Genomic DNA, 130,275 nt, shown 5'->3' with positions numbered 1-130,275 from the left:
CAAATGGGGGGGGGGGGGGTGGATTTGGGAGAGTTGATTTGGGGAGAGACGTCTGATGATTGAAGATGAAGGGAAATTAAAGTTGGAAGGTGTCGGGTGGAGGTATGATTGATGTGGGTTAGAAATTTTTTGACATCATATTGGTAATCGATAGTGGGGATTAATTTGGTGGGATCTATTTGGTTGATCGGGGTTTCCAGGGTTTCGTGTTTTCTTGATCGTAGTGTAGAGAAAAAATTTGCTCTGCCGAAAAACCGACTGCAATGGGTAGGTGGGTGAGGTGTTGCTCCGGCGGCCATCCAAGCTAAGCAGCGTTGANACCGACTGTAATGGTTAGGTGGGTGAGGTGTTGCTCCGGCGGACATCCAAGCTAAGCAGCGTTGAGCTGGGTTAGTACTTGGATGGGTGACCGCTTAGGAACACCTCGCTCGCACAAAAATTGCGGGCGGTAGGTACGGTGTAGCGGCATAGTGTCTCCATCTAGTCAGTGTGACAGATGGATATATTAGGGCACTGCACGATCGACCGGCTGTACGACTGGGGTTTTACATGGTTTCCCGTGCAGTCCTAGCTCGAATGGGGCACAGCTAAGAGTAAGACGGCCATGATACCGCAGATAACAATGAGAGGAAAAAGAAAGGAGGGGACGCAGGCTAGAGGAGGGGTTTCAAATCGAGAATCACTTCAATAAAACCAATGAAATAGAAAAAATTTAAAAAAATAACTATATGGTCTACGTCAGAATATTTGATCGAGTGGAACAGATTTACTTGAGGGAAATTTTATTTTCTTTTTATTATCTTTCACAAGAATTAAATTTTTGTCATGATCATCAGAAGTTACAACCCCTAGAAAAATTCGTACAATTAGCAGGAAAGAATGTAATTTAATGTAAATGTATTGTACGACAATCATTTGATCTGAGAGAACTCCACAGGTTTATACCATAAAACAGGGTCCATGTTTAAAAAACTTCGTCAACAAATTTCATCAAAATAACTTAGTAATTGAAAAAATCTAAAGAAAAAAATTGAACAATTTAAACTGCGAAAAACGTGAAAAAAATTGAAAAATCCAGGAAAATAATGCAAAAAACAAGAATAGAGTTATTAATAACTTTTCAATGAATACCCACGAACGAAAATAACTAACTGAAAATAAAATACACGATGCACAATATTAAATTTGTAAATATCGTTTCCAGAGTAAACAACATTGAGCCTCAATACTAACAAGTGATTTGACACAAATTCATAATCCTGAGGAAATAAATAACTCAACTATTCGTATCCACAACACTACAAAATCTAACAAACGATCAGTCATTTAAAGCACAACATTCGAAGCAATCCCTCTCAAATACTTCAGAGTAGTTCCCCCTCTCCAGAAAATATTATTTCAATGAAATAAATGATAAATAGCGATTGTTCTTTTCACAAGGAAGCAAAATAACACAGATAAGAAAACTCTAGAATCCCATACATAAACCCAGCTTTTACTGATATTCTTACAAAAGACAAAATATCCAGATTTCTTTGACAAAAGTTAAATTAATTAAAAGTTTACTTTTCCAAAATTGATGTAACCAGGTTTTTTTGCCGAAGTTTTTTAGACGTGCTCCCATGAAAAAATACATTAACTAGCAAACAATATTTTTTTCCCAAAAAAATTGTCCCCTTGAAATTATTTAATTTTGCCAATGATACAGTTTTCGGCAAGAAAATTGTAGCCGGAGCCTAATATAATTTTCTGTAGAATGAATATATTTACCCGAATGACCTATAAATGTCTCACGAGAACAACTATTGCAACGACAATTATCATGTTTTGGTGGAAAGGTTCTTTTTTAACCACACGTGAATTAATTCAACACGACAAAGATCTCAGGGGAATTCTCTTCAGGGGAATATCCTATTGTCTGAAATTTGGTGAGGAGCTTCGNCCCCCCCCCCCCCCCCCCCAATCCGTCCATTTCAAAGTAATGGGTTAGGTCGCATGCAGAAGGGCCTCATATGTAAAAGGTGCCGAGTTCAAATCCTGGCTGATTACTTGACAAAATACAAGTCAAAATCTTAATCAGATGAATGTAAGAACGTGACCCAAATGAATAAAGAAGAACAAGAATTCGCTTGATCCTGAGTGTAATATCCATCGAATTTCCTTCAACGAAAGATGATGAGTATCACTTTTTACAATCAGACCCGAAAATATTGCAATTGGCAGAAAACTAGTCACCTATCAGAAGTTTCATAAAATAAATTACTGCATCTGTAACTACAATTTATTGATTTCAATACAAAACATGACATTTTCAACTTCTAATCATTCGATCACTCGGCATTCAACGTTTCCGGTGTATACAAAAGTGACCATTCACTCCCCAGTTTATAATTCTTGAGCGTCGCCGTATGAGCACTATGCCATATCGCCCCGCCATCATCCGGCGACACACCATCAGGAACGTTCAATGCCCGATAGCGTTCCAGTTCCCTGAGTTCATGAGTATAAAAACGTTTATCTGTGTCGGTGACAGCCAGCTCGTCCTTCAGGATCTTCTCCAATCGGTCGATCATCACTCTATTGTCCGTCGATTCACCAAACCGGCTTGTATGCAGCTTCACATTGTCAACCCCAGCGCGATCGATATTCGCGGTTTTCCAGTCTAAATCTTGAATGGAACCACCAGCTTTGTCCGTGTGGTAGTCCCGACCGCTGTACTTTCCTTTGGCATTGGTCGGTCCGTAAGGGCTTCCCAACATGACGTAGAATCATATTCGAGTGGAAATTTTAGTCAGGACTTGATCAGACACTGATCAGGTTACCTTATCAGATTCTGATCAGGTATGTTACGCTATAATTTTGGATTTTCCACTAGGGTTGCTTTGGCTTCGGCTTCAGTTCTTGCTTTAGCTTCCGCTTCAGCTCTTGCTTTGGCTTCTGCTTCAGCTCTTGCTTTAGCTTCAGCTTGAGCTCTTGCTTTGGCTTCAGCTTCAGCTTTCGCCTTGATCTCCGCTTCTGATTTATATTTCTCTGAAACATTCCCATTCCGAATCTGATCCATATCTTTCTTCGTATTCTGTCATCATTCAGCAGTTGATTCGTACTCGCTTTATCAGACTCTCTCGTTCTCACATATTCCCCAGCCTGTTGTGCATCAGCCTGATCTTTAGGCCACCATATACGACCATTATTCAGCATTATATCCCCCTCTATGTACTCAATCGCTTTCTCCAATGTCTTTATCTTTGCCTGGATCTCATCGACAATCGCATTCTGCAGGTTTAGCTTTGCTTGCGCTTTGTCCATCGGCGGGGAATTCGTGCTGTTGATGAGGGCCACATCAGCTTGGATTCTCCTGTTCTGTGCATCCCTCAGCTGCTGATCGACGACTTGCTGTTGTTGATGAATCTCTTCTATGTGGATTCCTAATTCCTGTCTGTGGATCTCGGGGATGTTTCGGGCAAGTGCCAGCGGATCGATGGTTTCGGAAACAGAATTCGATTGGTGTACCTGATGCATTCCTAGTCCATCCTGAATCGTGTTCAGATTTTTGGTGATCGTTCCCCCGGTATATGCCTCGACCCCGAGGGTGTCTCCAGTGGCGTCGCTTGAAATGAAGCCTTTCTGCCAGTTTCCGTATTCATTTAGATAGTATCCTGCTGCCTTCAGTTCTGCTGTATTAAATTGAGACTTGGTTTAGCCTATGACCAGAAGAATCAACAATAAAACACTTCTTTCGGTATCACTTCCCATCGTCGTCTCTCACCGTTTTCAGTTTTTGATAGATTTTATGCAGTTTATTTTAATACGATCCAGCACTTTTGCGGAAACGTTTACGTGTGAAGAACAAGGTAAAGAATGACGGTTCATGCGTTATTTACTGCAGGATATATTAGTGGAACAGGCACAACGCGGTGGAACACTAAATCTTTGACAAGCTTCAGTATTCATATGAATCGCCCGATTAAAAAAAGAACAAAGATCACGTTTGAAAAAATTAGGAATCTTTTCGTGATGTTTCTTGTTTTTTGTTATAAATGTTTCATTTATGATATGCAATTTTTTGACGAGGGAAAAAATCAACAGAGGATATCTACGAAAAAGATAATAAGTAGATTGGGACGACAAGCAAATTTTTTTCTGCGAATTTCAGGGTCATCATTTTTAGGGCGATTATTTATTGTTTCGGAGTGATCGAAAAAGGAATCGAGGAATCCTTTCATGGTTGTTAATTATCCCAAGGGGAGTTTATGATTCATCGCTATTGGTGGGGAATTAATTGATAATTTTTGTCTGTCAATACTGAGGTTTATTGAAGAGTTTATGAAGGAGATAATTATGAATAAAATATTCTGTGGATCCATCAACCAGAGCGAGATCGAAATTCTCCGACATGAGGTTTTTTTTGATAAACATCTTCAAATTAATTTCGCTGTTTGTCTCAGTGACATTCAGACTCGGCAAAACTAGTTTTATCAGTGCGAAAGTTGACCTGTAATTTCTATCCATTTTTGGTTTTGTTCAGAGTTGTTTATGAATGAGCAGAACGAATACACGCACGAAAAAATTTAATAGAAAAATCTATCGGATTCGTTGAAAAATTCTATTGAATTTCTATTCAACTTTCTATTAGTTTTTGGCTGATTCTATTGACATGTTCAATAGAAAATATTCAGTAGAAAAAGTCAATAGAATTCAATTTTTCTATATAACTTATTCTTTTCATATATTTTCTATAGAATTTGCTCGACTCGAATTTTCCAAGTTTTTTAAATTCTATTTTTCTTTTTTTCTCATGAAGAAAATTAAACGAAAAAACTTAGAAAATTTGAGCCGAGGAAATTCTATAGAAAATATATGAAAAGAATAAGTTATATAGAAAAATTGAATTCTATTGACTTTTTCTACTGAATATTTTCTATTGAACATTTCAATAGAATCGGCAAAAAACTAATAGAACAGTTCAATAGAAATTCAATAGAATTTTCTAATGAATTCGATAGGTTTTTCTATTAATTTTTTTCATCCGTGTATTGTAGTACTATGTACTGTTACTGGTGTTCTGTTTTTAGGGAGATCGAGAAACCCTTTCATGATTGTTAATTACCTTGAGGGGAGTTCATGATTCACCACTATTTGTAGGGAATTAAGAAACAATTTTTATCTGTCAATAGTTTATCGCAAAGTCTTACCGTTCATGCAGATAACTTCAGAATTCCAGGTCTCAGTTGAAGGAGTGATCATTATGAATAAAACATTCTGTGGATCCATCGACGAGACCGAGATTTAAATTCCCCGACATGACGTTTTTCTGGTAAAATATCTTCAAATTAATTTCGCTGTTTTTCTCAGTGACATTCAGACTCGGCAAATCTGGTTTTGTCAGCCCTGACCTTAACTTGTAGTTTCTATCCATTTTTTTGTTGTTCAGAATTGTTTATGAATGGACAGAACGGACATTGTAATACTATGTGTTGTTACTGGTGTTCAGTTTTTAGGGCGATTATTTATTGTTTCGGAGTGATCAAGAAAGGAATCGAGGAATCCATTCATGATTGTTAATTACCTTGAGAAAAATTCATGACTCACCACTATTTGTAGGGAAATAAGAAACAATTTTTATGTATCAATAGAGGTCGTTTATCGCAGAGTCTTATCGTTCATTCAGGTAACTCCAGAATTCCAGGTCTCTGTTGAAGGAGTGTTCGGTATATTAGTCGGAATAATACTAGCGATTTGTCCGAACCAAAAATCAATTACTTTTCTCTTTCGAAGATCAATTCAGTTTCACAGTTAACAGTTTGCGGATAAAATTTAGAGAATTCTTATCCAGGGATAGTTCCCCGGAAATTTCGAGGAATTTAGTTATTGAAACTTTATAATTTGATGAAAAAATTAATAGAAATTGTGGATTTTAGTTTAATGATTCCATAAAAATTGATGGAAATCGGAAAAATTCTGAATTTTCTAGCGAATTCGCGAAGGTTTTCTATTGTTTTTTTTTCATGCGTGCACACATCTACATAACAAAAAAAAACACAAAAACATTGAAGTTGATGAAAATGATGAAAATGATTGGGAAATGCAATAATAATGCCCTGAAATTCATCTTTGAGTTTGAAAACACAAATCGATTTATATTTTCTTTCACAATAATTTATTTACATATTGTCTGATTTAATCGATGAGCTCTTGCATTTTATCTATTCTCGTTCAACTCTTACAAATTGTTATCTGCAAACTCAAGCTTTCTTATAATAAACTCAGGGAATGAGTCACTCAAATTAACATAATCCTCTTTGCCAGAGATACATTGAATGCATTGATAAAACACAGTTAAAAATAGATTAAAAAACTATACCATAATTACGTGATGATTATTTCGCTGCAGCTACTTATATTTCCGATCCTTTTGATGTACAATAAATTCAAAATATTGCAACTGCTTTGTGAACGGATACTTCAGGGCTTCTCCTCATTTTTCCCTGAGAAGGATGATAGCACAGCAAATAATTCACAACCGATTATCTCATTGTGTAATTTCCCTATAATTTTCAAAACAAGTGGACACATATGGACACATGATTGATTCTTAATTAATACATCAATTCCCAGTGAGAGAAATCTCCAAGATTTTCCACGCTGTGCCTCCCTGAGATCAACGAATAGCATATGAATATAGATATAAGCATTCTTCGCAGACAAAACATGTTCAAGGTTCATAATTTAATTCAGAAAATCACAAGTTATTGGAAATAATAAAAATTGAGGTGATGGTCTCAATTTTAGTTTTTTTTTAATTTTCAGAAGATTTTTCCATTATTCACAAAATCATTTAAGAAGAGTCAGGAGAATGTAAAATTCATCATCAGACAAATTCAAATAAAATCATGTTTTATTTACTTATTTTGAACCCAAAATATATTCTTTCGACAATTTCAAGTTATAAAAAAGAAAAATTCATTTTTGTAATACCTGCCTCCAATGTTCACTTTTCGAAACCGTTTAGTGTGTGTAAAGTGGTTGTTTTACGCACAATGTGCGTAAAGTTCAGAGGTCGTGCGTGAAGTGAATTCTCGTGCGTAAAACTTCGCTTTACGCACACGAAATGCACTTTACGTACGGTTCTAGGTGAATTCATCCCGAACAACTCATCCCAAACAATTTCATCCCAAAACAAATTTATCCCCTGAAAAATTCATCCCAAAATTCAAATTCTAATTAAATTTTCAACGTCAACAAAAAAAAATAGGGGGGAAGAGAATGAAATCTTTATTCGCAAAAAAGCAAACACACTAAACAAAAAATGCAAAGCAATTAAATATGTCACCATTTCTACACAATCTTCATCACAACACCGATCATCGGATCTACGGAAAACATTCCAAGAGAAACCATTGAATAAGTCTTCATTCATCACAACAAATATTCATCAAATAGGCGACAATAATAAACCACGTCGAATGCGTGACAATACCATACCATGTCATTTACGAAATTAATAAACGGTTAATACGAAACATTCGAAATAACCCACTGGAAATAAATTATTCATTTTAACTACCGTCCATTATAATCATAACAAAGGTCAAATTAAAAGTCAACATTTTGAGCAACATTCTCCAAATACTTCACAACACGTCCAGCATCATATTTGCCCACAACTCGTTTCAAACGTACTTCATAGTCCACATATTTTCTTTTCTTCTTAAGCGTTTCACATCCAGCCTCCTGTTGATGAATTTTTAATTCAGTAGAAATTCAATACACTGGTAATCCGATGAATCACAAATCCGATAAATCCAAATATTTCACATTCCAGGTTGTCTGTCATCTTGGGATGAATTTGTTTTTGTCTGAAGTTGTTTTGGGATGAAATTGTTTTGGGATGAGTTTGTGGGATGAATTATCCCAGGATGAATTCAACGGATACCCTCGGCAGGTATTACAAAAAATAGGATGTGTTACGCGTGCGCACGAAAAAGTGGTTCTTTACGCACTTGTAACACAATATACTATTTGACAATTAGATTTCGGCTCCAAGGCCCCATTAAATTTTGATTTGTTGACAATCAGGGGTTCTAGTGTGTAATCATGGTAAAATCACTATAAATATTGTCATCACCCATTAATAGGAAAGCATTCTTCAGAGACAAAAAATATTCATGGTTCTTAATTTAATACAGACCAATCACAACTTGTTGGAAATAATAAAAATTGAGGTGATGGCGTCAATTTTCATGGAAAATTTTCCAGCAACAATTTCTTCACGTAGTCATTCACAAAACAATTTGGGAAAAGTCATGGGAATGCAGAATTCATTAGTCGATGAATTGTCTGAAGGACACAACAGGATCATCGAATGTTCCAATAAAATATATTTTTTTATTTAGAAGACAAAATATATTTTTTAGAGAAATCCAAGTGATTGAATAGAAAAAAATATAACAGGTAAAATCGACTAAACCGTTTTACCGTTGCGGTAAAACGGTTTCAGTCGATTTTAGCTATTGGTCATTTTTCAATGAATATCTCGAAATTAATGAGAACAGCAAAATTTTTGTTACAAGTTTTTTTGTAGGATTCATTGAGAGCTATAAAAAATATCATTACGAAAATTTCGCTATCTCCCTTAGATTCGGAGATATTCCTCGAAAACCGACTTAAGAGTTGAGTCGACTCAAATCGTTTTACCGCTTCGCCAATTTGTTGACAATCAGGGATTCTGCAGTGTGATCATAGTAAAATCATTATCAATATTGTCATCACCTCATACTAAACATAACACATCCTGCATTGTTCGCATACGAAAGCTCAATTCCTAAACATCATGTGTACACATGACACAATTTTTTCTCAAAGAAAAAAACCGAATAGTCTATTCAATTTTTTAAACATTTAGCTTAATCATCTCCTCACAATAATCCGATTTATTTAATACAACAATATCGAACAACTTCTAAGACAATAGTTCCACCTCAGCTTGAATATTAAGTCTGGCTTGCTCCTCGAATTTCTCACGGAATTCTTTAGTCGCAAAAATATTCGGAATTTGTACGAAGTTCTGCAGTACCTGAATCGAATAAATGCTCATGAATGCTTTTGAAAAGCACGTGGTAACGGAAAGAAGTGGTTTATTTACCTTGAGCCTCAGTGCTGTGTACATGGGCTCACTGAGGAACGAGTATTCTCCACGTATTTTCTCCCTGTATTCGGCGTAGGCCTCTGATGCTGAGCCTAGAACGGCCATGTCTAAATCTAACAGGTAGTGAGCGTCTTCACTGCCAAAGGCACCATCGACCTTGTGCTCCTCTGTACTGTGAGTGGCCGCTGCTTTCAGTAATGCACATGTTTCAGTACGTAATTCATCGTCCTGAATAACAATATGGAAAATACACTGTTCAATAGAAATGCAAGAGTTCGCGAGGGTTTTCTATAATTTTTTTTTTCGTGCGTTGTTGACAAGTAATTTTCAGAAGAGTGATATTGAATATGATTTAGCGGAAAAATCATCAGAAAAATGGGGAGATCTTCCAGATCTCCTAAAAATTCCGTGAGATTCTAAATTTTTCACCAGTAGGAAGACGAGAATTCCTTCCTGTGGGAAAGACTGGCGGAATTTTCAATAGAAGTTCACTAGAAATGCAATTGAATTTTCTAGTAAGTTCGCGAGGTTTTACTATAATTTTTTTTTCGTGCGTTGACGAGTAATTTTCAGAAGAGTGACATTGAATTGGATTTAGCGGAAAAATCTTCAGAGAAATCAGATTTCCCAGATCTAGAAATTTCCTGGAATTTTAAATTTTTTTATCAATAGCAAGACAAGAATTCCTTCCTTGGGGAAAGACTGATAGAATGTTCAATAGAAGTTCACTAGAAATGCAATTGAATTTTCTAGCTTGTTCGCGAGGTTTTACTATAATTTTTTTTTCGTGCGTTGTTGACCAGTAATTTTCAGAAAAGTGATATTGAATTCGATTTAGCGGAAAAATCATGAGAAAAATCGTGAGATCTTCCAATCTCCTGAAAATTCCGCGAAATTCTAAATTTTTTATCAGCAGGGTGACAAAATTATTTTCCTTCGAGAATAACTGATAGAATGGTCAATAGAAATCCAATAGAATTTTCTAGCGAGTTCGCCAGGTTTTTCTATATATTTTTTTTCATGCGTAGACTCGTAATTTTTAGAAAAACGGCATCGAATTCGATTTATAAACAATAACTCTCCTACTTGAATTCAGTCCCAAATTACGTTCAATTTTTAATTAACTGGAAAGCACCAGAAAAATTCTAGTGTATTTCCGTGATAAAGTCGTCAAACAAAATAAATCGATATCATTTCAGATCAGTTTTTACAAATATCTGAAAATCTGAAAAAGATATCGGAATTTTGGAAACCACCTTTAGAATTTCTATCTGAACATTTTCTATTCTACATTTTTCAATCTATAAGATGCAAAAATACGAATATGAAGGCTTTTTTTTTGTTATTTAACTGAATATGAAGACTACAATTTTTAATATATCAAACAGCTGTCCTCTCACCTCTGGTATTTCTGCTGCATTAGCAAAGGAAACAAAATGATCTATATTCTGATTCTCTCCATCAAGAGCTTTCGGATCGTACTCAAAGCTGCAATAAAAATGCACAATCAACGACTTACAAAGATCATAGTCACCAGAAATAATTCAGTACTAAAGTCCCCAAACGACTCAAGCCAAATTCAAACGTTTTTCTAATCAGCTATCTGTAGAAAAAACGAGGGACAATTTTTAAAAAACCAATTGGATACAAGATGTCTTTCTACAAAAGAAATCTCCCGATGATTCCCGTCATCACCACTCATTCACAATAATTCAACTATTGATCATTGAAATAAGTCAGACTTGAACAACAGTTTTAGTGGTCAGGGACGTATCACTGTTTTTCGGGAATCTATCCCCAATTATTAGGGATTTGCGATTGTGAAATTCAACGAGTTCAAAATTCTGAAAGTCAGGAATTTTTTCACCAATTTTTAGTGACATCTCTCTGTATTATAAAAATCCAAATCGACTTCTGGAGATTAAATTTTGGTACTCGAAATTAAGACTCAAAAATTAAGGGTCATAAGGGTCAAAATAAGGGTCATTAGAGTCAAAATAACGGTTATGACGGCCAGAATAAGGGTTAGAATAAGGGTCACAACGGTCAGATTAAGGGTCATGAGGGTCACAATATGGGCCACGAGGATCAGATTAAGGGTCCAAATAAGGGTAACAAGGGTCAGATTACGGGTCCAAATAAGGGTCACAAGAGTAAGATTAAGGGTCATGAGGGTCACAATAATGGTCCAAATAAGGGTTACAGAGTCAGATTAAGGGTCCAAATAAGGGTGAAAAGGATCAGAAACTAAGGGTCAGAATAAGGACCATGGAGGTCATATGGGGGTTGGCGAGCGGAGCGAGCAGGGGGCGTAGCGACCTATTTATCACTAATTTTCAATGAAATCGTTACTGATTTTTAAGGAGGTGGTCACAATTTTCATAAAAATGTTACTAATATTCAGGCACACATCTCTAATATTTAATAATCTATCACCAGATTTCAGGATAGAAATCACCGTTGATCAGGGTTACTCTATAGAGTATAGTCAGTGTCCACATCACCAATAATTGGTGATAGATATCTAAAAATCAGTGATATGTCCCTAGAAATCAGTGACATGTTCACGAAAATCAGTGACGTTCTCCTGAAAATCCAAATGTTTTTTTCTCTCCGAACTTCACTAAATACTTGCACATACTTCTGAAAAAACAGTGCAAGAAGCAATGCCCTTGGATTCTTCAGCTGATCCTTGATATCGTAGTAATGACCCAATTTCTCTCTCAGTGAATCCAAATTATGATACGTCCTCTTCTCCTCTGAATAAACTTCCTGCAAGTTTGTGAACCATGTATCACATGCCTCAGAGTTAAATCCATCGGTCGCCTCCTTCCAGCTGTCTTCCAGGGACACCATTGTCTAGCCTGCGTTCAACGTTAATAACTCAGTGCATAATACAAACAACTCCCAGCAGTAAAAATTCTTCATCAAACATCAACAATCAATTGGCAGAACAATGAATTTATGAAACAGTCATCAATTAATTGTTGAAATTCAACAAAAAATTTTCTCTGCGCATTTACTTCCCCAATTTGTTCTCATTTATTCCACCGAATATATTATAAAATAATGGAATGACTGATACTCGCAGGAAATCATTCGTTAAGACAGATAAATAAATATATTTGAAACTAAAATCATTGATAAATTTCACAACCTAAGGAACTTTAATCAACAGCCCATGTTTGGCATTAATAACTCAGTGCATCGTACAAACAATCTCCAAACAGTGAAAATTCTTCATTAAATGTCAATAATTAACTGTCAGAACAATGAATTTATCAAACAGTCTTCAATAAATCATTAAAATTCAACAAGAAAACTTCTCTGCGCCTTTAATTGCCCAATTTTTTCCCATTTATTTAACCGAATCGATTATAAAATGATAGGATGATTGACACTCACAGGAAATTATTCGTTAAGACAAATAAATAAATATATTTAGAACTAAAATCTTCTATAAATTACGCAACATAAAGAACTTTCATCAAAAACCCATGCCTGACATTAATAACTCAATGCATCACACAAACAAACTTCAAACAAAGAAAATACTCCATTAAATGTCAATAATTAATTGTCAAAACTCGACAATCAATTGTCAGAAGAATAAACTCATCAAACAGTCTTCAATTAAAAGTTCTCTGCGCATTAAATTCCCCAATTTTTTCCCACTCATTTCACCGAATGAATTATCAAATAATGAAATTATTCGTTAAGACAGATAAATAATTATATTTGAAACTAAAATCTTTGACAAATTACGCAACATAAGGAACTTTAATCAACAACCGATGTCTGGCATTAAGAACTCAGTGCATCGTAGAAACTCCAAACAATGAAAATACTCCGTTAAATATCAATAACTAAATGTCAAAACTCCACAATCAATTGTCAGATAAATCAACTCTTTAAAAAGTCTTCAGTTAAACATTGAAATTGAACAAAAAATTATCTGCGCATTTAATTCCTCAATTTTTTCCCACTTATTTCACCGAATAAATTATAAAATGATGAGATGACTGACACTCACGGAAAATTATTCGTTAAAACAGATGAATAAATATATTTGAAACTAAGAACCTCGACAAATTACACAGCCTAACGAATTTTAATCAACAGCCCATGTTTGACATTAATAATTCAGTGTTTCGTGCAAACAAACTCCAACCAGTGAAAATTCTCCATTTAATGTCAATAATTGTCAAAGCTTCGCAATCAATTGTCAAAAGACTAAAAAATAAATAAACTCATCAAACAATCTTCAATTAATCTGTGAAATACAACAACAAAAAAATTTCTGCGCGTTAAATTCCCCAATTTTTTCCCACTTATTTCACCGAATGAATTATAAAATAATGGGATGACTGACACTCACGGGAAATTATTCGTTAAGACAGACGAATAAATATATTTGAAACTAAAATCCTTATCCCTGATAAATCACGCCACATAAGGAACGTCAGTCAACAGCCCATGTTGTTTCACTCACGAATCAAATTCACGAGTTGATCCACGGAATAAAGTAAAAAGGGTATAGAACCCCTGTTATTGATCGCCACAGGGCACCCGTATTCGTGTTCTATCAAGTGCGATATGACGTGACATAACAGTTTATCCAGTATTTTTTATTATCTCTTTTTCATCACTCACCTGGTATCGATAAATCTCCTTTCGTTTTGATAAATTATTTTTAAAAAATCGGAGAAATACGAGTTTGCAATTTCATAATTTTTCATTATAGTTTATTTATGGATTCTGGGAATTCGGAGGGTGGTTTGCCAGTCAGCATGCGCAGGCTTTTGGAAATGATTTTCTATTCATAGTTATGAGATTGGTTTGTCTGATACATCGAGAGAGTTGATAGTTTCACGCTTTATGATTTGCAACATTATTTCATCTTTTATATATTTTTTAATGTTGTTGGAGAGCGAAGCATGCGCTGACGCTGGACTCTATCGAATACGTCGCATGTGCTTCGGAGATATAAAAATTGAAATATTTTGTTTTAATTCATAAAAATTTTATTCGTTTCAATATTGATTCTTCAATGAAGGAGTTATGCAAATCTTTATGAATAGTTTGTATTGTCGTCAAAATTATTGTAACTGATATAAAAATTGAGAATTGAATTAATTAGATTGATAGTAGAATAATTAATAGAAGGGCAATTAATTTGTTTATATTCGTTGCAAAAATGTTGAAGCATACTTACTTTGCTGGGAGGGGACGAATTGAGTTTGTTATTTTCATAAATAGAACACAATTCTACCTCGTGCCCACAGAATAATATTTTTATTTAGTGGATACTTTTTAACTCTAAATACGTCTGCTTGGCACGTCTGCACTTACCATTTCGTCTTCGCTATTATTATGGTAAAATTATATCTTTAATACTTTGGAATAGGAAACAATTAAGTTTGGAATTTATAAATAAAAAGAGATCAAATAGTTATGAGAGAGAATTTAATCACAGAATAGTGGGAGTCCTGATACCATTCGATATCAATACTAGAAAGTGGATGAGTTAATTTAATTTACAATAATTTGGAGTTCTAGGCCAGAATAATTACATGTATGAAATTAGTATAAACTATTATAAAATCCAAAAGCCCGCCTTTTCCACGAGCAAGAGGTGCACTTGATTCACAGTTTTTGAATAGTTTCGAGATTTGATTATGCCCAGATTTAAAAGGGTGGTGCAGTCACCGTAATAGAATTGAAAACGATCACTCTAAAGAGTCACTTTGATGACTTGCCGCACGGAGAGAAATGTTCAGTAAAAATTACGGAACTCACAATTCACTCACCGATTACGAAATCGACTCAGAAAATTTAAGTGACGGTATCATAATTTTTCACAGGAGATTCAGATAAAAATTACGGAACGCTCCGGAAAAATTCCGTGACAGTTCGGTAAAATTTCCTACAACCACACTTCGCTCCGGAATTACGGAAAAGATACGTAATTTTTATTGAATATTTCTCTCCGTGCGTAATGTAAAATTTGCAGCCCATCAGCCGTTTCATAGAACAAAAATAATTGAATGTTTCTTGGTTCCGGGATTTTACACTACAAAGGTGGACGTAATTGCGTACAATTTATCCCGATACTCGGATCACTAGTAAACTCGAATCAGGTACTAGTTAATGATGAGGAGTTCGCCTCTTTGTATGATCGTGTTCGATGGCAAAACGAGACTGAAGTGGAATTTTAAATAATTTAAGAACACGCATTCGGTCAATGCCCGAGTGCGGAGCATACGGTGCTGATTTTGCATCCTTTCGACATTTCTGTAAGCTTTATTGGATTCTATGGATGAGTCAGTGTTTGAAGTTGTGAAATTAATGCGTTTTATTCGCACGATTCTCAAGAATAGTCCGTCCGAAAGCAAAATTTAATATTCCAAGTTTATTTTAATTTTTCCAAATTTTCAAACACAACAGCTTCAACATTTTTGTATGTTAAGAAAATTTCGGACTCTAAAATTATTTATGCAGCTACCTAATTCAATAACTTCGACAAAACAAACAACGCGGCGAATGCTTCACTAATGCTATATATTCATCAATTTCCAATTATTGAAGGATTTCTTGGAAATCCAAATGAATAGTTTTTATTACCTTAAAAATTTCTACAATTGTAACTGAAGTAAAAAACAAGAATTCCATTAATTCAATTAATAATTAAACAATTGATCAAACTTATTGAAAATAATTTTCTCATTTTCATTAATAAATTTGTTCTCGGAATGTTGAAAAAATTAAAGAGTGTATTATCCACTTAATTATGTAATTTGAAAACTTCAGCAAGCCAAAAAATGCAAAAATGCAACCATGTTCTTCTCGCTTATTCCCAATGATTACATAATTAATTTGCACATCGACTCATTAATTCCTCGATGTTTGTCTTTGAAACACCTTCACAACAAGTGCGACATTCCCGCCACTCCCCTCCGTATGCGCATGCCCAGACTTCCTCAAACCAGCTGATATCTATTTACTACTCAAACAAAAACGAAGAGCAGCCGCACGTGAGGTTTCTCAAGTACTTATCCTTTTTTTAAAATTATGATAATTCCTATTGCCAAAAGACCCAGCTGAAACCGCCGAAATGGAAGCCACTGGTAAGCCCAACAAATCCATAATTTGCATATGAACTTGTAATTATTGTTCTTGTAATTGATGTTTTCGTCCTTTTTGATTGAAAAATTCAATTCGTACGGTTTTCTGCTTTCAAATAAAGGCATTAAAGAGTATGGAACAAATGAGAAATAATAATAAAATAATAATTGAAAATAATATTGTAATGATAATTACCCAATTTTTTTATATATACATTCACGTTTTTCCCCTCAATAATACACCCTCATTTTTTGAAATATAACTAACTTTGCATTATATACTATATGAATCGAGTACAAATTTTTTCAAATTTTTAACAACTTCATTAAAAAAAATCAACATTTTTCAAAGTCCGTCTTAGGATCTATTTACGTAAAATAGAATCAATAAAAAAGCGACATGACAGTAGTGGTCACACGATTAGTGTGGGACTTCGGATAGTACTAGAGATGCGAAGGCGTCATGTGACCGGTCATAAAGTGGCCATGTGACCGTCATTGACGGTCACATGACGAGGCCCCAATGACCGCCGGTCCGATCACAAAAAATTTTTCCATGACGGTCACAATTGCCCGAAAAACTATGACGGTCATTTTGCATCTATATAGATGAAACACTTTTTTGTTCATGTATTTTTTTTTTCTAATTAACTAGAACTCTTGACTTTGTTTACTTACTTTAGTATCTAGAATTCTTGGCTTCGTTTATTTTGTTCCAAAGATAAAAAGTGTAATCATTCTCTCATGAGTATGCATAAATATATGTAAGCGCATGTTTCATAATTTTATAATTAAAAAAAACTGTTGTACAGTTGCACACATACATTTCGAGTCTTCCATAAAAACCTTATAATAAACAATAATTGGTAATCAATAATAAATTGAACGAATAAACGATGCCAATTACGTAGAAATTATATGACCGTCACAAAAAGCAATATATTTATGACGGTCATTTTGCACCTATATAGATGGTTTGCTAACGGAAATTACTATTTTACTCTTTTGACGGTCAAAAATTCTTTGTGACCGTCATTTGCCATTAGAAAGTTCGGGACGTCACATGACCGCCATTTTTTGGTCATACGACACAATCACAAAATGACAATAGTTGGATGGGTGACCGCTTAGCCCTTATCTACTTGGATAGTCCTGCTGCCGCCAGGGTCGAATGTCGAGGACTACTGTGCTCATCTAGTCAGTGTGACGGATGGACACAGTAGGACTCTGCAATCGGCGGGATGTACGACTAGAGATACAAATGCGTCATATGACCCATCATGTAACCGTCAATGAGGGTCACAAGACAAGGCACTTATGAGGGCAGTCACAGTTCTCCCCCCCCCTTGTGGCCATCACAATTTGCCAAAAAAATTACAGTCATTGTTCATCTACCTAGATTTTTTCTTTATCAATTTTCGGCAATCGTCCTACCTAAAATATTGATTAATAGTGATGTTAACTATTTGACGGCTTCAAAATTTACCGGTAATTATGATTTATGAATATGGCTATCCCTGTTTACAAATTTCGTCGCGGTCTCCCCTTAAGGATATGCAAGTACTTCATTGAAGATAGCAACTTTTTTTCATGCAAGATTTCAGTTTTGCCTAAAATCTTGCCATCCCCATTTTTCCTGATTTTCCATTGTTCAATTAATTTTTTAGGGAATTTCTTCAATGAATATTGTGAACAATATTTTATTCAATTTCGCACTTGACTCTCGTTGGTCTAACCTCTAATGATCACACGGTAAAAACACTGCACATGTGTTCCATATAACTTCGTAAATTTGATCCGAGTAGTCACATGATTCAAACCACCCAATATGACCGTCGTAGCAATTAAGAAGCTTTTAATTGGATTGTTTGCAATTATCTGTCCGGAAACTTATAATTTAAATTTACACCTCCAAACATCCCAGATTACCGAATATACCCCGCTCAAGTAAATTTCCTAAAGGATTTAAAATCTATTCTCTTCTATAACTTCAGGACCGCGAAACCGCTACAAGTACCTGCTGACCACCTACATCTTCTGCTCGACGCTCTTCACAATTTCCCTCTTCTTATTCGCCTTCTTCCCCCTGAACCACCACAGCAACTCGACAGCCTCCACCGACGACATCCCCACCTCAATAAACGGGGTTAAGCTAAACACAAACAGCCTATACAAACCCTCAGCTCAGAAAGTCATCTTCATGGTGATCGACGCTCTCCGCTGGGACTTCATAACGAACGCGGAGAAGACGAACTCGATGCCATCCACTACCGCGTCAATCTCAAACAACTCGGCTTGCCTCATTCAAGCTCGAGCGAACGCTCCCACCGTAACAATGCCCAGGATCAAATCCATGATGACGGGAGCAGTCTCCAGCTTCATCGACGTCGCCCTCAATTTCGGGGAGGCCTCCGTCAGCAGTGACTCCGTCCTCAATCAAGCGAAAAATCACGGCCACAGGATCATATTCTACGGCGACGACACCTGGATCAAACTATTCCCAAACATCTTTCATCGCCACGAAGGCACGACTTCCTTCTTCGTCTCGGACTTCAAGGAAGTCGATGACAACGTGACTCGTCACATAGATGAAGAGTTGGAGATCAATAACGACTGGTCGATAATGATTCTTCATTATCTAGGGCTGGACCACATTGGTCACGTCTTCGGACCCCAAAGTCCTCTCATCCAGCCCAAATTAAGAGAGATGGATGATGTCATCGAGAGGATTTTGAGGAAAATGAACAAGTGGAATGACGATGGCATCTCCTCGATTTTGATAGTCTGCGGGGATCACGGGATGAAGAACTCCGGAGGGCACGGTGGAGCCACCCCAGAAGAAACTCTAGTCCCTTTCGTTGTCTTTGGAGACACCTGTTCTGGGGAATTCAGCCAGATTGAGCAGGTCGACATCGCGACGACTCTGTCCATGATCCTGGGGATTCCCATACCTCAATCCAACTTGGGAAGTGTCTCCATGGAGATCATCAGGGATCTACCTGGTGCCCATCAGCTGTTTCTCCTTCATTACAACGCCAAGCACATGTTCAGTCACTTCCGGAAACTGTCGGAGTTCGAATCCTCCGAGGTTTATGATAACTATTACAAGGCGATCAAGTTGCATACCGAGTGGTTGATCGACAAGAACAAGCATAAGGCTGAGCAGCAGTTGAACTACATAATTCGTCTCTATGATACAGTGCTCAAGGGGATGAAGGAGATCCTGATCAAGAGTGCTGTCAAGTACGATCGAACCATAATGACGATCGCAATCGTGATGATTCTCCAGACTTTGTGGATAATTTCCAATAAAAATGGGGACAAATCCTTCTCTGGTAAATGGTTCTTCTACTGGTGGACGATTGGGGTCAGTCTCTGGCTGGCGCTCAACCATCTGCTGTACATCGAAAGTAACGAAGTTTACTTCGAACTCGAGGATTCCCGGATCATGGTAATAGTCTGCATCTTCTTTACCATCAACTGCTGCATTTGCCGACCGATTCACGAGTTCATTTCCTCGGAAATCTCCCTGGAGTTCTCGAGAATGATCTTCCCTGCTGCGATGGTTCTTCATCTCATCAGTTTATCCAGCAGCAGCTTCGTGGAGGAGGAGCACCAGACCTGGTACTTCTTCTGGGGAACTTTACTGACGCATCTGTTGTCCGCAGAAATCGGGAAAATTTATCATGATTATCGTAATGAGCTGAGGAGTAACGACGTCCTTAGGGTTGCGAAGATATTGTTCTTGATGACTCAGCACAGAATACTCAGGAAATTGAACAGCACTGGTCATAACTACGCACATCTGCCGGACATTGGCGGCTGGATGAGAGGTCAAGAATCAAATTTAGTCATGAGTCTTACTGTTCTAGTTTCTCTCGGTTTATTAGTCTTCATTGGGGTCATCTGCGAGGAGAAGAGGTCGAGGAGAGTCACGCTAGGGTTTCACGTTGTTTTAGCGGTCTGCGTGTATTCTAGACATGCAGCGGATAATTCTGTTGTGAGTTTCGTCACGATTTATCCACAGTCAAAGGGGGTTTATGAGGTCAGAATCTTTTGGGGAGTTCTGGCGTTATTCTTGGCTTATTGCACTCGAAGAGGGTTTTTGAGTTATAAGAATGAGAGGAGAAAGTTCCTGCAGAGGGTGGTTTTTAGTGTAGTTCAGATCTGGGTGATGGTGGTGACTCTCCTTCATCGGCCTCATAATATTGCGCTAGTTCCCATGGAATTGATTACGATTTTAGTGATTTATGATTTGATGCAGAGTAGTAGGGATGGAGGGAATTTGTTTTGTGTGAGCTATTGGGTGGGGAACGTGTTTTATTTCTATCAGGGAAATTCTAATAGTCTGGCGACTGTTGATGTCGCCGCTGGATACGTGGGACTCCAGGCCTATTGGCCTATTTTAGCGACGATTTATTTGTGTGTTAATACATACTCTGCACCGATTCTAGCGTACTTGATGCTTGTGTATAAGAATACTTGTGAAAATCAGGGGGGTTGTTGTAATACTGTTGATGTATTTTCGATTAATAGAGTATATTCGATGATGAGGATTTTTCCACTGGCTATTTACACCATTATTGTTACCATTCAGAGGTACCACTTGTTCATCTGGACGGTTTTTTCGCCGAAGTTATTGTATGAAGCTATGTACACTGCAGTATTGTTTTTTGTGATGTTTGTAATGCAAATGCCTTTTTTACTGACTAATGAATAAAGATTATTGGGATTTCAAAGAGGTTTATGAATCATAGTTATATTTATTTTGATTTCAGTTTCAACACAATGCATTTTTTCAAACAATTTTATAATAGTTTCGTGGGGTTTATGGCGTTGAGATGCAACAGTTTTCTTCAAGATTTAGAATTTTTCTATGGATCAACTTTTAGGGGCAATGGAATGAAATTCATAAATTGTTACTTATAAAATGAAGGCCTTTTCGTAATAAGAATAATATAAGTGAAAGTTGATGAGAATTCAAAATTTGTTGTTTCTTCATTTTCATAAAATATTCAGAATTGAGGTAATTTTAATATTGGCAGTATTGTATTAACCACTCTGTAGACTTGTAGATTTTCTACTATTAAATTCCTCCATTCAAACAGACTGAATATGAAAAAACCTATTATTATTCGATTTTTAGAGTAAAAATTACCAGTCACCATTTTTCATAAAACAATGAAACTGATTAAAACCGTTGCATCCCTTTATCTTCAATCTCTACCTCTCCCCCTCCAATTTTTACAAATCGTAATGCGATGTAGAGATCTTCAACCAGTAATAATTAATCTTGAGCATTTCATTCAAAGAAAAACATTAAGTATTCATTGCAAAATCAGAGAATTGCACAAATGTTGAAGATAATGTATTCCCTTGAAAAATCAATACTTGAGTCCTTAAAAAAAATTCAATTAATTAAAACATATATTCACAAGCGGAGCGTCTAAAAATGAAAAAAAAATGAGAGCTATGCAAATTTAACTAACGAACATGTAAAAATGAGTTCTCCGCGGTGATCCTGCGATGAAAATGCTATGATTTTTCTACTCATTTATCACACAGTCTAACATTAAAAATTTCTGAAAGACATTCATAAAATACAATTGCAATAAATTATTCAATCATGATGCAATGTATCTCCATTGAAATTTCTCGAAATTCGTTGGACACTGATTTTCACGTCAGAAAACGTTAATTCGATGTTACTTTAAGTACTAGTAGTGTCGAGGCTCATTGGCACTGGCAATTACTCCATTTAAAATGTTTAAACGTGTACAAAAATATTTATTTAAAATTTATTATTCATTGTCAAATGCTTGTTGCATTTGACTCCTCCAGTTTTAGAGCTTTAGAAGGTGTTTCTAGGGTTGATAATGAAATTAAATGCTCGATTGAGGATGTCATGGGCATTCGGTGGGTAGGTTCAGAGGAACATTTGTATTTTTCACTGGTAGAATGATGCACGAGTCATTCAAATATCGATGAAATTAATAAAAATTTAATTCATTTGGTGAAATTCCCATGGCATCCTTGAGTAATTAACAACAATACTTTGTGGTGAAAGAATTGTTTTTGTGCGTGTTTAGAATAACACGAGAAAATTTCATACAAAAACCTTGGGAATTGCCTAGAAAATTCTATTGGATTTCTATAACATTGTGGTCGATTCTCTTGACAAATTTCGCTGTTCATTTGCTTTTCTTTTTCAATAGAAATGTTTGATGGGAAATATTATATTTAAAAAATCAATAGAATTCGATTTTCCTGCAGAACTTATTCCATTGACATATTTTCTATAGAAATTCCTCGTCTCAAACTTTCCCAGTTTTGTCGTATGATTTTTCTGTTGAAAAAAAGTGTAAAAACTAGAAAATTCACCTCGAGAAATTGCTATAGAAAATTTTTCAATAGAAAAAGTGATATGGAAATATGAAATTCTCCAGATTTTTCTACAAAATAGTTTTTAATAAAAAATTTTTCTAAAAAGAAAATTGATAGAAAATTCTCTGGGATTTCTATGGTACTTTCAACCAGATTTTGACCCATTCTCTTGAAAAATTTCGCCCTTTATCTCCGCGTTTTTTTCCAATAGAAATAATTTTTTTTTTTCGATAGAAGAGAAAAATAGATTGGAAAATTTTTTAAAACTTCAAATAGAGGAGGAATTCCTACAAAAAATTTCTCAGCAAAAAAATCTGCATCGAAAAATGAATTGGTATTCTACCAATTGTTTCTGCAGAATAGTTTCTATCGAAATTTTTTCAATTAACTCGGCCAAAAACCAGTGGCATTTTCAGTAGAAATTCAGCAGAATGCTTTATCGAATTTACTACGTTTTTCTATGATTTTTTTTCGTTCGTGTAACGTTAGTTTTTGGACCCCTCTGTCAATTAATCAGAAATTAAATTATTAATTTGACGTTGAAATTATTTGGCTCCATTTGTGTGCGTTAGAATATCAATTTACAATTGAATAACAGTGAATTCGTTTAGAATGGCGAATTCATACCCAGTTTCGTTCCAAATTCTAATCGAGCTCTTTTTTGATACCTCACGTTGGCTCTGAAAATTAATTTAAACATTAGTTTTGACATCGAATTAATTTCAATTTCATTATTTTGGTTGAGAACTTACTTGATCTCTTGCCACTTGACTAGTTCATTGATGGAACAAACGAGGGGAAGGGAGATGAAGAAAAATAATGGCAAGTGAATGGGGAAATTTTCAACTTTCTGTTGTTCCTCCTTCAATATACTGTACAATAAATTACCAGAAAATATTGCCTGCAACGCAAGACTGGAAAATAATAAAAAAAGAGTGATTAGCAATTCAGAAAGCGATGAATCCTCATGCAACCTAAAACATTCACTATCCTCTTCAGTTTTTTTCAATTTATTCTCTTTAATTTAAATTTAGAGTTGCTGTGCCTATTTAAATTCTACAAATGGTAAATGTTTCAATTTAAATAATTTCAACTCACACAATAAATGCATTTAAACACCAAGGCCAATTATTGAAAGGCCATCTCCTCCAAATTGAATACTCTCTATGTACAAAGCTCACAGATATCATCACTGAAATTAAAAACAAGTGGAAATTGCTTTCGTTACAACATAGTCAATATATTTTTGCTAATAAAATAGCAATTTGCTTCCAAATGGTATTTCTATGGTGATGTACTTTAAACTGGATTCAATAATTCATTGAATTCAACATTGCCCCAACATCGGTAGCGAACGTTGCTCCAGCCGTGGCAGCCAACATTACCACAACGTTGACAGCCAACATTTCCACAACATTGACAGCCAACATTACTCCAACATTGGCATTCAACATTGACCCAACGTTGACAGCCAACATCGCCTCAACATTGACAGGCAACATTACTTTAACGTTGGCAGCCAACATCCCGACAATGTTGACAGCCAACATTACTTCAACGTTGGCATTCAACATTGCTCCAACGTTGGCAGCCAACATTACTTTAACGTTGGCAGCCAACATTATCTCAACGTTGACAGCCAACATTACTTCAACGTTGGCATTCAACATTGCACCCACGTTAGCAGCCAACATTAACATCTCAACGTTGACAGCGAACATTACCTCAACGTTGACAGCCAACATTACTTCAACGTTGGCATTCAACATTGCTCCAATGTTGGTCGCCAACATTACTTTAACGTTGACAGCCAACATTTCCACAACGTTGACAGCCAACATTACTTTAACATTGACATTCAACATTGTCCCAACGTTGGCAGCCAACATCACCTCAACATTGACAGCCAACATTACCTCAACGTTGGCAGTGCACATCGCCCCAGCGTTGGCAATCAACATAATCCCAATTCGAAAAATTACTCCACCCATTTCCATTAAACATTTTTAAAAAGTGTTAGCGTATTAGAATTTTTTTTTTTGCTTTTTGGTAACCGTATACTTGTTTGAAAGGAGAGCATTTTTAAAAACATGATCCCAACGTTGGCAGCACACATACCTACATCCGAACATGGTGTAAAAATAGCATGTTCGAACTCCTGGGGTCAAAATGACAAATCCTGACACTAAAAATAGGAAATTTCGGATTTGATAAAAACAATGTTTCAATTCGGAAGCAAAAGGCTAATAACGCATAAACTAATGATCAAATATCTTTCGTCGGATATATGGGATAAGCTCTGTCCCTTGCTGTATTTTAATTATGTATTTTAATTACTCACCAAAATGTAGAACAAGCAGTGTTAGAGCAACATGCTGCACCAACATAATAATATTTGGCTTATCATTCCATCCACCCCAGTAAACCTCACCAGAGGTGTCAGGATAAATGTAGAAGCACTGAGATTCTCCTCTCACGTAATACGTGCAGAGGATCATGTACATGAGTAATTGGCATACGATAACGGTTACAATTGTCGGCAGAAATTTACAGCCGTAACACCAGAGAACGAACAAGGCAACCTGAAAAAAAAATCCCAAATAACTAGATCGAACGAATAACTACACTGATGGAATGATTTAATTGCTGTTCACGAGACTTCTTCACTATTAACGCGATTCGTTAATAGTTAACGAATGGCATGAATAGTTAAGCCTCGTTAACAATAACTAAATCATTCTACCTTTTCTACAAGAATTTTCAACGGCTAGAAGATGCTTTGCATCACAATGAAAGAAATTAAACATTTAAAAAGGGAGACTTTTTGAAAATACCTCTCCAGTGACAGCACACTGATTCTTCCCAGTCGCTCGTTGCATTATCGTGGGATCGGTGGGTGTTGCTATCATCGAGACTGACAGCAAGGGAATAATTAAACAAATGAGCCAAAGTGTTTGGCCAACAGAGAGCAATGGTGGTAGCATAAAAAAACCGGATAATGCTTGAACTAACGATAGTGTGACAACACAACACAGCCAGAATTGAACACAGTTCCATAGGCACTTCATATAATCCCGGGCCTGTGATAGAATAAAAAATAATGATTAATCACAACGTTGACAATTTTTTGAGTGAAATTTCACGGAAACTTGGAAATTTTTATTCGGGGAGAGTGGGGCAGAATGAAACAGCTGCAAAACGACGATTTGACGCATTTCAAGCTAAAAAAGTTATTTTTTTATCAACTTTTGTTAATCAACTTTTATTATTATTATTACTGAACGGACGCTTCACGCCCATCGCCAGATCAATTTATATTATTTCATTTTATTTTTTTTCTCATTTCCGTCTTCACAATTCGATTAATTCAATTTTATCTATTCTTATTTTTATTATATACTAGGGGGCTTCGCCTCGCTTCGCTCACTCCCCCCAAATCTTTGGTGCGACTGCTTGGATAACGAGCTTGCTCCTTATAATCCTATTATTTATTTGATTTTCCTGAAGGAGCTAATGGTTTTTTTCTCTGTAAGGCCCATATGGGGGAGGGGCATATATGGGCACCGCCCTCCCCCCCCCCAGCGTCTCCTGAAATTTTCGACCTTGACTCGACCGAATGAGAGTTTCCCAAGGTCGACCTTGGCCCGACCTTGGACCGACATTGGCCCTCCTGACCCCTGAAAATTTTTCCACGTTAGAGGAAACCTACTTTTTTATTATATAGATCAATATATTTTACAATGTCAGTGCATGATTATTCTAGAATTTCTTTATATAACTATTGTCCTCTTCTTCATTTTTTATTCTACCTCCTTCAGTTGTACATATTTTTAGTTTTTCACTTGCTCTTACTATTGATACTGCAACATATAGTAATAATATTTTCAAGTTTAATGATCTCATTTTAACGAGAAGAAATAAAAAAATTAATTTTTCAATGTCTCCGGAAAGTTTTAAAATCGATATATCTTTTCGAATAATGAAAGAATACCCATACATTGGATTTCTATCCTTGTCTTTCGATAGAATAAATATAATCAATGACAAAAATTAAGAATTGAAGATTAAAAATTTTATGCGATTATTTACTAAAGATGAAAGAAACGTGAAGTTGTTTTATATCGAAATATCTCGAAACTGCTTGACCGCTAATCCTTAATTCTGATTGGTCAATATGTGACACGAAGTTATTCACAAAAAAAAACACGCGGCATTTTCAAATTCTTCAGTGGTAAATTTTTTTTTTCACGTCATATATATATATATAATATGTATATTTCACATGTATATATATCATTGGTGAAATTAATAAATACTGTCCTTTTATGGAGACCGATTATTTTTAAAAATTGAAGATAATTAATTGAAAATGAAAAATTCTTTATAGATTCTTTTACTCTACTTCGCTATTCACTTCAATCATTAGTCGAATTCTCTTTGATTCGTTATCAATATTTATAAGGTATTCATGAGAAAATGAAATTTAATGAATTCCATTCCTTCATTTCAACAAACAAAGAGATCAGCGCGCGCGAAAGCGCGCGCATAGATCTTGTTATTATTATGTAATAATTGGCAGTACTGATGAGAATAATAATTTCCTATTCGGGAGAAAAGAACATGCGGCGCGAAAAAATCACTGATATTCCAAATCCCTATATAGCATATCGACTACCTCCGCAGATGAATCCCACTCCCCTGTTAGATCTCGATATCAACGTCCACTAGTCAGCTTGTCCCCTGACTCTCCAGCAGCCAAACTAAGATTGCTGAGTCTATATTCTCTCCTCATTTGTAACTCCCGAAGGTTTTTCGTAAATTTCTTAATAGGGGGCTTCGCCCCCTGCTTGNATATATCTCGATGTAAAATATTTAACATATATCTGCAATATATCTCAGATATATTTTCGGCCAAAAATGTGGTATGCCAAATATATGCTAGATATAAGTGCTGCATATATCTCATTCCCATAAGGATAGGGCCCTGGTATAGGGAAACCCAACCCTCGGCCGACATTGGTCCGACCCTTGGCCGACATTGACCCGACCCTTGGCCGACAATGACCCGACCCTGGGCCGACATTGGCCCGACCCTGGCTGAGCGTCGCCTGAATTTTCAGCGACTCCTGAATCTCAACCGTCGCCTAAATTTTTTGGTCTTATTTTTTTATCATATAGAGAGATATTTTTTTATTATATAGAGAGATATCGAGACGCCAATATCAATAATTTTCACGAATTTTATCCATAGTTCTCTTTTCAAGTAATATAAAATATTTCATCTATAATTCAATTGATTAGATTAGGGCAATTACACTTTTCTTTTTTCTTTCGATTGAAATTCAGCAGCACATTTTCCTTTTTCCCCCTCTGTGTTCCCCCGGTCCTTCCTGTGAACGTTGGATTTTGTTGTTTCATTTTCTTTTCAATTAATCCACTGACAAAATCTCCCGTCAAAACTTCTCACCTGTAATGCCACAAGAGCTTCAAAATTATCGGGTATTTTCCGATGGGTTCGTTGCAAACAAACGAAGGAGTCAAGTTTTTCAGGTTAAAAAATCACAAGTGCGAAGCACGAGTGATTTTTCCTGAAAAACTTGACGACTTCGTTTGTATGCAGGGAACCTTGAGGAAAATGCCCGATTAATTTTGAAGCTCGTGTGGTATTCGGGGGATTATTTTTCCAATCCAAATGTCGGGCAATGTAATTGGACCATGAGACGAAACTCACAATTGAGAAACGAAAATTGTATAATTAACACAATAGCATTCAATGTGTGTGTCAGCACTCAATGTGTAGTTTCTCTCATCACAAAAACTGGTAAATTGATTCCAAATTGTCTTCTTCGTTTTTTCCTTTTTGACGGGAATATTGCGCTTTACTTTGTCATCAATGGTTTTCAGGGAATGAACTCCGAATCTACTCATTTCGAATAAAAATCCTTGGATTACCGCAATTGAATTCAATCTGTCAGTTTGAGGAGAGGTTAATTCGACTGCATGATGTTTTGTTTTTTATATAGCAACTACCAGAGAAAATTATCAAAAAATTATCAGTTGAAAACCCTGTAGCTTGTACCACGTGATGTCGAATGGGCCAATTATATTGCCCGATATTTGGGTTGGAAAAATAATCAATAATATTTCATTCTACTGAATGGAAAATTATTATTCTCATCAGTACTCCCAATAATAAAAAAAGTTAATAAACAAAAGTTGATAAAAAATTTATTATGCCACTCATGCCTGAAACCGGCTGGATTACACACTCGACGCTTCGCGTCTCGTGTCTAATTCAGCCGGTTTCAGGCTTCGTGACATAAAATTTTGTTCAGTACTTGTTGGGAAATTTCGTCCTTAACGTGTGTGGTTACATCACTCGCCTTCGGCTCATGCTGTAAACCCCACACACGTTAAAGACGATATTGCCCCACACGTGCTGAAATATACTATTTTGCTTGAGTTGCGTCAAATTGTAGGTTTTCGACAGCTGCATTTTGCCCTGCGATCCCCTACGTTATAGTTCTGCTAAAATTTCAAGGAATTTCGCGACTAAAAATTCAGAATTTTGTGAACTAATCCAGCAACACTGTAAATTTCAGTTCAAGTATTTAATGAAAATCAACAGAAATCAGGAAAATCCAGGGAAATATATTCGTTATTTCATACCGAATATTCATATTTTCATTATTCGATAATTTTTTTTCCATTTCTCATTTCCAGTTGACTGTTCATGAACTTTCAATTTTTTTCCAACAGTATATTAATTATTAATTATCAATGATTACATGCACTCGTCTTCGGAGGATGCCAAAGGGATATCATTGAATAAATTTCCAAAATGTTGGAGATGAAATTTGGTTTGAATCCACAAGCAAACCTATAAATTGGTTTATTTGATCTTGAGAGTTACGTACCTCCATAACGAGATGAAAAATAGCTATAGGATCTTCTCTTTTAACACTCAGAGAGCAGGCAATGCAATTCAGCGCCCGACTCAGCTCGATTGGTGAGGGGCCCTGCTCCTCCTTGGTGTTTGCCATCACAGGTATTTTTTGACAGACCTGGGGGTAAAGAGGTTCCACTCCAACTCTAAAACAAATGGCAAATTACTTTCTTCACAACGTAGTCAATATGTTTTTGCTAATAAATTAGCAATTTGCTTTCGAATGGAATTTCTATGACGATGTATTTTAAATTGAATTCAATGATTTATTGAATTCAACATTGCCTCCACGTTCCACTAAGAGAAAACGAACAATTTTTCAAACAAATCTTGTTTAGGTCAACAAAATCGTTAGTTGAAAATTAAAAAAAAAATTGGTTCGAATTTTAAAGGCTCAAAGATGAATAATTGCTCTGCTGTCAACAACAAGCAAATATTGGACCCAAGAGGCGGATCATTCATAGAAGACGATGTCTTTTCAGGATAAAAATATCTTGGAAGTTTATCAAGAAATATTTTGTCCCTAAGTTACAAGATTGTTGTTATATAATTATTATTATTTCATTTAAGAGTTAATTTTTTGTTTGTGATTACTGAATTTTACTGAAGTTGTTTTGGGGTGTTGTGACCAAATTCGCGGAATTTCGAGAAGAAAAAATAAAAAATTAAATAGATCTAGGACGAAACCCAACGTGTATGACGGCTCAAAATACTTGTTTTGATTACAAGAGTTGCTGAAAAACAGGGATGGCCAATACTATTAGATTTTGACAATATTAAGAAGGATTATCTCCTTATATTGTTTATAGCTTAACCATATTTAGCAAATTTAAAATATTATAAAATTTAATAACTAAATTTTCCGATTGATGGTGAATAAAATATTTGATAATATTGAAATGTAATTTTTGGTTAACAAGGTAATTCTAAATTTAGGTATTTGATTTGCCGATTATCCAAATAATCGTTAATCTTCCTACCTAAATTATTGGTTATTCGAATATTTCAAAATTTGAATGTACAAATTGATGGTTAATTTAATATTGAAAATTTTTCTGATTTATGTTAAAATTGACAACTTCACAATTTAACAGTAATTATGATTGATGAATATGCCTATCACTGCTGAAAAAAAGAGGAGAAAAATAAAAGGTGACATAAGTCTAAAAATTGAAGCTTTTCAACTTTTTTTTTTTTAATTTGGTGTTATGAGCACCTAGGGGTTGAAAAAAAAATTACTCAAAATATTCTTATAGATAGGAGAAAATTGGAAATTTTGACGTGTCATAAATTAAAATCAGATGAATAGAATTGGAATAGTATACTTCGTCATTAGGCCGAAAAAAATTTTGTGGCTACGCGTCTGTGAATCACTGCTGACAGCCGTTATGACAAAAATATTGTTCGACATATGGCCTACAAAAAATTTTCTACCTCATATAATTCCAATGAAAACTCATATTCGAAAGTTTTTTTCGGACAGTATTTTGTGTCATAACGACTGTACACTGTTAAGGATTGACGTAAGCAATTTTGTCGGGAGTTTTTCACGAGAGTAAATTTTTTTATGGTCAAATGCCATGAAACTTTGACAAAACCTTATTTGAACCTTTATAAGATGATCGATCTATCGCTTAGCTCTTTGTCATATTGTCGATATCAACTAAAACATAAAAAACCAAAAAAATCGATATTGACAATATGACGATGAGCTGAGCGATAGATCGATCATTTTATAAAAGTTCAAATAACGTTTTGCCAAAGTTTCATGGCATTTGACCATAAAAAAATTTACTCTTGTAAAAAAGATGCTTGCGTCAATCCTTAAAAATTTTCGTCTGAATTTTCCGTGCCATATTCTGGAAATTTTTATCGTGTTCAATTCCACTGAAATTTCAGGAAATCTTGTCATTGAAAATTCAGAATCCTGTGAAAAAATCAAACAGAACTGTAAATTTCCGTTCCATTTTTTCCTGGAAATGAATAGAAAATCAGAAAATTCTGGTAAATATATTCTTGAATTTTAAGAACTGTGACACTGATTGCGATTTAGGGGGAAAAAAATCATAAAATTTCAGATTTCACTGAAAATTCAATGTAATTCAACAGTGAATATTCATATCAGATTGGAAATCCACATAAATTAAGGAATTCTCGTCTTCATGTCGCTTAGAATTCTGAAAAGTTACTGAGTTTTCAGTGAAGCCTTAAATTTCATGATTTTTCTTCCCCTAAATCGCATTTAGTGTCACTGCCCTGAAAATTGGTAGTCAACTGTCCATGGAATTTCATTTTTTTTTCCAACAGTGTAAACAGTGATAACAGCGCTGCTTTATGGTCGGAATAACGAAAATAGCATAATTCGAACTCCCGAAGCCAAAATTAGTTATCCTGACACAAAACGAAATTGGAAATTTCGCAGTTGACGGATACAATGCTTCCATTCGCAAGCAAAATTCAAAACCTAAATTTAAATCATTACAAAACATTCATTCGAAAGCGACAGATAATTTTCCACCACCTCATGAAGTTAACTGTCATCCTTCATTTATCATCAACTCAACCCACGTGACCAACACCTCAATTTTCGTTTGATCGCGAATAATAAAAAAATCTGGAATGGAGATCGTGTGTCAACCGCCTAAGTCATTGGCTCTGCGCCAAAATTTCGGGAAATATCGTGACGATGATCTGGTGTATATTCAGCCCCCGAGGGCAGTGGCGAATCCTAAGAAGTTTTGTAAACCGGTATCAGCGAAGATCGATCTGCAAACCACGTACAGAACGTCGTATCCTAGCCGAGGAATTCTGCCAAGTCGGGTTCACAAACTCAGTGAAGTTAAGAGGTTCGGGAAATTTGAGTTCGACACAACGACCCAAATTGCCTTCAAGTGGCCCGAGAAATCCCGATCAGAGATGATTCACCCGAAAGGACGATTGGGGTTCGTGAGGGATCCGATGGAGTGTGTGACAACTCAGAAGGACTCCTATGCTCATCCGGGGAAGGTCGAGAGAGCTCAGAGTTTTAAAAAATTGAGAAAATGCCCGGTTTCTGTGCCAATGGAATCGTTAACAACGTTCAGTGAGGGGTACATTGCCCATAACATGGGAGAACCGAAAATGAAATCTTTTAAGAAGAGTCGAAGATGCGTGATCAATTTTAAACCTGATTACATGACGGATTATCGAGAGAATTTTGTGAATTTTGTGGGGGGGTTCAGGAGGGGTCCTCTTCGTCGAAATAAGGAGAATAAGTGCCCTGTTTTGGCCAAGTTCGAGTGTTGTACTACGTACAGTACAAGTTACAAACCACCTGGGCGGTTTGTCAAATTGATGAAATAAAAAATTTGTTCATTTTGTTGAAATTTGATTACAATTTGAGTTTTCACAAATTTTTTTCAGCGGAAAGTTGCAATTTTGATATTTGTATAGTCATTAAATTTGCCTAATAATATCCCCTTTAATCTATTTTAATAACAAATAACAATCTATTTTAATTTGCAAATTAAATTGCGTTAAAAAAATCGGGAAAACTCATGGAAAATCGTTCTTTAAGATAAATAAAAAATGAAAAAAAAAACGGAAATCGTTAGAATTTGCAGGAATCTTGTTCGTTTTTGCATGAAATTGATTTCTGTCAGAATTGTAATATGGTTCAAATATCAGTTTTTCTAATGTTTTCAGATTTTTTTTATGTTTCCTAATGGTTCGGAATTGAGAATCGAATTTAGACCTCCAAATTTCTAATAATAACATCATTGCAAATGAAAGTTCTGATGTTGAAAGGGATTTCAATGAAAAAAAGACCAAAGTACTTGGACATTCTTAAGGATACACCCTTTTCGCCAAAATTCACGTTTTTTAAATTTTTGTGACAAATTGTTGATCGGATTGACATGAAAAAATATGCCGTTTTTGCGTTTTATGATTACTTAATGATTCACGAAATTTCATGATCGTGCAATTATTTTCCTGTTTTTTCTAAAACTTTTTGGAAATGCACAAAACTTCAGAAAAAATGCAGGAAAATGATTGCACCACCATGAAACTTCGTGAGTCAGTCAATAGTGATAAAACGCAAAAACGATATATTATTTCGCGTCAATCCGATCAATAATTTGCCAGAAAAATGAAAAAAAAATGTGAATTTTGGCCGAAACGGTATAGTACATCCTTAACCCTAGTCTGATCACCAAACGCGACCCTGCGACTTTGGTCATCTCCGCGGGGATTCCCCGCCGCGTTATTTAGACTTTAGCGTTGCCGAATTCACTCTACACTTGCCTGGCGCGTTTAGCGAGTTTCCGGCAACGTCGCGTCATGGACAATTTCCTTTAACATGGAAAAAAATAATTCATCTGTCCGAAATGATTTGTTTTCTTTAGGAATTATGGGAAATATGTTGTCCTAAAAACTACCATCATTTTTTAGACACTTCAATTGACAGAATCAAATTTTTTTGAATTTTTCCGATTAGCCCTCAACTGTTTTAATTCGTGCATTGACTAATTAAAACATTGTCGAGCTGTGAATCTCATCTCCTGAATCGCTGGGAGTGAACAGATAGCGAATTGCGTTCCTCTCTCAGTTTAAAAGTTCACATTTGATGGGATTCAAATTGCAGCAAGAAAGAACAATCTACCTTGAACATCTGCGGAATCACGAATGACCGCAAAGCCAAATAAATTTATCAAATGTGAGCAGAAAAAATTGCATATTTTTTTCTAGTGAAAAAAACATTCTTGAAAGAAAGTTCATCTTGATTATTCATTTTTGTATTATATTCATTCAGGCCCATTTGTTACCAAGATGGTTCATAATTAGGATTGATAGGAATGTGCATTATGCATTAATGTAGAAATTTTCTTACCCTGCATCTGCTTGCATAAATATAGACATATTTTCGGCATTGGCTGATGATCCTAGTACACAAACAACTTCTCCATAATCCTGCATTATGTGAAGCATCTCCCTGGTGACTGCAGTATTGCAGTCGGTAAATAGAGATACTAGGAGAGGTACATTATCTATTAATTCTAGGTGAGGACGAATTTTGTCGATTCCCCGAGGTAATTTTGCCTGGAATTGATAGAAGATTAATTCATCGGACTCGAGATTATTTCAGAGACATCGAAAATAACGATTAAGGGGAGACCGCACTGAAATTTCAAAATTACAGGGGATTGAGTTTCCTACTTCAGTTTTAATGTAAAGAAATAAGAAAAAATTAGTTTTTGATATTTTTGGCTAATGGAATCTTCAAAAGTGCCCTCATAACGCACATCTCAATCGACTGACTTGATTTGTCCAAAGTACTATAATAATGGTCAGAAAATTACGCGAGAAAAACTTTTTTCCACCATATTGGGCCGGGGAGTTTCTGGCCAGCTTAGACGACAACTCGCTCGTCATTATTAGTGAATTTCTGGACAAATGTTCCATTCAAATATAAAGTCAATGTCACCTAAATCTTATGTACGAAAATGTATATTTTTTATTGTATGCAAATTAAACCTCTAAGGCGAGACTACTATGGTACTATGAGTTTTAAATGTCGCGGGCGATTGAAGTGAGATTTCTCATGCGGTGAAGATCGATTGTATATGTCTACAAACGAATAATTAGTGCGAAAAAATTGATTGTTTATTGTTCGTAGGCCCCAGACACGCTTAAAATGTTAAAAACAATCCAGGACCTCCAATTTTTGAGCTACAGAACTCTCTTTTTTTTCAAAATTTTTAAAAAAATGTATGCAATGATAATTACGAATTTTTTTTTCAATTCGACTCCTACACAGCTAAGTTTGTTTTGTTTAAAATAAAAATTTGCGCCATTCATGTAAAATAGGCAGAAAAATTATCCTTAAAATATTTAAAAAATATTTTCAATTCTTTCAGAAACATTTTTCGGGCTATTTTACAGGAATGTTGCAAATTTTTATCAAAAAAATTACGAAATTAGCTGTGTAGGAGTTGAATTTAAGAAAACTAATTCGTAATTGTTATTGCACATACTTTTCCAAAAATTTTGAAAAAAATGAAACCTCTGTAGCTTAAAAATTGGAGGCCCTGGACTATTTTTAACACTTTAAGCGTCTGCGGGGCAAACGAACAATAAGCAATGAATGTTTTTGCACTAATTATTCATTTTTAGACATTTAAAATCGATCTTCAATGTATGAGAAATCGCATTCCAATAGCCCGCGATTTTTAAAACTCATGGTAGTCTCCCTTTACGGTTTACAAATCCTTGATAAAAAAATTTGACTGACTTGAATTTTGGTTTACACATACAAAATATATGCATGCATATAACTAAATAAGGCTTTTTGAAAAACTTCATTTTTACGGTTTTTGGAATTTTTTTATCGAAATTGCTACAGGTGAAAAATATGAAAAATTGTTCGAATTGAAGTACACAGTGAATCATTGAAGTATGATTTTTTTCATCACGCTGTGACGAAAAGTGAACTTTTCGGCACGCTCCGCGTGCCTAAAAGTCCAATTTCCGCCTCATTGTGATGAAAAATATTGTTCGTAACTCGTGAAAAAATGTTTTTTGCACTCGTTACGAAATATACTATTTCAGATTTTTGCTTCCGATTGGAAGCATTGTATACGGCAAATCTGAAATTCCTATTTTTTGTGCCAAAATAACTAATTTAGGCCTCAGGAGTTCAAATGTGTTATTTTTAGACAATGCTCGGGTGTACAATCATTTACTAAAGTTCTGAAACGATCTGAACTTGGATCCTATGTATTTTGGTTCAGAACTTTAGTAAACGACTGTATGTATGTATGTTTTTCAGCTGTACCTGAAAAAATAATCGTTTAAGACCCGTTTGTATCATCTTTCGAACGTGATCTTGGTTGTTGTTTTTTTTATTTTGATAATCTGAAATGTTTTTCAATTGCCATTCAGTTTTACATAGCCCTGGAGTCTTCAAAAATTATGATTGTGCAATCAAGAAAACGTTGAAAAAAAGCTGAACATTTTCAAAGAGCGTTTTCGAGTAATATTGGGAAATAAACCCAATAGGGAGGAAAGTGCAAATTAATGATTTACTGTACAGTACATATCTAATGGCTGTTCATTCGTCATTTATCTCAGTAGCCAACGCCTGTCAGATCACTAGTTGCCGTCATAAATTATCCATTTACAATTTCCTCTCTGGTGGACTTATTTCCTAATCGTTATTAAAAATCCTCTTTGAAAATGTTCAGTTCTTTGTCTATTTTTTTTTTATTGTGCAATCATAATTTTTCGGAACACCTATGTTGTGTAAAATCCTATCATATGTAAAATTCTATGTTATGGAAATTGTGATACATTTTAGATTATGAAGATGGAAAAACAATAGTCATAACAATCCAATTATGATTTAAAATATTCTTCCCAATGCCATTTTGATCAAGATCGATCATGAGATTGATTGAATCATCTGTTAGTGAAAAAATTTATCTTGAAACCAATATTCCGGGAAAGGTAAAAAATTTTAACGTTGGGGCAATGTTGGCCGCCAACGTTAGGGATATGTTGAAATCAATGAATCGGTGAATTCAATGTAAAATACATCCTCATAGAAATTTCATTCAAAAGCAAATTGCTAATTTATTAGCAACAATATACTGGTTATGTTGTGATGAATGAATGATTCGAATAAATAATTCTGAATAAATGATTCGAAAAATCTGAAAAATTTCCTTCAATGATTCATGATGTAGTTGAATATTACTAATTTTTCAAATTTTCCACTCCAGCCAAATTTGAGAAAAAAATTCCAAAAATAGACATTTTCAAAAAAGTTTTTAAAAAAATCTTTGAATTCTCTCCACATGCTTACCCTATTTGATAGATCGAAATTAACTGGAGCACTTTGTTCTGTGCTGTCTGTCAAACAGCTTAGTGACCTCCATGCTTCCTGTCCAGAGCCAAGATCCACACTTTGGACTAGAACACTGTCCTCACTCCTTACCGTGTCATGTTCCCTAGTTCAAGCCGAAAAATTCTCAATATAATCCAGAGAAACCCGTGAAGAACTGAACATGAAGAGGAACAGATGCGACAGATGATGAAGTCAGAAGAGGCGAAGAAATAAGTGGAATAAATTAATGGAGGCAGCGAGAAAAAATGGATCGCCTTCAATCTTGGATGACTTGAGATCAGCTGATGTTATCCATCTTTAAGAGGCAATGGAACTGACCATCGGAGTAGAAATTAGACTATGTTTTTTCGTCGTCAGACGACTATTTAGCAAAACCGAAATTCTTACATCATCAATTAATTTGGTATCTATAGTGTAATAATTTGGGTTTTGCTGAATAGTCGTCTGACGACGAAAAAACTTGGCATCCAGTTTCTACTCCGATGGTAAATTCCATTGCCTCTTGAAATAAAAACAAGGTGACTCTATTTGTATTCTTCAATCTCTACTAGATTTGATGGCTTCCATTTTACCCCACCTTCCCGTGATGTAAAACGATAAAGAAGAGAATTCTTGGATGGGATAAACAATAGAGAAAAAATATAATTACTGGAGTAGTGGTGATCCAGCATTTCCATTATCTGCCGAATGATTTAAGCTGTCATGCAAAATAAAACAAAGTGTGAAACTATAGAGAAAAATCACATAAATCATAAGAATAGGGAACTTACATGAATTTTTTTTCAATTTTCTAATCTCAAGTTTGAGACCTGAATAATTCATTTTTCATTCACAAACGTTCGAAATATTGCTCATTAGTTAATAATTAATTGTCAAAAGTCGAAGATTTCAAACGCTTTGAAATCGCTAATGACGTCACACAGACAGTCAAACGCTAGACCAATCACAGAATGGCTCGAGCCGATCTAACCCAATCTTGAAGTGCGCCTCGGCCAATGGAGGTCGCTAAGTCCCCACTCTCTTCACACTCGACCAATGAAGCGATACATGACCGTCTTCGTGACGTCATGACCGACAAATTAGTTTCTAAAACAACTGATTTTCAATTAATTATCATAAGACATCTTGGGAATATTTCTTCATAATTTTCGCCGTTTGGCTATCCATATGTTATAAGGAATAAGTGAAATGTGTGAAGAAGGGAATTAGAAAGAATTGAGTTTCATGCAAACTCCCTATTATTCATTATTGGGAAAATAACTTCTCAACTTTTTGCAGATATGAACGAAGGAGAACAGTTTAGATCAAACATTCACAAACAGCAGAATTGTACCACAGAAATTGGCAATTCAATGTTTTCAATTATAAACACTTTCAATTTGCTTGTTCTTCATTGAGGCAACAGTAGCTTATTTTCAACTATGAAATAACAGTTGCAGTTGACAACAAATATCTCAGTATTCAAATGATTCCCATCAATATGTATCAGAAAATGTAAAAAATCCGAAGTAGTTCAATTAGACTCTCTCAAGAAGACAGAAAATTGAGAAAAAATAAATAATTACTGGAATAGGGGTGATCCAGCATTTCCATTATCTGCCAAATCATTTAAGCTCTCATGCAAAATAAAGCAAAGTGTGAAACTATAGGGAAAATCGCATAAATCATGAGCAATATTCATCATTTGAAAAATAACGTCTCAACTTTTTGTAGATATGAACGAAGGAGAACAGATTACATCAAACATTCACAAAAAGCAGAATTGTACCACAGAAATTGGCAATTCAATGTTTTCAATTATAAACACTTTCAATTTGCTTGTTCTTCATTGAGGCAACAGTAGCTTATTTTCAACTATGAAATAACAGTTGCACTTGACGACAAATACCTCAGTATTCAAATGATTCCCATCAATATGTATCAAAAAATGTAAAAAATCGGAAGTAGTTCAATTAGACTCTCAATACAGAAAATTGAGAAAAAATAAATAATTACTGGAATAGGGGTGATCCAGCATTTTCATTATCTGCCGAATCATTTAAGCTCTCAGGCAAAATAAAACGAAGTGTGAAACTATGGGGAAAAATCACATAAATCATAAGAATTATTCATTATTTGAAAAATAACGTCTCAACTTTCTGCAGATATGAACGGAGGAGAACAGTTTAGATCAAACATTCACAAACAGCAGAATTGTACCACAGAAATTGACAATTCAATGTTTTCAATTATAAACATGTTCAATTTGCTAGTTCTTCATTGAGACAACGGTAGCTTATTTTTAATTATGAAATTTTCATACTCAAGAATTGACTCCCACAATTTTTTATGGATTATAAATTACTCTCAAATGATTAAAAATTAAAAATTAACCTTCGTAGGCTCTAATTATTCATTTGAACCAAAAAATTTTCCTTAAAAATCGAGATCGACAACAAACAACTCAATTTTCATATGATTTCCGTCCACATTTATCAAAGAACGTAGAAAAATCCGTTGCCTCAATGATAAAATGTTCAATTTTTTGCTGAAAATATATAAAAAGAAAATTCTTAATTACCTATGACTCATCGCACTTTTCGCTTGTGAGGGTTCTGGATTATGCCACTCAGTCGCATCATCATCGAACTTCACAGTTGAAAAATCCGTGTTTATCGCACTGGGTGCTGACATGCTCATCGCCCTACTCGTATCCAGATTCGAGCTGAAAAACACCGCCGCTATTTCAATCTATTCATTAACAAATACATTGTCTATAAGCATGTGGGGACAGAGCGCAGTGATAACATTGCATCGAAATCAGAATAATCGGAGAGAAATGAATCGGTAACATCTTAAAATTTCAACATGAAATCTACAATCTGTTTTCTGTTAAACAACGTTAGTTTCTACTCAGTCATCTGTGTTAATTTACTCACATTAATTTGTTCTGTCGTTTATGATCTGTCTTGTTTATCTGTTGCTTGTAAACATAATGGAGATAACATGAAGATACCTGGAGGAACCTTCTATGCAGCCAAATCCATTTCTTCAATTCACCACGTATGAAAAAATTCAATAGAAAACCTAGCGAACTCGCTAGAAAATTCTATTGGAATTTTATAGGAATTCTATGGGGTTCCTATAGGATTTCTGTGGGAATTCTGTTGAAAAATTCTAGTGTTTTGCGATGATTCTATTGGATATTCGATAAGAAAAAGTCAATTGATTTCGAATTTCTGTTTGAATTTTCCTCTTGAGATCGTTTCTACAAGAATGCTTGGGCATTAATTTCTAATTTTTTCCGCTCGGTTTCTGAAATGCAATAAAAAAATCCAGTGGAAAATTTTTTGAAAATTTGGGCCCAATAGTTCTAACAGAAAAAATCAGACAAAAATTCAAACAGAAATTCAAAATACATTAAGGATGTTCTACACCCTTTCTGCCAAAATTCACGTTTTTTTAATTTTTCTGGCAAACTTATGATGGAATTGACGTGAAAAAATATAACGTTTTTGCGTTTTGTCATTATTTAATGACTGACGAAATTTTAAGGTGGTGCGAACATTTTCCTGCGTTTTCTCTAAACTTTTAAAAAGAATCACAAAACTGTAGAAAAAACGCATGAAAATTATCGCACCACTACGCAACTTCGTGAGCCATTAAAGAATGACAAACCACAAAATCGTTATATTTTTTCACGTCACTCCCATCGATAATTTGCCAGAAAAATGAAAACAACGTCAATTTTGGCTAAAAGGGTGTCGAACATCCTTAATTTCTTCCTATCAAATATGCAATAGAATCAGCGCGAAAAACAATAGAATTTTCCAATAGAATTCTAGTAGAATTTTCTAGCGAATTTCACTAGGTTTTCCAATTTTTTTATGTGTGACAATTTAGATCTTCGAGTGAACAATTCCGTGAACATAAATGAAAATTATTTAAGCAAGAAGTAATTTTAGGAGAAGTTGACGAGATTTTTTTTTAATACGAAAAATGTCTTTCGATGTTTTTTCGTGATATTAATAATTATCAATTAGAATTATTGGTATTAATTGGAACTGTTTTATCAATTCTCTATTGAAGTATTGAATGCAGAACATTATATTGAATGATTTTGTCATAAAAAAATTCATGAATTTGAATGGAAATTTTTGTCGCATGAAAATTCAAGTAAGTTGGAGAATTCCTGTCTTCCTGCTTCCAAAAAATTTAGAATTGGTGAACTTTCCATGAGATTTCAATTTTTTTCTCATGGAAAAAAATGTTTTCTAATAGAACTTTCGCTATTGACAAATTCACAATTTCATGAAAAAATCAATGAAAAAAATTTTACGTCAATTATTCCACGAAAATTCATCGAAATCCGGAAAAGCCAGGCCACCAAGGTGACAAGGGTCAAGCGAGTCAAAATCCCTTATTTGATTATAAGTTGATTCATTTTCTCCTACAATTTTAAGTTAAGGCCCGGGTGGATTATCTTTCGAACGTTATCTCGATTGTTTTTCCATCTTCATAATGTAAAATATATCATAATTTCCATTGGATATTACATCACGCAGGAGTCCCTAACAATTATGATTGTACAATCAAAAAAAGTAGAAAAAAACTGAACATTTTCAAAGAGCGTTTTTAATAAAGATTAAGAAATAAGTCCGACAGAGAGGAAATAGTGAATGGATAATTTATCATGGTAACTAATGACTACTGTGACAAATGACGACCTAACAGCCATTAGATACATCAAATTATTAATTTGCAATTTCCTCCCTATTGGGTTGATTTCCCAATATTATTCAAAAACGCTCTTTGAAAATGTTCTGCTTTTTTCAACATTTTTTTCATTGTACAATCATATTTTTTGTAGACGCCAAGGCTATGTAAAACTGAATAGCAATTGGAGATCATTTCACATTATCAAAATATTAGGCGTATAACTTAATCTTTCCCTTTACTGAAATTTCAAGTTCAGTAAAGTCATTGAAAATTCAAAATTTTATGACGAACAATCAATCGAAATTGTGAATTTCACTTCAATTATTCCATGAAAATGGATAGAAATCAGAAAAATTCAGGTAAATACGTTCTACAATTTTAAATTTCATTGAAACTTCAGCATAATTTGGTACTGAATACTGATTTCTTTAATTAATAACTCAAATAAATTAGAAAACGCTCATCTCCCTGCGGCTCAAAAATGTAGAATTTCGTCAATCTTTAGTGAAATGTGAAACTTCTTGATTTTTCCCCCAAATCAAATTCAATATCACTCTCCTAAAAATTCAAATTGCTCAAATCAATTGTCCATGAAATTTCCAGTTTTCTCTAACAGTGAACATTCCTCCAGTTATTACCAACAAAAAATAATAATGATATAATGGGAATGAGGCATTATTTTGTGAACATACCGCGGATTAACGCGATTAAGCAATTGGCTGGCCTCGTCCATGCAGGAATGATTATGCTGGTGTGATTGAGTCGACGGCGTAGGTGAGGACATGGCGGCTGCCTGGCTCACCCACCAATCCACAGGACTCTCTGACCTATTACCCATTTTGTTAGTTCCGCACGTGGTTCAAACATTATCGATACACGAACATCATCATCACTCCACAGGGTACACAATCACAAATGGGGGAGAAATGTGCTGATTAGTCTGATGCTTCATGATTTTTTGAGTAGACAGACGCTTGTGTTAGTGGTAGTTATTTGTTAATTGCTTATCGAATGAATTTTAATCGATTGAAGGAAGAAGATTGTTGTGTGAAGCTTTTGCCAACAAATATCTTAAGAAAACTAAGAGAAATTCCACAATCGAAACTTATTTCATAAATTCTTCATCGAAATAATTGACTTTATGGAAGAAAAATTGTCTTTGAAATATTTTGAGAACTATTGCCGCAAAAAATTATTGACAAATCACGTTCAAAAAATTATTCAGTAAGTAATAATAAGATGAGGAACCTTTAAACTAAAAAATGATATTTTTCGTGAGATTTAAATGAGATACAAAAATCAGATTCTTCGAAATTTTGTCTTTAAGTGACTCATTATGGAAGTAAATGAGCAACTAACAGGCCAATGATTCAGATTTAATTTTCTTCCATTAATCTTTTATTTAAGGCCTGGGTGTACTATCTTTCGAATGTTATCTGGATTTTTTTTTATCTGTCGTAATTCAAAATTGTCAATTGAGTGGTGCATCATGTAGAAATTCCCAAAAATTATAATAGAATGATGAAAAAAAAATAGAAAAAATTCTGAACTTTTTGAAAGAGCGTTTTTAATTGAGATTCAGAATGAGTTGAAAAAAGTGGAAATTACAAATATCTGATTCGCTGTGGCAAATTATCTATTAGCTGTCATTTTCCATGGTGGATAACAAAACACTAACTCCTCATGGGAAGTGACAGCCTGGTATCTCAATTTTCAAAACAGTGGTATGTAGTCATCTGCCATTTTTATGTGATAAAGGTGTGATTAAAAAATTCTCCAAAATATTACAACTTTTTTCAAATAGCTTTTTCCGTAATAAATGTCTCTGTGCAGTGTGGGAAAAGATTTACGAAATCAGTCTTCCCCCTGCTTGATATTGAGTGACAGGCCGTCATTTGTCACCGTAAATCAGATACATTTTTCAATTTCTTGTTAGTTAACTTATTCTGAATAGAAATTAAAAATGTTCTTTGAAAAAATTAAGAATTTCTTCTACTTTTTTTTGATTATTCATTCATAAGTTTTCAAAACTTCTGCATGATGCAGAACTTAATTGACAATTTCAGATGACGAAAGATGAAAAAAAACATCGAGATAACGTTCGAAAGATAGTACACCCGGGCCTTAAATTAGGTTTTATCAACCATTATTAACACATTCTTCAATTTGAGGAACGGAGAGGACAAACGACTGCAATGGGCAGCCAAATATCACCCCAACCGCCCTCCTTGTAAAGAATGCTAATGGTTAATGTTCTCTTCTGCAGCATGTAATTCAATTATTTTTAAAGATTGAAAAGACGTAAGTGCGTGAAGGGCTTCAATTTTTTATTAACAGGCCAATTATCCAGATTTAAATTTTCCATTAATTTTTTATAAAGATTGAATAATTTTATAGATGATTTTTTCAAGAGACAGATGCTTGTGTTAGCGGTAATTATGTATTAATTGTTTCCTGAATGAATTTTAATCGATTGAAGGAAGAAAATTGTTGTTTGAAGCTTTTACCAATAAATATCTCGAGAAAACCAAAAAAAATTCCACAATTAAAACTTTTTTCATGAGCTCTGAGGGACTAGCACGTTAAAAAACTTATTTCATGAATTCTTTATCGAAATAGTTGACTTAGCAGAATGAAATTCTCTTTGAATTATTTTTATATTTAGAGATATAAAGTCTAAAATCTCTAAAAATATCTTTAATAATCTCTAAAAATATTAAGAATATTTTTATTTTTAGACATATAAACAAAAAAATTGTTGTGAAAAATCACAAAAATAATAAGCCTTTTTCCTAAAAAAATTTAAAAAGACATTTTTCTTGGATTTCATTGAGATAAAAGGATAAAAATCTTTGAATAAAATTCTCTCATTAATGTTATTATCAAAACTGAATAATTTTATGGATCCCTTCTCCCTTCACCCGGTAAAAAATGAGCGAAAATCATCATCAAAAAAGAGAATATAGACAGATATATACAGTAAGGGCATGTGAGGATATCTCTCCATCCATTGCTGTCTCCTGTAATTTACATGCATACATTATTTCCATTTTAATACTGTTAAAAACGCTTAATAAGTCTAATATCCATCAGATGATTAATATCAATGAACATTGAACATTGAAATGCAACAAAAAGCACCAGATAACATCTGAGACTTGAACTCCCGAACGATTTACGTTGATAAATAATAGGTAATGCTAATAAGCACAAGCCATTTGAAGAGAATAATAATGAAATGATTATCTCAGATTACAATTAATGTGAAAGTTAATACCTAGCCCTCTCGCTGAGCAACGAAATGTGACAGTTCCATCCGCTCTCAAGACCCATCTTCTCAGAGAATACACGTGAACGCAATTCATTTTCCTTGCTGAAGTGAACGAATCTTATGCACGCTCTTTCTAATTGTTCAATCAGTTGTACCTATCAGTGATTAATGGAGTCCATTGGTGGAAATGATGATTTTTTGTTTTATTCTTTTTGGGTTTTTAATCACAATAATGGGGAGTTCAGGGTAATTAGCTAATACAGCTGCTCCAATTTTTCAGGGATGCTGATAGGCAAATCAATAAATATTACAGTTTTTTATATTAATCTTGAAGTATTTCGACGTATATTAGGTCGGAAACTGGTTGCTATAAATAAATTTAATCTCTTTGAGCTATCACACTTAGTAACGTGGATGCTCATGTAGATGTACAGAATCTCCCGTTCTACGCTTTCCCTTCTAAAAGTAGTTTTGCTTCCGAATGGAGCCTTGTTTTTAACCGATTTTTCGATTTTCTAATTTTGATTGCAAATGGTCTAGAATATTATGAAACGAGAAGAAATGATGTTTTTAGAGTCATGTCGGCATGTATGTGTCCGACAACTTGGGTATTTGGTGATTAATTTTTAGAAAATTCAACATAAATATGGTGCAATTTGTAGATAAAAATCTGAAATTTTGGAGCATCGTAGTTATTATTGAGCTCAACTTTGACGCGCTGTTTCATCCCGATCGGTCCAGTAGTTCCTGAAAGGTAACGACTTGTCTAAATTTCGTTTTTCCTCAATATCTCAAAAACTACTGCATCGATTTCAAATGTTTTTTTTTTCAAATACTCGTCTCGATAGCTTCTATGTAGGTCAATCACAATATATAGACTCTTTGATAGACAGTGTGGAGATATTGCCGTTTTTTCGTTTTTCATGAAAAATATTGTACGCACGATAACTTGAGAAAAAAAAGGAGAGAGCAAGTTTAAATTTGGTATGGTACCAGCTCTTATAATACTAAAGGTTGGTACTTTGGATGGGCACAATCGGCCGAGCGCTTCGTGAGGTATGCAACCTTTTGTATAAATATATTTCTTCAAATATCTTATGAACTAGTTAACGGATTTCAATTTTTTTTCAAAATACTCGTCTCGGCAGCCACTATCTGGATCAATCAAAATATATATATCCGTTCATACAAAGTTTCGGAGATATCTGTGTTTTCTCATTTTTAAAATGTTTTTATTCTTGTACGCACGATAACTTGAGAAAAAATGGGGATAGCAAGTTGAAATTTGGTATGATTACAGCTCTTACAATACTGAAGGTTGGTATTTTGGAAAGGCGCAACCGGTCGAGCAGTTTCGGAGATATAATTTAACCTTTTGTACACTGAGAGAAAAACGATAAAGTGCTCAAACAAGTCTTACTTCTGCCAAGAAAATAGTTTTTTAAAAATTATCAAAAAAGGATTTTTTGTGCCAAACATGCAGAGAGTGCGCCGGAATGAAAAATTTTTGTCGCAAAAATAGATTCAGTACAAAAAAAATTGCATTCTCAATACACGCAAGAAATGTCATTTCTAGTACTACTCCTTCGTTATTCGATACTCCCATACGTATTTTGCTCCCGAAAAATCTTTGTTTTATGCGAAACAAGGGATAGTAGTTTTTCGTTTCGACTGTCTAATAATCACAGACAAGAAATGAACCCTTAAATGAAACAATAATAATGATATGATAGAAATCTTGTAACTTAGGGATAAAATATTTGTTGATAGATTTTCCTCTATATAAGATATTTCCATCCTGAAAAGGCACCATCTGGTGTGAATTATCTACCTCTTGAGCCAAATATTTCGTTGCTGTCGAAAGCAGAGCAATTATTCACGTTTGACACTTTCAAATTCCGGTTTTATGCCTGTCATAAGGATAGGGAATTGTTACGGATCCATTCGGAAGCTTACTACCAATGAAATTGGTAGAAATAAACAGTATGTTTCGTCATTAGGCTGAAAGAAACTTTTCTGGCGAACATGAGTTTGCCGCCCGAGCCGAAGGCGAGGGTTGCAATCATATGAGGTAGAAAAGTTTTTTTAGTTCGTTCGTCGAATGATATTTTTTGTCATTCTGGCCGTAGGCAGCAATTTACGAACGCATAGCATTCGTAAAGCGCTACCTTACGGCTGGAATGATGAAAAAAAAGAAAGAGACTAATGACGCAAAAAGTAGCAGTCACATGCCTACTATCGGACAGGCTCGAACCCCTGCTGGTTTTAAATTTCAATTGTGAAGTGTTTATATAAATTCAACGTGTAGTGAAGCACTTATTCTTAAAGCTTCACCAGCACTTAGCATTACCCAGGGTTCGCGACGGGGACGCAGCTGGTATTAACCCCGCAAAGGTTCATAATTTGACCCATTCCACCCCCTTCAAGGAATTTACCTAATTGAGTTCGACTGAATTTTCTTGTTGATTTCGATTTCTTTTTTTGATAAATGACGAAATAATTCTGTTTCCACGAAAAATTCTTTGGAGCAGCTACATGTACCAATTACCGAGTTCAGATATCTTTTGGGGACTTACCATGTCTGCTTGGGCTTGGTACTGCATTGTCACCATTCCTATGAATATTTGATTGCACTGCAGCTCGAAACAACTCTCCACATCGCTCACCTCTTCATCCTTCGTTTCGTTGCATAGTAGGGAATCTGGAGAATGAGATTATTTATTTATTTAACACTTGATGTAGCTGCGAAGTTGGGGATGAGATGATGATCCACTTCAACTTTGAAGTCAATAGGATTTCATGAATATTGGTTAATGCAAATTGATGTTAATGTAAAGTTGATTTATCTCGTTTCAACAATTCACTATTTCGTTATGCATTTTGGTAAATATTAGAATTTAGAGAAAATAACGACAATTTTATGTGGTCTATGTATTTTCATTTCGTCGAAATTTTAATAATCTTAAATTCATTCATTTTGTTCTATTGACTTCTATATATCTTTACAGTGGAAGTTTAAACAGCAATCAACAATTTTCAACTGCAATCGAAAAAGAAAATTCAATAATGCATTTTAGATGAATATTTGAGTATAAAAAGAATAATGAAAAATTTACAAAAACAAAAACAAACTTAGTGTTTTTTTATACCTCAAAATGTTCAACAAAAACTGAAAGCAAAATGGGAAAACCCTTCACCAAAATTTAGTCATGTTGTTTAGATTTTAATAATTGATTAATAATTTTAAATTGATTCATCTTGTTCAATTGGGCTACTTCCCCGACTACAGAAAAATCAAACTTAAAAAAAGTTCAATTGGAAAACAATCAGATTTCATTGTGTTCTATTCAAAGACTTTTTCAAACACAAAAAAAAATGTTGAAAATACACTACAACCTCGTTTATTCGGCCTTCGATCAACCGAGCTTCCGCGTTATCCGAGGCAACGAACTTGTTCGGATAATCTGGAAAAACTCGGATAAAACGAATGGAGCCGCATCAACTTATTATAACACGTTTTGTGCGCTCTTCAGTTGCGAGCTAAAAATTAACTGTTGGCCTTCAACAATCAATGAGCGAACATTGCCATTTTGCAAAAAGAAAAAAAAGTGGTAGTCGTCATTTAATCTCATTCTACCATTTCAAATACATAAAAAATTATAAAAATTTTCGAATTTTTCATTTCTTCCGTGTTATTGAAGTTTTCGCTTATCCGAGGTACCTCTTCCCCACATTACTTCGGATAAACGAGGTTGTACTGTACGAATGAAAGGATAAAACCGTACCTGTCGAATGAAATTGTCCCAGGAGTCCCTTGACCCTCGGATCCAAAACATTCCTGAAATCCCAGGGCAACGGCGTAGGACTTCGATGAGGTGCATAAAGATGTTTACTGTCCGAGGGTAGTTCCAGATAAATATTCGACAGCTTTGAGTTCACCCCCCGAATCAAAGGTCTGTAGGCAAATGCAGTGCAGTAGGAAGTTAAGCTCGTTCTCTGATAAAAATCAAGGACTTTCTTGCGATCCGTTGGAGACAGGGGACAGAGATCGTGGCCATCCCAGAATTCTATGCAGGAGTCTAGGATTACGTCAGCTGTGCCCTGTGTCAATAATTGAAGCCCACCACCTCCTTTTTCTTTGACTACAACTGCTACCATGTGGGGAAAGGGGAATTTTAGTTTTGTTGCTATGCTCAGAGAACGGGCAAATTTTATGTCTCTTCGGACCATTTCTGGTTGCTGGAAAAATAGAGATGCGAGAATTTATGGATTATTTATTTAGTATCGAATTTTTAATCATATTGTAGTTCCCTTGAAATGTCAAAGAATTTCGTCATTGGAAATTCGAAATTTTTATGGAAAATTTGAGGGAAATTGTGAATTTAATTATTCCATGAATACTAATTGAAATCAGAAAAATTCAGGTGAATACATTCCTGAACATTCAAACAACTGAAAATTAACCGTAATTTAGTACTAGAAAAATAGGGAAGCGGGAATTTATGGATTATTTATTCTGTCTCCAATTTGTTATCATAATATAGTGCACCTAAAATTTGAAGGAATGTCATCATTGAAAATTCGAAATTTTTATGGAAAATTTAATAGAAACTGAATTTTAGTTGAATTATTCCATAGAAATTAATAGAAATCAGGAAAATTCAGGTGAATATATTCCTGAATTTTCAAGCAACTGAAAATTCAAGAAAATTGGGAATTCTTATCTTCCCACTGCTCAAAAATTTGGCATTTCATTGAATTCCCAGTGAAATTAACAATTTCATAATTTGTTTTTCCTTAAATTGCATTCAAAGTCACTCTCTTGAAAATTGCCAGGCAACGTCTTCCTAACAATGCAATTTTGAAGATGAATTTTATCTATTTAATGCAAAAAATTTAATGACCATGTTAATCACTGATGAGTTTTACGAAATTAAAAAGAAAATTTTCATCTTCCGAATGAATTTAAAAAATAAATTCCATCAATTTAATATAAAAAATTGAATAATTATTTGAAAAATCTCATGTAGAAGGAAAAAAATACAAAAAATTGGTTACATTAATGAAATAGTTGATTGCTCGTCAGTATTTAATTTAATTACTTATGAAATTTTATAATTACCACATGTCTAAATGTTGACAACTGCTGTTCCAATTGAAAAATTTCTTGTGCTTGATCCTGAAATCCAATTTGCTTGGCAAGTTCACAGAGACATCTATAAGAAAAAAAACAAAAAAATAGCAATCAGTCAGCATGAACGTCTATTCATAAACATTCAGAAAGGAAATATCGCAAAAATAAAATCGAGATAAGCGGATAACCAGAATAGAAATGGAAATCATTAGGAAGAATAAATGAAATGCAGAATCCAATCAGCAGTGGAGAGAACTAAATGCAAATGTAAGAAATGATAGTTATTATGAATTACTTTTAATCAGTTGTTAACTGACCCCATATGTGCGAGTTTCCCTGACTCCTCGATTAAATACACCTGTCTTGGAAATTGCATTGGATCTTTCTCTGGTAATTTACCTTTATCTTCATTGTTGTGGCTGAATGAATTATTTCACACAAACAAAAAGTCTTTGTTATGATAATGGCACTAGTGGAAGCAGAGCAAATCATAAATTAGTAAATCAATTGATATTTCGATCCAATATTAGGTGATCCCACTTCTGGTGTCACACTTTTTATTTTCTATATCTTAACAAGTGATAACCGACAGAATTATACTTTCATAATATTATTCAGTAATCTCCTTCATTACTGACGACGCGCTCCCAGATTGCTGGCAATTCTCGAACACCATGGAGAGTCCCATTTTCATTCAAAATGGAAATAATCCTATGCAACTCCATATCTAACTGCTCTTTGCTGTTGTAACGAGTGCCTAATAATGCCCTGTTCACGTGACCAAAACAATCGAAATCACACGGATTCATATCGGGAGAATATGGTGGGTGGAAAAGTTCTACCCAACCTTCATTGTCAATTAACTGCCGAACGATGCGTGCTTTATGTGGTCTGGCGTTATCGTGTAAAATAAAGGGACTTGTTATGTGATGTTCTTGTGCCCATTTGGGAATATTGTCCTTCAAAAACGCCGTATAACGTTCAGATGTCATAGTTGTATTTTCTGCATAAGTCGTCCAAAAAGCGATCCCTCTTATATCCATTGCTACTATCAGCAGTATCTTCCGTTCCTGAAGTTCTGCACGTTGTAATCTTGGCGCGGATGTACCTAGTTCCACCCAAGATTGTGATTGATGTTTTTGAAGAGGGGTATAAAATTCGACCCAACTCTCATCTACGCACAGGAGCCTAGAAAGTATATTTTTCTTACGACGATACCACGCCAAGTTGCTACGTGCAGCTTCATATCGAAATTCTTTTTGATCGTCAGTTAAATTGTGAGGTATCCATGTTGCCAATTTATTGACCAGACCTAAATCTTCGGTTAGTACTCTATGCACAGTCGAATGAGGAATACCAAGTTGGGTGGAAAGATCGTTGACAGTCACTCTAGGTGACTGACGGAGAGCTTCTGCGATTCTATCTCTCCCTTCTAATCTATTTGATGACATTGGTCGAGGGATCCGCACCTCATCTTCAGCGGACGTTCGACCTCGTTTATAGGCATTGAGCCAGCGTTGTATTGTTCGTTTATTTAATGCATTGCGGCCAACACATTTCACTAATACCCCATGCGCAACTCCTCCAGAGTAATCCAATAGGGCACAAAATTTCAGGAATATTCGTTGTTCCACTATACTTACAGATTTTTTCAATTCCTCCATCGTAAAATACTGCAACGTATATAGTGTCGCATAGACCCTAGTAGCGACGTAGGGTCCCTATAACCGTCATATTTTCCACCAGACTAAACCATTGAGATTCAAATTCTTTCTTCAATAATTTTTATAATTTTTAAATTCACGTTAGTCTAAATATTCTCACGGTTGAAAATAAGAGAAAAAACAGACTTTCNATAGTTGTATTTTCTGCATAAGTCGTCCAAAAAGCGATCCCTCTTATATCCATTGCTACTATCAGCAGTATCTTCCGTTCCTGAAGTTCTGCACGTTGTAATCTTGGCGCGGATGTACCTAGTTCCACCCAAGATTGTGATTGATGTTTTTGAAGAGGGGTATAAAATTCGACCCAACTCTCATCTACGCACAGGAGCCTAGAAAGTATATTTTTCTTACGACGATACCACGCCAAGTTGCTACGTGCAGCTTCATATCGAAATTCTTTTTGATCGTCAGTTAAATTGTGAGGTATCCATGTTGCCAATTTATTGACCAGACCTAAATCTTCGGTTAGTACTCTATGCACAGTCGAATGAGGAATACCAAGTTGGGTGGAAAGATCGTTGACAGTCACTCTAGGTGACTGACGGAGAGCTTCTGCGATTCTATCTCTCCCTTCTAATCTATTTGATGACATTGGTCGAGGGATCCGCACCTCATCTTCAGCGGACGTTCGACCTCGTTTATAGGCATTGAGCCAGCGTTGTATTGTTCGTTTATTTAATGCATTGCGGCCAACACATTTCACTAATACCCCATGCGCAACTCCTCCAGAGTAATCCAATAGGGCACAAAATTTCAGGAATATTCGTTGTTCCACTATACTTACAGATTTTTTCAATTCCTCCATCGTAAAATACTGCAACGTATATAGTGTCGCATAGACCCTAGTAGCGACGTAGGGTCCCTATAACCGTCATATTTTCCACCAGACTAAACCATTGAGATTCAAATTCTTTCTTCAATAATTTTTATAATTTTTAAATTCACGTTAGTCTAAATATTCTCACGGTTGAAAATAAGAGAAAAAACAGACTTTCAGAAAGTACATTGAAAACTCGCGTAAACAGGAAACAAGTTATAAAACCCAAAATTCCTCGATGTAGCTCAGACCACTCGAAAATAAAGCCTTTTTTTGTATTTGTTTTTTCTAATAGAGTTTCGAGTGCAATTTGAACTCAACATCAAACCGTGAGAGTCATAAAACCTTTTCCCGGAGACAGTTTATTTTTCCCCGAGAGAAACTCAAGTTTTCTCTCTCTCTCACTCCGTACCACATGTCAGGTCCATTGTTCGGGTCACGTACTCGAGAGTTCGGGGCTGGGCCAGCGCGATCGACTGTGGGGGTGTAAGACTAACCCTATCGACCAAGTTCAGGGTCATGATTGGTCCTCTACTCTTTGCTGTGGGAAGAGCTTTGTAACTAGCAAGACTTGGACTAATTTTTAGAGTAAGTGTAAGGGTCAGATCTACCACCTACGTGGACGAGAGAAGTTGGAGAGCGATAATCAGTTCAAGTTTATATTCAAGAGTTTACCAAGTTGTTCTTGTAAAATTTTTAACAAGTCTAAATTGATTAAACGGAATATTGTGTGCCAGTATAAATTCAGTGTTTTGTCTACTTTTCTTTCGAATATTCCCGCATTTGTGGAGGAGAGTGGTTTAGCACTCCATGGGCAACGGACCTGCCATCTGAACGAGCAAACCACCAGCTTGGGACGTAACAATAGTAATTAAAACGAAAAGTATACACTGGTATACTGAATGGGCAATACTATCATGTTACTATTTTTTTCGTCAGATGGCGCAATACTATGCCAGCTGGAAAGAAAAAGGTGACACCAGTAGAGGGATGACCAATTGTGAGAAATTCAATCTTCATCTGAGTTTCATGAAATTATCTCGATGATCATTGACTTTAGGAGAAAATTTCACTCGGCATGTCATTTTTTTTCAAACATTTTATCATCGAAATAATGACTAGTTGCAATTAGAAATATAAATGATGAGGATTGAAGTGCTTGTGACAAACGTTCTTATTAAATTCACTTGCAATATTTAGAAAAAAAAATAACGGTGGAAAGCTGTTGGCTAATGTGACAAGCGCCAACTAGCATCAATACACTTGTTCTGAATACGGAATCATACCACCTGGTAATTTACCATTACCTCCATTGTTGTGGCAAAATGAATTATTTCACACAAACAAAGTCTTTGTTAGGATAATGGCACTAGTAGATGCGGAGCAAATCATAAATTAGTAAATCAATTGATATTTCGATCTAATGAAATTGATAAAATTGTGACAAGTTCCATCTTCATCTGAGTTTCATGAAATTATCGCGATGGTCATTAACTTCAGGAGAAAATTTCTCTCGTGATTTCATTTTTTTCAAACATTTTATCATTGAAATAATGACTTTAGCTGCAATTAGAAATAGAAATGATGAGGACTGAGGTTCTTGCGACACATTTTTTTAAAAAATTCGCTTGCAATAATAAAAGAAAATGAAATAACGGTGGAAAGCTGTTAGCTAATGTGACAAGCACCAATTAGCATCAACACACTTGTTCTAAATACAAAATCATACTGCCTGGCAATTTACCATCATCTTCATTGTTGTGACTGAATGAATTACTTCACACAAACAAAATCTTTGTTATGATAATGACACTAGTGGAAGCAGAGCGAATCATAAATTAGTCAATCAATAGATATTTTGATCTAATACAATTGATAAAATTGTGAGAAATTCAATCTTCATCTGAGTTTCATGAAATTATCTCGATGATCATTGACTTTAGGAGATAATTTCACTCGTGATTTCATTTTTTTTCAAACATTTTATCATTGAAATCATGACTTTAGTTGTAATTAAAAGTAGAAACGATGAGGATTGAAGTGCTTGTGACAAACTTTCTTAGTAAATTCACTTGCAATAATAAAAATAAATAAAATAACGGTTGAAAGCTGTTAGCTAATGTGACAAGCACCAACTAGCATTTAAAAAAACTTGGTCTGAATACGAAATCTTACCGCCTGTTGGTCACAGGAACCAAATTCTCGTTGTAAAGAGCTTCACACGTTACGTGACAGCAGAACTGAGAGTAATGCTCCTGGGTCTCCATATTGCACGTGTTGAGGAGAATAGCGAGGCCCAGTGGTTTCAGGGAGTTCAAGTGCTGTCTCCATGACTGATCGTCGAACTGGAGGCGAAAGGGAAGAGCGTGGTCGTGGGTCAAGTCCAGGACTTCAGCTACTGAGTGAGACATGTCTTGGGAGCAGAAAAATAGAATGGAATTGATTACAAATAATCAACCAATACGAAACAATTATCAATAACAAAAGATTTGAGAAAAAGTGCCACAGGATTTTTTATTTATTCGTTATAAAAATATTCTGATGAGATTTCGCAATCTTTCTCGAGATGATTACCATTTTTACAAATGTTTATGAAGTGTTTAAAGGAAATTGTGTAGAAAAATGATTAAATTATGAAACAGTATTTGTCGGTAACAAGAGATTTTAGAAGAAAATTTCATGAGATTTTGTGTTTGAAGGATTTATTCACCACGAAAAATTCTTTTGACATTTTGCCCTCATTTCGGAGATGGTTACGGAATTAATTAAACTCAAGTTCAAGTTTCACGAGATGGTTTCTGAATTTATTTACAAATGAATCAAGTAGATAGAACACTCACCATGATGGACATAAGTCATTTTATTCGACTCATTCTTACTGGAATCACTAGTTTTAGGTGGGTCCGAATGTTTATCTAAGCTTAAAATGCTAGAATCCCTGGATAAAGTACTGGCATTACGAAGAAAAAATACTTTCTCAGCTGTGGGATTCGACCACGAGAGGATTCCCTTCTTGTCGACGCAGGAGAGCGCCTAAACAATATGAAAATCGAAAAAATTAATGATCCCTTTCGAATAATCAATATTAAAAGGCTAGAACGATTTTAACAAACTGATACTTGACGCTGAGTTTTTGATAAATATCTTGAAACATAACGGAAGAGACGAAAATTTTCTCAACAAAGCGCGAGAGAATTTTGAAAGAAGTGATTATTATTCAAACATGAAATTAGAGTAATTTTTAATTCCATTGTAATGTGATTATTTATTCGATTCCTAAGGAAATTAATTAATATAATAATGATGATTGGAATTCAATTAATTATAATGATACTGTTGTTTCAATTCATTGTCTTTAAATTTGCCTTTCAAGAACATGAAAATCCCAAAAATTAATTATAAATTTTTTAAATCGATATTAAAAGGCTAAAATAATATATTAAAATATATATAGAAGAATTTATTATTATCATTTTTTTTTTACTCGTAAATGAGATCGCTGAACGATCGTCGAGGGCTCTGACTTCACCTCGAAGACCGCCCAGCAAACTAAGCGATACAAACTTCTCCTAATCGCTCTGCAATAGTGCTCCCTCTGACCAGAGGGTGAACTGTACTGCAGTCCAGAATCATGCTGCCTAAGTAGACGAAGGGACCCAAGGATGACAGCTTTCTGCATTTGGCTAGCCGGGATGATTTCGAGTGCAGATATGAAAGACTGCTTCATTCCCCCCAGAGAACCAATAATGAGGACAACCCATTTTACTCTCAAGCCCCGGTTTAATTGACGTAGCTCAAACAGGAGTGATCGATACTTGAGCCGCTTGTCCTCTTCTTTAGCTGTTATATTGCTTTCAGCTGGAGCCGAGAACTCAATGACGTGGATGATTTTGTCATCGAAATCAAAGAGGACAATGTCAGAGTTGGTTGCAGCGATAAGCCTGACAGTCGCGAATGAGAAGTTCCAGTAAATCTTACACCTCTCATTCACGATGACGGACTCAATATCTCCTGGAGCGTAAGACAGCACCGGCGTTCTATCTATTCCATAGGAGTACCGCAAATGATAATACAGCACTCTCAAAGACACATTATGACGATGAATATAACTTGTAATTGCATACGTCGGACAAGCCGAGAAAAGATGCGTTAGTTTCCGGGGACTACTTACAAGCCTGACATAGAGTGTCTGCAACTTGCACCCCCATAACGCGACTCCGATAGACCGGGGTGTTTATAACGCCATCCATTATTATTATTATTATTATTATTATTAAGACTCAACATTCATAAAAATCAATTGAATTCCAAAGAGAATAAATTAAAATAATTGTAATTAATTGAATTACAATCTTGTATGAAAAAATGTAAATATAAAATAAATAAAGTTATTAAAATGAAGATTAAAGAGCGAAATGTAATATTCTCACCGTAACAGATCCCAAAACATGAAGAATACTGGCAGACCTTGACATCATATACTCCCTCCCAAAGAGTATCCCAAAGAAATTTTCTCTGAGCTCACTCCAATTATAAACAACTTCCGGACTATTAGGTCCAGAAATATCTGCATCCTCAAATGGATCAACAAATGGTACTTTTTTCGATGACTGATACAGCTCAAAGAGTGCCTTGAACCTTGCCATTCCGAAGCAATTGAGTACAATCCACAGAGTGGGAAAAATAATGGGCAAGAGGGGAAGTGTCACTGCGATGGGTTGAAGCATAAATAGTTCAGTCCAATGACCACTTCCAAAATGCTCGTGGAAGTAGAGGTAACGGAGTAAATTCACTAGTTGCACGATGATGAGGAGAATGGGGTAGGCCAGTTGCTCGATGCAGCAGATCATGACGAGGTGACGCTCCCGATTGTGGTAGGTCACTGATCGGTCCAGGGCTTGATCGAGGGCCATCTGGAGATTCGTCAGGTACGGGGTCTCCTGGAGTTTGTAGATTTTGTTCTTCAGGGGAGTTCGTGGCTGAGGGGAGGAGAATATCTCGTGGGCACCGTGGACTGGGGGACTGTATACCTCTTTGGCGTGGAGAGTTGGGGCCTCTGGATCCTGGCAAAATGATTAAAAAATTACAGCGAAATTTTATGGACAATTGACTAGTCAATTGTTGAAAACAGCAGATCCAAAAATCCTTGAAATACTAGGAGAATCCATCGTAAATAGTAGAATGAATATGGAGGAATATAACGATGGTAAAAAAAATCATTTGTAAATATTTTGATTGAGGATATCCAAGTACTTACAGTTTGGTACAGAACACACTATAGATTTAACCATTTTCAATCATCAAATTTGTCAATTGAATTGCGTGAGAAAAATTGGAAAAAAACATGAATTTTCCGCTTCATTCAAATTACATTTTGCGTAGAATTATAATTTTTTGTAAACATTTTTTGTTCATAAATAAATAATTGAAATTGTTTAAACTAATTTTTTTTTTTACATGAAATCGATTTCTGGTAAAATTCTGAATATGAATAAATTTGTTACGATTCCGAACAAATGATTTTTATGGTGAAAAATTGATTGTCTATGAATTATTTATAGAAAATGCTCATAGTTCTAAAAAATTGCACTTATTAAATTATTTCATCAATCCTCCTCCGAAAGTAAATTTTCTAATTTTTTAAAAGCATTTCATTGGAAAAAACAAGTGGGAAATTTCTCTTGCATTGCATATAGTATAGTTATTTTTGCTAATAAATTACCAATATGCTTCTGAATGGTTATTTTGCACATCATTTCGTTCTATCATGTATAATTCATTGTTTATTCCATGTTATTGACTTGAATAAGATTTCTTTTTAACTAATTTTGTCACATTTTCAACTTAGTTGAATGTTATCATCATTATTATTCTTATAATCCCTTTCTTCCATACAACCGATTGTCTTTTTTATAGTTCTATCTCTTCCCTCAGCCCTTCGATAAAATGTTGACAGAAAAATTTTATTTATACCTCCTTGAATGGAATTCATGAAAAATTCGAAATTTTCAACAATCATCATAAAAATCAAACCAACCGATATAGCGATCGTAATCATCTTCTAATTCCGACTTAATGGCATTAAAACAAACAATTTAAGCTATGATTGAATTCATTTGGAGCATGATATTCAAAGATTTCCCCGGAATTCTGATTGTCAAAAAATACAACATTTTTGCGAATAAAACAAGACAACGATTATTTCTATCACCTTCATCTTCGAACCCGGTTAAAAGGACATCCAAATAAATTTTTCTAGCCATCATTCAATCAATTCAGAACATTTATTTGTCTATCGTGGGACAACCGATTTTTGAAAAAAAATCAAAAATTAAGAAAACTAATCGACGAACTAAAGTTTAATTAATGACAATTGATAGGGCTCAACAATACCTACATTTGAGAAAAAAAAAGATTCAATTCCATCTTCTGGCCCTCTCCTAAGGTTTAGAACGATAAATTTCCTCAACAATTGAACGCAATTGCATTCAACAATGGAAACTTCAATGTGAATGATTACAAAGCTTCCATTCGGAAGCAAAAAAAAATGAAGTTGAAATTTGATTAGAAATTTGGCATTACTTATTATAGCATCAAATAATCATTGTTCTCCCTCGAAAAACCCTAAACGATCTTCAAATACAACAGCAAAATCAACATAACACGATAATTCGATTACTTACGTCATATGGCACACAATACCCAGGGACTTGTTGGCCGGGTCTAATGACAATTATGTCACCACTGACCAACAAAGCCCAGGGTAAATTGACAATCGAACCGTCTCTATACGTCCACTGGAGTGTTACGCATGGAGAGAGAGGACTGCACAGATGCGGATAATTATCCGTATTCCATTTGCACATCTCCCGAGCAGCTTCCAATTTTTTCAACAGTATCCTCACACGGTGTGGTATTTCTTTGTGCCTCAGAATGTTGTCAGATAAAACTAATGTGAAATTTAATACTACGAGGCAGCAGACTATCAGTCCTTCATATGGAAGTGAAGAATATCTGGAAATTATTCAAAATTAATTGATTATTATTTTTACAGGAGGAATCTCGTTGTACAAATGATAGAACGGGAAATACTATTGAACATGGGTTTTTTCAAGTTTTTCGTAATTTCGTAATCCCAGAAAAAATGGAAATTCATGCACAAAAATAGTCGAAAAATGACTATTTGACGCAATTCAAGCCAAAAAAGAGTTTTATTAACTTTTTTTTTTATTAACTTTTGTTTATTAATTTGTTTTATTATTGGGAGTACTAATGAGAATAATAATTTCCCATTCAGTAGAATGAAAAATTATTGAGAAGTTTTGACGGGAGAAGATATTGTCAATGGATTAATTGAAGAGAAAATGAAACAGCAAAATCCAAAGTCCAGAGGAAGGCCCGGGGGGAGACCCAGAGAGGGAAAGAGGAAAATGTAATGCTGAATTTCAATCGAATGAAAAAAGAAAAGTATAATTGCCCTAATCTAATCAATTTAATTATAGATGAAATATTTTATATTACTTGAAAAGAGAACTATGGCTAAAATTAGTGAAAATTATGAATATTGTCGTCTTGATATAAGAAATATATAAAAAACTTTTTGGAGTTTCGAATGAGGCGAGAACATAGACGCAGCGATGATGAGGGCCTAGTTTGGCTGCTGGAGAGTCAGGAAAAACTGACTGGTGGACGCTGAGATCAAGATTTAACAGGGGATTGGGATTCATCTGTGGAGACAGTCGTTACGCTATTATATTAATACGCTAGGGGTTTCGAATATCAGTAATTTTTCGCACCGCATGCTCTTTTATACCAAATAGAGAATTATTATTCTCATCAGTACTCCCAATAATAAAAAAAGTTGATAAACCAATTTTTGTTGCTTGAATTGCGTAAAATGGTCGTTTTTCGGCTTTTTCATTTTGCCCCACTCTCCCCTACTATTGAACATAATTTTTTTCAAGTTTTTCGTAATTTTGTAATTCCAAAAAAATGGAAATTCATGCCCAAACATTGGTACAAACAAATGCTGAAAATTGCATAATTTTCAATAATTTTCAAAAGTGAATAAATAAATAATAAACGATTGAAAATGTATATTGTTATTGCAGTCTAGTAACTTATAGAAAATATGTGATATAAGAAATGCTTTCTGCCACGAATATTTTGTTGAGACAGAATATATCAATAATTTTGTGACGTTCGAAGCGTTTTACCCGGAGGTAAAACGCAATGAAAGTCCTTTTCACTATTTTTATTCCTGCACTGTAATCCTTTTGTTCTTGGCTGTCACTCCAACTTCGACTAGCTTCGGCGGTGAGCTCACGGGGGATTCGCTCACTCGGAGGGATGTTGGACGAAGGATATGAAGGGTGACGTTCTCAATAACCACTCGCGTGCTCAAGCTAGTTATTGATACACGATAATGATCAAGGTGGGTTGGTATAACACGTTGCTAAATTGTCCGCGACTCAAACTTGGGACTTTGACCCGATTGTTCAAAGGCCTGAGCTCAGAGATCCGCTCTGTTCTGCTCCTGATCGTACTCTGCCTCTTCCGGAGTCCTCGAAACTCGTCAAAGCTCGTCAAGGGCCCAAGTTGCTTAGCTAAGCAGTCTCACGGTTTTCTGTACTAATATTGTCTTGTGCCATCATTGACACAGACTAACACCGTCAAACAGTTCAGGACACCTGAACTGGACTTGCATAAACCGTGGGACTGCTTTCCATGATGTCCACATGACACTATGGGATTGCTGACCAATGTCTGGGTGACAGGAAAGAGAAATCACATTTCTCGTTCACACCATCCAGCATTATATTATTATTTAATATAATTATTAACTAACTCGACGTATTGATCGATCCCAATACGTCACAATTTAATCATTAAGGCCTGGCTCCATTATCTGTCGAACTTTATCTAGATTCCTATCTCCTCAATTGAAATCAGTCCTCCATATTAATTAAAAATGCTCTTTCAAAATGTTCAGAATTTTTTTTACTTTTTTAAAAATCTAAATTCAGAATTTTCAGGTGTCTCTGAGTGACGGGGCATCGAGTTGAAATTTCGAGATAAAAATCGAACAAAAAAATCAATTTAGATAACGTTCGGCAGATAATGGAACCGGGCCTTAAATTTGATCTATATCTGATGCTGTGCTATTGGGTGTTTATGAAATAAACATGAAATTTAATTTTTTAATTTCGTTTAAAACTAATTCCAACAGAATTTCAATAGATTTTCAATGGAGAGTGCTAGGTTTTTTTTACAAAATTCTTCAAAACATGTGTTTCATAAAATTATTTAATGTATGTCATAAAATTTTTCAATTGCTCATTCACCTTGCTTCATTCACACTGAAACATGAGGAAACAATTAGACTGATGGCGTTGATAATCAGGGCAATTGCCGATGTCCAACAGAGAGTTGTATATTGACTCCTATGATGCAATGTATCCTTCAGCCATCCTCTGTATTTTCTGTGAGAATAGAATGGAAAAGGTCCATTGAATTTGGTTTGACAGTTCTGGAATAATGCGCTGAGATTTACGAGGGAATTGCAGCAACGTAACATTCATTTTAGGGACGAACGGGTTCTCACAAACTTTATTTGTATGGGCAAAAATACAATTGAGAGGTTTGCTTTGTTAAAATTGAGTGGAGGGAGTCGTAAAATGTAACAGAATAGAACAGAACAAGTGGATTCTGCATACGTCGTAGAAGATGAACTTGTATAAATTATACAACAAATAACTTTTAAAAGAAATGGTAATCATTTTTTTTTGTTGCGGATTTTGTCGGCTCTAAACAAGTCCGCCGACGATTTTTTCAACATTATTTATTTCCGAAATGAATATAAAGAGGATAAACTGTTGAATTTAACTAATTACGTTGCTGCACCTTGCTAATGAGTTTTTTTATTTGTGATTATTTTAATCATCAATGATGGACCCTCACCCATCAAATTCTGTTATCATTTCTTATCATTGGTATTCCCTGGACAGATTAATCCTCCCAAAAAAATTGTTCATAAAAATCATATTCTTTTTTGCCTTTAGTAACAAGTGATATTTGAAGAAATCAACAATAGACTCATGTTGAAGAGAATTTTTTACTCCACAAGATATAGACAAGAATTTTTTCAGGGATTTTCCAAGGCGATAGTTAATTTCATCCATGAATCTCTCTATATTATAACAATCCAAATGGACTTCTGGTAATAAAAATTTGGTACTCGAAATTAAGACTCCAAAATTAAAGGTCAAAATAAGGGTCGCGAAGGTCATGAGGTAAAAATAAGTGTTACGAGGGTTAGAATAAGGGTCACGAGGGTCAGAATAAGGGTCACTAGTGTCAGATTAAAGGTCATGAGGATCAGAAGAAGGATCACGAGGGTCAGATTAAGGGGACAAAGGTCAAATTAAGGGTTCAAATAAACGTCACAAAGGTCAGATTAGGGGTCATATGGGTCAGATTAAGGGTCACAAGATTAAGGGTCAGATTAAGAATCCTAAAAAGGATAACAAGAGTCGGACCAAGGGTCTAAGTAAGGGTCACAAAGGTTCGAGTAAGGGTCGCCAGGGTCAAACAGGGTCGCGAGGTTTACAATGAGGGTCAGATTAAGGATCCAAATAAGGGTCGCAAGGGCCAGATTAAGGATCACAAAGGTCTCTATATATCTCTCTATATTATAAAAATGCAAATTGACTTCTGGTGATGAAAATTGTGTACTCAAAATTAAGACTCCACAATTGAGGGTCAGAAATGAAGGGTCATATGGGGGTTGGCGAGCGGAGCGAGCAGGGGGCGTAGCCCCTTAGTAGGCTAAACAGGTCAATTTCTGGACGGGGGTTAGTTTCTGGACGATTTCAACTTGTATTGAATAGTCCACAAATAAAATGAAAATTGTATTGATTACTTCACCTCTCCATAATATCACTTGTGTATAATCATGTGATCAATTATTTTCTTCTATTGATGAACATTTAATAAATAAAAAAAAAATATGACCCAGTCGTCCAGAAATTGGGGGTTTCGGCTACATTCAACTATTTCTCAATTTAATTATTCTTTGTTTTGTTATTTTCACTTGAAACTATTTTTTTCTGCTAATTGAAACATTCTTGAAGGTATGGAAGCCATCATATCCCCATTTAGGTGATTCTCTTATTTTAGATCCTACCACGAAACTCGAATTTCCTTTAATCGTCCAGCAATTGGCCTGGTCACCCTATCGAATAAATAGTCAAAAAAATCACCTACAGGAAAAATGTTTTGATATTTTCTCTTAAAATCGCTCATCCCCCGGAGAATCAACTAATACAAAAAACCACACTCGACTCAACTCGTTGAATGAATTCGCTTCTAGAATATTCTGTGACCAATTAATTCTCCCCAATTAAAGATCCCCAAAAACTCAAGTCTTCAATCATTTCAGCCTTGACGACCAATAACTAAATCTCACTGCGCTTCATCTCATCTCGAAGAACCTCAAAAAATACGAGAATGATGCAATTCCAGAGAGTCTCGCGTTTCTCTCCCCCCAAGTATCCAATTGTCGCATCTAAAGAGACAACATAAAAAATCAAGGAAAAATCATACTTATTCCTTTTGCAATTCGCCTCATAGTCCTCCAGAATCCTCGCTACATCCCTGTGTAGAATCTCTAAGGCTTCGGTAGTAGTGAGTCCCAATTTATCTCCAACCTTCTTGCTCTCGCCTGGCTCATTAGGTCCAACATTACTTTCGGGTCTATTTCCCTCCATTTCCTACAAGATTCAGACAAGTTACAAAAACATCGTCAGGGTCAATCTATTTCCGGTACTTAAAACTCATATAATAACGAAGCAACTTCCAAAATTAACTCAAATCGTTATCTAATCCAGTACCCAAAAATTATAAATAAACTATAAAATAAATTATAACTAAAGAAAAATAACATCTTTTCGACAAAAAAATCAAATCCCCAACGATAATCTCAATTATAACTACAAGTTACCGTGCTTAAATTATATAACACTGTTCACTAAAGAATTTAAAAGATGGATAAGCGCTCATATTACTCTTCCCTTAACAACGTACGTAGTAAAGACAATTCTTCTTAATTATTCCCTTCAATTAGTCCGGATAAAAAACAACAAACTAAAAATAACATCAAAACTATTGTCTCGTCGAAAGTTCCAACCACAATCCGTTAAAAAATGAAACTAAAAATGAAAAACTACAGCGTTAATTATTCAATAGTCGATTTTTCGGGCTATTGTTGCCCATATGACTGTATACTCTTTGTATACTATGCATGTACACAACTCTGTAGCCCATGTGGCATTATTATAGTAAAGTTTCGTTTACTTTACTTTATTTTAGTTCAGGGGAGTTTCACCTCGGGAAAAAAATTTCCGTTTTTCGAGAAAAAAACTTCAAAAATCTATTTTTCGCGGGATTTTTCCCCAGGAATCCGATTTTGTAGGTCAAATTCGTCTCCGATCGCTGAAAATTAGAGATTAGAATTTTTTCTAATCGAAAAATTAATTTTCGCAAAATCCCCAATGTATTTTCTTTTAGAAATAGTTTTTTAAATATGATGACATACTACACTAAGTATTAGTGTACTTAGTATTAAGTGCACTTAGTATTAAGTACTTTGCGCTACTTAATTATCAAAATACGGGAGCAGATACATTTTTAAGTCCATTGGTCAAGCTGAAAAAAGTCGTTATTTTCAATGAATCGATTATATTTCCGAAAATAAATTATAAGTATCAACTAGAATGAGTGAATTTCCAGAAAATAATGGAAAATGAATCGAAACAGGACGGAAAAAATGCATCTATTCGAATTTTTGAGAGGAAGTACGCTGGCAGTTTCTGGATTCCTGAGAGGAGCCCTCTCAACTGTAGAGTAAAACAAAGTTAGGTAGATGCATGGGGACCATTAAACATCGAGTTAGTAATCATAAATGAAGTCTACACATAATATTTGGACAAGAATAGTAGATTACACACCTCGGCCAGTAAAGTAAGGAATGTCTCAGATCACATGTAATTGTTGGCCGAGGCGAAGCCGAGGTCGACAAACATGTGATCTGAGGCTTTCTTATTTACTGGCCAAGGTGTGTATCCTATTTTTCTGCTCGACGCAGCCGGAAAGTGGCAATTTCGTTTGGCGCCGCGGCCAGGAAGTTGACGCTTTCCGGCCGGAGGGCAGAAAACATTTTTTTCGTCATTCCGGCCGTAAGGCAGCGCTTTACGAACGCTACGCGATGGTAAATTGCTGCCCACGCCCGTGATGACAAAAAATATCATTCGACATGCAGCCTAAAAAAACTTTTCTAGCTCATATGATTGCAACCCTCGCTTTCGACTCGGGCTGCAAACTTATATTCGCCAGAAAAATTTTTTCAGCATAATGACGAAACATACTGTTTCTTCAGATATTAATAAAAAATTTGGCAAACGAATACATTTAAAAATGCATCTACTCCCGCATTTTTCATAATTAAGAGCGAAAATTTCAGATCATATTCAAAAAATTATTTCGAATAAAATACGTTGGGCATTGTTGTTAAGTTGATTTTTCGATTAAAAAAAATTCGATTCTCGACGTTTGAGTGGGAGGAGACAATTATGACCTACAAAATCAGATTCCCGAGGAAAATCGCACGGAAAATAGTATTTCTAAATTTTTTTTCTCGAAAAACAAAAAAAAAATTCCCCGGGTGAACCTCCCATTAATAAGGGATTGGGAGGGAAACAGAATGTATAAATTCGAAAGGACATACAGACAATGTTCAATAGTCAAATTATTATTTATTAATGAGAAAAATAACATCGATAGATCCTGATTAAACTTTTCTAACTGATGAACGTATTAAAGAAAATTATTTCCTTGCATATTCAAAAATAGAATCAAAATGACAACCCCTGAAAGAATTTAACTCCTATAAATCGTCTCAACAACTCCTAGAACACAGCAATAAAAGCAAGCAATGGTAAACTCCCAAAATTAACTCAAATTGTTATCTAATCGGATTCCCAAAAATACAGTAAACAAAAATAAAATCATTTTCTACGAGAAAAAAATCAAATTCCCAACGATAATCTTTATGATAACTACAAGTTAACGTACATTAATTATATAACACTGTTCACTAATAAATTTAAAAAATAGATAAGTCCTCATATCACTCTTTTCTTAATTACTCCCGATAAATCAAAACAAACTAAAAATAACATCAAAACAATTGGCTTGTCGAAAGCCCCAACAACAATCCGTTGAAAAAATTGAAATGAAAATTAAGAACTACAGCGTTAATTATTCAATAGTCAAATAATAAATGGAAAAAAAACATCGATTCATCTTCATTCCCCTTTTCTGACTGATGAATGTATTTTTAAAAAAATTTCTTAATCATTTCCTTGAATTACTGCTGATAAAAAAAATTAAAAATAACATCAAAACAATTGGCTCGTCAAAAACTTCAACAACAATCCGTTGAAAAAATAAAAATAAATACGAACAACTACAGAGTTCATTATTCAATAGTCAAATAATATCTGCTAAAAGCATTAAAGAAAATTTTTCTCAATTATTTCGTTTCACAACCAGAAATAGAATCAAAATGACAACTCCTAATAAAATTGAAACCCCTAAAAATCGTTTCAACTCCTTAGAAACATGAATGTAAACAAACAATGGTAGATTGATGGCATTAATTATACAGCAGTTTTAAACAATGAATTATAAAAAATACATGAGCCCCTACTGATCATTTCTAACTGATTCATCACAGAAAATTCTTATGAATTGTCGATGTTAATAAAGACGAATAAAACCAAAACATTTATCCTGAAAAAAAAAACTCCAAAAAATCTCGTCCCCAACAACTGTCAAATCAAAACAACAACAAACAAAACCATCAACAGTGTGAATAAACACAATCAATTGCAGCCTCACGAGCGTTAATTACATAATTCTTAAATAGTAATGAATAAAAAATGAGCCCTTATGGCCCTTCTCTGACTAACGCAGGCAATGAAGACAATTCTTCTCAACTGTCTATATCACTAATGAAGAATAACTTAATGAAACATCCTCCGAAGAGTCGTCCCCTCGACGACTCCGCAGAAACGTAAATAAAAACAAAAAATTGGGTTAATTACAGAAATCTATCAAGCAATTGATAATAATTGATATGGCCCACGGAAGGACTTTTCTTTAATTGATAATGAGAAAATAGGAGAGGATGGGGTAAAACGCACACTTTAGACTTTTTTTAAATTATTCATAACTCAGAAACAAGTTGATCAATTGAACTCAGTTTAGGCTCGTCACAAAGGGAAAGAATCGTTCTTTGTATTGAAGAAAAGAATTATTAAATTTTATCAACGTTTCAACCCCTCATTAACATTTTTAAAAAAGTTAAAAGTGTCCGTTTTACCCCAACCTCCCCTATATAAACCCACATGAACCTTTCCTGATTGCCCCAAGACAGAAAATTTTTCCAAAGTGTCAGCATCAATAGCGAAAAATAAAATCAAAACATTATCCTAAAGAAAACAGTAAGCCAGAAAAATCCGTTCCCCAACACTTGTCCAAAAAAAACAAGACTAATGTAAATAAAAACAAATAATTCCAGGTTGACGAGCGTAATTTACGCGCACATAATTCGCAAATAATGAACACAAAAAAGCTCTTATTACCCTTCTCTGCCAGATACACGCAATGAAGACACTTCCTCTTAATAACGAGAAGTAAATTTTTAAAAAATTCTCATAAACCACTCCCACTCTAAAACAATCCGGTCTCCAACAATTGTCTCACAAAAATGCCAACGAACAAGTCCCCCAAAAATGTAAATAAAACGTAACAATTACAGGTTGACATGCGTTAATTACATAATCCTGTCAAACAATGAATTAGAGAAGAAAATAAAACCACATCAACCTTTTTTGACGGGCCCACTAAAGAAAATGCTTCTGAACTGTATACATCAATAACGAAAAATAAAATCAAAACATTATCCTGAAGAAAACAACCCAACGGAAATCCCTTCCCCAATACTTGTCCCAAAAAAAAGCAGCAAAAATAATGTAAATAAAAACAAACAATTTTAGGTTGACATGCCTAACGTACGTGTATATAATTCTTAAATAATAAAGCAATAAAGATAAAACACTCCCGCTCCAAAACAATCCCATCTCCAACAATTATTCCTCAAAAAATCCAACGAAGAATCCCTCCAAATGTGTAAATAAAACCTAACAATTACAGGTGGACATGCGTCAATAAGATAATCCTATCAAACAATGAATAACAAGAAAACCCACATAAATCTTTTTTGACAGGCCCACTAAAGAAAATGCTTCTGAACTGTACACATCAACAACGAAAAATAAAATCAAAACATTATCCTAAAGAAAACAATAAAAAAAATCCCTTCCCTAACACTTGTCCCAAAAAACCCAAGAACAATAATGTAAATAAAAACAAACAATTTTAGGTTGACATGCCTAACGTACGTGTATATAATTCTTAAATAATAAAGCAATAAAGATATTTCCTGTTAATTTTTAACATCAATAACGAGAAGTAATTTTGAAAAAATCCTCATAAAACACTCCCGCTCCAAAACAATCCCATCTCAAACAATTATTCCTCAAAAAATCCAACGAAGAATCCCTCCAAAAGTGTAAATAAAACCTAACAATTACAGGTTGACATGCGTCAATAAGATAATCCTATCAAATAATGAATAACAAGAAAACCCACATAAATCTTTTTTGACAGGCCCACTAAAGAAAATGCTTCTGAACTGTACACATCAACAACGAAAAATAAAATCAAAACATTATCCTAAAGAAAACAATAAAAAAAATCCCTTCCCTAACACTTGTCCCAAAAAACCCAAGAACAATAATGTAAATAAAAACAAACAATTTCAGGTTGACGTGACTTACGTGTACATAATTCTCAAATAATGACTGCAAAAAAAGCTCTTGTTACCCTTCTTTGACAGATACACGCAATGAAGACACTTCCTCTTAATTTTCAACATCAATAAAGAAAAGTAAATTTAAAAAATCCTCATAAAATAGTCCCACTCCAAAACAATCCCATCAAAACTCGACGAACAAACCCCCCACAAATGTAAATAAAACCCGACAATTACAGGTTACCCTGCGTCACTTACATAATCCTCAAACAATGATAAAACCCCTCATTACCTGTTTGTCTTCCCGTCGTTCGCATCAAAACCGCAATTATCACCTCATAAATCAGCCCCTCGTGAAAACCTCAGTGTCAACCCCCCGAGACCCCCATTACTCCATCAGAAGTCACCGACACTCACTAAACCCGAAACAAATCTCTGCCTGAGCACAATAGCCGATCCCCACAGCAGTCTCCGTAAAACTGAATCGCTCCGGTTTTTTATTCCGTGGGAATCACTCCCAACGCAAGCTTTTTTGACAATAGAACTGATTGGAGCGTCATCTGGTGCTCATACTCGTCTCGGCCAACAGCTGATCAAAATTCATATCGCTCATTCCCATGAGAACGACTCGGATTTCGGAGCAATCGAGTTGTGCATTCATTACAGTTTATTTCACTTCGTGAATTATCGAATTGAACGATTGTTATTTTTTTTTCCATGAGGCTGTGGGAGTTGTTGGGGTGATTAGTGGTGTCTGGGGGCTGCGGTGGGGAATTTGTGGGGGCTTGTGGAGACTGGATTACTGTGGAACGAATGTTGTTTGTCGCTACGAAAGACATTTTTTTTTCTCGAATCTTTGGAGAAAGTAATCTCGCAGCATCTGGAGTTTCATGGTATGTTTATTGGGGGTTCTTCATTATTTGGGGGTTGATAGTTGAGGGGAGGGGTCTTTGGGGTAGAGTAGACTGTAGACGTTGAGGATTTTTAGGTTAATGGTTGCTGCAGGTATTGACAGTGATTTTGGATGTTTTGGGGGTGTTGAGCGAGTTGTTGGGTTTAAATGGGGTTTTGGCTCTTATGGAGTGCAGAGGGTGATTGTTTAAGGGAGATTGTGGGGGATGGGTGGGACACGAGGTTTGGGAGGTTGTTTGCTCCTTTTGGGTTGACAGATATTTTTTTATGAGTTGGTTGAGCGTTTTTGGTGTTCATCTTCTGGTTTAATCCAGTGGAAAGTGAATTAAGGACTTTTTTCAATTGGCAATATTGTTTCCATTTTCAAGATTTTTTTTTAAGTTTGAAAATGAGCCCTGATTCGTCCAAATCGTATCATTTGGTTGAGAGATATTCACGATAGAAGACAATTCATTTTATCAGGCTCTTCTGCACTTGAAGATAAGTTTTTGATGAATATCTTTGGAACTGCGAAAAATAGCGAAATTTTTGTTGAAGCATTTTTTGTAGAGTGAAAGGAGATCTCCAAAAAATGTTTATTGGGTTTTATTAATTATTTGGGAATGTTGGAGGGAGGAGTGTTGGGGGTAGAGTAGATTATAAACGTTGAGGTTTTTTAGGTGAAGGGTTGATGCAGGTATTGACAGTGATTTTGGATGTTTTAAGGGTGTTGAGAGGTTGTTGGGTTTAAATGGGGTTTTGGCTCTTATGGGGTGTAGAGGGTGATTGTTTAAGGGAGATTGTGAGAGATGGGTGCGACACGAGGTTCGGGAGGTTGTTGGCTCCTTTTGGGGTGACAGATATTTTTTTATGAGTTGGTTGAGCGTTTTTTGGTGTTCATCTTCTGGTTTAATCCAGTGGAAAGTGACTTAAGGACCTTTTTCAATTGGCAATATTGTTTTCATTTTCAAGATATTTTTTTGAGTTTGAAAATGAGCGCTGATTCGTCCAATCATTTGGTTGAGGGATATTCACGATAGAAGACAGTTCGTTTTATCAGGCTCTTCTCTACTTGAAGATTAGCTTTTGATGGATATCTTTGGAGCTGGAACAGACAGCGAAATTTTTCTCGAAGCCTTTTTTCAAAGTGGGATTATTGGGGGTTATTAATTATTTGGGAGGGTTATTAATTAAGGGGAGGAGTGATTGGGGTAGACTAGATTGTAGATGTTGAGGATTTTTAGGTTGATGCTTGATGCAGCTATTGCCAGTAATGTTGGAAGTTTTGGAGGTATTAAGGTACATCCCAAGACAACAACACCCAAAAGGTAGTCCCTATGGATTTCTGGAAAGAATTCTAAATGACTTCATTTATTGCATTCTCATAACTCATTGAGTTTTTTTATTCTCATGTGTTGTTGATGCAAGCAACAATAACTATCTGAATCAAATAAGAAATTTTTAATTAATTAATTGCTTGAATTAAATGAGAAATGCTCTCAGAAAATTTCCATTTTTTTAACTTGAATATCGCAGAAACTATGTAGCACAAAATTTTACAAAAAATTCACCGTATTCGGAATTTATTAATCTATCGCGGATTAGTTTTTTTTAAAAACATCGTGAGAACCATTTTCTCATAAGATGGAAAAATCAAGTTCGGAAGGACCCAAAATCCGGTTTGGCCTATGCCTCGCGTGTTAGAAGTCCGCATTCCATTATTTATTATCTTCTAAACCGTGTAGTATAGCTAGTTAGAATTTTTTCCAATAGTTGGAGATTATTATAAACATTACTAGGAGGCTACGCCCTCTGCTCGCTTCGCTTGCCAACCCCCATATGACCTCCATGATCCTTATTCTGACCCTTGTGAACTTTAGTTTCTGACCCCTATAATCCGTATTTGGACCCTTATTGTGACCCTTAATCTGATCCTTGTTACCGTTACTTGGACCCTTAATCTGACTTTTGTGACACCGATTTGAACCATTATTCTGACCCTCATGACCCTAATTCTGACCCTCGTGACCTTTAATCTGACTCGTAACCGTTATTTTGACCCTTGTGACTCTTATTCTAACCCAATGACCCTTATTCTGAGCCTCCTGACCCTTAATCTGAGTCTCGTGACCGTTATTTTGACCCTTGTGACCCTTATTCTGACCCTCCTGACCTTTATGGCCCTCGTGATCCTTATTCTAACCCTCATGACCCTTAATCCGACTCTCGTGACCGTTATTTTTGACCCTTGTGACTCTTATTCTGATACAGTGACCCTTATTCTGACCTTCCTGACCCTTAATCTGACTTTCATGGCTGTTATTCTGACTATTGTAACCCTTATTCTGACCTTCATAACCCTTGTGACTCTTTATTTCGAGTACCAACTTTTCATCACCAGACGTCGATTTGGATTTTTATAATATGGAGAGGTTTATGAAAAACAGCGATAATCTTAAGAAAAATGGGTTTTCTAGGGATATACCTTAAGGGAGTTGTGGGATTCCAAGTGGGGTTTTGACGCTTGTGTGATGCAGGGGGTTGTTCAACTATTTCTATTTTGCTACTTGAATTCCGGATTTATCACCGTTGATTGCTATTTTAATTGAATTATTTATAAATTATTCTTCATTTCACCGTTGTAACTGATGAATATCAAATAGTGGGCGTTTGCTCCTTTTAGTTTAAGACAATTTTTTTCAAGGGATGGGGCCTTTTTTGTTTTTCGAGAGCTTGAAGAAGTAATTGAGGAGTTTTCCGGATTTTATTATTGAGTTGTAAAGAATTTCTTAAATTCAGTTCGTTTGGATGAGGTTTAATTCTAGAGTTGATTGGTGAAATGAGATAAATCAATGTTAATTACTTAAAGAATAGTAATTGAGGCACCGAAATTTGTATTGAAACCTCTTTTGTAGAACGAAATGAGATCTACAAAAATACTGAATATCAGCATTTCCCTTAGATTCAAAAATATTTCAGAAAAATTATTCTCAAGCTGAGTGAACTTTTTTGTTTTGCTACTCTACCCCTCAATCCATTACTGTTGATTGTAATTGTAATTAAATTATAAATCATTCTCCCTTTCACTGCTTTAGCTAATGAATTGCCATTTCTTTTATTGATTAAGAATAAAAAAATTTCCCTTTTTTTAGCATTTAAATAGATCAAGCAATTAATTAGTTATCTGGTACGTCAAGATGAATCCAAAACGAATTACATTATTTCACAGATATCTTCAAAAGAACGTGGTTTAGAAAAATATATCAGAATAGCTTTCTTGTAGAGAGTTTCACGACATACAAAAAAGATCTTATAACATTTTTTGTTAAACCCACTCTCCAGAGATATAAAGAAAAACTGTACGAATTTTCGGATTCATCTCTCGAACTTGAACATTTATTCATCGCTCGGTCCCCTTCGTTTTTATTCCATCAGAAAATCGAGACAGTTGGAGCGAAATTATTAAAGTAGGAAGAGGCATTATGAAGACTTCGAGGAGGATGAATAGAGGAGGGCCAGTGCATAGAATCAGTAGAGTAATTAGAAAATGTATCTGCTTATTAGGTGCTCTTGGAACTTAGGTAGTCCCACCTGGTCACATCAGGTACAAGTATCTCTGTGATGTTTTCATCAGGTCTTGGATGTAATCTATCGTTTCCCAGTTGCTTGGGCTATCCACAGGACAGCGAGGAACTAATACCAAAAATGGCGCGAGAACCCATTATTCTCAATGTCTATGACATGGTGAGCTATCAAAATGAAAGATGAATTATTTTTAAGGGGAAACCGCACTGAAATTTTAACCCTAGCGCGTTGTTTTTTTTTTAAATTACAATAGACTGGCTAACCGGGAAAATTAAAAAAAAATTGACTTTGTCAATTGAAGTGTCTAGAGAATTATAGTAGTTTTTATAACAACATATTTTTCGAAATTCCTAAAGAAAACAAATTATTTCGAACGGATGAATTATTTTTTCCCATGTTAAGGTACTTCCTCAGTGAGTTATACTTGGTGAAAATTTCGCAATGAACTGAAGACCTAAAATTTAGATCATATGTTGTCGAGTACATGAGAAAACGATTCCCAAAATTTCAAGTAGTTTTTCCACGTGAATTTTTGAGATATGCATCGATAAAAACTTAAAAAAGACAAAAATTGAATGTTTGACGATGGATATCTCAAAAATTCGCGTGGAAAAAATACTTGAAATTTTGGGAGTCGTTTTTACATGTCCTTAACAACATATGATCCAAATTTTAGGTCTTCAGTTTATTGCGAAATTTTGACCAAGTATAACTCACTGAGGAAGTACCTTAAATGAAATTGCCTATCACGCGACGTTGCCGGAAACTCGCTAAACGCGCTCGGGCAGTGCAGAGTGAATTTGGCAACGCTTGAGCTTAAATAACACGGCTGGGAATCCCCGCGGAGGTGACCAGAGTCGATGGGTCGCGCGTTTGGTGACCAGACTACGGTTAAAATCGCAGTGGCCTTTACTCATTGTGCTGATGAGTTTTCTACTTCACTTTTTTTATCAAACTATTACTTTAGTTTTAATGTAAAAAATTAAGAAAAATTCAGGTTTTGATTTTTTTTATTACGAATGGAATTTTGAAAAGTGTTCTCATAACGCAATTTTCAATCGATTGACTTTAATTTTGGTTTGCACGTACAGAATGTATGCATGAATGTAACTAAATGAGGCTTTTTGAAAATAATCATTTTTTGGATTTGTTATTTTTTTTTCTCATAATTTCTGCAGGTAAATAATATGAAAAATTGTTCTATTTGAGGTACATAGTGAATCATTGAAGCATGTTTTTTTTTCAAATTTTTTTCATCATTTTTCTCATTGCGGCCAAATAAATAATTCGAAAAATTAGAAAAAATTCATACTTCAATGATTTATAATGTAGTTGAACTTTATCACTCCAGATTATTCATAACATTAAAAACTACTTTATTTACTAGCTGAAGGCTATTATTGTAATTCAGAAGGGATACAGGAGTACAGTAGGGGTTGAGAAAGTGAAAATTTCCATGATTTTCAAGGAGAAAAACATAATTCCAGAAGCTCCAAAAATAGAAATTAAAAAAAAAACTCATTTAGTTATTTTTGTGTGCATATTATGTATGTGTGAACCAAAATTTGAGTCAATCGGTTGAGAATTGCGTCATGCGGACACTTTTGAAGATTTTATTTCTTTAAAGCATCTTTCTGATCAATGAAAAAATAAAAACCCAATTTTTTTCAATTTTTTACGTTGAAACTAAAATAGTAAACGTTTCAATGCGGTTTCTCCTTAGAATACATTGTTGGAGTGAAACATGTGTTTATTGTTGGCTTGCCTTTTAGTACTGGATTAATGAGTATACCACACCAATTGGACTGGGCGTCTTCCATTCAGGGGTTGAAATTTATGGAGTTGGTCAGTAAATCATTATTTTTTTACAATTTTCGATAATTATTATTTATTCTAGTATTGAATGTCGTTGATAATGAGTGATTTTAGGCAAAAATGTAACAAAACCTTTTTGTTTTTGCAAAGTTTAATTCTCTACAAAAACAAGTTTTTTTTACATTTTCTTCTGAGAGTACTCGTTTTCAAAATAAGTAGACAATTTAGAGTAAATTTTTCTAATTGATTCATAACGATTTACCATTTTGTCACTGAATTGACGGTTTTTTTTCTAGCTAAGGAAATTCTAAATAAAGAAATTTTTTACTTTCTTTCTTAAAATTAATAATGACCTCTTTGGCGTTTAGAATATGCGTATGGTGGCCACTCACTCCCAATCTCTGGAATTTTCGAGATATCTCCGAGGGATGCGGAGGAGCTTGGTGAACAATTCAGATTTAGGTATGAGAATTGCGATATTCTTGAGTGAATTACTCTAAAATAATCCAGTTGTCGAATAAACATTATTTTGCAAATATCTTCGGATTGAAGGGGTTTGGAAAAAATCACTAAAAGACCTTTTTGTAGGGCATTTCAAAAACAGCAAAAAAGGTCTTTTGGTGATTTTGTTTAAATCCCTTCTCATCAAAGATATTGTCACAATAAGTTTAAATGAGATGAATTGAAAATAAAAATCCAAAATAATTTGCATGATTAAATATTAAAACAATGATTGAATAATAAACCCATTTTTCAGACAATCTGTGCACATTGGCTACACGGATTTCACAGAAGAAGACGTGACGAGAATTGTCTCGGAATTGGGAAAAGATTTTCGAGGAGACAGGTACCATCTAATGAACAAAAATTGCAACCACTTCAGTGGTCAACTAACACAGGTGAATAAATAAATCACACAGAAAGAAATTAGTAATGAACTGATGAAATGAGATAATTCAATTCTCTAGGCATTCCAAAGAAGATAGAGAAAATAATTTTAGAAATATTTTCTGTTGCTTTTATTTCACTAGAAAAAGTCTCATGAGATTTTGCCAAAAACTCATCTTCTGATTCAGTTGAATCATTGTTTCGTATCGTTTTATATCTCTTCATCGGAGAATGTAATTTTGATAAAAGAAAATCAATTCTCCAACAAAAAAGAATGATAACAAATTACCAAAGCGATAGTTAAATTATTTCAGAAATATTTTCTGTAACTTTATTTCACAAAAAAAATCTCATGATGTTTTGTATCTCTTCATCGGAGAATGTAATTTTGATAAAAGAAAATCAATTCTCCAACAAAAAAGAATGATAACAAATTACCAAAGTGATAGTTAAATTATTTCAGAAATATTTTCTGTAACTTTATTTCACAAAAAAAATCTCATGAGATTTTGTGGAAAACTCATTCCCTAATTCAATCGAATCATCTCGCGTCGTATCACTTCATTAGGAAATATAATTCTGATGAAGGAAAATCAATTTTCCAACGAAAAAGAAAGATAAAAAATTACCAAAGAGATAGCAAAATCATTTTAGAAATATTTTTTGCAGCTCTCACTTCACAAACAAAATTCTCATGAGATATTGTGTAAAGCTCATTATCTAATTCAATCGAATCATCTCGTTTCGTATCACTTCATCAGGAAATATAAATCTGCTGAAAAAAAATCAATTCTCCAACGAAAAAGAATGATAAAAAATTACCAAAGAGACAGCAAAATCATTTTAGAAATATTTGATGCAGTTCTCACTTCACAAAAAAACAAAATTCTCTTGAGATTTCACCAAAAATTAATTCCCTGATTCAATTGAATCATCTCATTTTGTATTGCATCATCAGTAATTCTGATGGAAGAAAATCAATACTTGAACGAATAAAACTGATAAAAAATTTCAGATTCTGTGTGGACAAGAGATACCAGGATGGGTAAATCGATTGGCATACTTCAGTTCCTGTGTTCCATTCCTCCAACGCTGCCTACCAAAAGAATGGCTGACACCAGATGCCCTGACGCACTCACTGAGTCACGTCAGCCATCACGAAAGTACACCACCATCTGAGAATTCATTGTAACATTTAGCACACGAGGATGGCAGCCAATGTAACATTTTGAAATGTCGCAGGAGTCGTACGTTCTAAATTAATCGTAATTCTATTTAAATCTTAAAAGAAATGTTATTTAAAAATGAAGAACCGATAAATAGCTCATTAAAAACAGCAGATTAGTCTCCTGAGGCTCAAAATGTGTCAAATCGCTGAACCATCGTCGAGAAGTTCAAAGTCATAACCTGATTGGGCAGCATAAAATTTGAAACAATGGGGTGAAAACTAATTGAATTGTCAATAGTTGTTTCGTTAATTGTTGAATCATCTCGGTAATGAGTAATATTGAAAGACTTTCAGGTGAGAATTTCGTTGTAGCTTCAGAATTTTTTGCAGAATAATCTGTAAGAAGTCCTTAGGCAATTAATTTTTTCTCTAAAAAAGTTTTGTAAATTATTTTTTGAAAATCTGAGAAACGAAGAGGTTTAGAAGAGGACATTTTTAGAGATGTTGGTCAAATAATCTGGAGGAAATGTTTATGGATAAAATTCTCATTTAATAATCGGAGCTTTTTAAATTGCTGTGAAAAGAAATTTCGTTAGGAGATGGCTTTTGTAGGGAATTTCATGATTCTTGAAATATGGGGTTTGAAATCTTTTTCTAATTTTATCAATTGCGGAAATATTTGAAAAATATTGTCTGTAAATTTTTTTAACAATGAAATTTCATCTGAAATTGTTGAATTCAAACAATTTTCTTTGAAATTTACTCTGTATTTATGACATTTCCTTAAAAAAATACTCATCATCAATATGATCACGTAATTAACAAAATGATTGTCAATTCAATCACTTTTATGGCCAAAACTACTGAAAAAGTGGAGAAAACGTATTGAATTGTCAATACTTGTTTCATTAATTGTTGAATCAACTCTGTAATGAGTGATGTTAAAATTCTCCTGACATTTTCATAAATCTTTGCGGAATAATCTACAAGAAATTCTAATGGATAGAATTTTCCTTTCCAAATTTGCACTTATCAAATTACCGTAAAAAAGAAACTCGTTAGGACATTATTTTTTAAGAGAATTAATCCTTAAAAAATGGATTTTGAAATCTTTTTCTGAATCTCTAAATCATGGAAATGTTTGCAAGATATTCTGTATTCATAACACTTCTTTCGAAAAAGGCTTATCACCGATATGATCACATAATTAACAAAAAAGTTGTCGATTCAGTCAATTTTATCCCTAAATTACCAAAAAACATGAAAATCCCCGGAATAAATCCAATGCCTTTCTTGGTGAACTTAAATTAAATAAATGAAAAATATCTGTTGATCAGTGAAAGATTAATAGTGAATAAAACGATGTAATTAATGCCTACAAATCAAAGTGATTAGGAGACTGAGATTTATGTAGCCATTCGGGTATTGACATGAGGAGAAAAAAATGAAGAATTAATTGGCTTCCTTATTGTTACGAATTAGGAGAAATTGATAATGAATTCGTCTCTCTTGGTAACAAAAAATACGATTACGTTAATCTTTGCTTTAATTGAATAACCCATTTAACTATTGTGAATGATTAAATTAATCACAATGAGTTAATCGTGAACTAATTCACGCGTCCACTACTTTAAATGAAGATTATAAAAAGGGTAAATTAAAATTATTTGGCAAGATATAATGGAACATTTCTGTGATGGGGTGCGATAACGTCAATGTCTTTGACACGACAAATTTTCAACAAATTTTACTCATTATTTTTATCAGTTTAACTGCAATTACTTCTGATGAACGCAGTGAGGAGATGAGTTCGATCAAGTGAATAACTGATATCTCGTTTTGAATTGATGAGAAAATTAAACTGTACAAATTCTAGCTCATCTTCTCAATTTGTAATATTCCACTATGTATTTCTGCACAATTAATTATCTAATCAGTTAAGTTCCCTTCAATGCCATCAGAATTAACTCAACGATTCTAATCTCTAACGCATTTAATTCATTTTAGTTTATAATTTGATGCATGATGATACAGCACTTCACAGGGGATTGGTTGAAAATGAAGGAGTATATTTTTGGTGAAGTGATGAGTTATTGCGCATGTCTGGATTAAATTTGCAAATTAATTTGATAGTGAAGAAAAAAAGGATTATTGACATTTTTCCATAGACTAGATCTCTCCATTGTCAAGATAATTTGATATGTAACAAGATGCAAAGAATGAATTATTAGACTTTCACTTCACTTCACTTTTTTTCCATACGTTCGTGAGGGCTTCGAAAAATTCAAGAGTTTTTATTAAAGAATTTCACAAACTTTAAAGGGAGATCCACTGAAATTTTAATGTCGCTGTTGCCTTCATCGATCATGCTGATGAGTTTACTACACTAAGAGAAAAAAAATTATTTTGGCCAAATCTTCCTTTACTTGAGAGCAACATTTATTTTTTCAAAATCGTATTTCTCCAATCGAGTCATTCCCAGACGAGCCTCATTAGATTTCTATTATACCAATCATGTTGCTGTAGACGATGACTATGTTGCACATGAACTTGGATGAACTCCTTCAATGATTTTTAATTTTTTCTAAATTTCTTATTTTCTAGAGGGAACAATTTTGATTAATTTTTTTATGTTGAATAATTATTGAAGGAATTCACTCAAGGTAATAACTGTGATCATCTTCTGGAACAGTATAATTAGCAAAATTAAAACCTAATGAGGATTGCCTGAAAATGACTCGAATGGAGAAATGCGGTATTAAACAAATAAATACTTCTCTTAAGTAAATGGATATTTGGCAAAGATATTTTTTTTCTCAGTTCACTTCAGTTTTAATGTCAAAAAATCTGTAAAAATTAAGTTTGATTTTTTTATTGATCAGAACGAGGCTTTAGAGGAGTGAGATTTTAATGAACAACTAAATGAGCTTTCTTAAAAATTTCTATTGTTTGAGCTTTTGGATTTTTTTTTCTCAAAATTGGCTGCCTTGAAACATTTGAAAAATTAGTAAAACTCAACATAATAAATCTTTGGAGTAGGAAATTTTTCCGATTTTTCAAATCATTTACTCAAAATATAATGAGAAAAATGATGAAAGAAATCTGCAAAAATTCATACTTTAGTGATCCTCTATGTACTTCAATATTAACTTTTTTTCATATTTTTCACTCGCAGCAATTTCGAGGAAAAAAATCTAAAAACAACAAATTAAGATTTTCAAAAAGCCTCATTTAGTTGTATTTATGAATATATTCTGTATGTGTAAACGAAAATTCAAGTCAATCGATTGACAATTATGTCATGAGGACAATTTTAAGATTCCATAAATGAAAAAAAATAAAAACCCAATTTTTCATCATTTTTTTACATCAAAACTGAAGTAGTAAATCCATCAGCGCAATGAATAAAAGCCCGCGCAATTTTAAAACTCTACTGCGGTCTCTCGTTAAGATCACATGTGATGTTTTCTCATTTGGGGAATTGCCTGCCGCTTCAATTTCTGGATTTGCCTCCTTTTATTATTTCTCTACACATAAAGACAGAAAGTCGATTCGAAGATCGTTGTCGGACGCATAAAACTTGTTACAGAAAGAAAAAAAAAACCTAGTGAAATTTAAATTAAGGATGAATGGTAATGCATGTTGCGTAGAAGTGAATTATTGATTATTAATTAACAAAGAATCGCCATAAGACTCTAAGATAATAAAAAATGTGTTTACTTCTCCTTGGTCCAACATATTTACTTATTATTCATTAATATCTTTAATGTCATACATGTTTTTTTATGTTTTGTTGTGTTTATCATCACTCAATAAATTGTGCGCACATTTTTCAACTTTACTTCAGAGAGTTTGAGTGTCTCAATGACTTCGAATATTTATTTACTTCGAGGATGTCATGGGATTGTCAACTCTCTAAGAAAAATCTCAAAATTCGCTGTGTGAAATGAACTATTTCACTGGAAATGGAGGTGGGGAGATAAAAATTGTGTTTTCAGGGCAATTTTATGGACCCTAGTACGGGATAAAGAAGATAGAAAGCATTAATTTATTCAGGTTTGAATTATCTTCTTTGAAATTCTGTGAATGAAGAGGAACATGATTTTTTATGACGAGGAAGTCGGAGATAATGAAAAGGGTTGGAGTTACAAGAATTATTCTGCTGGAAGGCCGGAGAAATTTCCGCTTCCGAATGCTATAAGAGGACTTGATTCTCTTCATTATTTCACGAAATGAACGAATTTTCAAAATGTTTGACAAAAAAAATTGACATTAAATATGTAATGAAAATTGATGACGGTTTCAACACGTCAAACCGCGTAACTATCGAAGAATTGAATAAACATTAATGAGCCTTATACACGGGCCCTTATGGCGTTATGAGTTCAAGTGGACAATTTGTCCCTCAGGGGATAAAAAAAAAAATTGAAAAAATAGGGGGCAATGCAAAATGATGCACTGAGTGTGATGATGGCGAAATAAATGGGAGACCGGGGCAAATGAGAGAGATATTTTGACTCTCCGCGCCCATATGATCCCATGAGAAAGTGTTCGTCCATTACATCTTCTTTATTCATTTTCTCGATATTCAATTCGGGTTGATGGGTTGAAATCGTGGCAGAAATGGCTCATAAATTGTCCTCTACCAGGAAAAAAAGTTTTTTTTAACAACCTATGAAATGCCCATGACATCCTCAATCAAGTCACTATAGTTCGATATTTTTATCGTTCAACTGGTAGATGATTAAGAATATTAGGGGTTTGTATGAGTAAGAGTATTTCTAACGCAGTTGTTGCAGGATAAATAGTCGAGATTGAATGAATAATACAGAACTACATGAATTAACATTTTAATATGATAAAACCGAGGAAAATAGTAAATTTTATTCATAGATCCGTTATTGAGATTTACCCTGAGTTATTTTGTCAACATGGGAGTATGAAGACTGCCAACTATGAATAGACGTATTATTTCTGAATACTAGAAATTATTGTTCAGATCCATTGTAATGAAAAGTTTATGAATTTCATGACATTATTTAAGTAATAATATTGAATATCGGATTGCGAAGGTGACAAGTTAAGCCCGGCTTTTTTTTCTCTTTTTTAATGATCTGTAGTGATGTGAGAGTAATTTGTTACGATTGTATATTAACCTCATGAAGGTATAGTAATAAAAGACAAATGGAAAGGATTATGTGGACTTTTTGGTATGGAAGTAGAAAAGATATTCATCCAATGGTGACCTTTTTCGGAAAAATTTTGAGAATAGACCTTTTCATTCTGAGAGTCACGAGATCTCCGGACACTTTTATTTTTTTTTCTTTCCAAACGACAATCCTCTTTATGAAATTTAGAATTATTTACTCAATAGTCAATTAACAATGCCATATTGTCAATTATTACTTCCGAATGGAAGCTTTGTAATTATTCAAGTTTAAATTTTGGATTTTTTGTGTTACATCGACCCAGTATGATGAGGTGTTCTATGTCAAATGAGTCAACAGCTAACCCTCACTCGCTTGGCAATTGATCTCGATTTTTCTACGATTGGGAGACTAGAAGAACTATCTCTCAATTTTCCAGATTTTTTCAACAGCCTATTTCGGACATATGATTTTTTCTTTGTTTTTTCGTTTTTTTATTCAATATAACTCCAATTCTATTCATCCGATTTTGATTTATGATACGTCACAATTTTCCTTCTTTTACCATGTATAAGAATATTTTGAGGATTTTTTTTTCAACCCCTAGGTACTCACAATACCGAATTTTCAAAAAAAAGTTGAAAAACTTGAATTTTCAAAATTATGTCACGTTTTATTTTTCTTGTCTTTCTTCAGTAACTCTTATAATCAAAACAAGTATTTTGAGTCGTTATGCAAGTCGGGTTTCGTCCTAGATCTATTTTAGTTTCAGGTTTTTCTTTTCGAAATTCCACAAATTGGGTCAAAATACTCTCAAATGGCGTTGATTGACTTTGATGATAAACAGTATGAAGTGAATTTAAATGTATACTTACGGAAGAGTGGGGCAAAATGGAACGATTCGTGATCTTCTCTAGTTGTCAATATATTCACTTATAAATGAAGATATTGACAATTGGAAAAGATCTCAACACTTCCCATTTTGCCTGACCCTCTCCTACTGATAAGAATAATAATCAATAATTTTCCATTTAGTCAAATGGAAAATTATTGAAAAGTTTTGACGGGCGAAGATTTTGTCAATGAATTAATTGAAAAGAAAATGAATCAGCAAAATCCAAAGTCCAGAGCAAGGACCAGGGGGAGACCCAGAGGGGGAAAAAGGAAAATGTGATGCTAAATTTCAATCGAATGAAAGAAGAAAAATGTAATCGGCTTAATCTAATCAATTGAATCATAATCAATTGAATTGTAAGACGAATAGAAAATTATTATTCTTATCAGTACTCCCAATAATAAAAAAAGTTGATAAAAAAATTTTTTTTGCTTGAATTGCGTCAAATAGTAATTTTTCGGCTGTTTCATTTTGCCCCGCTCGTCCCTATATGTTACATTTTTTTATACATAATAATCGAAGTTGTTTTGGGGTGTTTTGATTATAAAAGTTACTGAAAAAAGATGAGAAAATAATAGATGACATAATTTTAAAAATTCAAGTTTTTCAAATTTAAATGGCCCACACCAATCCCGGACGAGGAAAGTGAAGGTCAGCATGGAAAAATATATTGACCATGTTGTGATGAAAGCAATTTCCCACTTGTTTTTCTCTCAACGCATCGTTTGAATAATATTCACAAATACAAGTAATTTTCGAAAAGGTATGAAATCACCGCGGAATCCTCAAACTAGTTGAAAACAACAATCACGCGGTGGAATAATCAGGAAATGAAAAAAACAAACGTCTGGATTTCAGAAACTCCAACGCTAAATATGGAAATACGTCGCACATCTGTTATTTATAATTGCTTTCCCTCCTTTTAATAAATACTACAGACATTCCGCGAGTTATTAATAAATTCTCTTTTCCTTTGCAATGACATTCTAAACCCATATGCATTTTAAAATGTTGCATAATAGAACCAGGTTATTGTATTACAGTTGACTTAACACCGGGAATAGACTGCGGCACTGCTTTTTACGCTGAAACTGATCAACTATAGTTCTGTTATATCCGATTTCAATATTTTTTTTGTCGGTGTAATTTTTTTTCTTATGTTTTTTTTATCCAGAGGTCAATGAGAGACGCATTACAACAGGTGTTTCGATCGCTTGTGAACTTTGCGATGCTTTGTGTGTCACTTAGTGATGCAGTATGCATCGACAGTGCTGTCTTGACAATTGTTCAGAGCTCTGTACTCTCGTTCCAAAGACGATTGCGTAATAATTAGCAAATGACAACGAGTTCTAGGTTTTTAACGAGAGGAAAAGTAAAAAAAATACTAAACAACAGAGGCCAGTGGGGCAAAATGGACACTATTTATTTTGAAATTTCAATAATTCATTGGATTGTTAATAAAATGGGATAATTATTGTTTCCGTGGACAATAACATTCTTCCCCCTTGAAATGAGCTTACATTGATCTCAATTAATGAATTTGTTTCTGAGTTAGGAACATTAAAAATAATATCAAAAGTCCCCATTGTGGCCCTTCCTCCCCTAAATCGTGATTAACACTCCGTTGGTCGCGCAGAAGTGAGGAACGCTGTTGGTCGCGCCGCACCAGCATAAATCGTCATAATGATAAATTTGAAAGATGCAGGAAAAATCTGGAAAAAATCGAGAGTGATCTAGATCGTATAATTGAAGAAGTCCCGTGAGATATGTAATTTTAACGATATGTCATTTTATGCAAAAAACGGGTTTTACATGAACTACTCTATTTAACAAAGTATTGAATCGATCAATCTGAAATTTTACACAGGAGTGCAACTCAATGATACAAACGAGTCCTCAATATTTTGAAACTTTACCACATCCTTCTCTCACGTCATGTTTGGAACGTCAAAGCAACTTTGACAAAGACAAGAAAAATAGAAAAACGCCAATATCTCGTAAACTTTGTAGGAACGGGTATATATATTTTGAAAGAACTAGATAGGAGATATCAAGACGAATATTTTGAAAAAAAAACTTGAAATCGGATGAATAATTTTTGAGATATTGCACAATATAGTTTTATAAAAAAATTGAACATCTTTAAAACTACTGATTCGATTTCGCCCATCTGAAATCCCAGCCTGCTATATAGTAAGAGCTAGAAGCCCACGAAATTTCAACTTCCTATCTTAATTTGTTCAAGCGTAATCGTGTTCACATCAATTTTATGGAATAATTAAAAAATTACAATTTTTGAAAATGACGAGCATTTTCTATAAATAATTTATAAACCATCAATTTTCCACCATAAAAATCATTTGTTTGGAATTCTAACAAATTTATTCATATTCAGGGTTTTACGAGAAATCGATTTCATGCCTAAAAAAATGATATTTTCCGAAGTTTAAACAATTTCAACTATTCATTTATAAACAAAGAATGTTTAAAAAAATTATAATTCTGTGCAAAATGTAATTTTAATAGCGCAGAATATTCATGATTTTATCCAAAATTTTCAAAACTGTGGTCTGCCCCAAACTGTAAAACATACTTGGATCTCCTCAAAAATATATTCACAAACCCTGGGATCCCCGACCCCTCACGATTCATATCTCCCGCTGCTGACGTGCGCAGGGCGCCGGACCTGCGCACTCGGCCCCTCCCTAGTGAAACCCAAAACTCCCCACTCCCATCAACACAGCGAAATCTCCCCCAGAGTCCGCAGGTCAGATAAACATCGCTTGTTATCACCCTGATAAGCCGCAGGAAAACACCCAGAGTTTCTCCGAGCAAGTGTCACAACCCGGGGTCGCTCCGCATCCCCGAGCCCGAACAAACCCCCGAAAAAACCGCAAACCCCGCAATAAACGCCAGTGAAAAAAGGAAAACCCAACTAAAATAAAAGCCACTCGTCCCGAAGTGCATCGACTCGTGGTGTCCACTCCCAAGTGCATGACCGAGGGCCCCGAAAAAAATCAAATCCCAACCACAACCGATTCCCTCTCTATCAGCAACACCGCGTTCTCTCGAGGAAATGCAACGCTGTAAAATAGCCAACCAAGAATGAAAACACTAATCGTGTGTCATGGCTGACTCACCAGCAACAACAGAACAGGATCAGCATCAACCAGGGCTTGATTGTGACTTTGTGTTCAGTGAGGCAGGAACATTACCTCAACCTAAATAAACTCAGCCCCGCAGACAACCGAATAAAGAAAATGCCAAGAGCATTTCCCCAAAATTATCGGAGTAACCTCGAGTGTTAGTGAAGAGTAAAAACATCGTGAACTGGGAGATAATAAAAGCGTCAGTGAATCCTTGTTCTTATCTGTTCTGTTGTGTTATTTTCCGTGCATGCGTGAGAGAAAAAAAAATAACTAGGCTAAATAGACAAACATTGCGGAGTGAACAAACTGGAGTGAATGAAATTCCGTGAGCGAACAGTGATAATGAACTTCTGATGAAAAATTTTAAATGACGAGAGATGCAATAGAACAAAGAAATAAAACATACCTAACCCACATGCGCCGCGAGTGAGAGATCGAGTTGTGGTGTCAGTGCACTTGGTTTTGAGTAATTCTAGGTGTTTTTGTGCTCAATAAATTGGATAAAGCGACAATCATGAACTCATTGAGTGAGTTCTGCTCGTTGTTCTGCTGTCCACCCTGTCCGTCCAGGATAGTTGCTAAACTGGCATTTGCACCACCAGAGCCAACGTACAGTTTTATCGAGGATGAGGGCTCAAAATTTGCTATATCTTTATCGAAACGGGCCGAGTGGCATTACACGGAGAGGGAGAAGGAGTCTGTCGAGGGATTTTACGCACGCACATCACGTGGTAATAGAATAGCATGTCTATTTGTGAGGTGCTCAGCAACAGCCAGATTCACTATTTTATTTTCCCATGGTAATGCTGTTGATCTTGGGCAAATGTCGAGTTTTTACTTGGGTCTCGGCTCCAGGATCAACTGTAACATATTTAGTTATGATTACTCGGGGTATGGGGTGAGTGGTGGTAAACCATCTGAGAAGAATCTTTATGCTGACATTGATGCTGCCTGGCATGCGCTCAGAACACGGTATGGAATCAGTCCTGAGAATATTATATTGTATGGACAGAGCATTGGGACTGTGCCCACTGTTGATCTTGCTGCTAGATATGAGGTTGGAGCTGTTATTCTTCATTCGCCACTCATGTCTGGGATGAGGGTCGCTTTTCCTAATACCAAGAGAACTTGGTTCTTTGATGCATTTTTGAGGTGAGTTTTGAGGGCTTTTTTCTTTGCAGGGGGGTTTGGGAGGGGAAGGAAAGGTGGAGAGATTTCTGGGAGGATTTTATTTGCTGCTTCCGAGTGGAAGCTTTGTAATCACTCAAATTTAAGTTTCCAGTTTTTTGTGTTAGGGAAAATAAATAGGTCCCATAAGTGTCTGTATGTGTGTATTTATTTAGTTATTTATTTAACATTTTTATTTATCCTGGGGCACAAACTGACCTCCTAAGGACAACTTTTGGAGATTTTCACATGAGACGCAAGGTTAAATAATGGTTTTTAAACGTTTTTATTTACAAAAACGAAAACGGCAATTCAAGGTGAAGAGAAAGGTGGAGAGATTTCTGAGAGGATTTTATTTGCTGCTTTCAATTGGAAGCTTTGTAATCACTCAAATTTAAGTTTCCAGTTTTTTGTGTTAGGGAAAATAAATATGTCCAATAAGTGTCTGTATGTGTGTATTTATTTAGTTATTTATTTAAAATTTGTATTTGTCCTGGGGCACAAACTGACCTCCTAAGGACAATCCAAATGTAATAGTACAGAATAAGGCCAAGCGAATAAAATATACATAATGAATTAATTATCGCATGTGGTAACGACATTCAAAATTACGATCGTAATGAATTACACAGAGTCCGTATTGAAATTTTAATAATATTTAAGGGATTTAGAGATTTGGATAAATAATATGCACATGAGCAAACCTTAATTATATGACGCTGTGCAGCATGTGGTCTTTTTTTCGTTTTTTTTCGAAATTTTGTTATCAGAGATCAATCGAATTTCATGAATTTTTTCATGAATATAGACTAAAAAATATAGACAAAGAAATTGAAGAGGATATTGTTATCAAAAAATTGATAACAATATCCTCTTGATTCTATCAGAATATGATGGGGGTCGCACAATTCGGCCTTAAGTTACAGCACATTGTTTATTGGACTTGAAAGAGAAAATCGGGTTTTTCATGATTACTCAAAGAATTATCAGTAATAGTAATTAAATCAGAGCTTGAAAAGTCTATTTCAATGCTTTCTTAATCAAGTTGAAAAATGGTGATAATAGGGTCATTGTTTATTAAGTTATCGTCATGAGCTTTTTCTACCAAAATCCCTATGTCTATTAAACTGAGGTACCAGATAGATATATCATGTTGAATACTTATTAATAAACCCTGATTAAATCTTGAATAAACTATACTGAAAACGAATTCGAGTCTTGAAAGGGTTTGAATGTAGAATTATTAGACATTTCAATTGATAATAGTACAATGAATTGAAAAAATAAAAGAATAGAACAGTGAAATAAGAATGAAAACAAAAAGAATCCATTCCGAAGCAAATTGCTAATTTATTAGCAACAATAACTATACTTATTTTATTAAACAATGCAATAGCCCACGTGTTTAAGTCTAGGGAATGAAAGATAGGGAAAAGATTCCTATGGGGATTTTATTTGTTTACGTCTGTGTATAGACACAATAATATAAAGTCAATTACAGGGTCAACTAATTCAAGATAACATAGATGTATGAAAGCTTTCGCAGTTAACATCAAATGTAAAATGTGCACAAGATGCAATTTTGACCTTCACTGTAAAAAAATTGGAATTTCATGAACAGTTGACTAGTAGTTTTCAGGAGAGTTACATGGAGTTCGTTTCAGAAGTAAAAAATAAACTAATTAAACATTGTTGATCTGTGAATCTCATTTCCTGAACCACTGGAAGTGAATGTATAGCGAATTGCGTCCCTCTCTGAGTGTTAAAAAGTTCGACTTTGATGAGATTCAAATAATAGCGCGAAAGAAAAATGTACCTCACTAACATCTGAGGAATTACGGATGATCGCAAAGCCGAATAAGAAATTCATATAATGGAAAATAATAAAATTCCAGATCTCATCGAAAATTCAATGAAATTTCAAATTTTTGAGCAGCAGAAAAAGGAGAATTTTTGAACTTGAATCTTCAATCAAAATATGAATATTCAACACCGAATAATGCTGAATTTTTCCTGCTGATTATTAATTTTCATGGAATAATTGAACTGAAATTTACAAGTTCTATTGATTTTTCCATAAAATTTCAGTTTTTTACTGACGAATTCCCTCGAAGTTTCAGTGGATATACAATACAATGAAAATTTCCAAAAAGTGAAAAATTGGATTTGCAACAGAGAAATGCCTGATGATAATAATTATACTTATTATCTCAGTAATTAGTGGTGTCGGGGGAAATGACCGGAGGAATAACTCCGGACACTTTCCCTCAAAATTGCTCATTACCGACATAATTATGAAATTGTCCAGAAAATCATCTTGGTAATGAGCTGTGGCAAAAGAGATTCTCAAAAGCTAGTGAAATCCTCTATAAAAAACATCTCTCAGTATTGCGCATTAAAATTATTCATTCCTGTGAGCATTCTGAAAGTAGACAAACTTCTCTATTTATATCAACGAATTGTGAAATTCAAAAGATGGACAATGCTGCACCATTTCTTTTACAAAAGAATAACTTTGTGTTTTTCTCTTGTCTATTCATAGAACACAGAGTTACAAAGTTATCAAAGTCCAGAGGTTTCAGTGCAGTTAGTTTATTATCTTAAAAGGATTTAGGTAAGAAGACAGAAATAGATACACTGGGGAAGAGGATTTTTTTCCCATTGTACTGATGAAGATTAGAGTCTCAAAAGGGAGAACTACATTTTCTGAATAGAAGAAAACTGTTTCCGATGTGATTAATATTCGAAATGAGGAAAAACGATTTCCTAAATCAAATGAGGAATTCTGTGAATTATGAGGGGAAAAATATGTATTAAAATTGTGGTTTATAAGATTTATTGAAACGAAATGTTTTTTTCGTATGAAAAATGAGGAAAACTGAGAATTCAGAGAATAATCACAATTTTTTTTTCGTTTACTACTTCAGGTTTTTGATTGAAACATCGTGGAATATATACAGATTTCCAATAAATTTCAATGATTATAATTGAATAATTTATTTGAATTATGCTATTTTCCCATTGCAATAAATCTCCAAAGATTCAGTTAATTTCCATACAAAAAATAGTAATAATTCTAATAGCAACACGAAAAATCTGATTCCAAACAGTTAAAAAATGATAAAAATAGTATTTAATTATTTCCTAAATTATCAATTACAGTATAGACAAGGTGCCGAAGGTAATGTCACCAGTTCTTGTGATTCACGGTACAGAGGACGACGTAATCAACATCAGTCATGGACTGGCAATCTACGAGAGGTGTCCCAGGCCAGTGGAGCCTCTGTGGGTTGAGGTAATGCATCCTTTTCATGTTTCAACAGCCAAGTTTGCTCCCCCGAGACATAAGTAGTTTCAGGTATTTTAATTATTGCAATTAGTCAGAAAGTTGGACGATAAATTTCAGTTGAGGAAATTGGAATTTCATTGGAAATTATTGAGGCTCCTTCAATTATTCCGCAGTTACAGGCTTAGCGACACGCGATTTAATCCACTTTATCTGGAATTGATGATGATATCACTGAATATTTCATTTTGGTTGGATTTTCGGAGGTCTGATGCCTTTTATTGATAACGAGAATTAAAGATTTCCGGATGGGGTTGGGAATAATGTTAACAGGTCGATAGAAATGTTCTCATTGACAGGTGTAACAGCCAATGTTTCTATGAATTATAAATTACTGTTTGAATTATTGAAAGGAAGCAGAATGCCTTTCTAGTGTAGAAGTTCATGGTTTAAAAAAAAAAGATTTCTTTTTACAGACTTTTACTTTTGTAGAAGGCTACGAAAATCTCCAGAAATCAGAAAATACCTTTACTTATTCATCTTTTCAATTATAAAACCAGACCAGATTGTTTTCCATAATTATTTCAGAATCTAAAACCGAATTTTTTGTAGAAAAGAGTTTCATTCTCGTTCTGCTCTGAGAGTCCTCATGGAAAATTCAGAAATATTGATTTAAAAGTACCTTATTGATAATTAATGAGGGAAATTTCCCTCATTAAATATTCGAGCATAATAAATATAATGAACCCCTCTACGCAATTCACGTCCCTAAAAACCCTCAGGAGTAATTCATAAAATTCCAAAAGGAAAAAATATGTATCAATCTCGTTTTTTAAACATTTATTTGAAAAAAAGAAAAAAAAAACAGATTTATTTAAGTGTGAAAAGACGTCGAGAATTTTTAATTAAGGCCCGGGTGCATTATCTTTCGAACGTGATCTTGGTTGTTATTTTTAATTTGATAATCTGAAATGATCTCCAATTGCTATTCAGCTTTACATAGCCCTGGAGTCTCCAAAAATTATGATTGTACAATCAAGAAAACACTGAAGAATACCTGAACATTTTCAAAGAGCGTTTTTGAATAATATTGGGAAATAAACCCAATAGGGAGGAAATTGCAAATTAATAATTTAATGTATTTGATCGCTGTCAGATCGTCATTTGTCACAGTAGTCAATGGCTGTCAGATCGTTAGTTACCATGATAAATTATCCATTCACTATTTCCTCTCTATCGGACTTATATCTCTTAATCTTTATTAAAAACGCTCTTTGAAAATGTTCAGTTCAGTTTTTCTACTTTTTTTGATTGTACAATCATAATTTTCAGGGACTCCTGTGTGACGTAAAATTCAATGGAAATTGTGATATATTTTACACTATAAAGATGGAAAAACAATCGACATAACGTTCGAAAGATAATCCACCGGGGCCTTAAAATAATAAATTCATTTTCGAACTATCCAAGAATCTCGAGCCCTTGAGTTTTTTTCATTTCATAGTACGTCTTTTCAATCTTGAAAAAGATTTCAAGAATAATGAGCGCCTCAAAGCAACTCATGTCCCTAGAAATTCTCAGGAAGAATTTTTAAAATTCTAAAAGGACGAAATATCCATCAAACTTGTTCTTTAAGACATTTATTTGAAAAAAAATTGTTTACCTGTGAAAGACATCGAAAACTTCGAATTAATAATAAATTAAATTTCGGATTATCCAATTACAAAAAAAATACGGATATAATGAGCCTCTGAAAGCAACTCACGTACCTAGAAACCCTCAGGAGGAATTCTTAAAATTCCGAAAGAAAGAAATATACATCAAATGAGTTAAATCAAATGTTGTTAAAGACATGGATTTGAAAAAAAAAAGATTTGTTTTCATGTGAAACACCTCGAAAATATTGAATTAATAATAAATTCAATTTCGAATTATCCAATTATCCAGGAATAATAGACATAACGAGCCCTCAAAGCAACTCACGTCCCCCAAAAGACCTCCCCAAAGATAAAACTAATGAAATAAATGAAATTCACCCCATAATGAGCCCCTAAATAATTTCAGGGAGCTGGTCACAACGACGTTGAGCTCTACAATCAGTACCTGGAGCGACTGAAACACTTCGTAAGCGTTGAATTAGTAAACTGACGTAAATTGAGCCTCCCAGACAAGGAGGGAGGACAGGGTGAAGGTGAGGATGATTTCGATAATAAAGATAACGACTCAATATCAAACTACATAAACACAATAAGTCGTGCTATGTTGATATGCGACGATGATGAGCCTTCACCCGTCTCCAGTGACGAAGTATTTTTCATATGCGAGGAGCAGACTAATGTCAAATGTGATGATAAAAAAATAATAAAAGACTCAAATGATAAAATGAAAATTGAATTCTATCCACGAATCCAGTCTGGCATTACTAAAAAAACAAATAAATCATTGAAAACAGACAGTATTGATGAGATTAAAAATACCCAGAAAAAAATTGGTAATATTTTGGGTAGAAAGAAGAATAAAAAATTATTCTGCGATGCATCATCGTGCACTGCTGACGATAATAATCAGATATTTGAAAAAATCATAACAACTGGTGATAACGATGATGGACATGAGACTGCTCACACTATACTCGTTAAAATACAGGTTGAAAATTGCTCTCAGTGCCCAGATAAATCGATATCAGTATACTCACACGATATGAATAAGAAAAAAATCAACTGCATTGAGCAGTGTAAGATTAAAAATAGCAAAACCGTTGCTGTACAGGTGAATTTCAATTCAATTGAATCGGCTGTTGAATCGCAGTGCGTTAAAATAAGTAAAATACGTAGATGCAGTAGGGCATCGAGATTCTCACAGACATCGATAACATCAAATAAGGGAAAGAGAACGAATGAGCAGGATGTTGAGAAATCACCAGTGGCATCAGCATCCAGCCAACCAGAGAATCCAACGAAAATATATCTGTGGAGGGGGAAGAACTTTAAGAGCCAATCGATGACGCATAAGACGAATGAGAAGAACAGCGAGGGCACTGTTGTTTGTGATAATGAGGACAAGAGCAAGAAGATACAGGAGAAGAGCTTTTCCGTGGACAGGGGATCGTTCAAGAAGAAGAAGAGTCAGGCTATAAGTCCCAATAAGAAGTCCAATCGTTCGTCTTTGACTATTGGCTCTGATAATATCTCCATTAATCTGTCGAAATATTCACCGTGTGCTAGCAGGCTTGCAGCTAGCTCCAAAATTCTGGGGAATAATGTCAATTCTTCGTCAACATTGAGCCCAGAGAGTCCATTGCATGCTGTCAGACCCAAGAGTCCAGGACGTCTCCCTGAACCTGGGCTGGAGAAGACTGAGGCTGAGAAGATGACTCTGCAAGCCAGTTTATCACTCAATATTGATCAGTTCAAGAAGACACATCATACTCCTCGTAGCAGAAGCGTTGGGGATAGTTGTGTCACTTCACCCACTAGTGAAGCCACGACGACCATGAGTTACTCACCAACTGGAACTGAAATTCTATCTCTCGATGATGTTGGACAGCAACACAATTCAACGAGTAATGATTTGTCGCTGTCAGCACCGGATTTGAAAGTTCTTAATGGCATTGGGGGACTGACGACACCTTCCAAGGTTAATCTTGAGACGAAGTGTTAATTATTGGGTTTTTTGGGATCTACGGGGAGTGTGATTCTGAATGATAGGAATTCAATTCTGTTTTAATGGTTTTGAAGAAAGTGCTGGGGAGGAGTTGAAAATTTTCGGGTAAAGTTTGGTGTTTCTTTTGATGAAAAACTTGAGGAGATTGCAGAGAGAAATTTTCTTTGGTGGAAACCTTTTTGTTTGTTTTGCTTTGGGAAGATCAAGAGGTAAATCGGGGTCAAGATTTTATTGAAGGGCTTCGGAAGAAATCTCTCACCTGTTCAGATTCTTTTCTTTTACAATCAGTTTTTGAAGAATATTTTGGAGTTTATTAAAAAGAACTGGGAAATTTCGTCGAGATTTTTTTGTTTTGATTTAGAAACCTTTTAGTTTGTTTTGCTTTGGGAAGATCAAGAGATAAATGGGCGTCAAAATTTTATTGAAGGGTTTCGGAAGGTTCTCTCACCTCTTCAGATTCTTTTGTTTTGCAATATTTTTTTCAATAATATTTTCGCTGGGAAATTTCGTCGAGACTTGTTATTCGAGTTCTCATCCTTATCTGATAAAAAGATCTTAAAAGATCTTAAAAGATCTTAAAAGATCTTTTTATCTTGCCTGAAATTTTTCTGTCTCACAAGATTGTGAAATATTTATTATAAATTGAGAAAAAATATAATTGAATTGAATTTTTGATTTTTTTATCTTGCAACGAATTCAATTTTTTTTAGTTCAATTCGTTTTACTTTTATATAATGGTTTGTTTGGAAAAGTTGTAAGAAGTTGAAGAGGTGACTTGAGGTCAGAAAAATTTCCGGGGAAACTTTGAAGTCTCCTTTGACAAAAGAAACTTGAGGAAATTGTGGAAAGAAGTTTTCTAGAATGAAAACCTTTTATGTATTCTCCTTTGGGAAGTTGAAGAGATAAATGGGACGTCAGGATTTTATTTCAGGTTTCCGTAAGAGATCTCTCATCTCTCCAGAGTCTTTTCTTCTGCAATATTTTCTTCAAGAATATTTTCGAATTAAAAAAAATGGAAAATTTCGTCAAGACTTTTTACTCGAGTTCTCATCCTCATTCTTTCTGTCTCCATAGAATTGTGAAACGTTTATTGGAGATTGAGAAAAAACCTGACTGAATTGAATTCCTTTATCTTGTAACAACACAACAAGATCATTCTTGAGAACGATAAAGAACAAATGAGAGAATTTTACACGTAATCTTTGATGTCTCCATCATCTCAGTCGAGTGCTTTGTCAAGGTCGTTATAATCGTTCATGACAATCGATATTGTTGCTACACGTGTCACTGGTTCAAAGGGAATGTATCCATTTAAGGGGCTTTCTTCATACTTTTCTGTGCTTTTTCTTTACTATGGAGTTTTCTGATAAAATCCTAGTGCCAAAGAACAATATTGAGATTTATCTGTTTTTGCGTTTATTTGCTTTTTTTTCAAGATGTGTGGGGAGTACAATTCTCTCTGATGAACAGTAATGTGAATTTCGAATTAATTTCATAGATAATTTTACGGTTCTGTTTACAGTGATTAATTTTTTGTTGTTTGAAGGCGGGAACCTGGGGTTGAGTGGATAATTGTCGAGGAGAAATTTACAGGCTCAAATAACTTTACTTCGAATTGAGATTACATTGAGCCAAGAATGGGGTAGAGTGGGCAGTGAATTAAAAAAAATTCAATAGTTGTTTATTAGAAGATTAAGAGAAAAGATAATTTTTCATTCAAGTTTCAACTCAATGAATTTTCTTCAAATACTCCTAGATTTGGATACTGTAGCTATTGAGGATATATTATAAGGGATCAAATCAATTTTCGTTCAATTGAGCTTCAGTTGAAATGAGAATTGGGCAGAATAAACAGCCAAATTAAAAAAAAAAGAAAGACAGAAGAAATGAAATTTTCTAAAATGAATTATAGTTAACAATATTGGAAAGTCAAACTGTTCACTTAATTTCAAATCACGTAAAGTTAAAGAGGGAAAAATAATTAATAAATTTAATTGAGAATGGAGCAAAATGCTCATTTATTTATTTTCAATTTTCTAGCTGTAATTTTCCTGAAGATTGAAGGAAAATTTTTTATTCAAGCTTCAGTTCAATTAATTCTCTTCAAATAGTCCGAGACCCTCTACATTATTCTAAAAGTTGGAAACAATTCTTATTATTAATCTCATTCCCATTCTTCCCTATTCTAGAATGAATGACAATTAAAAATATTATTAAAAAGTAGAACTGTTCACTTCATCGCCATCTCATTTTCATAAAAAAAAATACTTAACAAATATCAGGAGGTCCATTTTACCGCAGGTTCCCCCACCCCTTTTGTAATTGAGGAACAAATTGCGTCGTTGAATAATGAAGTTACGAGAGATTTTATGAAAAATTCAAAAGCACTCAGAATTTTATGATCTATCAGATTCTGGCATTTAATTAATTTTAGTATAAAAAAATATTATTATCATTGTAAGAAGTTGATTACAAAGTTTATCTTATGGTGAATTAATTAACGATTAAAATGATTTTCTTACTAATTTTTGTGGTCTCTATTACGAATTTTATTGTGCATTGTACATCCCATACATCTGAGTGAGTTTTCTTCATCATAAACTAATGAAAGGATTCGATAATCGATTATCAATTGTAAAGTCGGTGAGAAAGTTGATACTGCCCTACATTAATTGTCTACATCTGTCATTAGCAAGAATTATCCTTATACTATTCATCATAAAGAGAAGCAATATATACATAAATGTATGGATAAGCTAGTTAACATAATAAAAATCGATTAATAGTTAATAAACCCACCAAATAGTAATGTGAAAAGTAAATAACGGGAGTTCTTCCACAATTTTTAGGTAAAAACTTGAAAATATACAAATGATTAATGAGATATATAAATATATGTGCGGCGATTGGCGCTATCCTGTGTCTTACCGAAAACAAAAAAAAATCATTGATGATAATGAGAGTAATCTTTTACACGAGATAATAATGAAAATAGATAGGGAGAATATCATTGCCAAACTCGACTAAATTAGGTAAACTCAGATAATTGGAGGGGGAAGTGAGGAAAAATTATGATGGTTGTGTGTCTTGTGGTTCTGGATTTTGGAGGGGGTGTATATAGGGGGTACAGGGGGGATGACTATTTTCATTGGAAAACACTTTATTTACGATGTTGGGGAATAATGTTTTTTGGAAGTTTTGATTTGGGATGGATAAAGGGGGTGGAGATTTATTGGATGGCGGTTGTTGAATTATCTTGGAAATAATGGGGTGTAGGGGAACTTTTATGGCAAGCATTTCGAATCGAACCTGTTGTTATTGGGGTAATTCAACGGTTGACGAAATTTCAGTTGAAATATTCTATCCTCACAATTTTTTTAATATCTTGGATAGTTACGTTTAGAAAGAAATGACAAGAAAGCTTTTTTGTACTTTATTAATTAAGCTCTCCAAAAAAATGTTAAATTTCTATAAAGCTTTTATTTTCGGGAATATTTATCAATTAATTGGAATAATAAAATTGATAATATCAATAATATTAATTCGACTGTTTTTTTAATCGTGCATTACTGAACGATGAATTTATTCAATGAGAATAAATATTTCATAAATATTTCACGTGATTACGTGTTTGTGGATTGATTTTTTTGATCGAAATTTTCATTTTGGGATGGATAGATGAGGTGGGGATTTATTGAATAGTTGTTGTTGAATTATCTTGGAAATAATGGGGTGTAAGGACACTTTTATAAAAAGAATTTCGAGTAAAACCTGTTATTGAGGTAATTCAACGGTTGACGACGTTTCAGTTGAAATATTCCATCCTCTCTATTTTCTTAATATCTTGGACAGTTACGTTTAGGAAAAAATGACAAGAGCTTTATTGTAGTTCATTAACTAATCTCTCTGCAAAAAAAAGTGTAAAATTTCTGTAAACCTCTTATTTTCGGGAATATTTATCAATCGATTGGAATAATTAAATTAATAATATTAATCATATTCATTCAATTTTTTTTTTAATCGTACATTGGTGAAAGATGAATTTATCCAATGAGAATAAGTATTTCATAAATGTTTCACTTGATTTACGTAGTTGGGGATTAATTTTTCTTATGGACGTTTTTATTTTGGGATGGATATATGAGTTGGGAATTTATTGGATGGCTGTTGTTGAATTACCTTGGAAATAATGGGGTGTAGGAGAATTTTTATGAGAAGGATTTCTCTAAGAATTTCGACTAGAACCAGTTTTTATTGGGGTAATTTAACGATTGACGAAAGTCCAGTTGAAATATTCCATGCTCACATTTTTTTAATATCTCGGACACTATCGCCTTTAGGAAAAAATTTTAGAGAAGCTCTTTTCTAGTTTATGAAGCTCTTTGTAAAAAAACATCAAAATTCTTGTAAACTCGTTATTTTCGAAAATATTCATCAATTACCATTCGACTTTTTTTAAAAATCGTGCATATAGTACAGATACAAAAAATCTTAATTAACATATTTTCCTAGAATCAATTGTTGAGATTGTTAAGATTTAACCAATTTAGGTTTGAAATTTGGGTTGGAATATTTCATCTCAACAATTTTGTAAATATCTTTGAAATCATTAAGCTCAGCAAAAAAATCACAAAACAGCTTTTTTGTAAGTGACCAAACTCTCTAAAAAAACAACCTCCACTCAATTTATTTAATAAAAAAATTGTGAGTTCATCCAATTGAGATAATTCATCCACCAATAACAATTCAACAACAACATTATTTCCCAACAGTCCACAAAAGTGATCCATGGGCTGATAAATCGCCGAGTAACGAATGATCGATATCACTATAAAAAATGTGTAATCCTAGGACTTCGTAATTCGTATAATTTCTACGAATGTTTAACTGTACTTAATGCACTCGACGCAGAAAGAAAAATCGATTAGAAACATGAGTTCAAATGCGTGAGAGTCAATGCCAATTACTCAATGAGGGGTTGACACTAATTACATTATTTTTCCACGAATAAGTTTTGAAAATTATAATTAAAAAGACGGATAAAGAGTTGATTATGGAAAACCTAGTTTTACTTGAATGAGAAAAATTTATGATTTCGTAGAACCGAAATGATTGTTTTAATTAAATGTGATATATTCACTTCATCTGTTGGACAATGAGCTCATTCCATTGTTTTTTTGTCTCCCTATGAATTAATATGTTAATTAGTTATTTAAATTGATGAAAAATCGTAAAAAAATGGAATATTTCGTAAAAACGTAATTAGTTGATAAAAATTTTTACTAGTAAAAACTAAATGAGGGCTTTGTACATTCGAATCGATTCTATACAAATGTTGGTGAAAAATGTGGAATGCAAAAACATTTTGATTGAATATTTGTGTCAAGTACATTTTGCATACCTATGAAAGTTGTTAACCACAAGTTAATGAGGTGTACACACTCGTTATCTGTATGCCCCATTATCCAATGATGTAAATAGTTATCGACGACTGTAACAATAATATTAGACAGAATGCAGAAACACATGGGATAACTGGAACAGTATCAATGCAGGTCTGGTGGAAAATACTCAATGGAAATCGATGGAACGGAATGAATTCGATTTGATGGGAAATGTGACTGGAATACTCAATATTGAGGGAGATGTTTGTGATTCAATGACGATTCCAGAGTTTCAGCGTGAATTTAATTAATTTCGGGGTGGGTTTGATGAGATGATGACACATTGATTTGTCTGTTAGGAAAATTCGGTTGATTCGAGGCAATGTCGAAGGGATTGATGGCTAGATGTGAAAAGAAATTAGTTCGATAATTGGGGAAGATTATTTTGAAAACATTCTTCTTCTTTATTCATGAGACTCCAGGTAAAAACCTATTGGAGTCTGCGTAGCAAAAAAAAACAATAACAGCACTGTTACAAATCTCGACACGGTGAAAAAAAAAAACAATATTTCTGAAACTAGTGATGAAATTTTTTACAGATAAAAATCTTTCGATGATTTTTTGTAACTCGATAAATCCAAAAATTTTATATTGTTTGTATAGTGGATAATTTTGACGTTGATAGGGAGTGGTAGGGCAAAATGGAACGTTTGTCATCGACTCGAAATCCCAACTTTGTCTTATGTTTGAAATTAGTGGATTCAGGAGAAAATGAAGATATTTCCTCTAGCTGATGAAATTTTCTATAAAAAAAAGCCTTCTGGTAAATTTCCCTCATTATATTCCCTTTGAAAAATTCAAAAGAATTTGTAAATAGTTTTTAGATTCATCCTTTCTCATGAATTCACTCTATTGCTCAAGTAAATTTATAAAAATGACTCATCTCCTCAGTTGAATGTTTCGGTATTCATTCCAAATGGTGGGAAAGAGTGCAGGAATTATGAGAATGTTGAAATCCAACAGAAAACAAATGTTTGATTAAAATAAACGATCGACGAATCCCATTAATTTACCTGAAAGGTAAAAAAAAACATTTCAACACATTTCCATTGAATTCGAATTGCTTTGCATGTGTTCCCATCCAGTTTTATGAATTTTTCCACCGGTCACATGTACCAGCATTTCGTGGGAGCAGATTTAATTTGTCCAACTGCAGTATTTAACGATTGCAGACGACAAAAACTACAAAAAAAACATACTGAATGTGCATTGTTATTCTCAGAGTGTTTCAATAGCAGTTTTACACCATTTTTTAAACCTTATAAAACCGAAATAGCTGGAACTGAGTGTCCATTGTGACAGTTATCACGAAAAATGACATTTCGAGAGTATGAGATGGAAAATCAATTTTCAATAAGTACATGTGCATTTAATTTAGGTGATAAGTTATCACATTTGTTGACAAATCATTCTCCACTCTATTATTGAGTGAATTCACGGATATTTTAACATAAAAAAAATGGAATGAAAAATCTAAAAGTGTCGGATTAAGATTTGAGTATTATTAATAAAGTACAGATTAATTCCTCGTATGAATCGTTGATTATGTACAATTATTATGTAAATTACATATGACTATGTAAGCAATCTGACTTTTCATTTTTAGCGGTTTAATGGCGTCTGGTTTCCCTCTTCGTGGAAGGGTAATTGTGATGGATGAGTTTTGTAATTGAGCGCAATTACAGGGATAAGTTGAAGGAAATGTAGAATAATGAGCTTTCTGAAGGAAGGGAGAATCATAACTTGAGGATATCCAATACTTTTTATAGAGATTTTAATTTTTTTGGCGAGATTTTTAGTCATCGAAATTATCAATTTGGTTAGTTTCATGAAAATTACGTTTTGTAAAATATTGACCCTTTTCAAACATTGGGTTTTCATAAATAAATAGGCCAAATTATTGAAATTCTCGGAAACTTAATTTTTTTTTTGCATCAAAATAGACTTTTTGTGAAATTATCAATTCGGATAATTGTTTATGATTTTGAGAGAATAATTTTTAGAGGGCAAAATGTATTGTTTTTACATTGTTTTGGAAGAAAGGTAATTTTGAAAAACTGCAAATTTTTAATTCAGTAGCGAAGCGGTGAAACGATTTAAGGTATGTCCCGAGATAATCGGACCCAAAGTCAGTCCCTATGGATTTCCGGAAAAAAATCTAAATAACTTAAATTATATAATATAAAATGTATTGCATTCTCATAAGTTATTGAGTTTTTCTATTCGCATATGTTGTTGGTGCAGGTAAGAACAACTCTTTGAATCAAATAAGGAAGTATTTGTTAATCAATTTTTTGAATTACATAAAGAATGCTTTCACGAAATTTCCATTCTTTAGAGTTGAATATCGCTGAATTCACCTCTAAAAAAAGAATTTTTGTAATGGCTCTTTTTGTAGCTCTCAATTCGTTCTACAAGAAAGATGGTAACAAAACTTTCGTTATCTGCCTTAGATTCCGAGATAGTCATTGAAAACTGATCAATAGTTAAAAACAACTTAAATTGTTTTATCGCTTCACTGAAATAGTTTCTCATGTTATCAAATAATACGTCTGTTCATAGTTGGCAGTCTTCACACTCCCGTGTTGCCGAAATAACCCAGGATAAACTTCAATAACCGATCTACGAATAAAATCTACTATTTCCCTCGGTTGTATCATATTCACTCGTTAATATGGCTGTAGTTCTGTATTATTCATACAATCTCGATTATGTATCCTGCAACAACTGCGTTAGAAATATTCTTAGTCATACAAAACCCTAATATTTTTAATCATTTACCAGTAGAACGATAAAAATATCGAAATATAATGACTTGATTGAGGATGTCACGGGTATTCCATGGATTGTTAAAAAAATCTTTTTTTCCTGGTAGAGGACAATATATGAGCCATTTCTGCCACGATTTCAACTCATCAACCCGAATTGAATATCGAGAAAATGAATAAAGAAGATGTAATGGACGAACACTTTCTCATGGGTTCATTCCGGGCGCGGAGAGTCAAGATATCTCTCTTATTTGCAATATTTCTCTTATTTCATCATCACACTCAGTGCATCATTTCGCATTGCCCCCTATTTTTTCAATTTTTTTTTGATCCCCTGAAGGGTAAATTGTCCACTTGAATTCATAACGCCATAAGGAGCCGTGTATAAGGCTCATTAATGTTTATTCAATTCCTCGATAGTTATGCGGTCTGCCGTGTTGAAACTGTCATCAATTTTCATTACATATTTAATGCTGTCGATGAAGAGAACAACGAAATTTTTTGTCAAACATTTTGAAAATTCGTTCATTTCGTGAAATAATGAAGAGAATCAAGTCCTCTTATAGCATTCGGAAGCGGAAATTTCTCCGGCCTTCCAGCAGAATAATTCTCCTGACTCCAATCCTTTTCATTATCTCCGGCTTCCTCATTATAAAAAAATCATGTTCCTCTTCATTCACAGAATTTCAAAGAAGATAATTCAAACCTGAATAAGTCCATGTACTCTATCCCCTTTATCCAGTACAAGAGTCCATAAAATAGCCCCGAAAACACCCTTTTCCTCCCTCCACCGCCATTCCCAGTGAAATAGTTTATTTTACACGGCGTATAGCGGTAAATCATCAGTGAATGTAACAAACTTTTTTTTTCTACTCGAAATCTAATTTATCCAGCTCTTTAACAGGGTGAACTGAATTTTCCAAACGTGAGTGCGTGCTCTCCAATAATACAAGAGCAAACTTTTTGTATAATTGAGTCTACACGCTAGGCTTAATCCAGTGGTAACAAACTTTTCAACCCAGAGGGACCATCGTTGGAGAATGGTGAATTCACGCAACGGATAATTCATTTTTCATTATGAAAGAGTAAAGTTAATTATTCGTTTCATTTTTTTTTTCGGTTTGCGAGAACTTTAGATTTCTCATAACTTTTTGAGAATTAAAATTGAAACGTTACTAAAATAGTCCGATACGTCGTAATTTCAGGGAATATGCAAGTGGAAGCAGATCAAACTAGGAATCCAATATGATTGAAAGCATGTCTCTAGGATAATTCGGTCTTAGAAGAAAACATTAAAAATGTTGAATAAATTTTTATCATTACGTTATGTTATTGATATTAACCTTTTCCATTCCTTTCGGTTTCTTAAGGATTTCCACTTTTCCAGCAGCATATTAATTCCTAATGCTTCTTCCAGCTTTCGAAAAATTCGAACCCTCCCAGAGGTGTTCCCTCGCGGCCCTTCATCCTTCTAGTGACCACGCTCAGCGCTGCTTAGCTCTCCAAAGTTAAGTCAGCCTACTTTTTTTTTGTTTAAACATTCGTTTATTCAATTTAATATACAATATATACCGTATTTACAGGAGAAACAATGTTTCAAATACTTATAAACCTTAATTAACCACAATTTGTTCATATAAGAAGAGTCTTGCGTTCAGTCGCTCTCACAATTCTACAATATCTGTTAATTTTAATTCATTATTTCGATTCGAAACACTATTGGATGTGAGTAAAAGTATTACTGGCAGTTTATTAATTTATTTAATAAGACCCGGCTGCACCAACCCAGAAAACAATTTTTGCCAGTGCCATCTAAAATTTAACAGGATATCGGTAATTTGTCGACATACTGTTTGCTGGGAAGCCCTGTTATCCAAATAAACCCCAGGGCAAAATTTATCCTCGGGGTCAATTATATCGTAAGGGTCATAATTTTCCAATATTTAACCGGAAGAATAATTTTTTATTTATCCTGTAGCCCCATTTGAATTAACACTGATTTAAACTTGGGATTAAATTTTATTTTTTGTTCCTGGGATAAATTTGAGGTACTCTCCCGGGTAAAATAATCCATCGAACATCCAAATGTATTTTTTTTCTTATCAGACGTTTTCGTTACCCAGAGCTGGTGCAACCGGGCCTAAGTGAGAAAAATATTGATAATAAAAAAAACCACTTTAATTTTATCTGCTAAGTCGGCGCAACACCGCCGTAGCCCCGTAGGGCCTGTTAGGTTATTGTTATCATAACATATTAAAACAAATATTTTGAAAAAAAAAGATTGAAAAACCATTTAAGGATGTACTACACCCTTTCGGCCAAAATTCATGTTTTTCCATTTTTTTGGCACATTATTGATCGGATTGACGCGAAATAATACATCGTTTTTGGGTTTTATTATTATTGACTGAATCGCGAAGTTTCATTGTAGAGCAATCATTTTCCTGCATTTTTTCTAAAGTTTTGTGAATTTCCGAAAAGTTTTAGAAAAAACGCAGGAAAATGATTGCACGATCATAAAATTTCATGAGTCATTAAGTAATGATAAAACGCAAAAAACGGTATATTTTTTTACATCAATCCGATCAACAATTTCCCAGAAAAATTCAAAAAAAGGAAATTTTGGCGAAAGGGGTGTAATACATCCTTAACAACAAAAGGCAAAAGGTTTAGATTTCACTTTATGCACAAGTGATGAAAAAATTATTGAAAACATTTCTTTGCTTTGTCTTTTGTCCGCCCTTCGAAATCCCCGCAACATATCAAAATTGACGCTATCACTGTTTATAGTCTCCAATATTTACCTAAATAAATGATAACACCTGTTTACTCAAAGTTGCAGGTGAAACAAGGTTTAATTGGGCGTAAAGCCGCAGGAAATATGCAAACAAACGTCACTCAATGCAACCGAGCACTTAGAATTGCACAGTGTAAACTAGCTGCTATGGATAATTGGACCCTTGTATCAAATTAACTCTATTATAAATTAGCCCGGAGTGATGATTCAGATTCAGTAATAACATGTTCGCTCATGCAAATATTGATGAAAATAGTTTTCTCTTCATGATCGCCGATGTGAAACGGTTGATTAAACAATTTCTCAGAGTAATAAAGATAATAGTTTCAATGGTTTCATACTCGAAAAATAAGATTTGTTCCTTCACATTTTGTTTACAGTAAAAAAAGTAATTTCACTTTTTTTGCCGCTGCCTTGTTATGTATTGCTTTGATACGAACATCCTATTGAGACAAATTATCGATCAGTATGGCATAGCTTGCGAAGGTCTACCAGGAACGAGCCTGGTCCAGGCTAAACAGATGACGAACGATGGTTTGAAGCCCCAACGGGGAAGTGGATGACTTTTTCACTTCCTACACCCTATACAACATACATTAAATTAATTTTTTTTTGCGATTTCGTTTTTCGCGATTATCTCGGAAACTATGAGAGATAGAGCCTTAAAACCTATTCCATTCGATTCCTGAGGAAATTTGGGTTCCCTATAGGCAGATGGACGGCTCAGAATTGCGTTTTTCCACTTCCTACACCCTATACAAGATGAATTAAATTAATTTTTTTTGGCATTTTCGTTTTTCGCGATTATCTCGGAAACTATGAGAGATAGAGCCTTAAAACCTATTCCATTCGATTCCTGAGGAAATTTGGGTTCCGTATAGGCAGATGGACGGCTCAGAATTGCGTTTTTCCACTTCCTACACCCTATACAAGATGAATTAAATTAATTTTTTTTGGCATTTTCGTTTTTCGCGATTATCTCGGAAACTATGAGAGATAGAGCCTTAAAACCTATTCCATTCGATTCCTGAGGAAATTTGGGTTCCGTATAGGCAGATGGACGGCTCAGAATTGCGTTTTTCCACTTCCTACACCCTATACAAGATGAATTAAATTAATTTTTTTTGGCATTTTCGTTTTTCGCGATTATCTCGGAAACTATGAGAGATAGAGCCTTAAAACCTATTCCATTCGATTCCTGAGGAAATTTGGGTTCCGTATAGGCAGATGGACGGCTCAGAATTGCGTTTTTCCACTTCCTACACCCTATACAAGATGAATTAAATTAATTTTTTTTGGCATTTTCGTTTTTCGCGATTATCTCGGAAACTATGAGAGATAGAGCCTTAAAACCTATTCCATTCGATTCCTGAGGAAATTTGGGTTCCGTATAGGCAGATGGACGGCTCAGAATTGCGTTTTTCCACTTCCTACACCCTATACAAGATGAATTAAATTAATTTTTTTTGGCATTTTCGTTTTTCGCGATTATCTCGGAAACTATGAGAGATAGAGCCTTAAAACCTATTCCATTCGATTCCTGAGGAAATTTGGGTTCCGTATAGGCAGATGGACGGCTCAGAATTGCGTTTTTCCACTTCCTACACCCTATACAAGATGAATTAAATTAATTTTTTTTGGCATTTTCGTTTTTCGCGATTATCTCGGAAACTATGAGAGATAGAGCCTTAAAACCTATTCCATTCGATTCCTGAGGAAATTTGGGTTCCCTATAGGCAGATGGACGGCTCAGAATTGCGTTTTTCCACCTCCTACACCCTATACAAGATAAATTAAATTATTTTTTATGGCCATAAAAAATCGTTTTTCGCGATTATCTCGGAAACTATGAGAGTTAGAGCCTTAAAACGAATTTGGCTCCTCTACAGGCAGATGGACGGCTCAGAATTGCGTTTTTCCACCTCCTACCCCCTATACAAGATAAATTAAATTATTTTTTATGGCCATAAAAAATCGTTTTTCGCGATTATCTCAGAACCTATGAGAGTTAGAGCCTGAAAACGAATTTGGCTCCTCTACAGGCAGATGGACGGCTCAGAATTGCGTTTTTCCACCTCCTACCCCCTATACAAGATAAATTAAATTATTTTTTATGGCCATAAAAAATCGTTTTTCGCGATTATCTCAGAACCTATGAGAGTTAGAGCCTGAAAACGAATTTGGCTCCTCTACAGGCAGATGGACGGCTCAGAATTGCGTTTTTCCACCTCCTACCCCCTATACAAGATAAATTAAATTATTTTTTATGGCCATAAAAAATCGTTTTTCGCGATTATCTCAGAACCTATGAGAGTTAGAGCCTGAAAACGAATTTGGCTCCTCTACAGGCAGATGGACGGCTCAGAATTGCGTTTTTCCACCTCCTACCCCCTATACAAGATAAATTAAATTATTTTTTATGGCCATAAAAAATCGTTTTTCGCGATTATCTCAGAACCTATGAGAGTTAGAGCCTGAAAACGAATTTGGCTCCTCTACAGGCAGATGGACGGCTCAGAATTGCGTTTTTCCACCTCCTACCCCCTATACAAGATAAATTAAATTATTTTTTATGGCCATAAAAAATCGTTTTTCGCGATTATCTCAGAACCTATGAGAGTTAGAGCCTGAAAACGAATTTGGCTCCTCTACAGGCAGATGGACGGCTCAGAATTGCGTTTTTCCACCTCCTACCCCCTATACAAGATAAATTAAATTATTTTTTATGGCCATAAAAAATCGTTTTTCGCGATTATCTCAGAACCTATGAGAGTTAGAGCCTGAAAACGAATTTGGCTCCTCTACAGGCAGATGGACGGCTCAGAATTGCGTTTTTCCACCTCCTACCCCCTATACAAGATAAATTAAATTATTTTTTATGGCCATAAAAAATCGTTTTTCGCGATTATCTCAGAACCTATGAGAGTTAGAGCCTGAAAACGAATTTGGCTCCTCTACAGGCAGATGGACGGCTCAGAATTGCGTTTTTCCACCTCCTACCCCCTATACAAGATAAATTAAATTATTTTTTATGGCCATAAAAAATCGTTTTTCGCGATTATCTCAGAACCTATGAGAGTTAGAGCCTGAAAACGAATTTGGCTCCTCTACAGGCAGATGGACGGCTCAGAATTGCGTTTTTCCACCTCCTACCCCCTATACAAGATAAATTAAATTATTTTTTATGGCCATAAAAAATCGTTTTTCGCGATTATCTCAGAACCTATGAGAGTTAGAGCCTGAAAACGAATTTGGCTCCTCTACAGGCAGATGGACGGCTCAGAATTGCGTTTTTCCACCTCCTACCCCCTATACAAGATAAATTAAATTATTTTTTATGGCCATAAAAAATCGTTTTTCGCGATTATCTCAGAACCTATGAGAGTTAGAGCCTGAAAACGAATTTGGCTCCTCTACAGGCAGATGGACGGCTCAGAATTGCGTTTTTCCACCTCCTACCCCCTATACAAGATAAATTAAATTATTTTTTATGGCCATAAAAAATCGTTTTTCGCGATTATCTCAGAACCTATGAGAGTTAGAGCCTGAAAACGAATTTGGCTCCTCTACAGGCAGATGGACGGCTCAGAATTGCGTTTTTCCACCTCCTACCCCCTATACAAGATAAATTAAATTATTTTTTATGGCCATAAAAAATCGTTTTTCGCGATTATCTCAGAACCTATGAGAGTTAGAGCCTGAAAACGAATTTGGCTCCTCTACAGGCAGATGGACGGCTCAGAATTGCGTTTTTCCACCTCCTACCCCCTATACAAGATAAATTAAATTATTTTTTATGGCCATAAAAAATCGTTTTTCGCGATTATCTCAGAACCTATGAGAGTTAGAGCCTGAAAACGAATTTGGCTCCTCTACAGGCAGATGGACGGCTCAGAATTGCGTTTTTCCACCTCCTACCCCCTATACAAGATAAATTAAATTATTTTTTATGGCCATAAAAAATCGTTTTTCGCGATTATCTCGGAAACTATGAGAGATAGAATATTGAAACCTATTTCATTTGATTCCTGAGGAAATTTGGGTCCCCTATAGGCAGATGGACAGCTCAGAATTGCTTTTTTTAACTTCCTACACCCTACAAAACATACATTAAATTAATTTTTTTTTGCGATTTCGTTTTTCGCGATTATCTCGGAAACTATGAGAGATAGAACATTAAAACCTATTTCATTCGATTCCTGAGGAAATTTGGGTCCCCTATAGGCAGATGGACAGCTCAGAATTGCTTTTTTTAACTTCCTACACCCTACAAAACATACATTAAATTAATTTTTTTTTGCGATTTCGTTTTTCGCGATTATCTCGGAAACTATGAGAGATAGAACATTAAAACCTATTTCATTCGATTCCTGAGGAAATTTGGGTTCCCTATAGGCAGATGGACGGCTCAGAATTGCGTTTTTCCACTTCCTACACCCTATACAAGATGAATTAAATTAATTTTTTTTGGCACTTTCGTTTTTCGCGATTATCTCGGAAACTATGAGAGATAGAGCCTTAAAACCTATTCCATTCGATTCCTGAGGAAATTTGGGTCCCCTATAGAAAGATGGACAGCTCAGAATTGCTTTTTTTAACTTCCTACACCCTATAAAACATACATTAAATTAGTTTTTTTTGCGATTTCGTTTTTCGCGATTATCTCGGAAACTATGAGAGATAGAGGCTTAAAACGAATTTGGCTCTCCTACAAGCAAATAAACGGCTCACAATTGCCTTTTTCCACTTCCTACACCCTATACAAGATAAATTAAATTAATTTTTTTTTTGCGATTTCGTTTGTCGCGATTATCTACGAAACTATTAGACTGTAACGAACCACTTGCTTTTCGTCTTTTTGAAATGCAAGCGTTCAACCAGTGCTAGACCGAATGAATCGGACTACCCTCGGTGAAATGCCTCTTAGCTCAAGAGATTTCCAGGATTCGTCTTATTTGAGGGATCCTGGTACAAATACAAAACTCAATACGAAACTTTTGTTAGAATGAACATGAAAATGATTTTTATTCAAAATTTGTGCCTTGTTTACTACTACAACTTGGAGTTTGTCCTTTTATTGCCCTTCTTTCTAGTTTCTGCTTGACAACTAAACAAAATTTTCCAAACAATACTTTAGATGCCTGCCTTGAGTAATCTGCCACCACAAGTTTGTCTTTAACTATTGCCTAGTTTCATTAGGCTTTATTTGAACGAATTATAGAAATAAAGATGCGACATTTTCATATACAACTACGCCTACTGGGAAAGTGAACTCGACTTAAACTTTGTGTGATGAAAATAAACTTTTCCACAGTTATAGTGGTTATCTGGACCTCCTTTTTAACATAGGAGGTCACCCCAAATTCACACTAAGTGTCTTTTAGACCAACAAAAAATATACAACACGTGAAATAATAAACAATGCTTTTTAATCGGAACGCATAAGGGAGAAATGAACGAAATTGTCAGGTGTATTTTACTTTCCTGGGAACGGTAAATTTTATTCCGTTTGTCTCTTTTCTACTTGAAATCTTTATTTAAGAGATTATGATTGACAAGGGGTATCCTTAATGTAAAATGAGTGAGCGATGCATATGCATGTACGACGAATAATTGAACACTTTTGTTTGAAGAACAAAACCTTAGACTGTGAGCTTTCAAAAACAATAATTAACCGTGATTCGGTTTGGGAAATGAATTGTTTCCCTGGAATACCTTTTACCCCATTGGCTATTTTGCCATATACCCTGTGACTTATGAATCTTGGGAGAAAAAATTCAAGTTTTAAATACTTATGAACGTGTCGGAGAAAACTAGCTTATGTGAACGTTATATGGGGTCTTACTTGTCTAGTTATCCTCAGGTTTCATTCTCATTTGAATGATACTTTTCATCATTGGATACTGACTAACCTTTTCAACATAATCTCCCCTTTTCAACTGTTTTGTGTCGACTTCTATTAGTGTTCAATTATTGCCTTTATTGCTCTGCTCCTTTTACGCAGGATTTCAATTTGCTCTCTTCGAGCTACTAATTTTCGAAGCGAAAGTAAACTTTCGGGGTTTTCTACGAGATTCCGTTATTCTATTATTGTGTGCCTCCACGAGTCAAAGAGTTATTGCTTCTAATGAATTTACGAAATCAATTTATGAAACCCAGTTTTCACTGAAATATCATAATCTTTGGGTTTACTTCAAGAATAGTTTTTCTCCTATTCTTATCTAAGACATCCAGTACTCAACTGAAATATCAAAGCCTTTTTTTATCTTTTATCTTTTCTGAAATCCAGTTTCTATACTGAAATAACTGAGCCTTTAACTTTTTTATCTTTTCTGAAATTCAGTTTCTATACTGAAGTATCAGAGCCTTTATCTTTTCATCTTCAACCTAACCTTAGCCAAATTTCCGCTCTTTTTGTACTCTCTACAATTCCTTTTCCTAGACCTCCGCTGCCTTCTGGTGCCCTCCCTGAAACTGTCCCCGGGAGCATAACCCACCGGTTCTAGTTTCCTAACGCCGTCCCGTGGTAGAGCTCCACCGGAACAAAGTATCCTACGTGACCGTCCCCGGGGTAGTACACCCGCTGGTTCTCAGTCAACCTAACACTGCACCGGGGTAGAGCCCCACCGGTACAGGTATCCTATCTTTAATTACCCCTGAGGCCTGTTCGGTTAGAGGGTAAAGGTGTCGCTAGTCGACAGATGTCTTTCTTAGAGAGAGAGAGACAGATCCGTTGACCCTCTCTCTCTAAAGAAGAGATCCGTTGACACCTTCACCCTCTAACCGAACAAGCCCCTGGGGTAGTACGTCCACTGTCTGTGCTCCAGGAGAGGGAAAATCCAAGGGGAGAATCAACGCACTTGGATTGAGGTTAGGAATGTCAAGGGGGGAATCACCGCACTTGGTTTCAGGTTATGAAAGATCAAGGGAAGAGTCGCCGCACTTGACCAGTGGTTCAGGATAATACTAGGGAATGTGCCCACTAGTAGAGGAGGAGTCCGTTGCCAGACTGACTTTTCGTCGCGAGGTGCCTTCTTATATAGGCGCTCGACCCCCCAACTGGCCTTCCCCCACGCTACGACTCACTCTCCTTCCCTGACTTTTGCGCGCGAAGTGGACCACGGTTCCCGCGCTCGCTTGGCGCCACCTATTCTGATCGCGCGCCCTTTTCGTTTAAATTTGAATTATTTCTCTTTTACTCATATTTCCTTTTTTCCGTATTTTTCTGCTCTTTTCCCTCTATTCTTTTGTCTTTCCTGAGTTAATTTAATTTCTTTAGTAAATTTCTTCGAGGGTGGCTGCGCCGCCCTCGTGAGTAACCGCCTGCTGTCCGCACTAGTTGCGTAATGTACTATTTTGCGATTTCGCTTTTCGCGACTATCTCCGAAACTATTAGAGATAGAGCCTTAAAACCAATTCCATTCGATTCCTGAGGAAATTTTAGGTACCTACAGGCAGATGCAAGGCTCAAAATTGCGTTTTTCCTTCTTCTACAGCCTATAAAATATGAATCAAATTAATTTTTTTTGGCCATTTCGTTTTTCACATTTATCCCGGAAACTATTAGAGATAGAGATCGGCAGTGAAAAATTCTAGTGCTGTTAAGGTAAAATTTCTTGGTATTTCTGGTAAAATTTCTGGGGATTTCTGTGAAATTTTCACAGAAATCCTGGGAAAAATTCACGTTTTCCCCAATAAAATTTCTAGTGACGGCACTGGAATGTTTTCCTGGTCGTCACTTTGCGCCTCTGTTCCCGTGCTAGCACTAGAATTCTTTAAACAAATTTCTTTCAATATATCAGCGTATTTTCTTATATCGTAAATCGTTCAATTGTGTTTGTTCAATTATTATTCCACTATTTTTAAAAAGACCTTTTACAATTAATAGGTGTAATCGTTGAAATTTAAATTTTGGATTTTTTGTGTTATATCAACCCATTATGATCCACAAAGTCCCAAAATACGATTTTTCGGACTTTTTTACCACAACTTTTTTATTATGAATGTGCGAGATACGGTTTTTCTTCCATTGTTCGCTAATGAATGGCTGGAATTCAATCTCTTTCCTTTAAATGCAGGTATTGTTGAACCCTATCGATCGCCATTAATTAAAATTTAATTGATATTGTATTTTTTTTTAATTTTTGAATTTTTTCGAAAATCGCTTATCCTGCGATAACTAAAAAATAATGTTCTGAATTGATTGAATAATGGCTTAAAAAATTCGTTTGGATGTCCCTTTGACCGAGTTCGAAGATGAAGGCGACAGCAATGATCGTTATTTTGATTTATTCGAAAATTTTCAAAAATTTTGTATTTTTTGAAAATCTGAATTCCGGGAATATCTTTGAATATCATGCTTCAAATGAATTCAGTCATAGCTTGAAATGTTTGTTTTAATGCCATTAAGTCGAAGTTAAAAGATGATTACGGTAGCTATATTGGTTGAATTGATTTTTATGATGATTGTTGAAAATTTTGAATTTTTCATGAATTTCCCTGAAAGTGGGCTTTCTGGATGGCTTGTTCAACTGTGATGTTCTAAATTCATTAAAATGTGTAAATAAAATTTTTCTATCAACATTTCATCGAAGGGCTGTGGGAAGAGATAGAACTGTAAAAAAGACAATCGGTTGTACACAAGAAAAGGGATAATAAAAATAATGATGCTGATAACATTCAACTGAGTCGAAAATCTGCCAAATTAGGTAAGAGGAAATCTTATTCAATTCAATAAAATGGAATAAACAATGAATTATACATGATAGAAGGAAGTGACGTGCAAAATAACCACTCGGAAGCATATTGCTAATTTATTAGCAAAATTAACTGTACTATATACAATACAATAATTTCCCACTTGTTTTACATTAAAACTGCATGATAAATACAGGCCGCTGTGATTTTGAAATTTCAGTGCGGTCTCCCTTGAAATGCAATCTCTGATGGTCAACAAAAAATGTTGAACACAACTGTAGAAAAAAAAGGTCTTTAATTGCGAAATTCATCTGCATAAAAAAACATTTTCAGTTCGAAAAATGTTGTCGCATAAAAAAAGTAGCAACTGAGTATCACGAGTGCACTTGCTGAAAAATCATACTCGTGATAAACTCAACCCTCATCCGATCAAATTTCCGGATTACCAGGTATGATAAGCACTAGTTTGCGTGACACAACGCAGCAAGCATAAAACTCCAATGAGTGAAGAAGAGAGAAACGTGTGCAATATGCATAAAGTTTTGCTTTCTTTGTTAATCCCTTCCCATGATATGGCAGATTTTGTATTAAAGAAATGCACAATGGAATGAGGAGTTCACGAACAATGGACGTGGGATAAAAAATAAAAAAAATGAAAGAATGGAAAAATATATCTTCAGACTTCACAGACCCAATTCCAACATTTTCACCGAGTTAAAATGGCATGAGATTACCGTTTACTTGGCGAGGGTTACCAAACTTTTGTGGTCTCGCGTGATCATCCGAGTGGGATTTGACTTTAGCACAGCCATGTGGATGTGCAAGTGCATGCATGAGATATCTATTGAAAGGAGAGGCGAGGGCACTCGAATGTGCAGCGAGACGTTTGCTCTGGCAATCATGGCTTTGGTGAAATTAGTTCCGTTGATTCGACACTCGCACACGGGACAGGTGAGGAAATTCAAGGCAATAGCACTCTCTATCATTGAATTATCATCATTATGGGGGTTGAGAGCACACGCTGACTTCTGCAGTCGTCCCGTTAATTAAAGAGATTTTGATGATTAGGGTGAGTTCTGGGAGATCTCATGTTACGATTATTTCATTTATTTATTCATTTATTTATTATTCTTTGCCTCACAGGGATGACACGATGTGGCCTTAACTTTAGGTCATAACGTCTCACATAACTCACTAGGACATTGTCATTCTGCTGGATTATATAGCTCTTTACTGTGAACTTATTTGATGACATTATGCGTTCAAAAACGAATCGACGTAGAGAGTTCCGGAGAGTTAATATAAACATAGACAATAACTCCATGGGGAGAAAGGACTGAGAGTTCTTTTTCGATTGGAGACGATATTCTTTTGGCCTTTGTGATCGGTATTTTGTCTGATGGAGCAGTTCGTAGAGTGCAGACGTTTCCTCGTGTCATATTAATAAAGAGAGATAATCAAAACGAAATTCACTGCGTTTAATAATTTATTTCATGACCCATTTCCATTACACTCCAAAATATTATTCTCATCATTAATTAAAAAATAAACAAGCAGGGGTTCGATAGAAGGCATGTGACCGTTACTTCTTGCGTCATTGGTGTCTTTTTTTTTTATTTCAATCAATTCCATTGGTAGTAAACTTTTTTTTATTTCTATCAATTCCATTGGTAGTAAGCACATGCTACCGGGTGTCTACAGGAAATATTCAGCTGTTTAATGAAAAAGGTTTATACAAAAGGTTAAATATCACCGAAACTGCTCGGCCAGTTGCGCCTATCCAGAATGCAAAAATTCAGTATTGTGAGATCTGCAATCACACCAAATTTCAACTTGCTATCTTCATTTTTTCAGAAATTATTGTGCGTACAAGAATGAAAAAATTTAAAAACTGAAAAAACGGAGATACCGCGGAAACTTTGTTTGAACGGATATATATATATTTTGATTGATCCAGATCAGTAGCGGTCAATCGGTTTCAGTCGACTCAGCTCCAAGTTGTGGTTTTTGTTGAACACCTCGGAATTTAAGAAAGATAGCCAAATTTTCTGTACAAAAAAGATCTTTAGGAAAATTTTGCTAACACCTTCAGAATTTGAGATATTCATCGAGAACTGGCGCTAGAATGGAATTGACTTAAGGATAATCGGGCGGGGAGGAAATGTAGGAGGTGAAGCGGAGGGGTTTCTATTGTTTTTCTCCAGAAAACCAATCGCTGAACAAAAAAATGTTTCCCATTCGGATTCAAATTTCAGGCAATATTAGGGAGTCTCTTNGAATTTGAGATATTCATCGAGAACTGGCGCTAGAATGGAATTGACTTAAGGATAATCGGGCGGGGAGGAAATGTAGGAGGTGAAGCGGAGGGGTTTCTATTGTTTTTCTCCAGAAAACCAATCGCTGAACAAAAAAATGTTTCCCATTCGGATTCAAATTTCAGGCAATATTAGGGAGTCTCTTCGGTCAAAAATTATTTTTGGAGCTAATCAAATTTATTTGTATCTGTTCCACGCATTGAATGGTTTTCAGATTGTTTTTTTTTTTTAAATGAAACTATTAATCCATGCGAAAAAGTGGCAACATCGTCGGTAGTGTTTTTTTTTTCACTAGGAGCTGGTACCACTGGCTCGAGCGAGCTCCAATCACAACGCTTCGTCCCTCTCTCTCAAGAGACGTTTAAATTGACCGCACTACCCCCACCCGGNTGTATCTGTTCCACGCATTGAATGGTTTTCAGATTGTTTTTTTTTTTTAAATGAAACTATTAATCCATGCGAAAAAGTGGCAACATCGTCGGTAGTGTTTTTTTTTTCACTAGGAGCTGGTACCACTGGCTCGAGCGAGCTCCAATCACAACGCTTCGTCCCTCTCTCTCAAGAGACGTTTAAATTGACCGCACTACCCCCACCCGGTCGGTACTTGAGACGTTGCTGCTCGTTTGGGCTGTGTGCGCAGAAATTTCATTTTTCAGTACTTTTTTCGCTATTATTAATAAACAAAGCTCCTAGGCGACAATCTTTTTCACTCAAAAAATCATTAATCACATGTTCTAAATGTGTCTAAAGTTTCATGACTTTGGCTGCATTTTTTTCCTTGGGTTTTGTAGTTTTTTTTGTGATTTCCATAAGATCACGGGTTAAATGACCACTTTTAAAAAAATTCATAATAAATTAACCATGTTCCCCAGCAGTCTGAAACTTTGCACACGCCTTTTCCATCATTTAAAGAATACGTAAAAAATAAAAGAGAAAAATGGCTGCTTTTTTTCTAACCCTCCGGGCTCGCCCGATTATCCTTAAACTGTTCGACTACTTCACTACTGAGGTAGTGGCTGCCGAAGTGAATATTTTGAAAAAAAAAAATGAAATCCGTCAAGCAGTTCATGAGATATTTGAAGAAATATATGTACCCAAAAGTTTGCATATCTCAGGAACCGCTCGGCCGATTGCGCCCATCCAGAATACCAACCTTTAGTATTATAAGAGTTAGAACCATACAAAATTTCAACTTGCTATCTCCTTTTTTTCTCAAGTTATCGCGCGTACAAGATTTTCACGAATAACGGAAAAACGGCAATATTTCCAAACTGTCTTTTGAAGATTATATATTCTGATTGACTTACATAGAGGCCATCGAGACGAGTATTTAAAAAAAAAATGAAGTCGGTGCACTAGTTATTGAGATGTTGAGGAAAAACGAAATTTAGACAAGTGTTATATATCTAAGGAACTACTGGACCGATCGAGCTTAAACAGCGCGCCAAAGTTGAGCTCAATAATATAGCTACACTGAGAGAAAAACAACAAAGTTCTTAAACAAGTCTTACTTGTGCCAAGAAAACAGTTTTTTGAAAATTATCAAAAAAGGATTGTTTTGTGCCAAATATAGAGACAGTGCGCCGGAATGAAAAATTTTTGTCGCAAAAATAGATTTAGTAGTTAAAAAAAAATTGCATTCTCTGTAGACGCAAGAAATGTCATTTCCAGCACTACTCCTTCGTTATTCGATACTCCCATACGTATTTTGCTCGCGAAAAATCTTTTTTTAATGCAAAACAAGAGATAGTAGTTTTTCGTTTCGGTTGTCTAATAATCACAGACAAGAAATGAACCCTTAAATGAAACAATAATAATGATATGATAGCAATCTTGTAACTTAGGGATAAAATATTTGTTGATAAATTTTCCTCTATATGAGATATCTTCATCCTGAAAAGGCACCGTCTGGTGTGAATTCCGCCTCTTGAGCCAAATATTTCGTTGTTGCCGAAAGCAGAACAACTGTTCATGTTTGAGACTTTCAAATTCGAACAAAACAAATTCTTTTTTTGGCAATTTTCAAATACCGATTTTGTTGGCCCAAACAAGACTTGTATGACAATGTGTTTGTTTTTTCTCTCAGTGCAGAATAACCCAAAATTTCAGATTTTTATCTACTAATTTCACCGTATTTATGTTGAATTTTCTAAAAATTAATCACTAAAAACCCAAGTTGTCACTAAAAACCCATTTCAAAACATTTCAAAACATTCTAGACTATTTGCAATCAAAATTTGAAAATCGAAAAATCGGTCAAAAACAAGGCTTCCATTCGCCTGAAAATAAAAACATTAAAAATGTTGACAGCCATATCTAGTTTCCAAGTAACTGTATTTTTTTATTTCCAACAAGAATTATAGATGTTTGCGAAACGATGAATGTTTTTTTACGATTTTATTCTGCGTGAAATTGTATAAAACTGGGGGCAATATTATTTTTTCATATTTTTTCTGAATTTCTGTGACAAATAGAAGGAAAAAATTTAGGTGTGCAATTTAACGGATTGCATTGAAACTCCACACTCAATTTTTCCTCGTCTATAAAAACAAAATATTATCAAATCTGTGAAACCAGGAGTTGTAGAATGACTTCAATGATTTTAATTCCGGAATCCACAAAAAATTAATTTCTCAATAATAGCTTACTAAAACTAGGTCATAACGTCTCACATGGTTCACTAGGACATTTGCAATCCAAAACATCACTCTCACCATTAATTCGAGTTGAAAACCAGCAAATCTCGGTAATTCGCTGGAAATAGAAACATTAAAAATTTAGCCAACAATGTTGAGTTTCCAAGTAACTGCATTTTTTATCTCCAGCACAGAAATTATGAATGTTTGCAAAATAATGAATGTTTTTTTACGATTTTATTTTGCGTAACTGGGACGATGGCCAATCGTGAAATTGCATAAAACTGGGGATAGTATTATTTTTTCATATTTTTTCGGAACTCACTTGACGATCAGAGGGAAAAATTTAACGTGTGGAATTTAACAGATCGCATTGACACTCAACACTCAATTTTTCTTCTTCCATAAAAGTAAAATTATTATAAAATCTGTGAAACCAGGAAATGTAAGATGACTTCAATAATTTCAATTGCAGAATCCACAAGCAATTGTTTTCTCAAGAGCTGTTTAAGGAAACTAAAGTTTTATTCCTCAAAAATCATTAAAAATTCTAGAAATAAGCAGGGGGGCGAGCTTTTCTGTGAGAAGGCATGTGACCGTTACTTGATGTATTATTTGCCTTTTTCATTCTTTCTTTCTACCAATTCCATTGTTAGTAAGCTGCAGAATGGATCCGTAGAAATTTCATTTTAATTGAACAGTGGCAATTTTCATTGAAAACCTTTCCTCGAAACATTTGACGTCCTAAAATTGAGAATTCAATTTAGGTTTTATCCAGTGGCATAGGCACATCTACACGACCCCAGTTTTAGGAATTGTTTCCATGTGAAAATTAATGATGGAACAACGGCATATCATTTTATGCGAAAAACGTTTTTTCTGTACTGCTTTTCACGATTTCTCGTCTGGGAATTGGTATTACATACTTCCCAAACTCGAAAACTTGAAAATCACTACAGAAAAATATTGTTCCTGGGCTGTTGCGATAGGGTTTTTTTACTCGTGTGGTTGGCCAGTCCTCGCCTACGGCTCGGAGGCCAACGCCACACGAGTAAAAAACCCCATCGTAACAGGCCGGAAAAATACTAGTTCCTGGGCTGTTGCGATAGGGTTTTTTTACTCGTGTGGTTGGCCAGTCCTCGCCTACGGCTCGGAGGCCAACGCCACATGAGTAAAAAACCCCATCCCAACAGGCCGGAAAAATACTATTTACATCAACTGCTCTATTTCAAAAAGTATTGAATCGATCAATCTGAAATTTTACACAGGAGTGCAACGCGATTATACTAACTATAGTCCTCAATATTTTGGAACTTTACCACATCCTTCACTCATGTAATGGAGCGTCATAGCAACTTTCAGACAAAAAAAAAATAGAAAAACGCCAATATCTCGTAAACTTTGTAGGAACGGGTATACATATTTTGAAAGAACTAGATAGGAGACAAAGACAAATATTTTGAAAAAAAAAATTTGAAATTGGATGAATAATTTTTGAGATATTGAACAATATAGTTTTATACAACAAATTGAATATTTTTAAAACTACTCACTTGATTTCGCCCATCTGAAATCCCAGCCTGTAATATAGTAAGAGCTAGAATCCTAGCAAATTTCAACTTCCTATATCTCAATTTTTTCAAGCGTTATCGTGTTCACACCAATTTTATCACAAAAATGAAAGATGTCAATTACTGGGCGACTCGCAATAGTTAGCTACGCATATTATGGTCTGATTCGATAGATATTATCATAAAGAATATTTTGCTGCCAAAAAAGTTTATTTGATGCAGTAGTTTTCGAGATATTGAGAAAAGAAAAATCTTTCGGAATCGCTGTATTTCAAAAACTACTGCACCAATCGAGCTGAAATTTCCCAGACGTGCTCCCAAACAATACCACTCATGAGCCAAAATTTCAGATGTTAATCTATCACTTTACTCCTTTTTCTGTGAAAATAAAAAAAAAGTCCCAGAATTTTGTACGCACATTCGCACCTTCTCTAAAAACATCATATCTTGATGTTTCATTACATTCCAAGTCATTTCCACGCAAAATTAGAGAATCGAAAAATTGATCGATTACAAAGCTTCCATTCGGAAGCCAAAATTAATTAAATCACTAAAGTTTTAGTTCATAATATCTCACATAATTCACTAGGACATTTCCACTTCAAACCACGAAATCACTCTCATCATTAATTCAAACCAAAAGAAAGATTAGATCTCGATAATTAGCTGAAAATAGAAACATTAAACATGTTGTCAACCATCAAATCCAACGATTTCCGAGCAACAACTCCATCAAAATCGTCAAGTTAGTGAACTAATAAGTGGATAATTCATAAACAACATCGAAAATTGCTGCGAACCCCATAAAATCCCGCATAATCATCAATAACCAAACAGGTTTCTATTCTAACGATAATGTTTGTTTTATAAGAACATTAAAATTCATTTTTTCAATGAAACACGTCTGTCAAGCTAAAATTATACGATTGGTTGGCTTCTCTCAGGCCTCGTCTGTTTAATTATCACAAAAAAAATTAACGATAAAAATACGTGAAAATTTCTATCCTTTTAAATAGAGTAGAACAGTCTTTCGGTGTTGGCTTCGGGGCTCACCTGCGCTGGAAACCTGATGCGGACAATAAAAATGAAAACAGGTTACACAGCACCACCCTTGTTCCTACCATGCTTTTTGCAGTGTAGAAAACTCACTTGACGTCGTACCATCTATACTTAACGTAAACTGGTATTATATTAGGAATATAAAATTTTGTCTTGTTTCTGGGACCAATTCGTAGAGACCAATTCCATATAAATGTATATTTTCTTGTACTGGGATATGGAATAAAATAACTCGACGGATTTATATTAATTTATCACTTTATTTATTAAGAGGCACTTCTAGAGGATTGAACCATTCATTACGAGATCGCATGAGAGACTGACTTAAAAATCACACTCAAAAATCAGATGACTAACTGTGACTAATTTCTCCCATCTTTCTTCCACGGTCTACGCGGTTCGTTTCTTTATGCATAGAGACAACAAGCCCTTTGTATTAAGGGTATTATGGCAGGGTCCATAGCTGGAAAAAAAGCAGAGAATTCAATGAAAATTGCTGAACAGATTATTCGATCCATTTGAAAGCCGTGTGCAAAATGTCAAGACCCCTACTTATTATTGCCAACTTTTTTCTCACTACAAACATCATAAATTAAACATAAATTAATCATGAATATTCCGCCGTATTCAATTCAAAGTTATATACTGCACTCCACTCGCGTTTTGGCCTCCATTTTCCTTTTATATATATTTTTTTCCATTTAAGCTTTAATTTAATCCGTAGAAAAGTGCAAGCGAAGCTCTTCCAGGGGACGTTGTGTGACGAGGATCGGCAAAGTCGGGTGGAGTCTTCTGTGCAAGTGCCTTAGTAAAATTTGCGACCGTTTCACTGAGAGACTCCGTAGACTCAACTTGGGAAATCCCTTGATAATGGCGTACGTCTCACTACCCAGGGGAAACTTACCACTCCCTCGAAATTTAATTATAATTGTCGTCCACAGTGATATTCCTGCGTTCCCTTAATTTTCTTTCAGTTTGAAATCCAAGTTGAAGTACGGTTACGGTTATACATACGGTAAGTGTGTAATGGGAGAAGAATTTTCTCTATTAACTTTTGCGAGCGAGGGGGGAGGGAAATGTGATGGCGAAATGGGGCGGTAGAATTTTGAGGAGTGAAAATATGACAATCATTCCGAGAATGTCTCTGGGTCCCTCTCGAATTTCACATGAATGGCTGATGAATATGGTTGGAAATAAGGGAGTGATAAAATGTACAAAGATATTTCCTTTTTTTACAATATCTATTACATATGAAATTGTCTCCATTATTTTCTGCATTTCGATTTCAAGTAATTAGCATGCATTATTCGATAAACAAAGTGATGAAATGAATGGGAAACGTTTCGTTACAACATAGTCGATATATTGTTGCTAATAAATTTGCAATTAGTTTTCAAATGGAATTTACATGACGATGGCTTTTAAATTGAATTTAATGATTTATTGGATTCAACGTTGACAGCCAACATTGGCCCGACGATGATAGCAAACATTGCCCCGATATCGGTAGCCAACATTACCCCGACATTGGTAGCCAACATTGCCCCGACGTTCGCAACCAACATTTCCCCAATGTTAACAACCAATATTATTCCAACGTTGGCAGCTAACATTATCCCAACGTTGGTAGTCAACATTGTCCCAATGTTGACAGGCAACATTGCTATAATGTTCACTTTTTTACCTTTTTCTGAATATTAGTTTCAAAATGAATTTTTTCAACGACAGATGATGCAATCACTCTCATGATGAAACTCGGTCAAGAAAAATATTTAAAGCCTCTTACCTGACTAAGCTTTTTCTCCCGGTCCCCGTGTAGCGGGCGATTCGGCTCTCCCCACTCCCGCGCCGAAACAAGTAGAAACAATAATCAGGTTAGAGGGTTAAATCACAATTGTATTCATTTAAACAATTATTTTTTCCGTTATCATCGAAAACCATCCGTCAATAAACACACACATGAATATTCGAACTCCTGAGGCCAAAATTCGTTATCCAGAAGTAAAAATTGAATGAATAAAATGTAAAAGAATAGACATAATTGAAAATTCTCCATTATCGTTTCTATAATCTAAAATCAACACCTTTCGTCCATAAATAACCCATCTATAATTACCTTTCATAGAATAATTGAACTAAAATTTACAGATTCCCTTAATTTTTTCATCAAATCGTGACATTTTTTTTTTTTTTTTTTATGCTTATTTTATATCGCTTCGAGTCTGATGAGACTATATGGCGATTGATCAAGACTTTAAAAATGGTTAGATCTCACCATTCTACCCGGCCAGGAATCGAACCTGGAACCTATCCGTTGTGAGGCAACGGCCTTAACCACTACGCCAGGCCACCGGGCTAATCCGTGACATTTCAATAACGAAATTCCCTGGAATTGCAATTTCACTTGGTAAGAAAAAGTTTCAAAATTGCACTTGAATTTCCCTCTAAAATCTAGTTCATGTTTTGTACAATTGTAAAAAAGTCCCTTGGATTACCTCGCCGGAATTCTCAATTCAAAACTCCAAACATGTATTTGAAACCCCCAAAAAACTCTCCCACTTTCCCCCAGCAAAGCTCTCAATCCCCCTAAATCATCCACACATGACCAAATATCCACAATTTCCAGCAGTTAAACCCAATTATCCTCGCAATCATCACGACCTGTGAACAATCCTCTTCCTAAACCAATACTTCATCCCCCACAATGCCCTCCAGCCTACCAACTCCCCAGCCCCCAAAACAGCAACAATGGCCCTCAAAGCGCAACAATCCAACCCGAAAAAAACAACCCAAAGCAACAAGTAATAACGAGCTAATTACCCTCGAGTGTATAGACTCCCCCTGAACTTCCTAACAACCAATATCACAATCTCCATAATTTTCCAGATCTATGTAATCGCGCATTATAACGACCACATGAGAGTTAAAAGGTACGCGAATTTGCGTGTCTCAACGACTAGAACAGCCGTAGATTTATGAACGAGGCGCGCCAGGTTGTCAACATTCTCACATGTTGTGCGTAGGTTTAATGTACAAGTATTGGCTTGTGTTTGTATTTTGATACTGTTCGTACATATGCTAGTTAACATTGCCCGCCCTCTTCACCTCGTCATCCTTCAAGCCCATAGTTTGTACCCAGTGGCAACGTCAACGACATCACAAACTCATGGTTTGCATCGTGGAAGGGTAGATAGAAGAGGGAATTGAGGCGGCAGTAGGAGGAGGGGGGGCGGGGGAAAGGTATTGCGATAGCTCTTATCGTTTGACAACGTATCGCCACGCCCTCGGCGTTGCAGCGTCACGCAGTCTGTGCACTGATGCCGACGAGTCTAGGTACATGATCCAAGTATAACTTCTAAACTCCCTCCATCGCTACTTCAGTCTTATTCCACCTCCTCACTCGCCCTTTCTTATCCTTCCCTCTTGAATCATGGTTCAACAACATTTATCGGGGGAGGGGGGATCGACGCTTGAGGTTTGTCACTTGTTATTGGAGATTGCCTCATTGGATTCAAGGATACAGTCTTATTTATTTTTTTAATTACATAATAATGATCGGATAAAATTTTTAGTCACCAATTCTCAATTTCTGTCATTTGTTCTATTCATTCTATCAAAAGACCAGGATAGACATCGAATTGATTGGTATTCTTCCATTATTCGACAAAATATATCAATTTTAAAACTTTCCGCCCATGTTTTTCTATATTTTTTTCATTTCTTCTCGGTAACATTAGATCATAAAATTCAAAAATATTCATATCCAGCCCATATTCGGAGAAAAAACAGTGATTCCAAGTTTCCACCGACACAAATGAAGAAAAACAAATTTTCTCTATTTTCTAGCCGATCAACCCCTTTTAAAAAATTGTCAGTCTCCAATTCTCAATTTCTGTCTTGTATTCTATTCATCCTATCAAAAGACAAGGATAGAAATCGAATTTATGGGTATTCTGTCATCATTCGAAAGAAAATCCATTTTTAAAATTTTTAGGCATACATGGAGAGATATTTCTATTATCCGAATGAAATTTCGAATGACTTTTGTTTTGCGTGTTTGTTTTGATCACAAAAAAAAAACACTTTTTTCGTCATTCAGGCCTGTTAGGTAGCGCCTACTATAGCTGTCTTGAGGGAAGCTAAATGGCGTTTCACAGACCAGGTCTGTTAAACGAAGCACAGGTATGGTTAACTCGAGTTAGCAGCCCTAGGACAATAAAAACATACAGTTTCTAGATGGGCAACCCACAAAACCTTCGTAGGAATACAACATGAAGTGTGCGGTTATCGCTGTCACTTGCTTGAAAACTCGGCGGATCGTTCACCACTAATACGATGCGCCACCGTCATTGCCGATGACATCAGGAGTTGTTATTCCGTTGCTAGGGAGTCAGTCGTAACTTGAGGGTTATATTGTCAAAATATTAGTTTAATAAAGAGATTATATTCACTTTCTCGTTATATATCTATTTTGAATAGATTATATATATATTTCTATTAAAATGTGATGAAAAATTTGAGTATGTTGTGAGAAGAAGAGGAACGATGAAAAAGAAAAGTTGTAAACTGTAGATGTTCACACGTTGATTTTCTCATGAGAATAAATTTAGAAAAATGATTAATCCTTCTTTTTATTCTTTCAATTTGTTGCAATTTCCATTTCAGGAGGAGGAAGATTTCCATTCTCATCTAGATGTTTTTTGAATGTTTTTGACAGACTCCGTGAATTACAACTTTTGCATTCGTTCTTTCGAATCTCAATTTAGGATTTTGCATCTCTTTTTCTTCAATATTTTCTCTTCACTTGTCATTTCGTTTTTCTACAGTGGGGGGGGCTTCGCCCCCCCCAACCCCCCACACCGGGGCCTGCGGCCCCTGGACCCCGCTTCTGCGCCCCCTCCCCTTCCCCTCCCCCTCACCTTCAACGGGCCTTCATGACAAAAAATAGTATGTGTCATACGGACCGTGACGTCGGTTTGCGATTCGTGCGAGTTAGCAGCACTCGGCAGTCGGTAGGACAGGACGAGGCGCGCCTGTCTTACCGACGCCTCGTGCTGCTAACTTCACACTCATCGCAAACCTCCGTCTACGGTCCTAATGACACAATATACTATTTCGCCCCGGCGGGCGGAAAGGACACATTTTCCGCCTACGCCGTGACGAAAATAACGTTCTCACCACGGGAGGTAAAATAAAGGACCCTTACCCACGTGCTTACCCTCCTAGCCTTCGGCTCGGGTGGTAATTCTGCACGTGGGCACGACTCCTTTATTTTCCCTCCCTTGGTGGGAAATATACTATTATTAATATTTAACATTATTCCTGTTCATTCAATGTTGTAATTTGTGAATGAAGAAAAAATATGTGTATAATAAGAATAAGAATGGATGAAATTAAATTAATCTGATTGTGAAGACGGAAATGGAAAGAAAATAATATATAGAAAAACAGTATAAATTAATCTAGGTACGGGGGCGAAGCGTTCGCTAGTATAATTGAAATAATAGTTTTACGAATAGAAGAAATCATCTGATCAAGAACGACAATATTCTGAATTGAAGTACAATTCCACTAGGTTTAACCAAAAATTGCAGAGAATTAGTACTGTTTTGTAACTTTTTTTAGGGAAAACTCCGTAGGATATTAATGGATTAATGGCAATTTTGCATGTTTGCAGAACGTGACCGTGTTTATGAAAAACTTATCCTTATGTGTAGATATATGATCCCAGTATAAATTCAAAACTCCTCCCTTCTCTACTTCAGACTCATTCTACCTCCTCATTCGCCCTTTCTTATCCTTCCCTCTTAAATCATCGTTCAACAACATTTATCGAGGAAGTGGCGGTCGATGCTTGAGTTTTGTCACTTGTCATTGGAGATTGCCTCATTGGAGAAATGTTCAGTAAAAATTACGGAACTCACAATTCACTCACCGATTACGGAATTGACTCAGAACATTTAAGTGACAGTATCGTAATTTTTATCAATATCAATATTTTTATCAATTCCCTGATAGTTCCGTAAAATTTCGTACAACCCCATTTCGCTCCGGAATTACGGAAAAGATGCGTAATTTTTATTGAATATTTCTCTCCGTGTACTTTTTTAATAAGAGGTATAAAATTGTTTATTTAGTTTCAAGTGGAAAATATTGTTGACATGCAAACAGTTGAATTCTCTGAGAGGATTTGAAAAGATTTCGTTCAGAATTTATTGACTATTGATTGCACTTCAATTGAATCAAGTTGTCGAGTGAAATAATTGAAATAATATTTTGAGAATAGAAAAAATCATCTGATCAAGGACGACAATATTCTGAATTGAAGCACAATTCTACTAGGTTTAACCAAAAATTGCAGAGAATTAGTACTGTTTTGTAACTTTTTTTCGGGAAAACTTCCTACATATTAATGGATTAATGGAAATTTTGCATGTTGGCAGAACGTGACTGTGTTTATGAAAAACTTATCCTTATGTCTAGATATATGATCCAAGTATAAATTCTAAACTCCTCCCTTCTCTACTTTCAAATGGAAAATATTGTTGACATGCAAACAGTTGAATTCTCTGAGAAGATTTGAAAACATTTCGTTCAGGATTTATTGAACATTGATTCCACTTCAATTGAGTTAATTATTTCAGGGATAGCCATATTCATAAATTATAATTACCGTTAAATGATTAAGTAGTTAATTGGTTATATTACTCTTAAATTTTAATTGTTGAAGTAATCATCAATTTGGCGATTATTTGGACAATCGGAAATCCCTTATGAGAAATTTAGTGTTATATACACTGAGAGAAAAATCTGAAGTTCGATTTACAATAAGAAAATAGTTGAGGCATTTTGGTGAACGATACGATTTTTTTTTGTATGCGGCACATAACATTATAGTAATTTCACAAGCGTAATTTTTGCAAATCAAAATGCAGTTAAAATAACCAAAGTTCAAAAGTAACCATGACAAATCTATCGTGAAGAGAACTAATATAAAATAGTTGCAATGACTACATTCCATTGTAGTAATTACTTCTCCGGCCATAGTTACCGTAACCCATGAAAAATTGTTGAGGACTTTTTGACTATAATTCAATGGTGATGGAATATAGTCAGAAGAATTATATTTTTCTCTCAGTGTACTTAATAGAAAATTTACAGATCCATATTCTTAAATATTGCATTCACCAACAATTGGACATTTAGATTATCAATTATTTTAGTATTTTTAAATTTCGATTAGTATATTTGAATCTTGATCGATGTAAGT

The 130,275-nt window shown here is 34.8% G+C and overlaps 6 protein-coding genes across 14 annotated transcripts; 4 read left to right on the top strand and 2 right to left on the bottom strand.

The window, feature by feature from the left end:
* Positions 1 to 8,590: 8,590 nt before the first annotated feature.
* On the bottom strand, positions 8,591 to 16,683 carry LOC107037698. 6 transcript variants are annotated; one of them, XM_015256372.1, is made up of 5 exons: positions 16,466 to 16,683; positions 11,787 to 12,009; positions 10,546 to 10,633; positions 9,143 to 9,373; positions 8,591 to 9,073 (listed from the first exon to the last, which is right to left on the bottom strand). In XM_015256372.1, exons 2-5 carry the CDS (start codon positions 11,999 to 12,001, stop codon positions 8,960 to 8,962), a joined length of 648 nt encoding a protein of 215 aa, XP_015111858.1. In that variant the 5' UTR covers positions 12,002 to 12,009; positions 16,466 to 16,683; the 3' UTR covers positions 8,591 to 8,959. The 6 variants fall into 6 exon arrangements, with proteins under 6 accessions (XP_015111858.1, XP_015111863.1, XP_015111862.1 ...); XM_015256377.1 differs by lacking the exon at positions 16,466 to 16,683 and adding an exon at positions 15,245 to 15,332; XM_015256376.2 differs by lacking the exon at positions 16,466 to 16,683 and adding an exon at positions 14,361 to 14,440.
* LOC107037697 (GPI ethanolamine phosphate transferase 2) lies at positions 16,164 to 21,011 on the top strand. Its single transcript, XM_015256370.2, has 2 exons — positions 16,164 to 16,272; positions 18,264 to 21,011. Exons 1-2 carry the CDS (start codon positions 16,260 to 16,262, stop codon positions 20,987 to 20,989), a joined length of 2,739 nt encoding a protein of 912 aa, XP_015111856.1. The 5' UTR covers positions 16,164 to 16,259; the 3' UTR covers positions 20,990 to 21,011.
* Positions 21,012 to 22,889: 1,878 nt separating this feature from the next.
* LOC107037696 (transmembrane protein 94) lies at positions 22,890 to 70,575 on the bottom strand. Of its 3 annotated transcripts, XM_015256367.1 has the most exons (23): positions 70,357 to 70,575; positions 64,733 to 64,899; positions 62,473 to 62,610; positions 59,812 to 60,142; positions 57,559 to 58,191; positions 55,969 to 56,161; positions 55,304 to 55,541; positions 50,905 to 51,006; positions 50,576 to 50,669; positions 49,239 to 49,692; positions 48,030 to 48,154; positions 45,460 to 45,608; positions 42,875 to 43,009; positions 40,045 to 40,188; positions 38,134 to 38,181; positions 37,443 to 37,587; positions 34,470 to 34,678; positions 29,571 to 29,745; positions 25,488 to 25,733; positions 24,995 to 25,235; positions 23,752 to 23,845; positions 23,406 to 23,567; positions 22,890 to 23,333 (listed from the first exon to the last, which is right to left on the bottom strand). In XM_015256367.1, the coding sequence occupies exons 2-23, from the start codon at positions 64,894 to 64,896 to the stop codon at positions 23,261 to 23,263; spliced, it is 4,293 nt and encodes a 1,430-aa protein (XP_015111853.1). In that variant the 5' UTR covers positions 64,897 to 64,899; positions 70,357 to 70,575; the 3' UTR covers positions 22,890 to 23,260. The 3 variants fall into 3 exon arrangements, with proteins under 3 accessions (XP_015111853.1, XP_015111855.1, XP_015111854.1); XM_015256369.1 differs by lacking the exon at positions 42,875 to 43,009; XM_015256368.1 differs by lacking the exon at positions 50,905 to 51,006.
* Positions 70,576 to 70,864: 289 nt separating this feature from the next.
* LOC107037760 (deubiquitinase DESI2) lies at positions 70,865 to 83,605 on the top strand. 2 transcript variants are annotated; one of them, XM_015256493.1, is made up of 6 exons: positions 70,865 to 70,957; positions 74,520 to 74,699; positions 76,313 to 76,385; positions 76,724 to 76,817; positions 77,113 to 77,254; positions 78,259 to 83,605. In XM_015256493.1, exons 2-6 carry the CDS (start codon positions 74,577 to 74,579, stop codon positions 78,433 to 78,435), a joined length of 609 nt encoding a protein of 202 aa, XP_015111979.1. In that variant the 5' UTR covers positions 70,865 to 70,957; positions 74,520 to 74,576; the 3' UTR covers positions 78,436 to 83,605. The 2 variants fall into 2 exon arrangements, with proteins under 2 accessions (XP_015111979.1, XP_015111980.1); XM_015256494.1 differs by lacking the exon at positions 70,865 to 70,957 and adding an exon at positions 72,199 to 72,283.
* Positions 83,606 to 87,233: 3,628 nt separating this feature from the next.
* Positions 87,234 to 94,216, top strand: LOC107037729 (alpha/beta hydrolase domain-containing protein 17B). Its single transcript, XM_015256437.1, has 3 exons — positions 87,234 to 88,754; positions 91,932 to 92,064; positions 94,120 to 94,216. Exons 1-3 carry the CDS (start codon positions 88,117 to 88,119, stop codon positions 94,201 to 94,203), a joined length of 855 nt encoding a protein of 284 aa, XP_015111923.1. The 5' UTR covers positions 87,234 to 88,116; the 3' UTR covers positions 94,204 to 94,216.
* An 87-nt stretch (positions 94,217 to 94,303) lies between these two features.
* On the top strand, positions 94,304 to 96,060 carry LOC107037728. Its single transcript, XM_015256436.2, has one exon. It carries the CDS (start codon positions 94,315 to 94,317, stop codon positions 95,713 to 95,715), a length of 1,401 nt encoding a protein of 466 aa, XP_015111922.1. The 5' UTR covers positions 94,304 to 94,314; the 3' UTR covers positions 95,716 to 96,060.
* Positions 96,061 to 130,275: the final 34,215 nt, after the last annotated feature.

The sequence above is a fragment of the Diachasma alloeum genome, unplaced genomic scaffold, assembly GCF_001412515.2.
Source record: "Diachasma alloeum isolate Michigan unplaced genomic scaffold, Dall2.0 Dall_scaffold_00269, whole genome shotgun sequence".
Lineage (NCBI taxonomy): Eukaryota > Metazoa > Arthropoda > Insecta > Hymenoptera > Braconidae > Diachasma > Diachasma alloeum.
Note: the sequence above shows the minus strand (reverse complement) of the source record. Positions and strands in the feature narration are given on the sequence as shown.

Bases quoted from the DNA above. Each gene is read 5' to 3' on its own strand.
- LOC107037728 (XM_015256436.2), top strand. From the start codon at position 94,315: ATGTTGATATGCGACGATGATGAGCCTTCACCCGTCTCCAGTGACGAA.
- LOC107037698 (XM_015256372.1), bottom strand. From the start codon at position 12,001: ATGGTGTCCCTGGAAGACAGCTGGAAGGAGGCGACCGATGGATTTAAC. The intron at 10,634-11,786 runs GTATGTGCAAGT...TTTTTATTGCAG, and splicing joins CTTGCACTGTTTTTTCAGAA to CTTTGAGTACGATCCGAAAG. The intron at 9,074-9,142 runs GTAAATAAACCA...TATTCGATTCAG, and splicing joins ACACAGCACTGAGGCTCAAG to GTACTGCAGAACTTCGTACA.
- LOC107037729 (XM_015256437.1), top strand. From the start codon at position 88,117: ATGAACTCATTGAGTGAGTTCTGCTCGTTGTTCTGCTGTCCACCCTGT. The intron at 88,755-91,931 runs GTGAGTTTTGAG...TATCAATTACAG, and splicing joins TTCTTTGATGCATTTTTGAG to TATAGACAAGGTGCCGAAGG. The intron at 92,065-94,119 runs GTAATGCATCCT...AAATAATTTCAG, and splicing joins TGGAGCCTCTGTGGGTTGAG to GGAGCTGGTCACAACGACGT.
- LOC107037696 (XM_015256367.1), bottom strand. From the start codon at position 64,896: ATGGAGGGAAATAGACCCGAAAGTAATGTTGGACCTAATGAGCCAGGC. The intron at 43,010-45,459 runs GTATTAACTTTC...AATGGGTAATAG, and splicing joins TTGCTCAGCGAGAGGGCTAG to GTCAGAGAGTCCTGTGGATT. The intron at 38,182-40,044 runs GTAATTAAGAAT...TTTGCATGACAG, and splicing joins AAAAGTGCGATGAGTCATAG to CTTAAATCATTCGGCAGATA.
- LOC107037760 (XM_015256493.1), top strand. From the start codon at position 74,577: ATGTTTTCATCAGGTCTTGGATGTAATCTATCGTTTCCCAGTTGCTTG. The intron at 74,700-76,312 runs GTGAGCTATCAA...CTTGCCTTTTAG, and splicing joins TTCTCAATGTCTATGACATG to TACTGGATTAATGAGTATAC. The intron at 76,386-76,723 runs GTCAGTAAATCA...TTTGGCGTTTAG, and splicing joins GGTTGAAATTTATGGAGTTG to AATATGCGTATGGTGGCCAC.